This window comes from Pituophis catenifer, unplaced genomic scaffold (genome assembly GCF_029215685.1).
Source record: "Pituophis catenifer annectens isolate HBS135680 unplaced genomic scaffold, rPitCat1.0.hap2 SCAF_2, whole genome shotgun sequence".
Classification (NCBI taxonomy): Eukaryota; Metazoa; Chordata; class Lepidosauria; order Squamata; family Colubridae; genus Pituophis; species Pituophis catenifer.
The window spans coordinates 183,523,167-183,633,080 of record NW_027256882.1 but is presented as its reverse complement, the minus strand read 5'-3'; the positions used below and the strand labels follow the sequence as shown (position 1 = coordinate 183,633,080).

At 43.1% G+C, this 109,914-nt stretch overlaps 2 protein-coding genes across 4 annotated transcripts; one reads left to right on the top strand and one right to left on the bottom strand.

Annotated features, from left to right (window-relative positions):
* The first annotated feature begins 35,664 nt into the window (after positions 1-35,664).
* SYDE1 (synapse defective Rho GTPase homolog 1) lies at positions 35,665-68,068 on the top strand. Of its 3 annotated transcripts, XR_011599912.1 has the most exons (9): positions 35,665-35,868; positions 45,035-45,730; positions 46,538-47,257; positions 47,695-47,912; positions 48,696-48,822; positions 51,060-51,214; positions 54,936-55,164; positions 56,738-57,594; positions 68,006-68,068. XR_011599912.1 is itself a non-coding variant. In XM_070935282.1 (8 exons), exons 1-8 carry the CDS (start codon positions 35,772-35,774, stop codon positions 57,181-57,183), a joined length of 2,685 nt encoding a protein of 894 aa, XP_070791383.1. In that variant the 5' UTR covers positions 35,665-35,771; the 3' UTR covers positions 57,184-58,471. The 3 variants fall into 3 exon arrangements, 2 of the variants coding, with proteins under 2 accessions (XP_070791383.1, XP_070791382.1); XM_070935282.1 differs by lacking the exon at positions 68,006-68,068 and having other exon boundaries at positions 45,038-45,730; positions 56,738-58,471; XM_070935281.1 differs by lacking the exon at positions 68,006-68,068 and having other exon boundaries at positions 56,738-58,471.
* Positions 68,069-72,227: 4,159 nt separating this feature from the next.
* On the bottom strand, positions 72,228-105,428 carry LOC139310303 (macrophage mannose receptor 1-like). The gene is made up of 9 exons (XM_070934461.1): positions 105,302-105,428; positions 101,698-101,802; positions 98,845-98,907; positions 91,733-92,122; positions 85,440-85,585; positions 83,121-83,233; positions 74,585-74,691; positions 72,554-72,681; positions 72,228-72,470 (listed from the first exon to the last, which is right to left on the bottom strand). The coding sequence occupies exons 1-9, from the start codon at positions 105,426-105,428 to the stop codon at positions 72,228-72,230; spliced, it is 1,422 nt and encodes a 473-aa protein (XP_070790562.1).
* Positions 105,429-109,914: the final 4,486 nt, after the last annotated feature.

Sequence of the window (109,914 nt, the reverse complement as noted above, 5' to 3'; positions counted from 1 at the left end):
GGAAATGAGTGTGCTGCATCCTCCAAGTCCAACTTCTAGCTTGGCAGATCTCTGGAGAGGAGGAGGAGGTGCCGGGGGGACTGCGTGAGGGAAGTCTGCCCCAACAAACCAAGCATCCTTACCACACACAATTAGAAATGAGAATTCTCTTTTGAGAAGGGATAGCCTCCCTTGTGCAGGACTGGGGAGTGCTGCTCCCTTGCCACCTCCTCTTGCTCTCGAGAGATCTGTCAAGGCAGAAGTTGGATTTGGAGGAAACTCCTTCCTGCAAACTTTCTCCTTCGTGCTTCCACACACAGCAGTGGCATCCTCTGCCTCCTGCTTTGCTGGAAGGAGGCACTGGTCAGGGAAACGCCAACTATGTCTGAGATTGGAAGAATATACATACACAAGCACACATACATACACCATTCCAAGCTTGGAGACTTTTATCCACATCTGGGCTTGCAAACTGCCAATCAAGCCTGGGCTTGGGGAAAAGGCCCTCTCCTTTCTCTGTAAATAAATTTAGAGTGTGGTGTGTGTGTATGTGTGTGCACACGCACGTGCACGTGATTGGCTGCCAGCAGTTTGGAGAGGCAAGGAGCTTGTGGGTCACCTAATTGTCTCAATGTCAATTTAGCCATTGTGACTTGTTTCATCCTGACCCAGCCATCCTGAGTCAGCTGCACCCAGTGAACAGTATCAAGCTGGCCATGCCCACTCAGCCAGGCCCACCTAGCCATTTCCTTCTAGGAAATGCCACCAAGTTAGTAATGCCCATCGAACTGCATAAGCTTCCTTCTCCCACACTGCGCACCTCTGTTCTGTGTTAGTTATTTTTTGGAGGTTGAAGAATTCTCTTGTAGCAACACAGCTCCTACAGCCACATCACTAGTGTCCACTTGAATCATAAAGGAGCATCTGGGTTCGGGTGTCTTAGTACGGGCTCCACTGTGAACCTATATTCTGGTGCCAAAGAGCCCTGAGATCCTCTTAACGTGGAGGAATGTTTGTGATAGCCATGTCAGTTGTTTCACTTTAAAGGATAATGGTGTGAATACATGTTTGTTAGGGTTCTCAGGGAAACTAGTAAAGAAAACATCTTCAGACTTGTGTATTGGCTAAAATCTGCATTCTGATTTAAAGGGAGGGGTCTTTACTGCTTTAATCCTACTTGTTTTGCCTAAGGGTATTCAGATCTTGCTTTAACTTGGTTGCTATCACTTCTGCTTAATAAAAGGATCCTTTTGAACTACCACGTTTCAAGAGTCTTTACTTTCTTAAGTTGGAAGGAGAGGCAATCCTTACAGAAAGCAAGATCTGCAAAATGGTCAACCCAGAGAAGCAATCTTCGCTCTACTGAGGGGAACTTGCAAACCATGTCTGAACGAAGCAGAGAACTGGGAGAAGCCGAATGTTGGGGGGAGACATCAACCGCCACCCAGTCGTATGCCTGTTTCGTACACCCCATCGGAGAGGATGAGGTAACCCTGGAGAATCCTGAAAAGCCCCACTGGTCAATTGGCATGGGGAAGAAAAATAGCTGGAATGAGAGAACCATAGGAGTCACCCTCAGCCATGGCAACCGAAAACCAGGGTGGAAACTGGAACTAGAAGCCCTTGCTGACCAGGAGGGACTAACCGAAGCCACTGAGGGAGGATTGTCTGAAGAGGTGTATAACCCAATTGGTGATGGAGACTTTGGAAAATCTCAACATCCGAGGGGAGGCAGAACAACAACCAAAGAGCGCTGAAAGGGCAGCAGTCACGGATGATGCCACGGGAGGCACCCCCCTTCTGGAGCCTACCTATTGAGCAGATGGCACAGCAGCAGCAGGAGAAAACCCAGCAAACCCTCCCCCCCAGGCAGCATGCACACTGGCGCCCATTCTCAACCAGCACCGAGTCCCTCAACTGGAAAGAGAAACTCCCTTGGGGTGAAGTTTGATGGGAATCCGCAGCAACTAAAAGAGCCTGGTGGCGCAGCAGACTAAAATGCTGTTATTAACAGTGCTGTTATTAACATCAGCTAACTGCAATTACTGCAAGTTCAAATCTCACCAGGCTCAAGGTTGACTCAGCCTTCCATCCTTTCTAAGGTAGGTAAAATGAGGACCCAGATTGTGGGGGCAATAAACTGACTTTGTATAAAATATACAAAAGTATGAAGGCTATTGCTTAATGCATTGTAAGCCGCCCTGAGTCTCCGGAGAAGGGTGGCATATAAATCAACTAAAAAAAAAAATTGGATTCTTTGTGGCACACGTGCTCACCTACATGCAAGAGTATGGGCGTGATTTCCAAACCAAAGGATCCCAAGTGCGAGTTGTAACCCTAGCCCTAGAGGGTGCCGCTGTCAGATGGATGGTGACCCTGCATAACGCTGACACACCAGAACTGCGGAATTTCAACCGTTTCATGATGGCCCTGCGATGACAGTTTGAGGACCTACTAGCAGATCGCACAGCATGCAACCGCATTAAGGTGGTGAGGCAGGGGCGACGGCCAGTAGCAGAGTATACTGAAGAATTCCGGGACCTCGCGTGTCGTGTGAACTGGCCGGAAGATATTTTGGTGAGTTGTTTCAAGGATGGGCTGAGTGATGATCTATACAATGCCTGTGTGGCCTGAGGTGCACCGAATCACCTACATGAGCGGTACATCACCACCGAAGAAGCTGAGATTGATATGGCCAGAAACCAGTATTGGGGATGAGCATGGAAGAAATCTTCACCCCAATGGAAGCAAGAACCCCTCAAACCACAAAGCGCATTCTCTCTGTGATCCTCAGCCTGTTTCAAGTGTAGAAAAGAGGGGCACCGAGCTGCAGAGTGTCGTTCACAAACACCCACCTGGAACCACTCACCGGGGGAAAATCCTGCAAAACTGGGCCGGCATGGGAAGGAGACTGCCCTGAGGAGCAGGGAGACTGTAGAATTTCCACCCCCTCCCCTTTGGGGAGGAAATCCTGGCATCTCAGCAGGAGGAATCACACTCATTCGGAAGTGAGCCAGAAGATGAACCAGTGGTAAGCAAACCAATTAAACCGCTTACCCTCCCCTTAAGACTATTTATCCCAAACCAGGACAGAGAGATAAATATCTCCGCTCTAGTGGACTCAGGGTGCACCCATTGTTTGATCAGCCCAACCCTAGTAGGGAAATTGGGGATTAACATAAGAAAGCTGAAAGACCCCATCGCTTTCTGCCAACTAGATGGGTCAATAGCAGGAGGGAAGCCAGCTTCTTTTGCCACCGAGCCTCTACATATAGGCATCGGAAGCCATGAGGAAATGCTTGCATTTATAGTGGCACCTGGCATGGAATGGCCATTAGTTTTGGGCCTTGCATGGTGAAAAAATGGAACCCCAAAATCAATTGGACACAAGGCATCATAAAATTTCAGATGCACGTGACTTTTGCTGAGAATCCACATAAAGGAACTGAGGGGGCAGAGAACTGAGAAACAGCCATGCCTAGTCACACCATGCCAACTGAGGGCATACCCATAGAATACAAGGATTTGGCTGACACTTTTAGCAAAAAAGCCTCAGACGAGCGCCCTCCCCACCGTGCCACTAACTGTGCGATAGAGATCTTACCCAGCGCTAAACTCCCTAAACCCAAGATATACAGCATGTCACCGAGGGAGTTGGAAGAGCTGAGAACATTTATTGAGAAAAACCTAGCAAGGGGTTTCATCGAGCCATCCCGACCAAAAATCGCAGCTCCAGTGTTATTTAGAGAAAAAAAAGATGGCTCAAAACGTCTCTGTGTTGATTTTCATAATGTGAATGCAATCAGTGTGGAGAACATGTACCCCCTCCCCCTTATGAAAGATATGCTAGCACACCTTGCTAAAGGGAAATTTTTTTCAAAGCTGGACATAAGGGAGGCTTACTACTGTGTCAGAATTAAGGAGGGGGATGAGTGGAAAATGGCATTTAACACCCCCCTCAGGTGCTACCAATTCAAGATGCTCCCCTTTGGGTTACAAGGAGCCCCTGCAGTGTTTATGCAGTTAATAAATGAAGTGCTACATCAGCATTTGTATAAGGGAGTCCTGGTCTACTTGGACGACATTTTAATATATACTGAGACCAAAGCAGAACATGTTAAACTAGTCAGGGCGGTTTTAAACAAACTCCGCTCTGCCAAACTTTATGCTAAACTTTCTAAATGTGAATTCCACCAAGAGAAGATTGACTATTTGGGGTACCGCATTTCACACCAGGGTGTAGAAATGGACCCTCTAAAAGTGCAGGCTGAACTTGATTGGGAACCTCCATGCACGTGTAAACAGTTACAAAGCTTCCTGGGTTTTGCAAACTTTTACCGCCAGTTTATCCCCGCGTTCGCTCAGATTGCCCTCCCCATCACCAAGCTCTTAAAAACGAAGGGGGGGGGCAACCCTAAACCGAAGCAGCCATTGAACTGGACTATGGAATGCCAGACAGCATTTGAAAAACTTAAATGGCTGTACTTGGCAGAACCAATTCTAAAACACCCAGACACGGAAAAACCATTTGCCATACAATCAGATGCCAGTGATGTGGCAATAGGAGTGGTCCTGCTTTAGAAAAATGAGCAAGACCAACTACAACCATGCGCTTACACATCCAAAAAGTTGAATGAGACTGAGCAAAGGTGGGCCATTTGGGAGAAAGAGGCTTATGCAGTTTGTTGGGCACTGTTAACCTGGAGGCACTTCCTAGAAGGCAGTAAGACTCCTCTTGAAGTCTGGACTGATCGTAAAAATCTAGAAGCCCTAAAGACCCCAAGGAAACTCTCCCCAAAACAAGTACAATGGGCTCAGTACTTTAAACGGTTTGATTTTACTCTAAAATACCTCCCAGGTTGGGGGAAACCTTTCTGGCAGATGTGCTATCCAGAAAACCGCAATACAATAGTGCGAAGTCAGACGTAATCAAACCCATAGTACAAAACAATCAACTAGCTGCTGTAGTAATCACCAGATCCCAGGCAAAACAAGAAATATTGACGGACAACGACACCACCCAAACTTTTAAACAAGCATTGGCCACCAATGAATGGTTTTTGAACCATAAATACAGCTGTCTGATGAAAGAAGACTTGGCTTGGGTGGGAGGGAAGTTGTATGCTCCAGCCAGCCAAAGACTATGCTTAATGGTAAGGTGCCACGACTCCAAATTAGCTGGACATTTTGGGTTTCTGAAAACTTTATACCTAATTAAAAGACAATTTTGGTGGCCATCACTAAAAAAAGACATAGAAAGCTATGTAGCTAGCTGCCCCATTTGTGCAGCAGCAAAAAGATGTCAGGGGAAAATCCCAGGTCTATTGCAGAAGGTAGCTGAGCCTTCAGTGCCATGGAGAGAGTTTGCTATGGATTTCATTGTAGAATTGCCAAACAGTGAGGGAAATACTGTTATTTGGGTTGTGACAGACCTGTTTTCAAAACAGGCACATTTTATACCCTGCCAAAAGATCCCAACTGCTAAAAGTTTAGCCAAATTATTCCTAATACACATTTATCGACTTCCTGGTGTTCCACAAAGGATCATCTCCGACAGAGGGGTTCAATTCACCTCCAACTTTTGGAGGGTATTTTTGGATTTACTTGGTACTGGCCAGGGGTTAAACTTGGGTTACCATCCTCAGACTAATGGAAATTCTGAAATTTTGAACTCGGTATTAGAACAATATTTAAGATGTTTTATTAATTTTCAACAGGATAACTGGACCGAATTTTTGCCTTTTGCTGAAGTTGCGTTTAATAATGCTGTCCATTCAAGCACTGGTTTTACTCCTTTTAGAGTAGCGACAGGCCAGGATTTCAGCCCTATGCCTGAACTACCCACAGAAGAACCCACCATCCCCTCACTTAAGGAGTGGATGGATAATTTGCAAAACACGTGGCCTGTGGTTAGACTAGCTTTAAAAGAAGCTAGAGAAGCTTTTAAAATTCAAGCTGACAAGAAAAGGATGGAACCCAAACCTTTTTATATTGGAGACAGAGTATACTTATCTACAAAATTCCTGAAATCATTACAGCCATCAAAGAAACTAGGGCCAAATTTCATTGGACCTTTCCCTATAACTAGGGTCATCAATCCAGTAGCAGTTGAACTACTCCTTCCAAAGACACTCAGGCAAGTCCACCCAGTATTCCATATTAGTTTACTCAAGCGAGAAGTAATCTCATCCCTCAGACCACCTGCATCTACACCACCTGTTCCCATCATGATTGAAGGTGAACAACACTTTGAAATCGGAGACTTCTGGTTTGGCGTCGTGGGGATGCAGTTGGGGAAATGGCGTTGGCCGACTGGCTAACCACCACTGACAGGTCTGCGAACCTACCCTGTCCTGAAGGGACAGGGGAAAAGAGAGGGACCCCTTGGGCAGCTGAGAGGAACAGGCAAGTTCCTCGGAGGCCAGAGGCAATCCTCTAAATCAGCGGTGGGGGACAGCAGCCATAGTGGCTGCCTCAAGACTGCGACAGATCGGGACAAGCAAAGTGCAGGAGGAAGGAAGAAAGGACAAAGTGCTTCGGAGCTGGGTGAGTGACACCAACCCAGTTGAGAACAACGTGTTAATGAGGATATTTATAAATAAGACGCCCAGCTTTGCTAGCGGCTGAAGATCTGAGGGGCTTAAAGATTTTGGTAAAAAAAGGGGGAAAGAAATTTTAAACCCTTTAAGAATCTTATTTCACCACTGATTGATTAGAGGGAATTGCTTATTAATTAAATAGAGCTGGATATTTGAATTTCTTTGCTAAAATTGAAATGAACTTGAAAAGAGAAAAGCGAAATTAAGGATTTGCCACCTTTAAAAGCCAGACAGAGAGATCAAATGGATTGCTACATAAATACTTCAAAATGGCGATTGAAGCTGTGACTAAGTAACTAAGTGACTAAGTGAAAGTGTTGATTGTGGAAACTTGTTTTTTTTTTTCTGAAAAGAACCTACTTGACTTGTTACATATTGTGGATTAGCTTGAAAAGAACTATGGCTTTGAATTTTGGAGATTCCTATTCTGTCATTTGATGGCTTTACAAAGAAAGAAGAAATACAATGTTTAATAAACTTTTAACTAACTAGCGCAGCAATAGAAGTCTTGGCGCAGGACCAGAAGTCGAGAAGCTGATGTTTTACTGGAAACAGACTTTATAATGGAATCAAAAGGATATGCAGAGTTTTAAGCGTTGAAGTATTGACTTTGAATTGAAATGTATATGGACAGATAAGGAAAAGAAAAAGCAAAATAGATAAACTGAATAGCAATGTTTGAATGTTTAATTGTTTAAATGCTTCAAAATTTAAATGAGCTTTAAATAAAAACAAGAAGTGTTTATGGTAAACAAAGATAGAAATATTATAAAAATAGAAATGGGAAGCTAAGGTGACTAAAAGTGATATGTTCATAAAAGCATAACTTGTTGTAATATGCTTAGTTTTAATTTGATAACAAAGTGGTGAATGATAATTAGAATTAATTACTAATGATTTTTGATGATGTATTAAGATACACAGATGGAAGTTATAATTGTGATTGCATTTAATATATGTGGGGAATGATTAATGTTAAGAAATAAATGGGGAAACACCCTGAAAGAGTACAGTTGGAAATAGTGGATTAATAGATAACATATGGAAAAAGAAATTTTTAATAAGTTAGTAGAATAGAAGTTGGAGTTAATGGGGGAGAATATGCTGAGAAATCAGCCAAATAATGAAATTCTGGAAACCAGCCAAATAAGTTGAGGAGGAGAATGCTGTTAATCAGCCAAAACAAAATATGCTGGAAATCAGCCAAAACAATGGAAAATGCTGGTAATCAGCCAAATAAAAGGGGGAGTTTAGGAAGATAATATGCTGAAAACTCAGCCAAAATATGCTATGCTGGAAATCAGCCAAATAATAGGTGGAGTAATGGAGGCGAATGAGGAGAATATATTGAAGAATAATTAATAAGGGGTGAAAAAGAAAATGTTGGGTGATAATTAAAATGAAATGGTAAATTTTGAGATTTCTGTGTAAAAGTTTAAGAACATGATAGGATAGATTGGGTTTAGAAAACGAGAAAAATAGAAATTTTGATTAAAATTGAAATGAGAATTGAGTTGTATACACTTGGAAATTAAGATTGGTGGTGATAAAATTGTACAGTAAATATATAGATTAATAGAATTGATTGTCTGTGTTTAATGTTGATGCTAAAAGGAGCAAGGGATACAAAATTTTGATAAAGCGGTATTGAATTTTGATTTATAATTGAATTTATAACTGAATATAAAAAGGAGTTTTGCCTTAGTAGGAGATGAGGATGTATGATGAGATAATAGAAAAATTTACTAAGATGTTGGAATTTATGCTACAATTGTTTGTTTTTCATTTGTTAAATTATTGTACCCATTTGTGACCGGACCAAGACTTCTTTCTTGAAAAAAATTTATTTTTTATGTTTATGTTGGAAAAAAAATAAAAAATTATTTACAAAAAAAACACCAAAACACTTTGAAATCAAGAAAATCCTTGACTCTAGGATCCACAGAGGGAAAATCCAATACTTAGTCGCTTGGAAACATTTACCACCAGCACACAACGAATGGGTCGCTAAACATCATGTTAGGGCTCCAACCTTACTGAGAAAAATTCACTCCCAATACCCTAACAAACCTTGTTAATATACTTTCATGAAATTCTGTTTATATTTGTTATTTTTTAAAGGTGGACCCTTTCATTTTCTAAGGAGGATAGTATGTCAGATCCCTAAAAGTGATACTGCCAACATAAAATATCTGTTGACACAGGCAACGTCACTAGCATCCACTTGAATCATAAAGGAGCATCTGGGTTTGGGTGTCTTAGTACGGGCTCCATTGTGAACAGCCGCTTAAGTTTCTCGAATGCTGCCTGGCATTCCATGGTCCATTTTAAGGGTTGGCTAGGTTTGGGCTTTTCCTCCCCTTTTGTCTTTAGTAGGTTGGTAATTGGTAGGGCAATTTGCACAAAAGAGAATGAACTGCCAGTAAAAGTTTACAAACCCTATGTCAGATCCCTAAGAGTGATACTGCCAACCAATTGGGAGAAGGGGGAGGCTTGGATTAGATTTACTAGCATTGCCTGTGTCAACAGATATTTTACAATCTATATCCTGGTGCCAAAGAGCCCTGAGATCCTCTTAACGTGGAGGAATGTTTATGATAGCCATGTCGGTTGTTTCACTTTAAAGGATAATGGTGTGAATACATGTTTGTTTGGGTTCTCAGTAAAGAAAACATCTTCAGACTTGTGAATTGGCTAAAATCTGCATTCTGACTTAAAGGGAGGGGTCTTTACTGCTTTATTCCTACTTGTTTTGCCTAAGGGTATTCAGATCTTGCTTTAACTTGGTTGCTATCACTTCTGCTTAATAAAAGGATCCTTTTATTAACTACCACGTTTCAAGAGTCTTTACTTTCTTAAGTTGGAAGGAGAGGCAATCCTTACACCCTAGAAAGTTTTGAAGTTGCTTCCTCATGTGAGCTCCCCTCCCACCCGCTCCAGTACTGCCTTAACCTTTTCTGAGTCCATTTCTACCCCCTTATGTGAGATCCAATATCCTAAGTATTTGATTTTATCTTGATGGAACTCGTACTTGGAGAGCTTCGTGTACAGCTCACTTGCCCTTTTTTTAAGCTCTGCTCGCATGAGCTTAACACATTCGTCTCTTGCTTTGGTGTAAATCAGAACATCATCTAAATACATTAACACCTCTTTGTATAGGTGTTCATGCAGGATTTCGTTTATTAGTTGCATGAACACAGCAGGAGCCCCTTGTAATCCAGAGGACAGCACTCTGAAATGGAAGCACCTCAGGAGGGCAGTTGAAGGCCATTTTCCCATGCATCCCCCTCCTTAATCCTAACATAGTAATATGCTTCATGTAGGTCCAATTTCATAAAAATCTTTTTCTTGGCTAGGAGGGCTAACATGTCTTTCGTGAGTGGCAGGTGATACACATTTTCAACACAGACTGTGTTATGTAAAATGTCTAACTTGTTTATATCTTGTCTGTATCTCTACCTTCTTACATTTCTGCAAGGGTTAACAATAATACACGTCCCCTCATTTCCATAATCCTACCTGATTCCTGACTCCTCCCCTCTGGTATAAAAAGGTCTCTCTGAGGTAAATCTGTGTTGTTCCAGTTGTGTATCTAAAAGAGAGAAACATAACGTTAAAGGTCTAATGATTAAAGAGGCCTAGGATCTATCCAGGTCTAAAATAAAGGCTTGAAAATAAAATACTTTTTGATTAGTGAGTTATTGGGCTAGAACCATCGATTTTAACAAAATGGTAGCTAGAGGATGGTTGCCCATAACTCTGTAAAATGACTGAAACAAATGCTTACTCTGAAAATATAAACAGAGTAAACACAAGAGCCTTCACCAAGAAAATGGCTGCACAGCTGACAACCAAAGATGCCACTACAAGAACTACTTTAACTGAGGGTGAGCAAGACAACAATCAAACCTCGCTGCTCAGGAATGAGGACCAACAAGAAGAAAAATCACAAAGAGGTGATGAGCTAAGACTATCCATAATGAAGTTAATGGAGATGCCGGACAGCGAAGAAAAACTTATCGCTAAACTCCAAAACCTCTTAATAAACTGTGAAACAAATACCAAAGCATCAGCGATGATTAGAGAAATCATCACCTCAGAAAAAGATAAGCCACCTCAGTCGGACAACCCAGAAATAGCCGAATCTGTTCCCGCGCTCCCGCTCCGACGGCCATCTTGGAATGACCAACAACCAATAGAAAGCCAATATTCAAATTTAACTCAGCAAATTAACCAAAACTTTAAAACAAACAAAGAAAAACCCGAAAATCAAATACAAACCAACATGACTACAAGCAATAAAATACCAACCCTAATACCACCCAGAGAAGAAATAAACTACCACGACAAACAAAAAACACCAACTGCCTACAAATCAATTACATGGCAAGATTCGAACTCACCACCCATACTACTGCCGGAACGGGACCCAAGAAAAGAAAATCAAACCAACAACTCACCTATCCTATGACCTCCACCAGGTTTTTCTGATCATCCAGGAACCATCATTCATGGGCCAAGACTCGCCGCTACTGCCGTCGCCGCCGCAGAGCCTTCGAACCCCGATGATCCTCGTCTTACGACCGCCTTGCCGCCGCGTCTTCTGCCTGTCATCGCCGGGGATCCAGCCACCCAGCGACAGATCCATGCATCCAACGTAGAATCCAGGTGTGCAGGAGGTGATCCCAGCATTCCAATGGCAGGCCTGGGCCTAGGCCTAGGAGCAGCAGCCGCGAGCTCCTTACCCGACAGCTCCCAGCGTGAAATGGGCTTCGCGCATGCGCAGTACTTACCTGCAATGATAGAAAAAAAACTTTTTACTGACAGTTTTTTTTCCATTAGCCCAAGCATACCATTGCCCTACTGTGAATTCAGTCACATCCCAGACCATGGACAGCTACCCCCAGTAAGTAATTATTCTAATAATTCTGGAACACTGCCTATTAATTTCCCAAAATTACAATTAGATGGAGGAAACCTTTTAGAATGGAGTCAACAGTTACAAATTATTTTTATGAGAGAAAATGTACTTTTCTAAACCTCCAAAAAAACCCTGGTCATTTGAAATTGATTGTATCCACCACAAAGCATTTTGTCTATTGTTAACAAGTATACCACCCACTATGTACCCTAGCATAGATAATAACCTAACTGTGTATGAAGTTATGCAAAAATTATATAGTTTATTCTACAGTCAAAGCAGAGCAACCACCACTAGAATATCCAGGGAATTTCATTCTGCAAAACTCAGGCCAGGGGTCCCCATGAGCGAACACCTATTGAAACTTAATGCCACTAGAGCAGAACTATTACAAAGGGGGGAAATAATAACTCAAGAAAGCATGAGTATCATTATTAATTCATTGGACTCTAGCTGGGACAACTTTGTAACACAATTAGATAGCATAAACTTAGAGCAGATATCCCTAAGCACTCTCACAAATCGATTAATTGCAGAAGACAACCTGAGAAGGGACCGCCATATATCTAGAAGGGAACCCAAACCTATAAGGAGAGTTGAATTCCAAGATAGAGTAAGCAATTCACAGGAATGTTTTTCTTGCGGTTCTAGAAACCATTTAAAAAGAGATTGTCCCAGGAACTACAAAAACAAAGGATACACTGATCGTAGGGAGAGACCTGAGCACGGAAGAAGGCACATAAGGGGAAGCTCACCAGATAACAGAACTTTTAGAGAGAGAGAGCGTGGTTGGTCTCCCAGCACTAGGAGAAATTACGAGCATAGAAACAGCTCATGAGATAGATACTCTGAATCAATGTATGGTTTTAAACACGAGAACTCAAACACCAAACTAGAAACATACAAGAACATGTGGCTCCTAGACTCGGGAGCCACTAACCATACTTCACATGACCCAAGATTATTCACCTCACTCATGAAAACAAATTTTGAGATCAAAGTAGCCAACCAGAGTAAGGCTAAAGTAATAGGTAAAGGAAGTGTGCATATCTCAGGAATAGGAGAAATAGAGGGGGTTTTGCATGTACCAGATATTCCATACAACGTGCTAGCAACAGTAAAACTCACACAAGACACAAACATCGAAGTGACGTTTAAGAAAGGCAAAGTATATGTATCAAATCAGGGGACAAACATTGGGGAAGTAATCATACACGATGGACTACCTTACTTTACACCCATAGAAAACAGAGAGGGAAGCATTAACATAAACTCTGCTGATAAGGCAGAAGGAAACAAAGAAACAGAAGGACCGGACAAGTGTAATTCACCAAGTAAAAGTAAAATGTCTGTAGGCAAACCCTTGCATGACAATTGTGCTCACCTTCTCCGTAGAAAATTAGGGCATATTAGTTTCCCAATTGTCAAAAAAATGTTGGAATGCGCCGAGGGTCTAAAAGTAAAAAACTGTGAAAATTACTTGGAGTGTTCTGTTTGCAAATGTTCTAAAATTAAGGTCAAAGCAAGACCAAAGAAATCAGAGCGAACCACTGATTCTATATTCCAACTGGTACACATGGACCTAGTAGGACCCCTGAGACCATCCATTAGGTATAGAGAAAGATTCTTCCTAACCATTGTAGATGACTACAGTCGATATGGTTATGTATACTCACTCAGACACAAGAATGAAGCATTCCAAAAGTTTAAGGAATTTTACAAAAGAATCAAATTACAACACAATACAAAAATCAAACAATTAATGACTGATCAAGGTTCAGAATTCATGGCTAAAGAATTCACGAGTTGGGTAAGAGAATGAGGCATATTACATTTTACTTCATCACCTTTCTCAGCTTTTCAAAATGGAGTAGCAGAACGAAAAAATGGTGTACTCCAAACCATGATAAGATGTGTTCTAGAGGATGCTGGGATGGGAAAATCCTTTTGGTCGGAAGCATTACATTACTCAAATTACACATTAAATAGATTATGGTCTAGTTCAATTGGCAAAACCCCTTATGAAATGATGTACAAAAGAAAACCCAACCTGGCCCACCTACACGTATTTGGCGTTCCCGCTGATGTTCATATCCCCAGACAATTAAGAAGGAAGGGAGATAAAATATCCAAAAGAATGAGATTTATGGGGTATGAACCAGGAACAAAAGGTTTCAGATTCTTAGATCAGAACAACAAATTTGTTGTATCAAGATCAGCTGACTTCCATGAACACTCAAATTGGTCAAGGTTACACTCCAATGACATTTTTGCCAATAGAAATACACATACACAGAAGCAAGAGAATAAGCGGCTGATCACTGAAAGGAAAGAGGAAACAGAAACATACAAACCAAAACACCATGAAATAAAAGTCAAAGAATGGAAAGAAGAACACCCCACTTTGAACATAGATAAACTCACTGATGAAGAGACTGAATACCTACACGAAACAAACAAACAAAATGACAAACCAATCAGAGAGAGTAGAAACAAAAAACCAAAAAGACTCCAGGATTACATCATGTCCATACAAACCAACAACATAACACCCAGCTCATATGAAGATATACTCAAACTTCCCCTAGAGGAGAGAGAAAAATGGAAAGAAGCAATGGAGAAGGAAATGAAGAGTCTCCGAGACCTGCAAGTATATTCACCAACACAAACACCTGAAAATAAAAAACCCATAGGGACAAAATGGATGTACAGAATCAAGACCCTAGAAAAAAACAACGTATTGTACAAAGCAAGGCTAGTGGCACAGGGTTTTGCTCAAAAGTACCCAGAAGACTATACTGATACCTATTCCCCAACTGTCAGAGCTGAAAGTGTCAAGAGCGCCCTCGTAATATCCACCATCCTAGGGTTGGAAGTATTTCAATTTGACATCCAAACTGCCTACCTTCATGCAAAACTGGACAAAGAAATTTATGTAAAAGCTGCACCAGGATACAACAAAGGAAAAGACGACACATGGCTCCTTAATAAGAGTCTATATGGACTAAAACAATCTGGCAAGAGGTGGTACGAGTGCCTGTCTAAGGCACTCAACTCAATGGGCTTCACCGCCATCTCCGCAGACAAATGCTTCTTCATAAAGAGAGAGAAGGGATCTTTTGAAGGCATCCTCGTCTATGTGGACGACATATTATATATAGGTAAAGAAAAAGCTAAATGTAAGAAATTCGCCTCTGATTTAGGAAACCACTTCTCATTAAAATCATTAGGAAAAATAGACAAATATCTGGGAGTTCAAGCAACAAAAACAAGTAAAGGTTTTCGACTATCACAAAAAGAGAAAATAACCGAACTTTTATTAAAATGCAACATGTCAGAAGCAAAACCCAGCGAAACTCCCATGCAACAAGATTTTTAAAAAAATATGTACAATAAAGCAGAGCCCTTTTCTGATAATAAATTATACAGATCCACGATTGGATCATTACTATATATTGCAAATTGGATTAGACCCGACATTGCTTTAGCTGTTAACTTATTATCCAGGCATGTAAGTAATCCCACCACGTTCCACTGAAATGCTATAAAGAAATTGCTCAGATATCTAAAACATAGTATTAATGCCCAATTATGCCTTGAACCTAACTTATCCACAAAACCCAAATTATCATGTTATGCGGATGCAGATTGGGCAGGAGATATTAAAAACAGAAAAAGTACTTCTGGATATGTATTTTTTCTCAATAATTGCCCAATCCATTGGTATACAGGAAAACAAAAACTAGTAGCTACCTCCACCACCGAGGCAGAATTCATTTGTCTATCTAAAGCAGCAAATAATCTAATTTGGTTCGATGACTTGCTCAGTGACATATGGACAGAACCATCATATCCTATAATTATTTACGAGGATAATAAAGCTGCCATTGAAATCTCAAATTCTGATGCCATTGGACAAAGGTCAAGGCACATAGATATTAAATGTAAGCACGTTAGACAGTTCTCAGAAATCGGATTCATTAAAGCTATACATTGTGACACTGAGGAACAAGTAGCTGACATACTTACCAAACCTTTACCCAACAAGCAACACTCATACCTCATGTCAAAATTTCATGTTTGTATATAAACCATTTATCTTCATGTTCATCAATATTAACTTTTTTAGATATATATGTATATATTATGTACAAGCCATCAGTTAGACATTTAGAGGGGGTTTTGTTATGTAAAATGTCTAACTTGTTTATATCTTGTCTGTATCTCTACCTTCTTACATTTCTGCAAGGGTTAACAATAATACACGCCCCCTCATTTCCATAATCCTACCTGATTCCTGACTCTTCCCCTCTGGTATAAAAAGGTCTCTCTGAGGTAAATCTGTGTTGTTCCAGTTGTGTATCTAAAAGAGAGAAACATAACGTTAAAGGTCTAATGATTAAAGAGGCCTAGGATCTATCCAGGTCTAAAATAAAGGCTTGAAAATAAAATACTTTTTGATTAGTGAGTTATTGGGCTAGAACCATCGACTTTAACAGACTGCATTAATTCTGCGATAATCCACACACAAGCAGAGAGAACCATCTTTCTTTTCTCAGAATAAAACTGGAGCGGCTACTCGGGGCCAGGGTGGCTGGCTGAACCTATGCTGCAGACTTTTGTCTATAAACACGTGGAGTTCTTCTAGCTCCCAGTTCTTCCAGGTCATGCAGTACAGTGTAGGTATTGGCAATCTAGCCCTGGGGGGGATCTCAATGGCGCAGTCTATTGGCTGGTGAGGTGGAAGTGCATCGGACCCTTTTTTGGTAAAGATGTCACTTAGGTCACAATATTCCTTGGAAATTTTGGGATTGTACCTTGGTTGATTTTGTGCCACAGTGGCTAGTTACATTGCACTCCAAGTGGTTTGGTTGCTAACCTTTCAGAGAGAAGCTTTTCCTCTCTCACCTCCACCCCCACCCTATCAGATTTTTAACAGACACCTTGTCAGTTAACACAAGGGTTCCATTTCTGAAACCATGCCAATCCCAGCAAGAGGGGCCTCCCCAACCCTAAAACCACGATAAAGCTTAGGGTTTGTCAGTGATTCTTCATCTGCATTTCTACCAGCTCTGTTTTAAAGAGAGCTGGGGCTCCCCCGGCCATGGTGCCATCTAGTTGGCAAAATACTATAGGTACCTTCAGTTGTCAGCCAATTGATTAGCTGACATGGAACTCTTGGTGTAAGCTACCCTCCCCCCCAGTTGATGTGGGTTTGCATTTTGTGTTGGGTGAATGGGTCTTTGAACTGCTTGTGCAGGACCAACATGAACCGATCAAAGCTTTGAAGCTTTGGGGTATCATCATTGTGGAGGGAGACCATCCACTGCACTGCAATGCCTTCCAAGATCATAGTTACACATCTAACCCGGGCTGCTTCAGTCCCATACTCCTGCATATAGTTCCACACCTGAGTAAGAACCCCAGTTGCTTTGGGTCTCCTCTGTACTTCATACCCAGGGCTGGGAGCCTTGGCATTCCCTGCGGTAGGAGGAAGGGTCCCCTTGTGGAAGGGGCTGCACTACTTGAGAGCTGGATGTGGGGTTGCTTGGACCAGAGGGGGTCAAGGTGTGATGGCCCTGGCCGCCTGCACTATGATTCCATCTCCCACTGTCCCAGCAGGGTTCGAGGTTCGGCCAGTTAGGCAAGAAGTTGTTTGGCTCATCGGTTCTCAGAAGCATCTCTCAGTATGCTTTGGGCTTGTTCTACCAGGTCTTCCTGCTTCCTGCTTGTTCTGTCTGATTCTTGGGTGTGAGGACTTCCTTAATGGCTTTAACTTTGTTTTGGGTCAGGTGTATTCCTGAGCCATCAATTAAATATCCCAAAAAATTCAACTTGTGGCATGTCTATTTGACATTTCTCTTTTTTAACTTTAAGTCCGGCTTCCTGGAACCGCCTCAATGTTTCGTTAAGTTGATGGTGTCGAGCCTAGCAACCTGCTCGACACCGCTAATGCGTGTTGAAAGCATCGAGGGACATATACACACTTGGTGATGGTGGCACTGGGTACAGGCGGCCGTATGCGGGGCGAGGGGAGGTGGTATCGGGTGCGACGGGCTTAGGACGTCTCCAAATGACGCTGCAACCAGCACCTTTGAGAACCAGCTGAGGACGCTTATGCACTAACAAGGCTGTGGTGATAAACAGGGGCGCAGTTTAAAAGGGTTAATGAGAAGGGAGGGCTATATAAACGCCCGTTTCTAGTACACTGTAGCACCGATTTAATTCGTCTTTACGAGTCACAGCGTGTAGCCGTCCACGGACGCGAATAAACCAGCGTGCCAAAAAGAGCTGAAAGGGGTGCTGCTGTGTTTTGATTGCGTCTCGCACGGTCCACCTGAGAGGAAATCAGCGCTGCTCTTAATACTTGCTTCAGCGGGATGGCGGAGGGGGTGGACCCGACCGCCGCTGCAACACCGCCCTCAGAGGAGGAGGACTCACCAGCATCGGGAGAAAGCCCAGCTGAGGATCCACCTGCGGTTCATCCAAAAGAGCGCTGCCGAAGTCGCAGCCAGGGAGAGGAGGGGAAGAACGCTGTCACGGCAAAGAGGAGGCCCCCCTCCCTGACGGAGTTGGGGGAGTGGTGGCAGAGTCCTGCCTTGGCAGCCCCGATAGGAGCCCTGACGGGCCAAGCATCGCTCCCTTACAGCAAACGTTTCCACCGCTGGAGAGAGTGTCGTTGGGTGGATGATGACGACGGGGAGTGGAGTTAATCAACAGGTTTGGCCCACTCAACTATAGAAGTCCTTCGAGAGCGTTTTGGGGAAGCTAGCTTCCGGGATGCGCAGTTCTGGCAACCATGGATGGCGGGGGCGGAGCCCAGCCCAGGCTGGCCAGCGTCTTCCGCAGGGACAGAGACTAGGTTTCGATTGACTAGCCCCAAGCTATGGTTGGGTCCCTCCCAAAGCGATACCCGACCCCCGGCTACCCATTCTGCTACAACGCAGCCATTTGGGCCATTGGGAGGCGTGGCTACGGGGACAGCGTCTGGCTCAGTGCGGGGCCCTTCAGGCCCGGGTATGGCTCCGACCGCTGGACTAATGGCTTATCCAGCTGTGCCGGTTGGGCAGGCTGGGGTGTGGGGGGCCCAACCGGTCTGGGGACCACCCCCCTTGCAGACCACGTTCGATGGCAACCCAGACCGTGTAGCCCTTTTCCTGAGCCAGGTACTTAGCTACCTCGACCTATATGGGCGTCTGTATCCAACCCAGTGGTCCATGGTAGTCGCCATAACAACAACCTTAACAGGGGAAGCTGCTGACTGGGTAGCGGACCTTCACAATGATCACGCTCGAGAGCTCACTGATGTTGGTCTGTTCCTGGAAGGACTCAGGGTGCGGTTTGAGGATGATACATGAACCCAGGTGGCCGAGGGGGAGCTCGTAGCCCTGAAACAACGGGGACGTCCAGCAAAGGAATACATAAAGGAGTTCCGTCGGCTCGCAGGGAGGGTGAGGGGTTGGCCTGAACGCATGCTTGTTCATCAATTCCATCTTGGCTTAGATCGTGAACTAAGACAAGCCTGCGTATATCGGGGCATGCCACCCTGCCTGTCTGAGTGGTGTAAAGCGGCTATTGACCTAGACGTGGGATTGAGAGAGTTTCGGGTGAAGGGTGCTGTGAGCGCGATCCCCATCCAACGCCATCCAGACCGACTGGGTCCCATCAGAGCAGTAGGGAGAGGGGAGCTCGATCCCCGTGTGGCTGACTCCACACACCGACCATTACGCTGTTTCCGATGCAATCAGCCCGGCCATAGCAGCAACTGTCTGGTGAACTTTTTGAATTTGACTTGAAAGGATCCGCTCCCTATGACAGGGACACAGTTCCCTTGATAGTCTTTTAAAATCATTTTCTGTGGCTTCAGTTGTTTCTTTGTGGTAAGAAGACATAAAGAATTGCCTTCTTTATGGTCTTCCAGGACACAATGGTCAGGTATGACCCCATGTTCACCTCCATATCTCATGGGGGACCCCTCAATGAGGACCATGATATGGAATTTTTTTTGAGTTGTGCACACTGGAGTGTCCTATGGTCATTTGGTGCATTTCTTTTGTGTTCGCAGCTCGGGTTTCCGTGCGGTTATTCTTTGGGATTTGTGCTTTTCTGAGTCCTGTTTGTCTTTCTTTTTTTTTTCTTTTTAAATTTTTTCTTTTTATTTTTCATAAACACATTTACATGTACAGTCATTTCCATCGTTTTTCATTCATCTTTTCTTTCAACTTTCATTTTTCATTTTTACTTTTTTGGGACTGCTCTTTTACTCTTTACCTTTACTCCAACCTTTCTTCTTCTCCTCCCCTTCTCTTCCTTCCTCTCTCTTCTCCTACTTCCTTCATTCTTTCTCTCCTTCTCTTTCTTACTTCCCTTTCTCTTCCCCCATTATCTTTTATTTTCAATGTTAATCTAGTCATTTCTGCACATTCTAACATTTTCTTTATAATTTCTTCTTCCAACGGGATTTTATCTGCTTTCCAGTTTTGTGCAAATACAATTCTAGCCGCTGTTATTATATAAATAATCAAATATGTATCTTCTTTACTATATTTCTCTGATACGATTCCCAATAAGAATATCTCTGGTTTTAACTCTATATGTTGCTGCAGCATTCCCTCTAACCATGTTTGTATTTTCACCCAATATTGTTTTGCTTCTTTACACAACTGTTGTGGAGGTTTTGTAGACCGCAGACTTATCTGCTTACAAATGCACCAAACAGACAAGATGGAGAGGAGTTTAAAAACAAACTATTGAATAGAAACAAACAAAACAAAATCTACAAAAAGCATCAGTAGTCATCTCCCTTTCAGCAAAGTCCATTTAGCTCTTTTTGCAATTGCTCCATGCGATTGGAGCCCAGGTCTTCCTTCCTCAGAAGGAGGCCAAGTGACTTCAGCTCTTGTGTGTGACCCGGGAGAAGGGTTAGGCGCAGTGTGCAGCATGTGTGTGTGCTAGCGGCCAGAGCAGCTCCTTATATACTGAGTGAGTGTCAGTTACAAAGCCCGGGAAACTCAGAGTCAATTGCTGCGCACTGATTGGTCCATTCAAACATTCAAACCAGAAACCAATCAAAATCAATCAATAAGCAGAGCAAATCATGAGAGAAGTTTTCTCTCACAATCCCCTTCTCTGTGGCTATTGATTCCAAATACAAATACATATAACACATTGAGTACATATATCATAATAGCAAATGATACATTTTTCACATAGCCAGAGATATTTTACCTAGGAGATATTGGTGCTGCTCCCTGGGTAGTGATTTAGTAAGTATATCTGCTATCTGTTCTTTTGTCTCACAGAATACTGTCCTAATAAAACCCGTTTTTGACAGTTGTCTTACATATCAATATGATGTGACCTTTGCCCCACAGCGTCAGCTTTCGATATGTTGATAGCAGCTATATTATTCTCATGAATATTTATAGGATACACAGGTTCTTATTTATTTATTATTTATTGGTTCGATTTATATGCTGCCCTTCTCCGGAGACACAGGGCGGCTTACAATGCGTTAAGCAATAGCCTTCATACTTTTTGTATATATCTGCTTAGTAGGGCTTTTGGGGGGCCCCTAAGCGGTGTTCTTTTTTATACAAAATCAGCTTATTTGCCCCCACAAACCGGGTCATTTTATCTACTCGAAAGGATGGAAGGCTGAGTCAACCTTGAGCCTGGTGAGATTTGAACTTGCAGTAATTGCAGGCAGCTGGTGTTACTTAACAATACATTAGTCTGCTGCGCCACCAAGGCTCTTCCCACAAATTCATTAACAGATCATCGAAGCAGATCAGATTGTTAGACACCTTGGACAGGCACACATACTCTGCCTCAGCAGTAGAAGTGGCAATCAGCTTCTGTTTACCTGAGTACCAATGAATGGGGCTTCCATTTAAAAACACAACAAAACCTGAGGTACTCTTTCTGGATTTAATATCCCCTGCCCAATCTGCATCTGAATAACAGTACAAGTTTGGTCTGTCTGATACATCTGGCTCCAATAAAAGTGAGTGATTTACAGTACTCTTCAAATATCTAAGAACCCTTTTGATTCCATTCCAATGAAATTGGGTGGGGTTCTCAGAATGCCTGGACAATACATTCATAGCCAGACTAATATCTGGCCTTGTCCAACTTGCAATATACAACAACGATCCTATCATGGATTTGTAAAGCGTCTTTTGTTCAAACTCTGCACTTTCAATATACATGTTTTTGATAAAAACATGGGTGGGAGGAGGCTGCAGTTCATGTTTGTGTGTGGGGGGGTCCCCCCCTGCTGCCTTTCCTTCCTGTTTCTTTGAAGCCATCCTGCCACGTAAGTTAGATTTTCTGAAAAGGGAAATCCTTTTTCCTTTTCCACCTCCACAAAGACTTCTGAAAAAGTCCCCCAGGTTTAATCAAATAGAAACTAGACTGAAGCAGACTCAGATTTTAAAGAGAGTTTTTTCCTCTTCTCCTGTTCCTCTTTATTACAGGCAGAGCAACTTTGTAACAGATCAAAGTAGCTTCACAAATCCACTCTCGCTAGCTCATTAACTCTGCTGCTGGGCGCCATTTTTTTTTCCAAATCACTTTCACTCGTTCGTACTTTCACTTAAGTTAAAAAGTCACCAAAGCGACTTCCTGTCTGGCTTCCGGCGCCGCCAGACGGTCCTCCGTGACCGCCGCCCCGTTGCCTGTAAAAGAGCCGCCTTTACATCTGAAAGGCGGCTCGAAAAACTCCATTTCCTGATGGAAATGTGAGTCTGAGCGGGCGGGGGTGGGTAGAGCCCTCTGCGAAGTCCCCAGAGTCTTTTTTAACTCTTGGGGACGGGCAGGTTGGAGCTCCCTATTGTCCCTTGCCGCCGCTCCGGGCATCGAGTGCAATCTGCTTTTTTTGCAGAGCCAGGCGCTGGTACTGGATCAATTAACGAAACTAACAGATGGACTTATTAAAAAAGATGAGACTTGGATTTTGGACCCTAAATCGCAAGTATCCTTAATGAATTTACAAGCATTTTAAAGTGAAAGAGGAAAAAAAAAAAGCTTTAAAATGGCCGCTGAGGCTTGAGAAGTAGAAGAAAGTTGAAACTAAGAGTCCTTCCCTAACAGATACAAAGTAGCGGAATATATACTGTTGGCTACAATTTGAAAGAAAAAGAGTTATTTTAAGTTCCTCTCTTCTTGGAGATTTGTACTTGATCTTGTTTGGGGGGTAAAAAAGAACAGCCTGCTGGAAGGATGGCGTTACTAATGAAATCTGATAGACAAGAAAGGGGGGGCGCTCCCCCACCCACAATTGTTTGAGCAAGCGCTGAGCCTACAGACTTTGCAGAATGGTTTTAATTTAAAAGAACTTATTCAGGAGGAAATGGCAAAATGTTATGAGACTGTGAACCAGAAATTTGAAAATTTAAGGCAGGAAATTAAAGAAATGATACAACAAAAGTATGATAATTTGCAACAAAAGATTGTAAGACTGACTAATGGTTTTTCAGAAATTGTTATAAAGCTGGATACAAATATTAAATTGTTAGAGTCCAAAATGGAGAAAATTGATGATTTGGACAATAAAATATTAAGAATTGAAAAGGACTTAATAAATATTCGAGATAATAGCTCAGAACTAAAGTCTAAAAAGGAAGATGGTCACGAGACTTATAATGCAGAAGATATAAACCAAGGAATTGAAAGAGAGGTTGTAATGCTGCAATACAGAATTACAGAATTTGCGATCAGAATTAGAGGCTTACAGGAGAATAATAGTGATGATTTAAGAAAAACATCTGCTCAAGTTTTGGCTGGGATCTTAAAGGTTCATCCTGAGGAGGTATTCAGTAAAATTAATAAGGCTTATAGAGTGAATTCCTGGATTGCAAAACAAAGGCAACTGCCTAGAGATGTGGTGATTTACTTTACAGACAAAGAGATAAGGAATGATATTGTGCAAAAATCTTTTAATTCTACTTTACAACTGAATGGGAGAAAAATCTGGATATTTAAGGAATTACCGCCTAAGATGGTAAGAGATAGAAAGAAATTTGGTCTATTGGTGACTGAGTTAAGAAGACAAGATATTCTATTCAGGTGGGATGTCCCAGTGGGTATAATACTGAGATATCAAGGAATAAGATATCAGATAAATACTGTTGAAAAAGCAGAAGAATTTTATCATAAGGTACTTAAAAAGCAAAATCAACAAGAGACAGAAATTCAAGAAAAGCAGAAGGAGATGGAGACAATGAAGAAACAACAAGTTAATGAGGTCTCCACAGATGAGCAGCTTTTGGATTCTTCTTCAGAGGTCTCAGCTGGATTATTTAATATAAGAGAGGCGGTTCCGGATCCTATTGCAATGATTTGTCAAACCACAAACCAGCATGGAAGCCAATTAGTTGGTATACAATTTACAGAACCAGAAAGATCTCAGCCACAAAAGCAAACTCAACAGGATCAAGTTATACACCAGCAAAACCAAATAGTTGATATACAATCCACAGAAAGGAATTTAGGATGGAGATCCAACCCACAAAAAATCAAGAAAAGAAGAAGTAGGTCTCACAAACATAAAATTTTTTAAATTAAACAACAGTAATGCCAGTTACTTATGAGAGGACTGAATATATGAAAAGATAATTGGCAAAGTATTGGTTTATTTTATCCTGAGGATAGGGCAGATCTCTGCAGTGCTGAATTATTTTGGGATGTGAAAAAGGCCCTAAATTGAATGGATGGAAACATCTTGTTTGATTTTTGGATTTCTGGATAAATATATTAAGTGTATGTCGAGTTATATGGCAAGAGATTTACTGGATTGGGGCACGCAGAAGATCTGGTTGTTACCCTATTACGATGGTTGGAATTAATAATCTGGATAAAAGACACCTCCATAAACATTATACGGAATATAATTATAAAGTCACTCGGGTGGTTGTTGGGGGCTCTTTTTGTTTCTTTCTTCCAATATGAAGATATTCGTTACTGATGGGGGCAGATGGTAATTGAAGATTCTGAAAATACTGTTGGAATAAGGATGCGATGTTACCCTAACATGGGTGATGGAATTTATCATCCAGTTGAAGGATATTACAGAAGATGTTATATGGATTACAAGCAAAAAGTTTTTTTTTTTCCTTTTAGGATTTTATTTACATAAGGGAATATTCTTCTAGGGGAGTGGGCAGAAGAATAAAGATATTAAGAATAATTATGGTAATTTTGTAGGAAAGTAGGTGGAGATAGGATAGGTTATGGATTGTTTAGTTTAAAGAAAAGGGATATTATGTTTAGATGTGAATGTATGTAATGAAGGGGGGAAGGAAATGGGTAGTTGAACTGAATAAGTGTTAAATTGGGATTTATTGAATAGTATTAGAGTCGAAGTATGCTTTGAAATGTTATATCGTATGGGGGGTAGTAAAAGGGTAGATTACAAGCGGAAATTGTTAAATTGGGAGATATAATAATATCATTATGTTAAATCAGGAGTTACTAGATATTGTTATAATAGAATGTCACTTTGAAATGCATATTATAGCATAGTATAAGGGGGGCATGATAATTTTATTAGAAAGAAAGGATCAGTATATGGAGATGGAGTAAGTGGATAGCAAAGTATGATATAATCTGTTATGAATTTGGGTTTTATTATGAAGAAGTCAAAGGGGAAGGGGGGTGAGGGGGGTTAGGGAGGAGGGGGGGAAAAAAGGGGGGAAAATTTGTATTTGAAAAACTTTTTCAATAAAAAAAAAAAGTCACCAAAGCATTAATACTTGCGATTTCCAAGTTTGAGGCTTCAAGTTGATATTTCCGCTGTTTGTTAAGGTTGGTTTCATTCAATTTAGATGTTTGCAGCAGCCGGCTTGTTCTGCAGGAAGCAGAATCGTCCCACGCCGTCCGGAGTCTGGCAAGTTGAAAGGGAGCCGCGCCTGTTTCCTCCCCAGCAGCGATTCTCTGGGGGCTCACAGGGGCTCAACCTGTGCCTTGCCTACTCTCCTCCTGCAATCCTGGGGATTTCGGAGTTTTCAAGCCGCTTCTCGATGTCGAAGCGGCTCTACAGATGGCGGGGCTGGCGGTCCTTAAGAAGAGACCGTCTTCGCCGGAGCCATGTTGCACCTTTCAATTAATTCTAAAATCTTGTCCTGTTGAGAAAGTTCAAACCCCTTCTCAGTTTTAACAAATTGTACCCCTAAGAATTTATCAATTTGGCCTAGAAGCTTTAGGGCAAAACTCTTGCTTAATTTGTTAGAGAACATTTTACACTTGTTCTCAGACTTGCAGATATACAAAATGTCATCTACATAAACCAAGATTGTTTCTTTAATACCCTGGTGGTTTCTAATGAACACACATTCATCAAGAGCCTTGGTACTACAGTGGTTTAAAGCACCCTGTTATTAACACAGCTGCCTGCAATTTACTGCTGGTTCGAATCTCTCCAAGGCTCAAGGTTGACTCAGCCTTCCATCCTTTCTAAGGTAGGTTAAATGAGGACCCAGTTTGTGGGGGCAATAAGCTGACTTTGTATAAATATACAAAAGTATGAAGGCTATTGCTTAACGCACTGTAAGCCGCCCTGAGTCTCCGGAGAAGGGCGGCATATAAATCAAATAAAAAAAAAAAAAAAAACTGATGAAGCAGAGAAACCCATCTGCTTTAAACTTTTGGTAAGACATTCATACCACCTCTTGCCCGATTGTTTGAGACCATAGAGGCTTTTATTTAAAAGCCAAACATCACCTTCCTGATGATCTACACCCTGAGGAGCTTTGACATATAACTTCTTGTCCAATTTGGCATGTAAATAAGCAGTCTGTACGTCAAATTGATACACACTCTCCCCATGTATGGCAGCTACGGTGAGCGCAGTCTTAATGCTCTCTGGGCACACTGTAGGCGAGAAAGTATCAACGTAGTCATCAGGGAATCTCTGTGAGAAACCCTGTGCAACCAACCTCGTCTTATAGATAAAGTTCCCATTATCAAGGGGTTTCTTCTTAAAGACCCATCTAGTGCCAATTACTTTCTTGTCTCTTGGTAATTTCGTTGGTGTGAATGCCTCTAGCCTTTTTAAACTATCCAATTTGGTATCCATTGCAGCACGCCAATTTTGTTGTTCTCTTTCAGATAGTGCTAACACATCCTCATACCTTTGGGGTAATTGAAACCTGATCAACAGAAGTAACAAAGCTTTCATACCTCTTTGGCTTATTGCCCCTAGTGGACCGAATTGGCCTACTTATTGGTTCTTCATCTTCATCAGATCTACCTGATGGATTATCCTCCTCATTACTATGATTTTGAATCTTTAAAGTGGAGTGCCCCTCTTTCCAGGCTACTCCCTTCCTTTGTCTTAATATTCCCTTTAAAGGTCTGGAGGGCATACTCTCTCCCTCATCCTCAAAACCAGATGTGTCACTATCAATAAATGAACTTTCTGACACATCTTCTACCTGATTGTCCAAATTATGAGGAGGACTTTGAGTCAGGATCTCGTTGGCATGGATCCTGCTCCAATTTGTACTCTCATAGAAAGTGGCTGACCTGGATATTATTATTCTCCTGTTTGAGTCCACAAACCTAAAAGCCTTAGAGCCTGTTTCATAGCCAACGAACCTTAATTTGGTTGAGACTCTGTCCCCCTTTTTCCTAAATTCCTTGGGGACATGAACATCAGCCATCACTCCAAATACATGAAGATGCGTTAATCTTGGCTTATGGCCATACACTACCTCATATGGGGTCTTTTGCACCACACTGGACCATACCCAGTTGAGACTGTAATTTGCATACAAAACAGCTTCCGCCCAAAATGAAAAATCTAGGTCAGCATCCTCGAGAGCGCACCTCATCATTGACTGCAGTACACAATTCCTTCTTTCTACCACCCCGCTCTGAAAAGCGGAGTAAGGGGCAGTATGCAAATGGACTATGCCCTTCTCCTTCAGCCAATCAGAGAACTGAGCTGAGTTCCTCTGTCGGTCAAGATCTTCTGGATGTTGACCTTATGCTGGTTCTCAATCAGACTGCAGAATTCCTTAAATTTAGATAAGGTCTGATCCTTGGATTTGAGTGGATAAACAAATCCAAACCTACTATGGTCATCAACAATAGTCAAAAAGTAACAATTCTTACCAATGGAGGGTTTTAAAGGACCTACCAAGTCCATATGTAAACTGGAATATGTGTTCAGAATACCTCTGAGATTTCCTGGGTGCAGGTCTTATTTTGCACTCCTGCAAACAGAACAGTCCAAAAAAGTACTACAATCGTTAATTCTGATTCCTTTTGAGCATTCAGGCATCTTTTGCACTACAGGGAAACTCATATGACCCATTCTATGATGCATAAGGTGAGCACACTCATCATGTAGTGGCTTACCAGTAGAAATTGCATTGGCATCCTCAGATCCTTCATCATTTTGCTCCAAATTAAAACTCACATACTTTTTACACTTTAAAACATTTTTACAATTAAAATCACAACTCCTCTTCTCTCGAGTACCTTCAAACTCGTCACCTGATTCTGGTTGAGATTCATCATCACTATCAAGGTCGGTAACTTGATTACTAATGTCAACATTATCGCCGTGGTGGTGGTTGATACTCCCAGACTTATGATCATGGGGGATTTTAACCTGCTGTCCGTGGGTGAGGCGTCTGAGGTGGCTCGGGAGTTCATGGCTTCCATGACGGCCATGGACCTGACCCAGCTAATTCATGGCCCTACGCACATGGGGGGGAAACACGCTGGACTTGGTTTTTGTCTCTGGACAGTGGTTGAGTGATCTTGAGATAGGGGACATAGTCACTGAGCCCTTGTCATGGTCGGATCATTCTCTCCTTCGCCTTGACCTTTGAACCGCGGTACCCCACCGCAGGGAGGCAGAACCGATAAGATGGTACTGCCCCAGGCACCTGATGGAACCTGATAGGTTCCCGATGGAGCTTGGGCCAATCCCCGAGGATCTTGCTCACACCTCAACTGGAGACCTAGTGGCCACCTGGGACAGGGCGGCGGCTGGAGCTCTAGATCGAGTCGTGCCTTTGCGGCCTCTGACCCGGAGCCGATCTCACCTGGCTCCTTGGTTCACTGAGGAGCTGAGGGAGATGAAGCGCCAGAAAAGACGCCTAGAGAGTAGTTGGAGAGCTAGTCTTTCTGAATTGGACCGGACACTGGTAAGATCTCATATTAAGAATTATCTAGTGGCGATAAAAGCAGCAAAATGTACCCATTTTGCTGCTCTTATTGCATCATCAGGTAATCACCCGGCCGCCCTGTTTAGGGTGACCCGCTCCCTGCTACACCAGGAAGCGCAGGAGGACCCCTTGTAGGGTAGAGCCGAGGATTTTGTCCAATATCTGCATGACAAAATCATTCAGATTCAGGAAGGTCTGGACTCCGACTGGGTAGGTCCAGCAAGGGTGACGGAGGCAGGTCTTAAGAATGTTATCTGGGATGAGTTTGATCCTGTGACCCCAGATGACGTGAACAGGATTCTGGGTAGATTGAACGCAACCACATGTTTGTTGGACCTGTGTCCTTCCTGGTTAGTGCTGGCTTCCCGGGAGGTGACGCGAGGCTGGCTCCAGGGGATTATAAATGCTTCATTGGGTGAGGGTGCCTTCCCCGCCACCTTGAAGGAGGCGGTGGTGAGGCCTCTCCTCAAGAAGCCTTCCCTGGACCCAGCAGTATTGGCTAATTATCGTCCAGTCTCCAACCTTCGCTTTGTGGCGAAGGTTGTTGAGAGTGTGGTTGCGCAACAGCTTCCCCAGTACCTGGATGAAACGTCGTATCTGGATCCGTTCCAGTCAGGTTTCAGGCCTGGGTACAGCATGGAAATGGCACTGGTTGCGTTGGTTGATGATCTCTGGAGGGCTTGGGACAGGGGTTGCTCCTCTGTCCTGGTCCTGTTAGATCTTTCAGCGGCTTTTGATACCATCGACCATGGTATCATGCTGCACCGGTTGGAAGAGTTGGGGGTGGGAGGCACCATACTACGGTGGTTCTCCTCCTTTCTTTCCAACCGGTCGCAGTCTGTGTTGACAGGGGGGCAGAGGTCGACCCCAAGGCCCCTCATATGTGGGGTGCCGCAGGGATCGGTCCTCTCGCCCCTTTTGTTCAACATTTATGTAAAGCTGCTGGGCGAGATCATCCATGGTTTCGGGGTGAAGTACCATCAGTACGCTGATGACACCCAGCTGTAGATCTCCACCCCGGTGCCTGGAGGCCGTACGGATCTGGATGGGGAGAAACAGGCTCAGGCTCAACCCAAGAGCCTTGGTAGTACAGTGGTTTAATGCACCCTATAATTAACACAGCTGCCTGCAATTTCTGCAGGTTCGAATCTTACCAGGCTCAAGGTTGACTCAGCCTTCCATCCTTTCTAAGGTAGGTTAAATGAGGACCCAGTTTGTGGGGGCAATAAGCTGACTTTGTATAAATATATACAAAAGTATGAAGTCTATTGCCTATTGCTTAACACATTGTAAGCCGCCCTGAGTCTCCGGAGAAAGGCGGCATATAAATCAAATTAAAAAAAAAAACAAAAAACCATCCAAGACTGAGTGGCTGTGGTTTCCGACGTCCTGATATAGTCAGCTGGTGCCATCGCTGACTATTGGGGGCGAATCATTGGTCCCCATAGAAAGGCGACTTGGGCGTCTTCCTGGATTCATGGCTGTCTTTAGAAGAGCACTTGACAGCCGTGACCGGGAGGATTTTTCATCAGGTTCGCCTGATCCGCCAGTTGCATCCCTTTCTAGATCGGGACTCTCTACACACAGTCACTCATGCCCTCGTCACCTCTCGTCTGGACTATTGTAACACTCTCTACATGGGGCTCCCCTTGAGGTGCACTCGGAGGCTCCAACTGGCGCAGAGTGCGGCCGCGCAGGTGGTTATGGGAGCGATGTGGAATTCCCATGTAACACCTCTCCTGCGTGAGCTGCCCTGGCTCCCGGTGATCTTCTGAGTGCGCTTCAAGGTTCTGGTTATCACCTTTAAAGCACCCCATGGCTTAGGACCTGGTTATCTATGGGACCGCCTGCTACCACCAATAGCCTCCCACCGGCCAGTACGCTCCCATAGAGAGGGGCTCCTCCGGGTGCCGTCGGTCAAACAATGTCGACTGGCAGCCCCTAGGGGGAGAGCCTTCTCTGTGGGGGCACCTATGATCTGGAACAAGCTCCCCCCGGAGATACGTAGGATCCTGGATCTGCGCACCTTCCGTCGCGCGCTTAAGACTTTTTTTTTTCATCAAGCTGGCCTGGCCTAAATTTTCTCCCCTTTTTAAATGTAAATTTTAATTTGTTTTTAAATTATGGGGTATTTTAAATTTGTTCAGCCAAATTATTTAATTCATTTTTATTTTATTTTAAATTTTTGTATTTATGTGTTTTATCTTGTGGCTGTTCACTGCCCTGAGTCCTTCGGGAGAAGGGTGGTATAGAAATTTAATAAAATAAAATAAATAAATAAATTCCTCAGCCCTTATAATGGGGGAATAATAGGGTAAACCATTTATCTTTTAAGACTTCCCCAACCACACATTTATCGTTAGTAACTATAGCAGTTCCATCTGTGAACAACACTTCTATCTTAGTGTTTTCATTTAGTTTCACTGTGCTGAGCAAATTGTGATCAATATCAGGTACATATAAAACACCACTGACTTCCCCAAGCCTGGGAATAAAAACCTTCCCAATATTGGCAAGCCCCATGTAGAGCGTGTTGCAATAATCTAACCATGAGGTGACAAGGGCATGAGTGACTGTGAGGAGAGCCTCCTGATCCAAGTAGGGTCGCAATTGGTGCACCAGGCGAACCTGTGCAAAGGTCCCTCTAGCCACAGCTGCTAGATGTTGCTCTAATCTTAGCTGTGAGTCTAGGAGGACACCCAAATTGCGAATCCGTTCTGAGGGGGACAATTTCTCCCCCCCCCCAAACCAGGGATGGACAATTGACATAGTCTTTAGGAAGCAATACCCACAGCCGCTCGGTCTTGTCTGGGTTAAGTCTGAGCCTCTTGACTCCCATCCAGACCCTCACAGCCTCCAGGCACTGGCACATCACATCCACCGCTTCACTGAACTGACGCGCAGGCACACAATCCATTTCTTCCTGAACACCAAGTTGTAAAGGCCTCCTCTGTTGCTCCTCTGTAGAAGATCTCAGGCCTGCCCCTGGGACCTCAACGTCAGTTGTTACAGTCCCGGAAATGGCCCCAAGAGCTGGAGATGCCATGAGAGAGCCCATTACACTCGAAACAGATAAGGAACGGATCGCAGTCATCGGGGGGGTGTCTAGACGGGTCGCTGTCATGCATTGGGTAAAAGGTGGCTGAAAAGTAGCTCCAAAAGCTGCTGTTAATATTCCGATCGCATTTGCGATCTCAAGTTCGGTAGGCGAACTTCTTAGACTTGTTACTGGGGCTGCCATGACCGGATTGGTCATCTGGATGATGGTCCGCCTGACAAACGCCGGTGGCATCCCTGGCACATCTGAAATCAGCAATGTTGCTATCGTCGGGGGGGGGGGCTAAACTTCTGGTTGGCAGATCATTTTGGGTCACCATCGCGGTAGGTGCTGTCTGATGGGTGACCTCAGTCCCAGTATCCACACGCCTTCGCGGACCATCAATAGCTGGTTGAACAATAGGTGGCACCATATTAATTTGGTCACCTTGAATTGAGGGCTGGCCGGGCGCCATGTTGTTTGGTGGGAGATTTAAAGCAGATAATCTATAGTCCTTCTCCCTCGACTCATGGTCAGTAAAAGGGGTTGCAGGATAGGATTGGGTATGTCTTACCAGTCCAGCGCTATCCTGGATTTCTCTCCCGTCCCTTGTTGCTGTCGCCATGGCTGTAGACTGTAATAAGGCACTGATGTCAGCAACTGGATCCTCACTTGTTACCGGTAAGCTGAAAAACCAAAGTATCGCTGTCCTCATTTCATCCCTTCCCTCTGGATTTGCATTCGAGGCCAGAAGGGGCGTCCTTCTGGCTTCTGCTTCTGCAGATGGGCGGGGGGCTCACTCACAGCGGTGAGCAATTTGAGAGCCGGGGGATTCATCTCTGGATTCATCGTCCCTTTGCTCTCCTGCTCTGTTGGTGCCTGGAGCAACAGGCAGCTGAAGTCATCCTGGCCTTGGATTCCATCGGTCTGCCTTGCAGCGTCTTGCTTCTGGTAGAGGCTCAAGTTTCAACTCTTTCCTTCTGTGTTGGCTTAATTATGGGCATGCCTGTTTAACACATTGTAATGCAAATAGGGTCTTTAACCATCCTCTGCTACCAAGTGTTGTGGAGGTATTGTAGACCACAGACCTATCTGCTTACAAATGCATCAAACAGACAAGATGGAGAGGAGTTTAAAAACAAACTAGTTTAATAGAAACAAACAAAACAAAATCTACAAAAAGCATCAGTAGTCATCTTCCTTTCAGCAAAGTCCATTTAGCTCTTTTTGCAATTGCTCCATGCGGTTGGAGCCCAGGTCTTCCTTCCCCAGAAGGAGGCCAAGTGACTTCAGCTCTTGTGTGTGATCTGGGAGAAGGGTTAGGCGCAGGGTGCAGTGTGTGTGTGTGTGCTAGCAGCCAGAGCAGCTCCTTATATATCGAGTGAATGTCAGTTACAAAGCCCCGGAAACTCAGTCAATTGCTGCGCGCTAATTGGTCCATTCAAACATTCAAACCAGAAACCAATAAAAACCAATCAATAGGCACAGCAAACCATGAGAGAAGTTTTCTCTCACAACAACCATTTGTGATTTGTGCTTTTCTGAGTCCTGTTTGTCTTTCTGACTGCCTCGCGGGCTGCTGTTGCCAGTTCATGGCCGGCTGGTTGGCTTGACAAGCTTTTGCAATGTGATCTTTTCTCTTGCATCTTTGGCAAATTGCGTCCCGGAATCAGCAGCTCGCTCTGGGATGATTTCCCCCACAGCCGGCACAAAATTGCGATCTGTCTCACGTCTCTGAATTCCCTGTCTTCCCTTTGGATCATAGGCGATGGATTTCATCGTCTTCATCTGTGGACTCTTTGGGCTCCCAGCTCTCCTGCTGTTTTTTGTGGCATGTTTATGTTTTCTGGTTTTTTTGATAGCTGCTGCTGTTCTATCAGTTGCTTCAGTTGCTCTGACTTCCTCTAAGGCTGCTTTAAATGTGAGATTAGGTTTGGATAGCAGACTTCTCTGTTAATGGAGGTCTCTCAGTCCAAATACAAGTCTATCTAGCATTGCTTCTTCTATATTACTGAATTTGCAGCAAGTCGCAGTTTTTCGTAGAACAGCGACATACTGATTGACTGTCTCACCTCATCTTGCTTCCTGTGGTAAAAATCGTGTTTGTAAACCATCGGTGAGGGTACGGGTGCATAATGTGCTTTGAGCGATTCCTGGAGTGTCGGCCATGACACCATCTGTAAATCAGCTGGTTCTGATATTGCTTCAGCCATATCGAGGACTTTGGGTCCCCAGTAACTCAGGAAAAGCACCTTTTTCCTATTATCCAATAGACCAAATAGATCATTGGCTTCCAGAAAGCAATTGAATCAGAGCATATATTTTAGCTGGATTGAATAGAGCGAGTGAGGCGTACGTGGTCATTTTGGATGCCAATGCAGATGTTCAGTTGCTGCGATAATGGCCGATGTCATGTGGATGCCCAGTTCAGCTCAGCTTTGTTGTCCTTTGTTCTTCTCAGATCCCACCTTCGTCGGCAGTGTTGAGTGGGGGGTCAAATGAAGAGGCAGGACTCTGATTAGTGATTTCAGTCTTTATTCTGAGGCTTGGAAAAACTTCTCAGCCGGCTGACCGACAGTGCCCTCTTTTAAAAGGATCTGTCAGGCAGTCCGGCCACTGACATTGCTTCATTTTCCCACTGCCTGAATGAAAAAGGGGGGAAAAATGGACCCAGGAAACTAGGGACCAATCAGCCTGACGTCAGTTCCTGGGAAGATCCTGGGAAAGATAATCAAGCAATGGATCTGCAAACACCTACAAACAAGCAAAGCTATTACTAGAAGCCAACATGGGTTTGTCAAAAACAGATTATGCCAAACAAACTTACTGCATTCTTTGACAAAATGACTAAGTTAGTGGATCAGCAAAATGCTGTCCACATAGTTTACTTGGATTTTAGTAAGGAACTTGACAAAGTAGATCATAGCCTACTTCTTGGTAAGACAGAAAAATTAAAGTACACAGTATCATCACCAGATGGATTTGTAACTGGCTGATCAACTACATTCAACATAGTCCTTAATGGACCACAGCTACCTGGAGGAAAGTAAGCAATAGGATACTTCGAGGTTCTGTTTTGGGCCCAGGATTCTTCAATACTGAAGCTGTTGTGATGATTAGGACCTGAGTTCAGTTTTAGTCAGAAAGTCCATAAAGACTTTCCAGCCACTAATAAATGTAAGATAATGGCAGGTACATTTTTAAGGATTGTCCTGGCCATACCTACTATGCCCCAGAAAGGTGACCTGGATTGGCAATGCTTCAGATTGTCACTTCTTCCAGTGTCAGAGCACCTTCCGTCCAAGATGGTTGACACTTTTTTTTTAAATTTGATTTATATGCCGCCCTTCTCTGGAGACTCAGGGCGGCTTACAATGCGTTAAGCAATAGCCTTCATACTTTTGTATATTTATACAAAGTCAGCTTATTGCCCCCACAAACTGGGTCCCTATTTAACCTACCTTAGAAAGGATGGAAGGCTGAGTCAACCTTGAGCCTGGTGAGATTCGAACTTACAGTAATTGCAGACAGCTGGTGTTAATCACAATGCTTTTAGTCTGCTGAGCTACAGAGGCTCAAGACACTTGTGCTGTGGAGTGCTTGTTCTTAGAAATCAAGCCACTATCTTGCTGACTTTGAACTGAGGCTTAATAATTTGCTGCTCAGCTTCACGTCCTGCTCGGCTGGCCAGCTTCTCTGCACTCGACCATGATTTGGGATAGCAAAAGCCAGAACCGTTTCTCCATTTATTCTGCCACCCTGTAGCGCCAGGAGCCAAGGACCGCTTGACGGACACTGTGGCTTTTCCTACAAAGATCGAGCTGCACTCACGCACACACGGCGGAGGAGGGGGGCGTTGCCTCCCTGGCCAGCCTCTCCCCCGCTCCCGCCTCCTCCGACTACAAGCCCCAGAGCAGTTTAGGCTTGGCACGCAAGCGGAGGAGACATCCGAGGAATTTGCTTCCCGCAGAGCGCGTCCCACGGTCCTTGGGCTGAACGTCTTTTCACTTCTCTTGCATGGGGCACGGTAGGACGGAGTCGCCCGTGGTTGAGTGATGGCCCAGCCTTTACTCAGGAAAACTTTATCCCGGCTGAGGAGCAAGGAGCGCCTGCGGAGCAAAAAGGCGGCGCCCGCGCCTCAGAACGAACCAGGTACTCGAGGGAGGCACAGGGTCTGGGCTCCCTTCTCTCGTCCCTCCGCCGCGGGCACACAGACACCTTGCCCGACAGGAGGGGGCTACTGTAGACATCTTCGGCATTTCCTCCTCAGCTGTTCCTGAAATAGGCAAGAGGAAACAAAGGGAAGAGGCTACCGAGCTGTAGCGCAATCCTTCTTTTCGCGGTGGCACTGAGGGAGCTCAACCGACGAGGCCCAAGTTCCAGAGCGAATTAGTGAGGCCGTTTTATAGACGGCCCCCATTTTTCTGCCCGGCCCCGGCCTTCGGATTGAGATGGAAAACGCCTCTTGTGCCTATCGGCCCGTTGAGTAATGGGGAAGTGGGGTGAACTTGGAACTTCTAGTTCTGTAACTTCTGCAGCCCCTGCCTCCTTTCTGAAATAATTCCTAGCACTCGGGTGAAAGCTGTTGTTCGTGGTCGGCGGCGACTTTGATTGCAGGAATAGTAAAAAGAGATCGGGATCGAGACCCTTCTGGTTTTAAGGAGGTGTGTTCAGCCAGCTTGAGGGCCTGCTATTTCGCCAAATAGCCCTGTGTTCCTGAAATAACTAGCCCAAAGGGATGGCAGTTGCATCCTACAGCCAGAGAATGGGTGGTTCATACAGACACAGAACATGTGATTGCCAGAAATAATAACTTGAATGGATCTTATGTGCTGGATGCCATTCTGCGCCATCATGTGATTCCATTGTCACAAAGAGCCAGTGTAGAATAATAGTTCAAGTGTTAGACTTGAACTGAGAAAATCCATGTTCCAATCCCTGGTTGATTGTTGGATTTGCTAGGAAAACTTGAGGCAATCACTCTCTTTCAGCCAGCACTGTCTTGTGTATTGTGTTGTGGATAAAGTAAGAGAAGGGTGTACACCATGGTATGGTGGAAAGGTGAGATAGAAAAGAAGCATTAAACAAAAATGCACATGCTGGCTTCAAGCTGCTGCAAATAAAAAACTATCTGACAAGAGATCCACAAATGGCTGGATGAATTAAGTGTTAATTCTGCATTGGAATGCAGACAATGTCAATTGCCATTTCTTCTAATTAGTCTGGTGACACTATAAGAATGGCCTAAGGAAATCTTTATATAGATTCCCTTCTCCATTAGGTCCTTTACCATGAACATTCACAGACTGAGTGCTGAAAGTCCAGAAAGTTGTGGTAAATATTGAAATAATAAAGCAGCATGTCTTGTATGAGAGAGGCTTACAGTCATATTGAACCAGGGAGCTAGTTTGGGTTTGTTTGGGATTAATAAACAAACATACCACTATGAGCTTCTGGAGAAAGTAGCTTGCTCTAAACCTCATTTCTTCTTCTATAAATAAAAAATAATAATCATGTAGCTTGTAGAACTGAGAAGGTGAACATGACATGTAAATTAAATGTATTTGGCCAGTTATGATAACTGAAAAAATTCTTTCCTTGAGAGCATCCTACATTTCTGCAGAGAAATTTTTTTTCTGTTATTATCAAAGTTCTTGTTATATATTCAAGCCCACTAAACCCCTTTTTGATTTTAATGTTAATTCTTCCTCCATATGTAAAAGCCTCTTTTTTACTTGTTTTTGTTAATTCTTTTGTAATTTTCTTTTATGGCTATAAATCTCTTTGAGATATCAGATTGAACTGAAGTCAGTTTTTACTACTTGTAAAAACAATGACAAAGCTATCTTAGGATCTAAGTGTGACTGTTTTTTACCCCCAGCTTTTATCTGAGAACTTTCCGCAATACTGATGGAAATGGTAATGAACAATTTCCTCAGTCAATGAAGATTACCGTAAATATTTTTCTTTAAAAATAGTGAAATAATGTAATCAAATATTTTGATTGATGAAACAGGATGTTCTAAAGTTTAATACAGTAATTCTGAAAAAGGAGGTAATTCTACTGTTCGTGCTCTTTCTAATCTCTCCTGATTTCTGACCTGCATCTTCGTTCTTGAGTTATGCCTGAATCAATGGGACTCTTCGTGTGGAGTCAGTTGGGGATCTACAAAGAGAACTCTGTGTCTCGGCCAAGGAGGGGACTATGCAGTAAACAACAGGAAATCCAACTTGGCACTAGGTCTGAGCAGCTGGAAGCTTGGGACAGATATTCTGCCCTTTATTGTAATCCTCAGATGCATGTCTTCAGGTCGAGCCCAGATGTGGTGGGTTTGTCGTCATCGTCCCCCCAACCCCTTTCCCTATACTGCTTAAATACTTTCCCATTCTTCTTTTGGCATTATCAGAAGTTCTGAAGGATTGTTTCACTCAGAGAAAGTTTCATTTCTAAAATAGTTGAGAGCTCAGATTTAATTTTCAGTGTTCTCTTGTGATGTGAATTGAGAGCATCTGCTCCATTATCTGACAGCATAATTGAGGTACTATCAGTCAGTAGGAAACTAGACTCTGGAACTGAAATTCAGCCTTTGGTAGAAAAGTTTAGAGTCCTCTTGAATGGATGAGTGCACCTTCATCCTCGTCACTAAATTTGCAGATGGTGATTACATATAGTGAATCAGTGGCATTCTTTCCTGAACTGGCTTAAAGTGTCAGTGGTTATACATCCCTTGATTACATCCTGTCTTGACAGTTGCAACATGCTGTGCATTGAACTGTCCTTGAAAAGTGGAAGCTGCCATGGCTGCTAGACAGCTAAACAGTTCAAAATATAGGAATCATCTATACCGAAATATCTGCACCAGCTGTCAATTGCTTACTCGCCACAGTATAAAGTGCTGGTATTGATTTTTAAAGTCATGAACAGCTTAGGCTCCCTCTTCCTTATGATCCTATATGTTTATTGAATTCTGCAAGAGAGACCTTTTGAAGATGATCCCACTGTCAGAAGCCCATCTTTCAGGCACACAAGAGAAGGCCTTGTTCTATGTTGGTCCCAGACTATGAAGTGCACTCCCTTGGGACATGCATTTGCCCAGCTGTCTCAGTATCTAGAAAGTAAATGAAGATGCATCTCTTCTGCCAAGTTTGGGATTGATTGATTTTACCATTTGTTTTAGTACTAATTTTAATCTGCATTTTTAGCTTTTTACTTTTCTAGAGTTATACAATTGCAAGGGGCAATTTATTTGAATAGTGCTATCACATCCCTCCTCGGCTAAACATTCCCAGCTCCTTCAGTCTGTCTTCATGGCTTTAGTTTATTATCCTCTGATCATCTTCATTGCTTTTCTTTGAACCTATTCAGTTTCTCTAAATCTTTTAAAATGTGGTGACTAGCATTGTCACAGTATTAAAGATGGAGTCTGACTAATGCAGGACAGAATGGAAGGATTGCTTCCTCTGACTAAATATACCTTTGCCTTTTTTGCAGTCATACAACACCTTGTTAGTTCATATTCAGTTTGCAATATACTACTACTGCAACATCATTTTCACAAGTACTGTTACTAAGCCAGGTGTCTCCCATACTATATGTGTTCATTTTATTTTTGTTTTTTAACTGAACACAGCACTTGAGTCTGTTAAAATGTATTTCTGTTACTTTCATCCCATTTCTCTAGGATTTCAAGATCAGTTTGAATTTTATTTATTCTCAGATATTAGTTATCCCACCTAATTTTGTGTTGTCTCCAAAGAAGAAGAATAGAATAGAATAAAATTTTATTGTCACTTTAAATGTACACTAATCAGCATACATTAAAATAAAATTTCATTGCATTCAGCTCTCAGAAGTTGACCATTGTGCCCACACATATATGACATAGAGAAACATCACAGTCTAGTTTGAATGTATACATATACATGGCAGAATATTATATATATTTAACTATATATTTATAGTTCTACTATAAATACTTTGAAATCTCCTCCCAGAGGGGAGCAACAGAAACAGACCATGAAGTGGGTCTCTAACAATGCTTCGAGCTTTAAGCACATAGTGCTTATAAGCAATATCCTGAATAATGGGAAGCAAGCTTCCTATAATCATCTCTGTTGTCTATATGGACCTTCTATATGGACCTTCTATCTGAGGCACTGTTACCACCAAACCAAACAGTGATACAGATTGATATGCTTTCAATCGTGCCTCGGTAAAGTTGGCTAAGCATTCCTTCTATCTATCCCTTACAAATGCATATGAAGCTCCTTGCAATACTGCTCTTCATATTGCTGAAGAACCATTGATAAGTACTATTTGGATACAATTTTTATGTCTATGTCTTATTTTAATTGTCATGCCATCCAGCCCACATTTAACTACTGTATCTTGCTAATCAGTATATTTTGGAATGCTCTGACATAGCTGAAATCAATAAATTTTACAATAGCAATATATTGTACATTTTACAATACAAGAAATTTTACAATACAATATATACCGCTTCACAGTGCTTTACAGCTCTCTCTAACTGGTTTACAGAGTCAGCATATTGCGCCCAACAATTTGGGTCCTCATTTTACTAACCTTGGAAGGATGGAAGGCTTGAGTCAATCTTGAGCCGGTGAGACCCAAACTGCCAAACTGCAGAAATAGCCTGCAGTACTGCATTCTAACCACTGCGCCACCATGCACAATGATAACATTTCCAGTTTACTAAGGTAGTTAATGAATCAAAAATAGATAACAAGATTTGTTCATGACAAATCCATGCTAACTATTGGAATTACTGTACTAGAATTACTGCACTTTTGCAAGCATTGAAAATTGATCTCTTTATTGTGTTCTAAAATGTTTCCAGGTGTCAATGTTAGATTGACCGGTCATTGTGCACTCAATCTTCCCTTTCCTTATTTTCGAACATAGGAACATCATCTCATCTGGCACATGCCCAGTTTGCAGGATTTTTCAGAGAGAATATATATAGGGATTTGTCTAGACTATGAAGTGATTCCTTCAATATCCTAGGATGCAATTAATTTAGTATTAGAGATATAATTTGGTATAGAGATATAAACTAATTCAGAATAAAGAGACAGCCACGTTTCTATCAAGCTCAAGATTCAATATTGCCGCTACATCTTGCTTTTTTGTTTTGTTTTGATCAGTTTTTGTTGGCTGCCTTGAACATTCTCCAGACTAGAAAGTATTATTTATTTATTTATTACATGTATTTATATGCCGCCATTCTCCCGAAGGACTCAGGGCGGCGAACGCAAGTTAAGAAACAAGTACAATAAAATCATAATTTAATCCAAATAATTAATTAGTAGTAAATAATAAAGCCCGGAATCAGTCTCAGCCTATTTGTTTGAAAAGCCAAGTCTTCAAGTCCCGACGGAAGGAGCGGAGATCAGGAGCCGTCCGGAGCTCAGTAGGTAATTCATTCCAGAGGGTGGGAGCACCCACAGAGAACGCCCTACCCCTGGGCACAGCAAGGTGACATTGGCTCGCCGTCGGAACCCTGAGGAGAGCGGCCCTATGTGAGCGAACAGGACAGTGAGAGGCAGGCAGGAGAAAGTCATGCAAATATCCTGGACCTAAGGCATGAAGGGCCTTATAGGTGAGGACTTGTACCTTGAAGCGGACCCGGAGAACCACTGGTAACCAGTGCAGCTCACGCAGGAGGGGTGTTATATGGGAGTAACGAGGGGCTCCCATAACAACCCGTGCAGCTGCATTCTGGATCAGCTGGAGTCTCCGGGTGCATCTCAGGGGCAGGCCCATGTAGAGGGAATTGCAGTAATCCAAGCGGGAAGTAACCAGGGCATGAGTGACTGTGCGAAGGTCATCTCGGTCCAGGAAAGGGCGCAACTGGCGCACCAGGCGAACCTGTGTGAAGGCCCCCCTGGTCACAGCCGTTAGATGGTCTTCTATGGATAGCTGAGCATCCAGGAGGACACCCAAGTTGCGAGCCCACCAGAGATCATTCACCAGAGCGACCAATGCCGTTTCCGTGCTGTGACCGTGTCGGAAGCCTGATTGGTCCGTTTCCTCCAGGAATTGGTCCGTTTCCTCCAGGAATTGTGGGAGCTGTTGAGCCACTACAGTCTCAACAACCTTCGCGATGAAGCGAAGGTTGGAGACGGGACGATCGTTATTAAGTGAGTCTGGATCCAGGGAAGGCTTCTTGAGGAGAGGTCGAACCACCGCCTCCTTAAGAGAGGCGGGGAAGTTCCCCTCTCTCAATGAAGCGTTGACAATTGCCTGGATCCAGTCTCTAGTCACCTCTCTGGCAGCCGAAACCAACCAGGAGGGACAAGGGTCCAATAAGCAAGTGGAGGAACTAAGTTTGCCCACAATACTGTCCACTTCCTTGACAGAAACAGGGTCAAACTCAATCCAGATATTATTCTCAAGACCCACCCTAGTCTCCCGATTGGATTCTGCCCAGTCAGAGTCCAATCCGATCCGGATCTGAGCGATTTTATCATGCAGAAACTGTACAAAATCCTCAGCTCTGCCCTGCAAAGGGTCTTCCCTCGCTCCGATTGAGGAGGGAGCGGGTCACACGAATCAGGGCTGCTGGGCGGTTTTCTGCAGATGCAATGAGGGCGGTGAAGTAGTGATGTTTCACCGCTTCCATCGCCACTAGATAAGACCTAATATGGGTTCTTAACTGTGTTCGGTCAGATTCAGATCGGGAGGACCTCCAACTCTTCTCTAAGCGTCTTTTCTGACGTTTCATTTCCCAGAGCTCCATGGAAAACCAAGGAGCAATCCGGGATCTGCGTCGGATTAGAGGCCGCAAAGGTGCGATTCTGTCCAAGGCATCGGTAGCCACCCGTTCCCAGGATGCCACCAGAGCCTCAGCTGAATCGCAGGATTGAGAGGTGGGGAATGTCCCAAGCTCCTTCAAGAACCTTTCTGGGTCCATCAGGCGCCTAGGGTGGAACCATTTTATGGGTCCCGTCTCCCAGCGGCAGGGGTTGGCAGATTGAAAGTCTAGTCTAAGGAGGGAATGGTCAGTCCATGACACGGGAGTGATGGAAAGTTCCTCCTTACCATGACTATTTATCCACTGCTCAGAGAGAAAAACCAGGTCGAGTGTGTGTCCTCCCCTATGAGTTGGGCCCTGGATAACCTGAGTCAGGTCCATGGCTGCCATGGAGGCCATGAACTCCCGGACTGTCTCAGATGACTCACCAATCGAAGGTAGATTAAAATTTCCCACAACTAAAAGGCTGGGGAATTCAAGTGCCACCTCAGACAAGACATTGAGCAGTGCGGGCAGGGCTGTGGCAACATAGCTGGGAGATAGGTATGTGACCAACAAGCCCGACTGAACTCCAGGGTCCCACTTCAATAGAAGAGACTCACACCCACCTATCTGGACAGTGACCTCCCTAGGACTCAGACTTTCTCTAACAACTACTGCCACCCCCCCTGCCCCTTCCCTGGTGTCGCGGCTGGTGCAGGATACGAAAGCCTGAGAGGCATAAATCAGAGAGAGGGATTCCCCCCTCTTGCCCCAACCAGGTCTCCATGATGCAGGCCAGGTCCGCACTCTCCTCATCAATAAGATCTCGTATGAGGAGAGCCTTATTCATCACGGACCTGGCATTCACATATATCAGACTGAAACCAGGGTCCTTTGCTCTCATATCCCCAGGAAAGCAGGGTGAGCAGGAGGTATGGGAGCAAGTCACCATCCGAATGCATCTGGTGTGATGCTCCCCACCCCTACTTCGATTTCTTCTGCCCCTTCCCACCATCACAGGTATAGCTTGTCCCACTCTCCTCTGAGCATCTCCTATGACTCCCAATCTCCCCAACCCGCCGGGACTATCAAAATGGCATAGCTACTGATCCTTAAGAGACCCCCCCAGTCTCATTTTTATTATTAAAAACCACCCTCCTCCCAGATTCCCTTAAAATTGGATCTAAAAATCTATTTAAAAAACCCCAGAGTTTCCGTTTTTTAGTGTACCACCTCTCGGGGTTCCAAAACCCGTCATCAAGGGCAGCCCTCGATAGTTGAGAGGGCCAAACCTGCGAGAGGGGGGAGTCTTGCGGTGCAAGGAGCTCCGCAGTTGAATACATTAAAGAATAGTAATGAGCTGAGAGTGATGAAGGATCATTTTCTATTAAAGGGTATTAGAGATGGTAAAAACAGGTAGATTAAATAAGGGAGGAAAAGATGTTAAAGAGAAGACAATATGCTAAAAACATCAGAACATCGGGACATCATCGTCCTATCATGACGATGGGAAGTCTTGTGATTATAATAAGTCTATTCAATGGTGGGGAAAAAAGTCTCAAAGGCCGCCCTTTCAAGGTGACCCAAACCAGAGTCATAAGGTCAAATGAGAGATGGTCCGTCCCACCATAGTCCAAGACTCTCGGTGTCTGTGCCTCCTCCCGTTCTCACACCAGCGATAGCCGAGGCTTAGTTCAGAAAAAAGCAGGATGTAGTCATAGGATGGAATAAATGATTGAATAATCGAATAATCCGGGTAACCCAGGGAGGACAAGATGGTCAAATAATGGTCAAATAAGGCTGCAGATCAATCAAAAGTTGTAAATTTATGCTGAGTGGCCCTATTAGGCCTAAGCCTAATAAGGGGAGGGGGGAACAGTTAAGGGGGAGACCAACTGTCATCCCCCAGCTGACAGTTCTCAGTTCCTTCCCCATAAGCTTGATCTTCAGGCCATTCAGCCCATTAAGCCCCTTCCATGTTTCAGAAAAAAAGGGGGGAAGTGTCCAGATCCCTCAAAAACTGAGGGATCCTAATGTTTGTAATGCTGCCCTCTTCTCCACCAACAACGGGGGCGTCTTTGCAGCCAAGCCTCCAGGTACTGCCGCCGTCCTCTAACCTCCTCCCTGACAGTCAGCTGTTCCTCGGGCTCCATCCACACTCTATCGAGCCGGCAACACCTCGGCTCGCTGGGAGGGGGTCAAAAGATGGCTAACTGATCCCCGACACCCCTGAAAATGTCGAACATCGCCTCCCTAGGCTCGGGGTTCACTGCGGGTGCCACCATTTTGGTTTGCTGCCCAATGGAATTTCACATAAAATTTAAAAAATGTGATCAAAGGATGCAACACTTCAGATAGTTGCAGGAATGAATCCTAGTCTGCAATAAGCAGTATTTGGGCTCTATTTTCTGTTTAGCAGGAGTCACATATAGGCTTGGTCCTTTTCTGTCCTCATTCTGTTTCCTTATTTGGTAGGATTAATTTACAATTATATATTTCTCTGATAAAACAACTAAGGGGCCATATTGGACAGATTAATAAATCAACTTCTGTTCCAGTAGATCCTTCATTGGAACTACCAAACGATTTACATCTACCTTGTGAGCCTAAGTCAGTGGATAGTGTTCTGTTGGTTGATGGATGCCAGAAAAATGCTGCCATCACTGTGTCACGGAAAGAAAATTGGCCCAAGTTCACCTGGAGCTGTCAAGAAGACTCTCATAACAGAAGGCCATGCCAAAGCTTTTCCCCTGTGCCACAGGCCCCTGCAGACATTGGCTTCGTGGCAACTGGACTTAATAAAGATACTGAATTGCTAGCCAACTACCCAGAAACACGTAACCCCAGCCTCAATACCAAATATAGCAACCAAGGTGCTTATCTACAGACCCTGGAAAAAAGTAGCCGCCAATGGGTGCTCTCCACAGGGAAGACTCAAGGGGTAGAAGAGGGAGCTTCCACTTCTGCCATTGAGATGGAAGAATTCCACAAGCATGGCAACTCCCAAGGAGAAATCTGGTACAACCCAATTCCAGAGGACGAGGACCTGCAGCTCCCCTTCCTTGAAAGGAAGTGTGGTAGTAGTTCTGAGAATAGGGACAAGAAGAAGAACCCAATAGAAGTTAAAGTCCCACATGAATGTATAGATATTGACAGCTCACTGAAGGCAGTCAATAATGTGCAGATTTCACCAATCCAACTGAAGCGTGTTAAGCAAGTGGAGATGCTGGGCAGTCACCAGTCTGAGACTTACGGTGAGTTGGTTCTAAGCAGAGACTCACATTTTTTTAGGAGCATGAGAACTGCCTTGTGGTTTGGAGAATTGAAGTTTGAGGACGGGGGGGGGAATGGTTGCATGTCATGGGTTTAGTCAAGAGCAAGATTGTTTTTCTCTTATACTGAAGCATGATCTCCTGGGAGTATCTTTTTTTTTAAAAAAAGGTTGGGAATAGAGAAGACAATTCCAGTCTTTTAAGTAGCTGTTATGCTGAGTTAGCTTAGCTGACTGTGCTCTAGAGTGCTTAAAAAAAGATCCATTCTAAATGCACAGCAGTGCACCACTAAACCCTGTGAGTTGCTTGTGGATGTCTTGAAATGTCATTTATCTTAAATGTATATTGAATTTAAGACCATCACTAAGGGAAAAGCATTTTCAATGAAACCAGTACATATCATTGATTGGGTTGCTGGTTATAGAAATTTCCACTTGTTTAATCATTCATAATACCACCTACATTTTGGCTGAAAATGTTGAGTTTAGCAGTATGCATATTCATGTTCTTATTAATAATTAAAGTAGTATTTCAATTTTGGGGATATCTGCAATAAACAAAGGAGGAATGTCGGCTACTCCATTAACCGTTTATATTGTATCAGATTGTTTTGCGGCTTTTTTTGGAAGAAGAGGATTGTCTTCTCTAGTTATCCCTTTTTCTGAAAAGCCATGAGAAAGAAAGCCAGTTCTTTCTCTCCCAGCCTGTTACCCTTGCAGCTTTGGTGCAATGCCTGTTACCTGCTGGATAAGTGGCATTTGGCCTGCCTTACACAATTTCTCTCCTCAGGAAAGATACCTGTTGCAACTGTGGATCCTGAAGAAAGTTCAGCCAGTGCCACACTGATGGCCCAGAACACCAATGCCAATAAAAAGAGCCATTCTTTCAGCAAGACCAAGTCCCCAGGCCCAGTACGAAGTCTCTCCATGAAGATGAAGAAACTGCCAGAGCTGAGACGGAAACTAAGTCTGCGCAGCTCCCGTCCTCGTGGGCCAGAAGGGAGCTCCTCTGCTAAGGAGTCAGGGAATGTCATCAGCCGCTACCATCTTGACAGTAGTGTGGTATCTCAGCAACCTGTGACCCAGGACAAGGCTGCCAGCAATGGGGGATATTTGAGTGACAGTGATTCCCCAGAACTTCTGGCTAAGACAGAGGCATGCCTTGGCCTTGAAGAGTCATCATTCTGGCTGTACAGTTTTGCTGAACAGCCTAGCTATCTACAGCATTTCTCTGGTCTTGTCAGCATTCACCTGCTGGGGATCCAGGGTTTCAAGCCTCCCAAAGCTGAAACCAAAGAGCTCTTCTGCATTCTTCAAGTAGACTCTGTTAACAAGGCTCGCACAGCCCTCCTGCCTTGCCAGGCTGCTGTCCTCACTCTCAACCATTCTTTCCAGCTGGAGCTGGAGGATGCCCAACTTCTCAGAATGGCGGTCTTCTCCTGTGATCCTACTGTGGGCAAGAATCGAGTTTGCTGCCATGGTACCATCATTCTGCCCCAGGTTTTTCAAGGTGAGGAAGATTGTTCAGTCACATGCCAATAGATAGTTTTCTAGGGAGTTACAGATAGAAATAATGTCCTTTGCAGTCCATCTGTTCAGGAACATATAGTTGGAAGTTACCTTCTGCTGGATCAGATCATTTTTTTCACTAGTGCAGTACAGGCTAGATTGAAGGGTCTCAATCCAACATCATTCCCATTAAAGGCTACTTTTAAGCTTGTGGTGGGATGGAAGTCAAAGTTGCGATCCCACTCATGCCAGGACTATGCTCTTCTTGTCTCTCTTCTTTCTGCCAGCATAGCACAGGACCTAAGTCCCGCTCAAGATGCTAGTGTTGGATACATCTCAAGAGCTTCTAATACTGGATTGACCCCATGGGATTTTCTGGTCTGGGGAAGGGGATGGTGAGGTGGGGATCCATTGTGATCATCACATTTTTGGTTTTAGGTTGTAAGACCCAGCAGTTAGCCCTACAACTGGAGCCTCAGGGGCTTCTTTACATCAAACTCACTCTGGTGGATCGGTGGGATCCAGCTAATTCGGAACAGGAACCACAAGTCTTTGGAGTGAAGCTGAATCAGCTGGTGAAAAAAGAAGGTGCTGCCATCAAGGTGCCACTCCTAATCCAGAAATGTGTAACCCAGATTGAGAAACGAGGATTGAAGGTGAATGTTCTCCATCCCAAAGCAACCAATTTCCTAAGTTTCATGTAGAGTAGCTCAACCCGATCAACTCCTTTCTCCCAACCCAGATGTCTGTTTTTTGCAGTTTGCCATCCATGTGAGATTTATTTATTTATAGGATTTACATGGCCACTTACCTCATACAAAGATTATAGGCAGCTCACAACATCCCTAAAACATAGTTAAAGACAAAGGTACCTTCCCTCCAAGTGCCAGACCAAACATTCTCACAGTTCAGCCCAATGCCTGGGGGAAGAGCCAGATTGTCACAGCCTTTCAGAATGCTAAAAGGGTAGAGATTCCTCTGATCTCCAATGGGAGGATATTCCTCACCAAGAAGACACTCCTTCAAGTCCCATCTAATGGCAACATTTAAGGGAAGGGAACTTGAGTGTCTCCACCCCATCTAATCTAGTAGGACAGGCAGATACCCTCAGGGAGAAGCATTTCTTTAAGTAACCTACTGTAGTCTTGTGCCAATAGGGCTGTAAAAATGATAATCAGCACCTTGAATTAGAGCTGGAAAGCAACTGCATGCCAGTACAAGTTACACAGCAGTGGTATTACTTGAATGAACCACGGGGTATCCAAAATTGCAAGTGCTGCTGCATTCTGGATGGTTACAGCTTCTGGATGATCTTCAAGGCCAGTTCCATGCGAAGGCATTATAATAATTTAAATGGGAGGTGACTAAGCCATGGGTGACTTCTTCCCTATACTATTGCTTGCAGCTTATCCAGGTGATCAGCTCTGTTCTCTTTGTAGGCGGTAGGCCTGTATCGCTTGTGTGGCTCAGCAGCAGTGAAGAAGGAATTACATGATGCCTTTGAGAGAGATAGTGCTGCTGTTGTTCTTTCTGAAGATCTTTATCCAGACATCAATGTGATTACAGGTTGGTGCCTACAACTGGACTCTTGTTAGACTTTCTGACTGACGAAGTTCCCAGTGGATTCTGGAAAGACTTCTGGAATTAATAACATGTAGGCAAGTCACATTGCCAGTACCAACATAGAGTGTGGAAAAAACCAATTTAGAAACACCCTGGAACTCATTGACTGCTGGGCCAATTAAAACAAGTTTACTGATCTTATTGAAACATTTGCTCACCACCACCACTATTATTACGAGATCAAGGCTCTCTAGCTATGATCCTTCTTCCCTGTGTGAAGTCCAACAGAGATAGAGGTTCTTGAGGTTCTCCTTGTACACCCAACCTTTTGAACCCACTCTGCATTTCTCCGTTGCTATGCAGTTCTTTCCTTCTTCTTTACAGTTCAGATCACAGTTAAAAAGCTCAAGGAATTCTCTGACTCTTATGTGAAAGGTGCTGACTCTTCTGCAGATAGCTTGAAGGTGCTGGAGAAGAACCCATGTAGGCTGCTGGAAACTAGGTTTTTCTCTGCAATCTTTTCCTGAATTCAGGCCTTCCCCAAGTTTACACAGACTTATCAGTCAGGCAATGTACATCTTGGTCCACCTCTTGGAAAGCTCAACACAGGATTTCTGAAACCATGAGAGAACTTAGTTTCCCTTTGCTTGGACTAACCTTTAGTAGAAATGAAGTCTGACAGGATTTCAACATTGCATTTCTGAAAGGTCAGGAGATAAAGAGTAGGTATGAAATTCATTCAATGCTAAACAGATTGGCACATTCAGAACCACTAAGAATGAGCTCCTTAGTTTTAATTGGGTGCGTTACACAACTTCATTTATCATTTTCAAAGGGTATGGCACCACATTATTTGAGAACTGCTGGTTTAAGGAATTGCAGATCAGTGCTCAATCTCAAATGCTACTCTATAAAGTAAAAACAGAGTCGTAAGGAGACAAAACTTCAAGCATTTGTATTCAATATTTCTGTGCAAAAAAGTTTATATAGATGAAAGAGACAATCTTTTGGGGATTATATTGCTAATACAACTAAAGATATGGAGACTGTATGAATAATGTAATCTTTAATTAAGGTTTAATTGGGAAAACCTCAAGGCATTTTGATGCTATTTCCCACCCTTTTGAATACCGTGGATCCAAATACATATTTTATAAAGTAGATTTGGGCCACTGGAGATTTTCCCATGATGGGGAAAAAAGGCACATCTCCAATAAAAGAAGAATGTGCCCAATCCTGTATTAAAGAGAACTCTGCCAATGACCAAGAGGTCTAGAGCCAGGGTAGCTCAAATTTCCTGTGACTACCAGCCCCCATGTTTCCTCTGTGTGTTGGTCCACTTCCTTTCATGATAAAAGGCAGGTCAGAGTTAGCATTTGATGGCTGGCAGTGAGTCCTACAGCTCAGGACTTAGCCAATTGCCGTTATTTCAGCAGTGAAACTGGAAATGGAGCTGACAGCTCCTCTTATACTGCCAGGTTGACTGTCAAGGTTGCCAGGTTGACTGACTGGGGCTCAATGGATGTGCCCCAGCTCTATTGTTCCTTTCTATATATTGTTTGACAAATGATGTGAAAGTATGGTTTTGAGCAGCAAAAGATTCAACTGTGTTGAATCACTTTGCATTACATCAAAATGAATAGAACAAGACAGAACAATAGAGTTGGAAGTGACCTTGGAGGTCTTCTAGTCCAACCCCCTGCTCAGCAGGAGACACTATTCCATTTCAGACAAATGGTTGTCCTGTCTATTTTTAAAAACTTCCAGTGTTGGAGCATTCACAACTTCTGTAGGCACTTGACTGATTAATTGTCCTAACTGTCAGGAAATTTCTTCTTAGTTCTAGGTTGCTTCTCTCCTTGATTAGTTCCCATTCATTGCTTCTTGTCCTGCCCTCAGGTGGTTTGGAAAATAGCTTGATTCCTTCTTTGTGGTAATCCCTGAGATATTGGAACACTGCTATCATGTCACCCCTAGTCCTTCTTTTCATTAAACTAGACATACCCAATTCCAATCTGTCTGCTTCCTCCCTCTGCTATCATTTTGCTCCCTTATCCAACCAGTGAGGAAAAAACCCACTCACATATAAGTTTGTGAATCAGGATTTTCATGTCAGGAAACTTTAATATGGCACAGATCTTGAAGTACCACTATGATACCAGCCTTCTCTAATAAAGATGACAGTTGAACCTAGAACAAAGATAATGTTGAATTTTGTTTTCTGTTTTACTCCTTTCCAGGGATCTTGAAGGACTATTTGCGTGAGTTACCCACTCCTCTTATCACTGACCCCCTATATCAGGTGGTACTGGAAGCTATGTCCAATAGGACAGTGGGACTGGAAGTGAAGGAGACAACAACAGCTCTTCTGAATTGCCTACCAGAGGCTGAGAAGGTGAGGAAGTCTCAGGTTGAGAAAGAGAATAGGTCTATCAATCTCAGACTTAATCGGCCTTTAAAAATCTTGTTTTCTCTGTTAGACCCAAGGGTAACCTCTCACGTTTACAAAGATTTAGTCTTTGTAAACAGCAACAGATCATGCCCCACATTTCCTAATCATACCACAACTAATCACAACGATTTACTACATGTCGATTTCACAGAAGATGCCATTGAAAAGGCATTATGCAACCTAAAACTATCTCTATCTATTGGCCCTGATGGATTATGTGCCTACTTCTTAAAAAAACTCTCAACCACTATAGCAGAACCTCTTAGCATAATCTATGAAATATCTTTCAGAACCAGCTCATTGCCTAGCTTATGGTCACTAGCCATGGTCATCCCTATCTTCAAAAAGGGTGATCCCAGTCTAGTTGAAAATTACAGACCAATCTCATTATGTTGCGTCTCATGGAAAGTCATGGAATCAATCATAAACCAATCCATTACCCTCTAGTTATAGACAAACAACCTACTCTAACAAGCAGTTTGGCTTCAGAAAAAAATTGTCCTACAATCTGCAACTCTTACAAAACAAAACAAAAACATATGGACTTCACAACTCGACCAGGGTAAAGCAATAGACGCAATTTATATACACTTCTGCAAAGTCTTTGATTCAGTAGTACACGACAAACTACTTCTAAAAGTAAAATCTTATGGCATTCCCAGATTCCTGCATAAGTGGATAGCTGCATTCCTATCAACACTCCTAAACTGGCAACCCCCTCGCACCCGCAGACAACTGCAAAGCTTCCTGGGGTTCGCGAACTTCTACAGACAATTCATTCCCTCTTTTGCAAGAATTGCTAAACCTCTGACGGACCTCCTAAAAACAGGGAGTCCAGCAACAAAACCCCGCCCAGGACAACCTGTACAGTGGGACCTGACCTGCCAACAAGCATTCGAAACACTAAAAGAAATGTTTGCAAAAGAACCAGTCTTAAAGCATCCTGACCCCAAACAACCCTTCGTCATCCAAGCAGATGCCAGCGATGTGGCAGTGGGGGCCATGCTACTCCAAAAGAACAGCCAAGGGAATCTACAACCTTGTGCCTACACATCCCGCAAACTCACCGACACAGAAAGACGATGAGCGGCATCCATAGGGTCATCCCAAGGCCTCAGCTCAGCGTTTCACCCGAGCACCAATGTGGGGGCGGAGAGACTGAATGCCATGGTGGAGGAGTACCTGAGGTGCTACGTGAACTATCAGAAATCCAATTGGGCGGACCTCCTGTCTTTCGCTGAGGTTGCGTATAATAATGCTGTTCACAGTAGCACGGGGCTAACCCCGTTTAAGATAGTGAGCGGCATGGACTTTGTCCCAATGCCTGAGTACCCAAGGGAGCCTCCCTCCTCAGTCAGCTTGACCGATTGGATGGCAACACTGAAAGCAACCTGGGAGAATGTCAAGGAAGTGCTAGCTAAGGCAGCACAAACCTATAAGAAACAGGCAGACAAACACCGAGCTCCCCAAAGGCCTTTTCAATTGGGGGAGAAAGTTTACCTCTCCACAAAATATTTGAGGTTAAAACTTCCTAGCAAGAAATTGGGACCAAAATTTATAGGACCATTCTCCATAGTAAAGATAATCAACCCAGTCACAGTGCAATTGAAGTTGCCCCGATTGCTAGGGAAGATACACCCGGTATTCCATAGTAGCCTCTTAAAACCCGTGGTTGGATCGACCCTGAGGCCATTACCCCGTGAGCCCCCAGGCCCCGTGGTCATAGGGGGCCAGACCCATTATGAGGTGCAGCAAATCCTCAATTCGAGGTGGCACAGGAGGCAACTCCAATATTTAATCAAGTGGAAGGGTTACCCCTTATCAGAGGCATCTTGGGTAAAGAGTCAAAACATCCAGGATGATCGCCTTATAGCCAAATTTCATGCAGAAAATCCAAACAAGCCTGGTGGGGGGTCACATCCCTAAACTCTACATCTGTACTCAAATTGTTTTGCTTTGTGCAGGTTGCCCTCGGGAAGTGAGGGGAGCCAAATGTCAACTTGCAAAGCTTTCAAGTTGCCATGAGCAGGAGGGAGGGAGAACTGAAGTGAATTCCATGCATTTTTCTGATCGCAATCAGAAGGAGGGTGTTAGGTTTCACAGCCAGCCAAAGTGGTTAATTGGAGAATGTGATTTATGACATGGCCAGGGGGGAGGGGAGAGACAGGGTCATAGGGGAACATAAATCTACGTGGGGTCAGTCCTGACTGCATCCGAGTATTGCTGGAATGGTGCTCCTAATAAATCACTATATTTCCTTTGAAGTTTGGATCATGGCTCATGAATTAATTAGGGCATCTTTCGGAAACTTGACAGCAAGTAGTCAAAATAGGGAACGCCCTATCAAACCCTGCAACAGTTAGCAGCGGCGTCCCCCAAGGAAGCACTTTAGGACCCACACTCTTTATACTTTACATAATTGACTTTTGCGATCATATTATAAGCAACTGTGTTCTCTTCACTGATGATGTAAAACTATTCAACATCACCCTACAGAAAGACCTTGACTATCTATCAGAATGGACAAACAATTGGCAACTCCAAATCTCAACCAACAAACAAAACAAACAAACAACAAACAAAACAAAAAAAAGTCTCACACATTGGCAAAAAAAATCAAAACATAAAATACAAGCTGGGCGGATATGACCTTGTAGATGACCCTCACTCTGTAAAGGACCTTGGAGTACTCATTTTTAATGATCTAAGTGCCAGAGCCCACTGTAACAGCATTGCCAAAAAAGCATTAAAAGTTGTTAACCTAATCTTGGGTAGCTTCTTCTCTGGTAATATTGTACTACTAACTAGAGCATACAAAACATTTGCTAGACCAATTCTCGAATACAGCTCATCTGTCTAAAACCCGCAGTGCATTAATACAATTGACATTAATACAGACATTAATACAATTGAGAGAGTCCAGAGATATTTCGCGAAAAGAGTCCTCCATTCCTCTACCCACAATACCACCGCAATACCTTATACCACCAGACCTGAAATTTTGGGCTTAGACAACTTAGAACTTCGCCGTCTTCAGTCCGACCTAAGTGTAGTACATAAAATTATCTGCCACAATGTCCTACCTGTCAATGAATTCTTCAGCTTCAACCACAACAATACACGAGCACATAATAGATGCAAATTTATGGCAAACTGCGCCAAACTGAATTGCAGAAAATATGACTTCCATAACAGAGTTGTTAATGCCTGGAATGCACTACCTGACTCTGTGGTTTCTTCCAAAACTTTACCCTTAGACTTTACCCAAAGTCTTTACCCAAAACTTTACCCTTAGACTGTCTGCTGTCAACCTCACCCCATTCCTAAGAGGTCTTTAAGGGGCACGCATAAGTGCACCAGCATGCCTACCGTCCCTGTCCTAATATTCCCTTTTATTCATATCCATTTCATGTATTCATAATTATGTTTATACTTATATCTGTTATCTAATACATGCTTGATGAAAATAAATAAATAAAAAATAAAAAAATGTATCATTAGAGGACTTCCCTATGGATGGACATCCTGAATACTTTTCTGTTTTCTTGCTGATGTGAAAGCCTGCACACCTCTTCCTAGCAGTTCATTATTGTACTTGATTAAGCTCTTTCCTTCTTTGTTATTGACAAAATGGGCTGAAATAACTTCTTATTTCCATTTTTAGGCCACTTTGACAATGCTACTTGATCACCTTAGTTTGGTTGCTGCTTTCCATACCTTCAATCGCATGAATGCCCAGAACCTTGCTGTGTGCTTTGGGCCTGTGCTTCTGAGCCAATGGGCAGGTGGGACCATAGTCTCCAGATCTGGCCAACAGCATTGCACCACTGCCAGCACCAGAGATTTTAAACATCATCTTGAAGTATTACACTACCTGTTACAGACATGGCCAGGTGAATGTGCAAGAGGCTCAAAGGCATCTCTTCCATTCTTGGGGACAAATTTCCTTTAGCTTTAGGTGCTGGGTTCTTGCCAATCACTTAATGAGTTCTAATACTTTTTGTTGAATTATAATGTGATATGAAGAATTCTTCTTAGCATTTTGAGCTTTATGGTACTTTGTCTCCTTATTTGATCAGTCGAGTTAGTTGGTTGATAAGTCTTAAGGATATTTCTAGAGAACAAATAAGAAGCATATGTAAGCTGGACAGTTAGTTTGACCAAACAACATATTAAACAAAGCTATTTCTAAATATTGGGTATAGTTTTAGACTTTGAGTCAAATTGTGGTTAATTTAAGGTGGTATAACTGCAGTTATTGCTGTAAGATTCTCTGTATCATCTGAACCTGGAAGGGGGGGCTATTTAAATAACCTTCCCCTCTGGCCTTTGGTCATAAAGATGAGAAGCTGGAGCAACTGTAAAATAGGGATGTTATGGTCACAGCATATATTTCCCCATTTTGTTTTCACTCCATAAGAACAGAATAATGTGTAAAATAACAATGCAAAAGAAATAAGGACATTCTCATCCCTATGAGATGAGAATCAGTGGTGGCACTGATCTTGTTGGGGCTGCCATTTAAAAATTATAATTAAAAAACAAAGTACTAATCCACTTCCCCAAAAAGCTCAAACCAGAAAATGATCACTGGTTGAATCAGTCCCTATAAAAGGGATTAAAATAGTAGCCAAAGTAATAGTCCTCCAACAAATTGGTGCTCTCAGTTTACTGGGAGTTGCCTTTGGTGATATGGGTGACTATATAGTGCAAATAAGTAAATAAATAAATACTTTGAACAAACATGATGAGAAGCAAAGGCTTCATATGCATTTTTCTGAATGTTGGATACTTTGGTCCAGAGGTGAAATCTAACAGGTTTTGACAGGTTCTAGAGAACTGGTAGCAGAAATTTTGAGCAGTTCGGAGAACCGGTAGCGGAAATTTTCAGTAGTTCAGAGAACCGGCAAATACCACCTCTGGTTGGCCCCAGAGTGGGGTGGGAGTGGAGATTTTGCAGTATCCTTCCCCTGCCACACCCACCAAGCCACGCCCACGCCCACCAAAGGCTTCATATGCATATGCAACCGGTAATAAAAAAAATTGGATTTCATCACTGCTTTGGTCTTAATACCGGTATGTTTAATAAATACATATGGAACAGGATGTGATGTTGAGGTTGTCCCAGACCTCAACCATGGAATCATATTTCCTAGGTAGAACAAGATTCCACTAAGCCACATGTAACACCAATGAATCCAGAAGAATGCATATGAAGCCTTCGCTTCAAATAATAGATGTATTCATATTCAAATTGATTGACTCACAATATCTCAGGTGATTTGTGTATCAGTATTTGTGAGGTAAGACTTTTTAAAAATGATGCTATGTTCTGAGCTCAGCAGGCAGATTTGAAGTTTTGGATTTCTTAATCTAGAAATTAGCTGTGTGTTCTTGTGCACTTTGGGTGACTGTCAGCTTCCATTCCCTCTTGCCCTGCTTACCTCATTTTGCCTTCCTTCTTAGTGCCACATAGGAAGATGGAAGATGGGGAACGTACCTTTCCAAGCAAGCAGGCCTGTCATCAGTGCAACCCTCCCCTGGATCTGCAACTGTCATACACTACTGTCACTACTCGAAGTCACCCAAGAGGATTGGAAAGTCCTCCAAGAAATCGTTATGCTGGAGACTGGAGTGTGTGTGGACAGCAGTTCCTGGGACCCTCCAAGCCAGGCAGTGAGGCTGACTACGATGAGGTGGCAGGGAGTGAGAGTGACAGGGAAGAGGAGAATGAGGAGGGGGCTTTGAGGAAAGGACTGGCACTCCATAGCCAAGAAGTCTACATGGGTGATTTTGCCCTGGTGGAGGATCCAGAGACTCCCTTTAGCCCGAGGCTTAATTTGAAAGACTTTGATGCTCTCATCGTGGACCTTGAGCAAGAACTCTCCAAGCAAATCAATATCTGCCTATGAAGAATTCTCTCAGGACTTTACAGTAGAGCATTGCAAGCCGAAGTTGCCTCACCAAGTTCTTTTTTATGACTTGCAACCTATGCCAGTATTATTTCTGGTCACAGATTTTAACTTGTGGGCTTTTGCTAATATTGAAGAGCCAACATGAGTTCTCAATGATTGATTGAAAGGTCACCGTTGCTGGGATTCTCCTCAATTTATATGTGAACAGGGAACAGAAGAGAGGCAGGAGCTCTCATATATTTCAGTGAAATCTTCCTCAACTTGGAATCTTCCAGATGTGTTGAAACTCAGTTCCTATATTTCCCAGCCATCATGGCCAACACACCTGTAAGGCACATGCTGGGAAAGGCAGCTTTAAATGCTTCCAAGGAAGAGAGGATTTATCCATGGTTTTCTTTTCTTGAAAAGGTAAAATTGAAAATGTAATGTTTTTGTGCATGTTTTCCTAATCATTCAGAGCACTTTACTCATTCTTGAAGGTAGATCAATGTTATTCTGAATCTGTATCTAGAGTCCAGACTGAAACACAATAGCTTGCCAAAGACTGAGCTGTGTGATTGGGGCTCCTTTTTGCTCCTTATTTAACCATTGTGCTCTGGGTTGGCTATACTAGGTTAAGAATTTCTTGGAATCACTGAAGAAGCATCTTTAGTGGATAATCTGATTGGTACTGGGCAGCTAGGAGCCATATCTTAAATTCCACACAATTTTCCCCATTTCAACTTTGCTTCAAGGTATTGTGGGAAATTAAAAGGGCAGTTTCAAATTAAGGGAAACACTTTGTTTTCAAAGCAGTGGAAAGATTTGTAATAGCAAAGATACTACATTTTGTAATTTTTAGCTTCTTTGGCGATAGTAGCTTATCACAAAATCATATAATCATAACCATAACTATGGTATTGAGTCCAATGTACTGCTGTAGTGCAGGAATTCAGGTTTTAAAACATCCCTGTTTTAACCTATATTTGAACATATCCAGTGAGAAGGATTCCATCATCACACCGGGGAATTGATCCCATTGCAGAACATTCTATTGGACTCTGTCTTCCTGTAACTTAAATTAATTATTGCATAATGAATTATTCCTGTTCTCTGGGTTAATAGACTTCTGTTTCTTCTGTGTGACAACCTTTCAGATATTCAAGGAATGGTGTTATAACCCCTGCCCCCCCACATTTTCTCACAATTAAATATTAATAAATTCTTCAATTTCTCTTGGTCTTGTTCCTTGAAAATTCTTGTTACCCTTTTTTTGAACCTGTCTCAATCTTTCTTAAGTAATAATGGCCAGAACTGGTCAATACTTGTGGCTGGATCAGCCAGGTATTTCATCTATTACATATATGTGTAATTTTCTGTTTTCAACTTAAGAAATTTTAGAATCGTCTCTATTAAATTGAATTCTGTTACTTTCAGCTCATGTCTTTATCATGATTATTACTGAATGTTATTTTTTTTCAAGGCAATTGACTATTTTAACTAATGTTATATCATTTACAAATTAGAGAAGTATTTATCCCACCTCTTCATCTAAATCAGGACTGTCAAACTCACATCGTCACGGCATCATCACATGACATATTGCGACTTTTTCTCCTTTGCTAAACTGGGTGTGGGCGTGGCCAGCATGTGATGCATCTGGCCCGCGGCCCACGAATTTGACAGCCCTCATCTAAATCATTAATAAGGTAAATGAAGAGTACAGTGCCGAAGTACAGCATAAGATCTCTGTCCCCATGTGATAACTTTGACTCATCAAACTAGATTGATTGTTGAACAACCATAATGAGTATTTTGGGGATATTATTTTAAGCTGATTGTCTATTGTCATGCTATCCATATTACTAATTATAATATTTGGGGGAATTTTGGCAAAGTCTGAACAATTGTACCTATAGCATTTTTATAATTTACTAAAGAAGTTAACCAATCAAAAATAGACGGTTAGGTTTGTTTTTGATAGATCCAGGCTGACATCTTGTAATTATGGAATTGTTATCAGCTGCCTACAGATCAACCTCTTCAAGAACCACTCTCAAATCTTTCCAGACATCAATGTCAGACTGATTTGTAAGTGGTTCCTCAGATTCTTCATTCCCCCCCTTTTGAAGATAAGGATTCTTCTCCTCTTCCAGTCATCTGGCACTTTATCAGTTCTTAAAGACTTCTCAGAAATAATGCCTAAAAGTTCAATTAGTTTTTTAGCAAATTCTTTCAGTACTCTCGGGTTAGCATATTCATCTGAACCTGGCAATTTAAACTCATTCAGAATAAATTTCTCTAGACTTGCTATGATCAGTCTGCTGTGACCAAGGCCCAAGTAGTGATTACCAAACACAATTCAGTCCTCAACGAACTTATTTTATTAAAACAGCTGAGAATTAATTCATTATCAGCTTAGTCCAAAACAAAATTTTTAATAACAAGTCCGTCAAATAAAATATTAAACTATTAAAACATTGAGCAACTTGCTGACCAGATTATTTTACTTTGAGTGCATCTGTATCTAAAGATACCCACTGAGCACATTCCTCAGATTTACTAACACTATCTCTGAAAATTGGGATATTTTTTAAAAAATCTTCTTTTGTTACTCTTCCCTCCTTTGTTCTACTTGTATTCCTAAATGTTCTCATATTTTCATTAACATGTGCAGCCTCATGGGCTTCTTCAACTAACCTCCATCTTTTCTCTTCATTTAAATTGTTTGCAGTTGTGCTTTTAGTATACCGGGCTCCTTTTCCTAATGTCCCCAGCAGTCTCTTAGGACTTAGCATTCTTACCTGTCCTTCCTTCTTCAAAGTCTGTTGCAATCCAGTTCATTCTCAGTTCAATGCTTCAGATCTATCCTGCCATTCAAAGCAGGTTCATTGCACTCCTACTAGGATCAGAGACCCACACCCTGATTCTTTAACATGGCAGCCTCTGGAGGATATCTTATCTTGCCCCGTTCTTGCACATTTTTAGCAGAGTGAATGTTATATTTTTTTAGACCGTTGGCATTCTGGTATTTGTCCCAGTAGGCTTATTCAGTTTTACTAAACAAGCTTCTTGGAATTCTAGCTCTTTCTCCACCCCATCCAATGATATCACTATCATATCTCCATGCTGTTTAAACAGGTAAGTAACAGGGAAGAAGTATATTTATTTAAAAATCCCCACTAAAAAAATAGATGTGTCCCCCAAGGGTAGGAGGAAAAAGAAAATCCAGACCTTAGAAAAGAGAAAGAAAATATCTATGCCTAATATTGTGCAATGTGCAAAATGATTCAAATGTATGAATATTTGGAGAATGTGGATTGTTGCACATTCAGTCTTAGGGGTGAGTGCCTGCTTTAGAATTGGAGCTCTGAAATAAGTCTATATGGAAATAAACGGGGGAAAAAATTAAGCTTTCTGAAAGTTACTCCATATTATGAGGGGATGTTGGGGATGCCCATTAGTAAAATTTTTGGGAGAGATTTTTGTTGTAGACAATCAATTGTAGACAATTAGGGCATCTGTTGGAACCTTTACACTCTGAGCTCCATTTTAATGTGCAGTGTTATAATATGACCTTACCTTCATCTAATCCAGCCATTGCTTTTTGGTAGCAGCTCAGCTCTTGAAAAATTGAGATCTGGGGCACAGAATGGTCAATTAGCTTTAAAAAAGGAGGCTGTTCACCAACGGAATGGCAGTTTCTGCTGCATTTTAATCCATTGTTATTGGAGTAAGTCAGCAGTTTCTCTATAGGTATTTATAAAGCCTTATTTATTCAAGAGAAACATAAGTACTGGGAAGAAAAAGTGAATCCTCCCCACACCTCCACCTCACTATCCAGACAAGCAATATTTGAAGTAGTGATTCTCGATCTCATCAAATTGAAGTCCACATATATCTTGGACTTGCTGAGGTTGAGAGATACTGGTCTGAAGCTTTGGAGCAAAAATGTTGAATGTTATGCTGTTGCCCATGTGTCTTGTTCAAAATATTAACATGAGATAGATTGTGGCAGCAACTGTACACTCCTAGCAACTTGAAGTGAAACTTAGTCTGTCATAAACTGAGTCTGCAGGAAAAGCATTAAGCCCATTTTAAGCAATATTCCATTCTCCACTAAAGCCTAATGTGTGGGCCTGGGGGAACCTGTTTTAAATTAGAGAGGCATTGGGCACTCATCATCCTGATAGAGAAATATGGTATGGAAGATGTAGGCTTTTTAAAGATATGTATGTCCTTATGGACAATTAAAATACTTGTTTACATACTAATATATGTCTTCCTGCTTGTTTATGTTTGTATGCATTTCTTTACATGAGTGTGTGTATCAGGAGTGAAATGCTCCCGATTTGGACCGGATCTCCCGATCCAGTAGCAATGGAAGCGGGTGGTTTGGAGAACCGGTAGCAAAAATCCCTCCCCCCCACATGCCCAGCTGAGCCGCACAATCATCAGAGGCTTTTTTTTTACTTTTAAAAGCATTTTTTCTACAACCTCTTCGGCTGAAAAAATGCTTTTAAAAGTAGAAAAAAAAGCCTCTGAGGATCGCGCAGCTCAGCTGGGATCGTCAAAAGCTTTTAAAAGGAAAAAAGCCTCTGCTGATCAGGCAACTCAGCTTGGATCGTCAGAGGCATTTAAAAGAAAAAAAGGTTTTTTTCTTTTAAATGCCTCTGACGATCCAAGCTGAGTTGCCTTATTGGCCAATCAGAGAGCCTTGGTAGTACAGTGGTCTAAGGCACCCTGTTATTAAGCTGGTTATTAAGACCAGCTGCCTGCAATTACTGCAGGTTCGAATCTCGCCAAGGCTCAAGGTTGACTCAGCCTTCCATCCTTTCTAAGGTAGGTAAATTGAGGACCCAGTTGTGGGTGCAATAAGCTGACTTTGTATAAATATACAAAAGGATGAAGGCTATTGCTGAGCACATTGTAAACCGCCCTGAGTCTCCGGAGAAGGGCGGCATATAAATCAAATTTAAAAAAAAAAAAAATCAGGCAACTCAGCTTGGATCGTCAGAGGCATTTAAAAGAAAAAAAGCCTCTGCGGATCAGGCAACTCAACTGGGATCTCAGAGCCTTTTGAAAGCATTTTTTACAACCTCTTCGCCGAATGGTTTTAAAAGTTAAAAAAAAAAATTGGCCACGTCCACCCAGTCACAGAACCCCCCCCCCCACACACCAAATCACGCCCACAGAACTGGTAGTAACAAATTTTAGATTTCACCACTGGTGTGTATATCCAAGAGATACAGTATATCTAATACCATATCTGCATGTACATATTTATTAAGTTTGGTTCTCTGTATATAAACCCATGTCAGATTCCTGTGGTGCTATGCAGGGGTGGGTTCTACTTACCTTTACTACCGGTTCGCAACGGGCTGCATGCATGTGCTTGCATGCACAGAAGCTTACTGATGATGTCGGGGTCCATGGGTGGAGCCTCCTGCTGGTTTTACTACCGGTTCTTGCGAACCGGTCCGAACCAGGGGCAACCCACCACTGGTGCCATGAATTGCAGACTGAAGGGAATCAATAATCCCTTATTTCTATAGTGGGAATATATTAATCACATGGGACCTATCACAGAAGACTGCTAAATGCAAGCAAAGAGACACTGCCATCTAGCTGTTTAAAGATCTATAGTACAGATATGGTAGTATAAATGTCAATTCTACATCAGCCAAACACTCAAGGATTTAATGTGTTACAGCCATTTTCTATCCAATCTGCTTGCTGGTTATCTTTAAATAGAGTGATAGATAGATGAGAGAGAGAGATTAGGTAGGATGGATGGATGGATGGATGGATGGATGGATGGATGGATAGATAGATAGATAGATAGATAGATAGATAGATAGATAGATAGATAGATAATGTACCACAAGGTCTAGCTGTGGTTTAAGTATTCTAGTTGTAAGACTTTTCAGTCTGTGATTTGAAAGAGTTTTTTTCTGAAGAAACACGTACTGATTATAATTAAGAGATATAGCCTTCTGTGTTCTATTGAGTTGCAGTCCATCTATCATTGTTACTGAAATATCATCATAGAATAACAGAGTTGGAAGGGATCTCAGAGGTCATCTAGTCCAATCTCCTTCTCAAGCAGAAGACTCGATACCATTTCAGACAAATGACTGTCCAGTCTATTCTTGAAAGCCTCCTAAGATGGAGAACCCACAATTTCTGAAAGTAAACCATTCCATTAGTTGATTGTTCTCACCATTAGGAAATTTCTCCTTATCAAGGTTGCTTCTCTCCTTGATCAGATTCCATCCATTGTTTCTTGTCTTGCCTTCTGGTCCTTTGGAAAATAGTTCCAATCAAGATGGCTAGATTGTACTATTATTGCTATATTTGATATTGTTGTCCAGAAAAGGATAAATTATTACATTTCCTCTAGAATAAAAAAATAACATGTAGGCAGGGAACAACCAAGAACCTGCATGCTGTGTGCGTGTTGGTTCTGCTCATCAATAAACAGACCTTTTTTCTTAAGCAACCTCCATTTTATTCCCGGCTTGGAACTGGAACTGGATTTATCCTACAAGAAGTCCTATACATGGCTAATCATAAGCGCTATTCAATTCATCGGTACTTAGTTTATATGCTTTAGATTTACTTCTGTATTTGCTATACAAGTGAGAAGCTGTGTTTCTGCTAGGCAATTATAAATAAACTCATTATTTTTAAAACATCCTTTACAGGTAGTCCTCAATTTACAACACAATTGAGCCCAAAATTTTTGTTGTTAAATGAGACATTTGTTAAGTGAATTTTGCCCCATTTTATGACCTTTCTTGCCACAGTTGTTACGTGAATCACTGCAGTTGATAAGTTAGTAACATGGTTGTTAAGTGAATCTGGCTTCCCCATTGACTTTGTCAGAAGGTCACAAAAGGTGATCACATGACCTTGGGACACAGCAACGGTTATAAATATGAGCCATTTGCCAAGGATATAAATTTTGATCATGATCATGGGGATGCTGCAAAGATCATAATTCTGAAAAACAGTCTTAAGTCTCTCTTTATTTTATTTATTTTATTTTTGAATTTGTATACCGCCCTTCTCCCTGAGGACTCAGGGCGGTGAACAGCCAGATAAAAACATCAAATACAAACATTAAAACACATTTAAAAATATATATAGATTTGGCCCCATTAATTAAAACAATAAGCAAAACAGAACAATTAAAAAACCCTTAAAAAGAAAATTAAGCCAGCCCGGCTTGTTGAAAAAAGAAAGTTTTAAGGGCACGGCGGAAGGCACTGAGGTCATGGATTCTCCTTATCTCAGGGGGCAACTGATTTCAGAGGGTAGGTGCCCCCACAGAGAAGGCCCTCCCCCTGGGGGTCACCAGCCTGCATTGTTTGGCTGATGGCACCCCGAGGAGGCCCTCTCTGTGGGAGCGCACGGGTCGGTGGGAGGTCGTCGGTGGCAGTAGGCGGTCTCGAAGATAGCTAGGCCCTATGCCATGGAGCGCTTTAAAGGTGATAACCAACACCTTGAAGCGCACCCGGAAGACCACCGGGAGCCAGTGCAGTTCACGTAGGAGCGGTGTTACATGGGAGCGCCACGCTGCTCCCGTCACTACCCACGCTGCTGCGTTCTGGACCAGTTGGAGCCTCCGGGTGCTCCTCAAGGGGAGCCCCATGTAGAGAGCATTGCAGTAATCAAGGCGAGAGGTTACGAGGGCATGAGTGACTGTGCACAAGGAATCCCGATCAAGAAAGGGCCGCAACTGGCGGATCAGGCGAACCTGATAAAAGGTCCCCCTGGTTACAGCCGTCAGATGTTCCTCCAAGGACAGCTGCGTATCCAGGAGGACTCCCAGATTGCGAGCCCTCTCTGTGGGGGCCAAAGACTCGCCCCCAATAGTCAGTGATGGAGTCAACTGACCATATCGGGATGCCGGGAACCACAGCCACTCAGTCTTGGAAGGGTTGAGCTTGAGCCTGTTCCTCCCCATCCAGGTCCGTACAGCCTCCAGGCACTGGGACATCACTTCAAGGGCATCGTTGGGGTGGCCTGGGGTGGAGATGTACAGCTGAGTATCATCAGCGTACTGATGATATCTCACCCCAAAGCCACGGATGATCTCGCCCAGCGGCTTCACATAAATGTTGAACAGGAGGGGCGAGAGGACCGACCCCTGAGGCACTCCACATATAAGAGGCCTCGAGGTCGACCTCTGCCCCCCTGCCAACACGAACTGCGACCGGTCGGAGAGAAAGGAGGAGAACCACCGTAACACGGTGCCCCCCATTCCCAACTCTTCCAACCGGTGCAGCATGATACCATGGTCGATGGTATCAAAAGCCGCTGAGAGGTCTAACAGGACCAGAACAGAGGAGCAACCCCTGTCCCGAGCCCTCCAGAGATCATCAACCAACGCGACCAATGCCGTTTCCGTGCTGTGCCCAGGCCTGAAACCAGACTGGAACGGATCCAGATAGGATGTTTCCTCCAGGAATTGCGGGAACTGTCGCGCGACCACACTCTCAACAACCTTCTCCATGAAGCGAAGGTTGGAGACAGGACGGTAGTTGGCCAATATTGCCGGATCCAGGGACGGCTTCTTGAGGAGAGGCCTCACCACCGCCTCTTTCAAGGCCGTGGGGAAGTAACCCTCACTCAACGAAGCGTTGATAACACCCTGGAGCCAGCCTCGTGTAACCTCCCGGGAGGCCAGTACCAACCAGGAGGGACACGGGTCCAGTAAACATGTGGCCGCACTAAGTCTCCCCAAAATCCTGTCCACATCATCGGGAGTCACAGCATCAAACTCCTCCCAGATAACATTCTCAAGACTATTCCTCGTCACCCTGCCCTGATCTACCCAGTCATAGTCCAAGTCCCCCCGGATCTGAGCGATTTTGTCATACAGGTATTGTCCGAAATCCTCCGCCCTGCCTTCCAAGGGATCCTCCCGCGCTCCCAGGTGGAGCAGGGAGCGGGTTACCCTGAACAGGGCAGCCGGACGATTCCCTGATGACGCAATAGAGGCGGAAAAGTAATTGAACTTTGCCGTCTTTATCGCCACTAGGTAGGTCTTAATATGCGACCTTACCAGTGTTCGGTCAGATTCAGCGCGACTGGCCCTCCAACCGCTCTCTAGGCGTCTTTTCCGGCGTTTCATTTCCCTCAGCTCCTCGGTGAACCAAGGAGCCGCGAGGGATCGACACCGGGTCAGAGGCCGCAAAGGCACGACTCGATCCAAGGCCCCACCAGCCGCCCGGTCCCAGGCAGCTACTAGGTCCTCGGCCGAGTCGTGTGCCAGATCATCAGGAATTGGCCCAAGCTCCGTCTGGAACCTATCAGGATCCATCAGGCGCCTGGGGCGGACCCATCTAATTGGGTCCGCCTCCCTGCGGCGGGGTGTAGCGGTACGAAGGTCCAGACGAAGGAGTGAGTGATCTGACCATGACAAGGGTTCCATATCTATATCCCCTATAACAAGATCACTCAACCACTGGCCAGAGACAAAAATCAAGTCTAGAGTGTGTCCCCCCCCGTGAGTGGGGCCATGAACTAACTGGGTCAGGTCCATGGCCGTCATGGAAGCCATGAACTCCCGAGCCATCCCAGACGTTTCACCAACGGATGGCAAGTTGAAATCACCTATGACCATAAGCCTGGGTGTATCAACTGCCACCGCAGCTATCACGTCGAGTAGCTCAGGCAGGGCTGCTGCCACGCGGCAGGGAGCCAGGTACGCAAGCAGCAAGCCCATCTGAACCCCATGACCCCATCTCACGAAGAGGGACTCACATCCGACAATCTGAGGCACAGTGGTCTCCCTCGAACCAAGACCTTCTTTAATAATAACCGCCACCCCCCCCGCCCCTCCCCTGGGCTCTCGGTTGATGGTATGCTCTGAAACCTGGTGGGCACATCTCGACCAGAGGGACACCTCCCTCCGGTCCCAACCAGGTCTCCGTAATACCTGCCAGGTCCGCTCCCCCCTCCTGGATAAGATCGTGAATGAGGGGGGCCTTATTTACCACAGACCTAGCGTTGCACAGCATCAACCGCAGGCCCAGGTCCTGAGTATCTAAGCCACCTAGTATCTGAGGGGAGCCTTGGGGGCCGGGGCGCGCAATTGCTCTCAGACAGTGAGTGCGCGTCCCCAACACATGATGTGGCCCCCTGCTCCCGCCATATCTGCCCCTCCCAGCCACCGTGCAAATGGTATTTCCCTCCGCCCCCTCCCCATTCCCTCGTCCAATGTCCTCCAAACCGTTACCCCGTGCCGGGCTCGGCTCTGACCTTGGTGGATTACCCCCCCATCCCCTTTGGTCGTCCTCCCGGTTCCCCTTAAAAAATTATTAAAAACCCTAGTTAAAAAACCCCTTAATCCCCGCTTTGAAACATGCCACCTCTCAGGGCTCCAAAGCCCGTCCTTAAGGTAGGCCTTTGATAACGTGGAAGGCCATCGCCGCGAGAGGGGGGCATCTCGCAGCGCAAGCAGGTCTGTCGTGGTATAAGCCATACATAGATGAGAGGTAAAAAGTCTGGTCAGGAGTTTGATAAATAGTCTAAGATGTTGGAGCAAGATGGATCTCAAAGCCGGTAGCTGGACTCCACTGCCCTCTCACTGCAGTGGGAGGAGTCCCGTGTCAGTACCATTGTAACTTTGAACAGTCACTAAATAAACTATTGTAAATTGAGGACTACCTTTATTAGAAGCAAAAAGACTTCCCTTGAGGTGCAATCTGATGGAGGCAATACATTATTCCTCTTTATAAATAATTGCAGATGCTTTAAAAGGTTCTCATAACTGAGCTCTCCCAAAAGGTGTTAAGTATGGTATAACCTGCTTTGCTTATTCAAACAGGGAGAAGACATGAAACCAGTAGTTACCGTGTGAAGCTTTGTGAGGTGCTCTAATAACATCTGAATATATGTTGACTCTTATTTCATAAAATAAATAAATCCTCAAAAAACTGAAAAAAGTGCATGGGAACAATTTAGCTGAGAAGCTAAGCAAAGTCTTGTCTGGTCTGTTTGTTTGTTTATTTATTTAGTAAGCTACATCAATTGTTCAAGCAACTCTGAGCAAGATACAGTATAGCATATTAAAACACTAAAGCAAGTAACAAACAGCAATAAGCCACACAAAAATTACATATTCATATTCATATTACATAATTAGGGGGGGAAATGGACTTAATGCCAAGTTTCTTCTGGACTCATGCTCAAATATGGAATGGGACAATTAACCACGGGCACATGTCTGCCCCCAATCCACTGCGGTGCCCCTACTGCAGCTGACCCATTGCGGGAATTTATTGTCAGCTGGTCCTTTGCATCAATTCTCCCTCACCAATGGTTTGCTAGTGCACCTCCAACGCACCCTCCTCCCAGGCAATTTGCTGAAGGATATTTGTCCCAGGCCAATCCACAGCCCAAGACAGACAACAGCATGTCCCCGCTCTGCCTTCCCATTGAACGCAGTCCCTTTTCGGCTCGGCTTCCTGAAGTGGAAACTGGAAAAGTTGGGGGGAGGGCCCGACCTGCTTTACTTTTACTTTACTTTTATTTGATTTGTATACCACCCTACTCCCGAAGGACTCAGGGCGGTGAACAGACAACAATAAAATACATACATACAAAATTTAAAAAGCAGAAATAAAATCGAATTAAATAGTTTGGCCCACACAGATTAAAACCCCAATCAATTTAAAACAAATTTAAACTTTGAGGATTAAAAATATTAAAATACTAAAATTGTTTAAAAAGAGGGAGAAAGTTAGGCCAGGCCCGTCTGGTGAAATAAAAAGGTCTTTAGAGCGCGGCGGAAGGTGCGCAGATCCGGGATCCTCCGTATCTCCGGGGGGAGCTCGTTTCAGATAGTAGGTGCCCCCACAGAGAAGGCTCTCCCCCTGGGGGCCGCCAGTCGACATTGTTTGGCCGACGGCACCTAGAGGAGCCCCTCTCTATGAGAGCATACCGGCCAGTGGGAGGCTATTGGTGGTAGTAGGCGGTCCCGCAAGTACCCAGGTCCTGAGCCATGGAGCGCTTTAAAGGTGGTAACTAAAACCTTCAAGTGCACCCAGAAGACCACCAGGAGCCAGTGCAGCTCGTGCAGGAGGGGTGTTACATGGGAGTGCAATGTCGCTCCTATTACCACCTGCGCGGCCGCACTCTGCGCCAGTTGGAGCCTCCAGGTGCTCCTCAAGGGGAGCCCCATGTAGAGAGTGTTACAATAGTCCAGGCGGGAGGTGACAAGGGCAAGAGTGACCGTGCGTAAGGAGTCCCGATCCAGAAAGGGACGCAACTGGCGAATCAGGCGAACCTGATGAAAAATCCTCCCGGACATGGCCGTTAAGTGCTCTTCTAAAGACAGCTGTGAATCCAGGAGGACGCCCAAGTTGCGCGCCCTCTCTGTGGGGGCCAATGGTTCGCCCCCAATAGTGATGGCACCAACTGACCATATCGGGACGTTGGAAACCACAGCCACTCGGTCTTGGATGGGTTGAGCCTGAGCCTATTCCTCCCCATCCAGATCCGCACGGCCTCCAGGCACTGGGACATCACTTCAAGGGCATCGTTGGGGTGATCTGGGCTGGAGATGTACAGCTGGGTGTCATCAGCGTACTGGTGGTACTTCACCCCGAAACCACGGATGATCTCGCCCAGCGGCTTCACATAAATGTTGAACAGGAGGGGCAAGAGGACCGACCCTTGCGGCACCCCGCATATGAGGGGCCTTGGGGTCAACCTCTGCCCCCCTGTCAACACAGACTGCGACCGGTCAGAGAGAAAGGAGGAGAACCACTGCAACACAGTGCCTCCCACCCCTAACTCTTCCAACTGGTGCAGCATGATACCATGATTGATGGTATCAAAAGCCGCTGATAGATCTAACAGGACCAGGACAGAGGAGCACCTCCTGTCCCTAGCCCTCCAGAGATCATCTACCAACACGACCAATGCCGTTTTCGTGCTGCACCCGGGCTTAAAGCCCGACTGGAACGGATCCAGATACGTCGTTTCATCCTGGTGCTGGGGGAGCTGTTGTGCAACCACACTCTCAACACCCTTCGCCACAAAGCGAAGGTTGGAGACTGGACAATAGTTTACCAACATTGCCGGGTCCAGGAAAGGCTTCTTGAGGAGAGGCCTCACCACCGCCTCTTTCAAGGTGGCGGGAAAGTCACCCTCACCCAATGAAGCATTTATAATCCCCTGGAGCCAGCCTCGTGTCACTTCCCGGGAAGCTAGCACTAACCAGGAAGGACACGGGTCCAATAAACAAGTGGTCGCGTTCAGTCTGCCCAGAATCCTGTCCACGTCCTCAGGGGTCACAGGATCAAACTCATCCCAGATAACATTCTCAGGACCTGTCCCAGTCCCTCCCCCTGAGACTACCTAGTCGGAGTCCAGATCGTCCAGAATCTGAGAGATTTTGTCATACAGATACTGAGCAAAATCCTGTGCTTTGTGTGCTGTGCTTTGTGTGCATGTAGGAGGCCGGGATGGTGAAGCTGCTTCCTTCAAGACATTCCACGCTGTTGCAGGGAGTCCCTTGGCTGAACGCTACAGATTCATGGCAAGGCAGCAGGAAGACGAGCTGACGGGCAGGCGGAGAATGTGGTACTTCTGAAAGGGGGAGATTGGCTAATAATAGAGACCTTCCAAGCACACACAGAAAATCAGGAATTCGTTTTCAGTTTCAGGATCAGGCTTCCTGAGTTCTGAAGAACATAACAAAAAAGTTTGCATAACAAAGCCCCCAAAGAAGAGGCATAATAAACGAGCAGGACGTCTCTTGGAAAAGGAACTGCCAATAATGAAAAAGAAAAGATATGTTTATCCCAAAATTATTAGGACTCTGAACGCATCACTGCCTTGATATTGGGGGAAGGGGGGAGGATAAGCCTGATATTGCTTTGGGAATATTATTATTATAGTAAAGCACTTCGTTTTATAATATACTGTAGTTAGAACTTAATCTTGTATGAGGAACTGCTACTCGTTTTTAAACAAGAATCGTCAATGTTTGGGTTGGAGGGAAATGGGGCAGGGGAAGGCATAAAAGGAGAAGAAATCAGAAACAACAACCTAATAAGATCAAGGAAAACATATTGGCTAGGAGAATAAGTGTATGATAGATCAGGATTAGTGGTTTATGCTTCTATAACAAGAAAACATCTTTCTTTTAAATAGGCTAATGGGTTCCACTTTTTCTGGACATTTTCATATGCATAATATCATTTCATCCAGTTCTACCTGTGCGTGGTGGTGGTGGTGATGATGATGGGTTGAGTTTTTTCTCCCTCTCTCCCTTGTGGGAAGCCCCCCGCCTTGAAGAATGAAATATTTTGGGGAATATTAAAAGCAGAAGAATATTATATTTCCCCAAAGGAAGAAATTGAGAAACATGCTCTTAAAGACAAAAAGCAGACTCAGTCTTAATAGCCCCCAGCAGATATTTTGGGCCCATTAAGAATGACCGGGCCGATCTATTCACTAACACCTTTAGGAATTAAGATGGGATTAAGAAATCTTAAACCCATTTTATCTTATCCCACTATCTTAACTTTATTCATTAAGAAAAGTGGAAACAATACTGGTCCATTAAGAAAGGCAGGTTAGTCTAGAGGCAATAGATAACAGGATAAAATCAATTACACATGCCTGACAGGATTAGGACTAAGGAAGTAATAATTAAGATCCATCATGAGCAGTGGTGATATTCATTTTTCCCCCTACCGGTTGTGTGGGTGTGGCTTTTGGGGGGGGGGGGTCATGTTACTGAGTTGGCGTGGCCAACTTGCAGTCACTCATGCAACTCACCAACCCCCGCTCACAGAACCAACAGAAAGGTTTGGCCGGCCAAGTCTCCTAGGGTTCAACCTAGCTGCTTCTTGCTTCCTTCTCATGTTTGCTCTGTGCGTATGAGCCTGAGAAGGAGAAGGGAAGCAGCCATGCTGAATGCTGTGGCAGAGAGAAGCCAAACTTTTCTCCCTCCCTTCACAGCAGAGCTGCTCAGAAGGCAGCCGCCGGCCGCAGTTTGTCCATTTATGGTCTCCCCTTCCTCCTGGGATCATACCTTAAAGACTGCGGCCAGCAGGTGCCTTCTGAACAGCTCCGCTGCGACACCGTTCCTCCGGCTGCTGCTGTTCTCCTGGCCAGGTCTGGTCATGAGTGGCATCGGCAGGCACTGGGGTGCGTGTGTGCAGCCAGAACAGGGCAGCGGCTGCACACGTGCACCCCATTGTTTGCTGGTGCCGCTTGCGGCCAGACCCAGCCAGGAGAACGGCAGCAGCTGGAGAGACGGTGTCGCACTGGAGCTGCTAAGAAGGCAGCCGAAATCAAGCGCTGGCGGCAAGAGGATTCTTGGCACGAAGGGCGGCCGAGCCTCGCCGTGTCACCCCACCACCAAGGTGTGAAGATAGGTGAGTGAGGTGGGCGGTGGCTCCAGGACAAGGCTGGAGCCAGGGAATGGTGCATGGCAAAGGCAACATGTATAGGGCGGGGTGGGTGGGTGGGGCGAGCAGTGAGAGGCTGGAAGGGGAGAGCAGCGAGAGGCCAGAAGGGGCGACCAGCGACCAGGTGACCGGGCGGGCATGGGTGGGGCCAGTCAGAAATGGTTGGAGAACCAATTCAAATCGCCGCTACCGGTTCTCCCGAACTGGTCTGAACCAGTTGAATACCACCCCGATCATGAGCCTTTGTGAAACTAATAAGACCAATCAAATAATAATCACACAAAGCAAGCCTCCAGATCACAAAACACTGTAAAAATATATATATAAAAATCCATGTACAAGCCAAACCAATTGGTCAGCTGTCATAGAACTGCATGCTGTGTGTGTGTTGGTTCTGTTCACCAATAAAGGGAGCCTTTCTTTCCAATCAGCTTCCATTTATTTCCGGCTTGGAACTGGATCTGGATTTTTCTTCCAACACCCTTTCACCCCCCCTTTCTCTCTCTGAGAGAATGACTTTCTGTAATGATTTCATTTTATTTTCACTGATTACTATTACAGAGACACTACTTAGTTGTAGAAGCCTTCAGAGCATTCTTGGCAGTTCCTTTTCCAAGAGGCATCCTTCTCGTTTATCATGCTCTTCTTTGGGGGCTTTGTTATGTAAACTTTTTTTGATATGTTCTTCAGAACTCAGGAAGCCTGATCCTGAAACTGAAAATAAATTCCTGATTTTCTGGGTGTGCTTGGAAGGTCTCTATTATTAGCCAATCTCTCCCTTTCCGCCCGCCCGCCCGCCTGCCCGTCCCCCTGCTGCATTGCCATGAATCTGCAGCATTCAGCCAAGGGACTCCCTGCAACAGCGTGGAATATCTTGAAGGAAGCAGCTTCGCCATCCAGCCTCCTATATGCACACAAAACGCAGCAGGTCCCTCCCAGTCTCCAGTCTCCAGAGATTTGAATGAATACCTTTTGGGTGACTGGATTTTTCAATAACATTTCTAACATTGGCTCTCTTTCATTTGCAAATTCCTAAACAAATTAAGAAGTGATCCAGAAAAAGTGATAGCCTCCCTCTCAAAGGAGATAATTACAGATTTCCTAGCTAGATATTTACTGGAAAATATTAATCATTTTTCATGCTAAAGTACTAATAGGTTCAAGACTGCCTTTTGGAGATTATGGATGATAGTTTCATTGAGCTATAAAGAAGTCAAACATAGAAATGTAATATATTTTGATGTAGAAAATGTCAAAATACAGATGGTCCTCATTTGATAACCACTTATTCAGCAACTGTTCAAAGTTATGACAGTGCTGAACAAGTGATACTTACAATTGGGCCTTGAAGTTCTAGTTGTCATAGCATCCCTGCAGTCATTTTATCATGATCTGGATACTTGGCAACCAGCTCTTAATTTTCAGAAAATGTTTTATTCATTTGTTTATCAAATTTATCACCATACATCTTACCTAAATGACTCGGAGCCTTGCAGCATCCCATGGTCACATGATTACAACTTGTGATCTTCACTGCTGGCTTCTGACAAAGTCAATGGGGAAGCAGCAGGATATTGCAAAAATGTTAAGTCACATCTCACATAACAAAGGTGCAGGGTTTAAATTAACAAAGGCAACTGGAAATGCTGGAACTGCCATTGCTACATCATGTGGTCATGTGATGTCACACTTTACAACCACATTGTTAATTGAGGATTAATTATTAAAACTAATTAATAAACTATTGAGCAGCCATTTTTACAAACTACAACCAAACAATCTAAGTATATTGAGGTAAAACAAGCAAGTATTTATCTTTCAAATCTTTCCCAAGTTTTGACTGGGAAAAGGCAGACGTTAGATTGTTGTATCAATCTGCTAGAAACTTCATAGGTTCAGCCTCTGGTTTTTATACTTGTCAGATATAATGAAATCTTGCGATGATGAAACTTCTCTGTTGAACTAAAACCTTCTCTCACAAATCCAATGAAACTTTTCCTTGCATTCGTGATCATACCACAGACTGTTTTGCATTGAGGCACAGTTCTCATCTTTTCCACCATTAGGCTCATTTTGATGCCAATAACTACCAGAGAGAGAGGAAGAAGGGAGGGAAAGAGAGAGGGAGGGAGGGAGGGAGAGTCAGAGAAAGGTCCTGGTTTAGAATGTCATTTGAAAATGCTGGAAGGGAAGGCCAAGAACAATATATACAATACTAGTTTAACATGTGAAGTTGTAGGGCTGAATCTGTAGGACAAAATGCTACAGGCCTCAAATAGCAGCCGATGAATCTACATAACCTGACCCTGCATTTAGTTATTGTTGCTATCATCTCTGTTGCAGGGCCATTTTCCCTTGTACCTCCCCTTTAGGCTCAGTCTGAAAGACAAGACTACCCTCAACTGGCTTGCCCTTCTGGCACATAGAAGAGGAGAAATGAAAGAAGTACATTCTACGTACAGTGCTGCTTCTTAGCCTTGTAACATTGATGCTCAGTTGGATCACAAGACTGCAGCTGTATTTGGCTTGTTCTTTGTGGCTGAGCCCCATTAAAGAAGGAGATGGACAGAAAATTCCAAAAGTAACCTTATAAATCAGGGGTCCTCAAACTACAGCCCACAGGCAGGATATGGCCTGCCAAAGCCATTAATCCGGCCCACGCAGGACCATGAGGCTGCCCTGCCCACATTGCCCTGCCCACCCGCTGGCCCCCACCCTTCGGCTGAGCACAGGTAACCTCAGGACCTTTGTAGGCTGGAACTAGAAGGCAAGGCCAATGTTTTTGGCCAGCAGAATGCTTCTGGAGGTGGGGAAGGCCAAAAATGGGGCACGTGGATGCCTCAGGAAGCTGGCAGAGTGCTTCTGGAGGCGGGGGAGGCACATGGAGGCCTCCTGGGGCTTCTGCGCGCCCTGCAGAGTGCAGCAGGAGGACTGGATTGGAGGAGGAGGGCTGCCCGCTCACCCACCCGCTGGCCAGACTAGTCTTCAAGTTTCAAATGAAAGAGATGTGTTACATCTCTGATGGAACTCTGATCTATCATCTTTAAACTCCCATATCTCCCACCGCCGGAACGATCCTTATCTGAAGTGAGCTGAAGCGCCGAAACATCCAAAGTGAGTGATGCAAAAAAAATTGTTGAGGCAAAAAATCCCTCTGATCTATCCAAAGTATCATTTTTAAAACTACTACCGAAATTGCTGTGAAAAAAATCTTTTAAACTCCAACCAGAATTGTTGTATTAAAAATCCCTTAGATCGCCTTTAAACTCCCACTGGATTGGATTTCAATCCTCCACCATTTTAAACCTATACCTGATTGGAATCCTCCCACTGGAGGACACTCCAACATAACACAAAGGACAGCATCAAAGACACTCAAACAAAACACAAAGGACAGCAGAAACTACATATGGAAGTACAGCAGAAGCTACATGAGGAAGTAAAAATCAGCTACTACAAAACCCTACCCTTTCATCCTACTTTACTACTTTACTTCATTAGTCATTGACTAAATGATAGAATTTTTAATTTTATTGATTTATTAATTACTTGATTAGCAATGCTTAATTGATTGTCTAGCTGATTGCCTAGTTAATTAATAGTTAATAAATAATACTTTAGTTTGATTGATTAGAGTTTAATTAATTGATTAGAGTTTAATTAATTTAATTGGTTAGAGTGACACTGCTTGCTGATCTATTGTTAAATGATTAATTAATTACTGTGAATATTACAGCATACATTGATCAGTTAGTGTTATTGATCAGCGTGGCATTGATTAGCAATTTACTGTTTTAATTTTTAACTGATTAGCATATTTACTGTTTAACTGATTGGTTGCATGATTAATCATCAAGCAAATAAGAGATCCATCAATTCAACATTGGATACCAGCAAAATAATAATAATAATTAATTCAACATTGAATACCAGCAAATAAGAGGTACCCAACTACGCACCTACAACACAAATCTACAATGCCAAGAAAAAATGCCACTGTCAAACAACCAAGCAAACAACCAATCAAAAAGATAGATATCTCTACCAATGGCACAATCAAAAAGAAAGACGTATTTACCAATGACACAAATGACCTCTCTAAATGCTTTCTATGTACAGATTTGTCCAAGGAGATTGAGAATACCATGAAATGCTACCTATGTAAAACGTACGCCCACCACACATGCTTGGGATTAACAGAAAACATAGTCCAATTTCTAGAAACATCCCCAAATTCACTTACCAAGCTCTGTCCTCTAACCCAAATTAGACAAATTTAGTGTCATGTTTGATAGGTTCGACACCATGGAAACACAGCTATCATCCCTTAACAACACAGAAACAACTTTACTGTCATCCCTTAAAAACATAGAAACACGTTTAGCATCTCTTGAAAACAAAAATTCAACACAGAAAAGTGAACATCCAGCAACTCAAAATTCTATGCCAATTCAACAACCTCAACCACAACCAACTACCTACCCAACAAATGACATCTCCTTCCTCATCAAAGATGCCATTGAACAAGAACAAGAACGTCCCAATGCTATTTTATTTGATCTTGAGGACAACAATGAAACTGATGATATTACAAAGGTACGTAACATCATCAGTAACTATCACACACCAACCATCTCACCTGAGGAAATCATCAGTGTTTCCCTCGATGAACCTGACTTCAAGTACGGCGACGGCTCAGTGGCTCCACGCTTCTGCAGAGTTGTTTGCAAGAATGAGACCAGCAAATGAAAATTCATACATACTATCAACTCAATTGCCAGAAGCAACACCAACTACAGTATAACAAACTTCACTCAAGGCCTGACCTATCCACACTACAACACATCTACTCCTGTGAACGACGTGCTGAACTCAAAAGACACCAAGACCAGGGAGAAACTGACTACTACGCTGACTGTATTAAAAGTAAGAACGGCCCACATCTCAACAACAACCACCCCACCACCCCAACAAGCAATACTAGGCATGCACACCCCTAACATCCTCAAAATCCACTACCACAGGCCTTAAATGCAAGCTACTTAACACAAGAAGCCTCATAAACAAAATACCAGAATTCCTCCTCTTATTAAATACAGCTAAATACAGCGAACGTTGATTGGAGCATGTGACCGACTGGGGGAAAAAGGGGATGGTTTTGGGAGCTTTGACTTATTGAAGGAAAACCTGGGCTTTTCAGATTTGGGTTTTCCCAGATGTGCCAGTTTGCCTATTCTAGTAAAGAGAACTTTGGGAAAAGATAAAAATAAAATAAATACAGCTATATTTGATATTATATTTGTCTGTGAGACATGGCTAAATTCCTCCCTCCCAGACCCCATTACCACGGTAAGAGACCATCATGTTTACCAGTCCGACTGTGAACTCCGTAGAGGAGGTGGTGTTGCTATCTTCTATAAAAAATCCCTAAATCTAAAAAATATTCAAGTTACACAGGAACTTGCTCTTCCTGAGACCATCGTATGCAAGCTCTCCCTAAACACATTTCGCTTCTTACTTTGTTACTGAGCCCCTGATTACAACCTTATACATGCTAACAAACTGACTTCACTACTAACATGGGCAGCCTCTTCCCACACCCTCTTATCTTTCTTGGTGACCTCAATCTATCTCTTATTAATTGGATCCTTAATGAATGTACAACAGAACCAATATATACAACCTTGTACAATGCCATTACTAATCTGGGATTGGATCAACTGGTAACAAACAACACTAGATTCAAGAACTGCCTTGATTTCATCTTCTGCCATAATTTAAACTCAATCTATGGTCTACAAATAAATGAACCCTTTTCAAACAGTGTCCATAGCATGATTGACTTTTGTCTCAATTTATGTCCTTACAAAGACGATCATAATGACGGGATCCCAAAGTATAACTTTAGAAAAGCCAACTATGATCTCATAACAGACAAGCTCTCATCTCTTGATTGGCAAACTCTGTTCACTGGCTGCATCACTGCCGAAGACCATTGTAACATCTTTTTACAAGAAGTCAAAAGAATCATCAAACTACATGTACCACTAATAATCCCCCAAACCAGGAAAAACAAATTACCCATAACAATAAAGAAGCTTCAGTCAAAAAAAAACCCTCTTTGGCACAAAAACAAAACTGGCTATGTAGTTAACTTCAAAAGTCGCTACAAATCATTATGCTGACAGATAAAGGCAATTATCACAGCAAACAAGAGGAAAACCTACTACGCACTAAATCCACCCAGGCCTTCTATAATTTTGTAAACAACAAACTTAAAGACTCAGGCTCCATCCCACCACTAAAAGGGCCAAACGGGAAAGACTGTAATGAAGAAACTGTTAAGGCCAACCTCTTCAACACATTCTTCTGTTCAGTCTTTATAAACAGCAACAGATCATGCCCCACATTTCCCAATCGTACCATAACTAATCACAACATCTACTACAAGTCGATTTCACAGAAGATGCCGTTGAAAAGGCATTACGCAACCTAAAACCATCTCTATCTATTGGCCCTGATGGATTATGTGCCTACTTCTTAAAAAAGCTCTCAACCACCATAGCAGAACCTCTTAGCAAAATCTACGAAATATCTTTCAGAACCAGCTCATTGCCTAACTTATGGTCACTAGCCACGATCATCCCAATCTTCAAAAAGGGTGACCCCAGCCTAGTTGAAAATTACAGACCAATCTCATTATGTTGCATCACATACAAAGTCATGGAATCTATCATAAACCAATCCATCACCTTCTACTTAGAGACAAACAACCTACTCTCTAACAAGCAAGGCTTCAGAAAAAAATTGTCCTACAATCTGCAACTCTTACACTGCAAAAACATATGGATTTCACAACTCGACCAGGGTAAAGCAATAGTTGCAATTTATATAGACTTCTGCAAAGTCTTTGATTCAGTAGTACATGACAAACTACTTCTAAAACTAGAATCTTATGGCATTTCCAGATCCCTGCATAAGTGGATAGCTGCATTCCTAACAAAACAGGCAACAAGTAGTCAAAATAGGGAATGCCCTGCACCTGTTAACAGCTGTTCTGACCTAGGCTTCCTGATATAGTAAAAAGCACACAATTAGTCCCAACCCCTCCCTTTTTTTATTTTAACGGCTGTGAATTCCTTTCATTCACAGCACGTGCTGAATCACCAAGAGTTTATAAATAGTTCAGCAGAAGTCTGCCACAGTCCTTTGGATAAGGCTGGTAAATACCCACCTTATCTTCTTTGACATGCTGCCAAAGACCTAATTGGCAATTATCTTGGTAAGGCCACACGGAAACACAGAGTCAAAAACGGAGCTTCAAAGTACAAACCGACACCATCCACAATGTTGCTTCCTGCCAAGAGCAAATGTGCTTTTGCTCTTCCTTTATGTCTTATGGGAGGGGCCAATGATCTCCAAGCCTTACTCCCGAGTCGTCCCTTTTGTTTTAATTATTCTTGCCTTCTGGCAGCTCTGCGCATGCACGCACTAGGAACAGGCTCCCCCTGTTCCTCTGCCTCTCTGATGCGGAGAGGCTTCAGAGTCCGCACTTAACTCACAGATGGCCCTGGTCCCATCTCTGCCTCTGACGTAGAGCCCTCGTCCAAGCCTTCCCCAGCCTCCTCAGTGTCCAATTCTGCTGCCAGCTCCAGCAGCTGCTGGCAGACCACAACAACAGTGGTGTCTCCCAAGGAAGTGTTTTAGGACCCACACTCTTTATACTTTACATAAATGACCTTTGCAATCATATTATAAGCAACTGCGTTCTCTTTGCTGATGATGTAAAACTATTCAATACCATTGACAATGCTGCTACCCTGCAAAAAGACCTTGACTATCTGTCAGAATGGTCAAACAATTGGCAACTCCAAATCTCAACCAACAAATGCTCTGTCTTACACATTGGCAAAAAAAAATATCAAAACACAAAATATAAAATATGATACAACCTCGTACACGACCCTCACTCTGTCAAGGACCTTGGAGTACTCATCTCAAACTGCCAGAGCTCACTGTAACAGAGCTCACTGTAACAGCATCGACAAACAGGAATTAAGAGTTGTTAACCTAATTTTGTGTATCTTCTTCTCTGGTAATATTGAACTGAAAACTAGGGTATACAAAACTTTTGCTAGACTGATTCTTGAATACAGCTCATCTGTCTGGAACCCACACATTAATAAAACTGAATGAGTCCAGAGATATTTCATGAGAAGAATCCTCCACTCCCCTGCCCACAACAGAATACCTATGCCACCAGACTTGAAATTTTGGGCTTAGACAACTTAGAACTTCACTGTCTTCGGTCTGACCTAAGCATAGTACATAAAATTATCTGCTACAGTGTCCTACTTGTAAATGAATACTTCAGCTTCAACCACAACAATACACAAGCACACAATAGATACATATAAACTTATGGTAAACCATACCAAACTTGATTGCAGAAAATACGATTTCCGTAACAGAGTTGTTAATGCCTGGAATGCACTACCTGACTCTGTGGTTTCTTCCCCAAACCCCCAAAACTTTACCCTTAGACTGTCGACCTCACCCCATTCCTAAAAGGTCTTTAAGGGACGTGCATAAATGCACCAGCGTGCCTACCGTCCCTGTCCTAATATTCCCTTTTATTCATATCCATTTCATGTATTCATAATTATGTTTATACTTATATCTATTATCTAATACATGCTTCACAAATAAAATAAATAAATAAAAACAAACAAACAAACAAACAAACAAACTTTTGGGGAGACCGCGGGATTGCCCTGCCTCCCCGCCGGCCAGCTGGTCTTCGGTGTGCATCTTTCACATCTGTTCTCTCTCTCTTTCTCTCTTTCTCTCTCTCTGGACATCAGATTCCCACCACCCAGCACCAGTTCAAGGGTTCCCTTCCCAGGGCACAGACTGAGTGAGAGAGAGAGATAGACAGAGAGAGGGGGGAGGGGAAGGAAAGAGAGAGACGGATAGACAAGAAACAGAGAGAGTGGGGGAGAGAGATGTTGATTCTAAGCTCCTTGGGGCTGAGAAGAATTGCTGCAAAACTGAGTTTCCTGAAGTGGACCACTAAACTACTAAACAATTTAAAAATTAATCTAGTAAAAGAAAAGTCAACCAAAAGCAAACAAGCAAATAAAACACCCCCAGAAACAAAACAAAGTTTAATTTGTGTGTATGGACTGCTAAATTGGCCATGCCCACCTAGTCACATGCCCACCTAGCCATGCCCACCCAGCCACATGACCACCCAGCCACGCCCACCCAGCTGGTCTGGCCCCCCAATAGTCTGAGGGACCATGAATTGGCCTCCTGTTTTAAAAGTTTGAGGACCCCTGTTATAGATGGTAAAAGATTTGAAGGAAAGACAATAGCCACATACATAACCTAAGGATTATCATAAAAAGATGGGATTATAAAGAATTTCTGAACCAGTACAAAAATATTTTTTTAAAAAAATTGGGCAATAGATAACAAGGAAAACAAAACAAATTTCTAATGTGTCATTTTTACAGTAATACAATGGGCTTGTGGAACAAGTATTCCACCTTACTCTACTTTATTTGGATTTTTCTTTTTCCTGAAAATGCCAAAGTTAATTCTGAAATTCTGGGAAGGTCTTGAATCCACTCTTTTTTGCCTTGGTCCAGGAACTTTCCCCCAACTTCTCATCCTGGTATGTCCTAGTCTCCAAAAGAATTCAATTCTCTTGAAGCCAGTAAAGAGGGAAGAGCTAGAATCCCATGCAGATAATCTTTAGCTTACTTTAATTCATTTGGCAACTGTTCAGAGTTATGGTGCTTCTCTGGTGTTCTAGAGTTATGGGATCGGCCAAGATTCCTGTCATTAATCAAAACAATCACATGATGTTGCACTTTACAATCATATTGCTTAGTGATGACAACCCTGATCCCAATTGCTGTCATAACCCATAACCTATTCTATCAGTATATGTGACCCAAATTCAGTTCAGAGGTCATGTTGGTTGACCATCTGTTCTGTGTTGAAGATTGCCATATAGCATTAATGAATTCTTCTTAGTCTTATCTAGACTAACAATGTCATTTTGATTGATCAGTATGGGTCTGGGTAAGAATCATAAATATAGGGCTCAATTGTGGTTGAGGACTACCTGTACTGCATAATTTTATATAGAGGTGGAAATATCCCCCAATAAATTATTTTTATTTTTAAATAATTTATTTTGTTTTAAATAAAAAATGGCCCAACACTTATTGATTCTCCATTGAGAACATGGAATGCTCATGAGATCTCATCAGTTTACAATTTTTGTTAAATGAAGGTTGGTGGGCGCTATCTAGAGGTAATATGGGCATTGTGGCACCTGCACACACCAAGGGCATGCTCAGATACAGGAAAGAGCCAATGAGAACTGCTGAATGGATTTCACAATGTTAAGAGAACCCAAGCAGAAGGCTACAGAGCCTCTGAAGTTAGATGCTCTGAGCTGAGTTCTTGCAACAAACCATTGGACCTCAAAGTACAGCATACCTGTCGCCATGTTCTATGTGTGTCCCATCCACCCACTTCCAGTCATCTTCAAGCACCTGGTCAGTAAGGCCAATCCAGCAGGAAGGAGCCTTCATGATGGTTGCAACATGGCCCTGTCTCATACACACACAAAATAAATTCCAGAACAGTAGATGATGCCAACAATTAAAAAAAAGGCAAATACATTTTATGGACAGCTTGGTTTGCTAATGGTAGAAAAGTTCTAGTATTGGTGCATTTAATCCAATACATGTTGTATATTGAAAAAGATGCAACCTCTTGTTGTTTAACTCAGGTGCCTCTTTTTTTTTTCCTTCTACCTCTCTCTGGTCCCAGTTATTGAAAACTATTGTCAGTTTCCCATGAGTTTTAGGCAAGAAAAGTCCTTCGGGAGTAGGGCGGTATATAAATCCAATAAAAGTCCTTCGGGAGTAGGGCGGTATATAAATCCAATAAAATAAATAAATAAATAAATAAATAAATAAATAAATAAATAAATAAATAAATAAATAAATAAATAAGAAACCAGTGATAATTAATAGCCTTCAGATGCTTTGGAAAGTAGATTGACCCCCTCCTCTCTGTGGCAGCCCCTCAAATATTGGAACACTGCTATCATGTCTCCCTTGGTCCTTCTCTTCACTAGACTAGGTATGCCCAGTTCCTGTAACACTTCTTCATATCTTTTAGCCTCCAGTCCCCTAATCATCCTGGTTGCTCTTCTCTGCATGCTTTTTAGAGTCTCAACATCTTTTTTATAGTGTGGTGTAGGGGTGAAGCTGCTCTCTTCTTGGTTCCGGTGTTGGCTGGCGAAGAACTACTCTCTTCTGTCCAAGACCAGCTGGAAGAGAATAGCTGGCGGTGTGCATGTGTGCCAGACCAGCTGTCCAGTGTGCATGCAAGCAACAGGACCCGGAACAGCAGCTGGTGATGGCGTGCATGCCCACAGAGATGACAAAGAAGTGGGAAACACCAACTGCAGTACTGGAAGCAATTGGCAGTTGAGGGTGAATGAGCCTGAGAGGCAGGCAAGGTTGTAGGACACGATGGTTGAGGAAAAAATGGCTTTGGTTTAATAGGAACCTTATTTAGAGTCTGGGGGTCCTGCCCCTCATTCCCGAGCATCTCACGGGGTTGCAGTTATGTCATTTCCACGGATGATTCACCCTCCCATGACAACACCTCCGGATGCCAAAAACATCCTTTTCTTTGTTTAAATGCCAGCCATGAGAGCCGGTACATGTAAGATGCCGGTGAGGTCTAGCTTTTTGCTTAGGTTTGTCTGGCTGTCGGGGGGAAAATGGCTTCTTCCCCAGGCCCCTGTCCATTTTCCCCCCGACAGCCACACAAACCTAGGCAAAAAGCCAGTCCTGACCAGCACCCAGCTTCAGTGGACTTGCAAAGGGCAATCGTGAGCTGCCACTTGCATCAGGCTGGACTGGGGAGGGAGAGCGCAAGCGAGTGAGTGAGCACCGAGGAGATGGCAGGAGGAGGGAAGCTGGGCAAAGGGGCAAGCGAAGGGCGTCCACAGCATGCCATAGCACATGCACTTTCTAAGCCTGCCTAAAGCAGGGAGGGAGGGATACACACACACACACACACACACACACACACACACACTCCAATTTGTGTGTGTGTGTGTGTGAGAGAGAGAGAGAGAGATAGAGAGATAGAGAGAGATCGATTTGATCCAATCTCAGAAAGTTATATCAGGGCTGGTGGCATTGTGCTCTCTCTCTCTCACATACACACTCACACCCACCCACACACACCCCCACACACAAAGAGGTTGGATATTTTTTTTCTTTCCTCCCACCCCCCCCCTCCCGCCCCCCCACCGGAGACCCCTGGATTCCCTCTCCAACCTGGCCCATACAGGCACCACCCATGCGAGTGATCACACCCACTCAGTGAGTTGGTCACACTCACTCAGTCACATGATCCTCCCAGCCATGCCCACCTAGACGGTCATTAGGAAGAACCAGTTCTTCCTACTGCTGCAGTTTCAACTCCCTCTAACACTTCTCTGTTTGTAAGAATTAAGTCCAGTAGAACTGTCCCTCTAGTACCCTCTTCTACCTTTTGGACAACAAAGTGGTAAACTAGGTTGTTCAGGAATCTATTCGATTTTATAGCTACACATTACCTACACATCCTTATTTTTATCTACATATCCACTGAAAGCCAATTTTTAGGGAGTGCTATATTTACTAGTTAATTGTATGGGAACAAAAAAGATTTCTGTAAACTATCAGCACCCAGATGAAATTGTTCAGCAATAGATTCTCCCCACATTTTTGATAATCTGGCTACTCCTACCTTTTCCTCTATGCTGTTGATCATCACTAGGTGGAATCCCATAGAGGTGCATGATTGGTTGGCCACATCCCAAGTTCCTGGAGAATAGGAAAAGAAGTAGTAGCTTCCCTGAAAGAAGGTCCAATCCATAGAAAAGGGGTTGCAAGCTGGATTGAGAAGGAGAAAAATATATTGCCACCTTAGAATTGATTCTGATGTTGTTGGTGTGAAATTATTAAGTGGAATTTTGTAACCATAAACTTCACTGTTTGGTTGGAATTCCAGATTTAAGTGCCATACCTCTGTCACCAACCCAAATGTATATATAAATCCTGACATGGGAACACCATCATTTTGTGTGTGTGTGTGTGTATTTATATTTGGGATAGTAAAAGACTTAGGCATTAGCTACTTGCACTTCTAATTATTGTGCAGGAAATACATTTACATAATCACAATGATTGCAGGGTAGTGAATGTAGACTGAAAGAAATACAGTATTCTAATTTAGATAACATAAGCATTCAACTAAAAAGAGCTTAAATGTCAAGGCTCACTATCTCTGGGAAAGATCCTTATTTGAATATTTTCAAAAGAAATAAGTCCATGATTTTCCTTGCAAGTCAATTTAGTCTAAGGTGACCAGACGTCCCGCTTTTGGCGGGACAGTCCCGCTTTTGAGCAATTTGTCCCGCGTCCCGCGGCGTTTTAAAAAAGTCCCGATTTTTCATTCTGCCTCCTGAGTCCCGGCTGCCTCCTGAGTCCCAGCTGATGGCTAGAGGGAAAAAACCTGTTTAAACTCTTGCCGCGGGTTGATTAGCTCGGCTTCCCCCTCTCAGCTGATTTGCGCAGGGCTCTGCTCTTGCTAAATTGCTCAGTAGTTTTTTTTTTCTCTTTGTGCAAACCAAGCTCAAAACGAAACTGAAAGTAAAACAGGCTGTTGGCTTTGCTGTTTGCTTGCAACCTTGGAAAATTAGGCAGCAGATTTATTTTCCTTTTCCTCACCAAAAAAGGTAGGTGCAATTATTAGGTATGGGAAATTATTTAGGGCAAAAGAGGAGAGTTCAAGATTTTAAAACACAAAAGAAAAAAAAGCTCTTTTTAACTAGGGAATTGTAATAATTGAGATACTATTAATCGTATACTGTGTTGAAAGCAGAAATGGTTAAGTTGTGGTTTGGAGGAATATATGGGGGAAATTATTTGGTTTATTATTATTGGTAAGTATAATTAATTGATTTGTAAGAAATTGGATTGCATGGAAATAATTGGAATATTCATGTTCATATTGATTAATATACAAAAAAGATAGTTATATAACTAATTGATTTATATTAAAATGTTGAATTTGTATTAAACAACTGTATTACATAATTACATAATTAACCAATGTGAGGATGGATATAAAAATAGATGACAATGGGAAGGGGTATAATATAGAATAGAAGGGAAAAATTGAATTTGATTAAGATTAGAGATGAGGATGAAGGGTAATATTGTTTTTTTAAAAAAAATAGATGAGGAATAAATATGGCAAAAAGGAAATATAGAAATTGTAAATTTAATTGAAATGACTAAACACTGTTTAAATTTGTGAACCAGCCAAATATTCTGTTCAAAGAAAATACATTGTATGTTTGTATGTGTGTTTCTAATTATTGCTATTTATTCATATTTGTTCTCTTTTATTCTTTAAAGTTTAACAATTCATTCTTTATCTTAATATCTTTATATTTGTTTGGGGTTGGCTTTCTTCCCTTTCATCTTTTTTATTGTACAGCAATCTTTCTCCTCAAACCTACCACCTCTCTTTTCTTTCCTTCTTACTTTCTCTTCCCCCCACCCTCTTCTTCTCCTCCCTATTTCCTCTTCCTTTCTCCTTCTCCTCCTCTCTTCCTCCCTCTGTATCCTCTGTATTACTGTATCCTTTTATGCATATGGACTACTCAGAGGGCTGAAAAAGTTATTTTTGACTGGTCCTCACACTTTTGACCAGTCCTCGAACTTACGACTGTCCTCACATTTTACATTTTTGCCCTATCTTGTCATCATGGTGAAGAGAAGCAGTTGTGAAATGAGTGACATGGTTGTTAAGAATGCTGCACGGGCATAAATGTGAGGATGGTCATAAGTGTGAGGACCAGTCAAAAGTGCGAGGACCTGTCAGAAATGACTTTTTTCAGCCCTCTGGTTAGTCCTTTTGTGCATATGGACTACTCAGAGGGCTGAAAAAGTTATTTTTGACTGGTTCTCGCATTTTTGACCAGTCCTCGAACTTACGACTGTCCTCACATTTTACGTTTTTGCCCTATCTTGTCACCATGGTGAAGAGAAGCAGTTGTGAAATGAGTGACATGGTTGTTAAGAATGCTGCACGGGCATAAATGTGAGGATGGTCATAAGTGTGAGGACCAGTCAAAAGTGTGAGGACCTGTCAGAAATGACTTTCCAGCCCTCTGAGTAGCCCCTATATACATAGCCATGGCCACCCGGTCACATGACCAGCTAGCCACGCCCACCCAGTCACATGGCCTCCAAACCACGCCCACACAATAAGCCACGCCCACAATGGTGTCCCTCTTACCAATGTTAAAATCTGTTCACCTTACCCTATACACATAGCCATGGCCACCCAGTCACATGACCAGCTAGCCACGCCCACCCAGTCACATGACCAGCTAGCCACGCCCACAAAATAAGCCACGCCCACAATGTCCCTCTTTACCAATGTTAAAATCTGGTCACCTTAATTTAGTCTTAGGTCTTTACTGAAGAGATAAAAGTACTGAACCCAACATATATAAATAATGCAGATCAGGTTTATGTCTGGTAGAATAAGATTTATGTGGTATCAGTGAGACAAAGATAAAAGGCCTTAATTATAGTACATGTAATATAGAACTTTTGCTGCTAGGAAGATTCAGATGCTTATTTTGCTCCCTCCGCACATCCTCTGACAGTTGCCCCATCTGATTTCTAATAAGATTATGTTAATAAAAAAAAGAAGTGCAGCCCCTTCTCCTCCATATAGAGCACTTGCCTCCAACAATCCATATTTCATATAATACCTGAGCTCTAACATAGCAATCACAATCACTGAAGATGATGAGATTGCTGTATTTGTAATATCTAATATTTTGTCTATCAAAAACAAAAGGCTAATATATTACTGAATGGAGAACTAACTAAGGCTTTTCAAATTAGAAAAGGGGTCCGACAAGGGTGCCCTCTATCCCCACTTCTATTTATCTTAGCACTAGAAGTATTCTTGAGAAAGATTAGGAACAATAATGAAATAAAGGGTCTGACAATCAGAAAAGAGATATATAAGACACAGGCATTTGCAGATGATGTGGTATTAATCATGGAAGAACCATTAGAATCAGGCACTAAAATTCTGGAAGAATTGGGCAATTACGGGGAGGTAGCAGGCCTTAAATTAAATAAATCCAAAACTAAATTATTAACAAAAAATATGACGGAGGCAAGGAAAAAAGTACTGGAAGAATCAATGGAGATCCAAATCGCCAAGAAGGTAAAATACCTGGGGGTCTGGATTTCATCAAGGTGCTCGGCCCTCAGAGAGGATAATTATTTACCATTGATTAGAAATATTAAACAGGATCTGGAAAAGTGGGGAAGACTACAGATATCATTATTAGGCAGAATCGCGGCAATAAAAATGAGCATATTACCCAAGTTATTGTATCTATTCCGAACGGTCCCTGTTAAATTAGATAAAAAATTCTTTCTGGAGCTCAATAGCATCATCAGGAAATTTATTTGGGAGGGAAAGAAACCAAGGATAGCAATTAGGAATTTACAGGACAAGAAGGAAAGAGGGGGTTTCGGATTACCTAAATGGGAGTTATATCAAAAAGCTGCAAACCTAGTATGGCTGAAAGAATGGGCAACCCTAAGAAATAAAAGACTGTTAACTCTAGAAGGGTATGATCTCCAGAAGGGTTGGCATGCATATCTCTGGGATACTGGGAAGAAGATAAAAACTTACTTCCATAGACATAAAATAAGGGAGATCTTGATACAAATATGGGGAGAGATGAGACAGAAGCACTATTGGAAAATTCCGAGATGGCTTTCCACCATGGAGGCTATAATATATCCAAATGTATTAGAAATGGGTAAAACGTTCAGATACAATGAATTATTAGATGGGGGAGGGAACCTTAAAACAAGGGAAGAATTGATGGAACAAGGTATTTCTATAGACTGGTGGCCATATAACCAAATTAAATCCAGATATAAAAAAGATAAGGAGGAATTTGGCATTGAAATGAGCATAAATGGATTTGATAAGATATGGATGGGTACGGACGACAAAATTTTAGCTAAATTATATAATTACTTATTGGAGTACGATATGGCAGAGGAAGTAGTTAAAGAACCGATGTTAGCATGGGCCAAAAATATAGGACAGAATATAAATTTGAACGAATGGGATTCAATATGGAATAATAACCTTAAAATGACAAAGGCGACGGCTTATAAGGAAAACCAATACAAGCTGTTTTATAGATGGCATATGGCCCCAGCCAGGATAGCGAAGATCTACCCCAATTCGAGCCCTAAATGTTGGAAATGTGACCATCAGCAGGGTACTTTTTATCATTGCTGGTGGACATGTTATCAGGCACAAAAATTCTGGAGGATGATATGGGTGTGGATTAGAGAAATAATAAAAGAAAATTTTGATTTTGACCCAAAAGCTTTTCTCCTGGGAATTTTGAAAACTGAATATGCAAAAAAGAAAAAGTATTTAATTATACATATTCTGACAGCCGCTAGAATTTCCTTTGCCCAGTATTGGAAAGAAAAACAAATACCACTTCAAGAACATGTTATTGGAAAAATATTGGAGTGCGCCGAAATGAACAAATTGACTTCAGAAATTAATGACAGAGAAGATTCAGAATTTTATAGTGTGTGGGACATGTGGTACGAATGGATGGGGGAAAGAAATAAAGAAGGTAATAGAGATTAAATTTTAACTAATTAACAAAATCTATATGAATAGTATTAGATTTAGTCTTAGGGAGTTGAGCACTATTATTTTTAAGTGTTTGAAATTAAATCTAGCTTCAAGAAACAATATCAACAAAAGACAAGCAATAATGTATGTAGATGTATATATGTATATAACTGCACCAATGAACCGAAAATGTACCGATTGTATCACTATATGTTATAATAAAATCAAATTAAAAAAAAAAAAAAAAAGAGATTGCTGTATTTGAAAGTTTATCTACCAGCCACCCAAAATGGCCAAGAAAAGCCAGAGGGATGTTGCTATGCATAGATAGGCTTCCTGGATGCCTTAACCAGGGAAGTTTGCTCTGTGGAACATTATGAATATCTGGTGATTGGCTGTGCCAACCATTCTGAGAACACCTCACTGAGCTCTCCAAATCCTAACGGATTACGAATTCCATGTCTACCATTCCATATTTCTGTTCTTCATTTATAAGGAAACCATTTCCCCACCTCCACTGTTGAAAAGGGCTTTTTTCTCCATAAAATTTCTGACTAAAGTATATCCCACAATAAATTTCAGAACAAGGGAATTACTTGGTCTTTGTTATATGTTTGGACTACACCAGTGGTGGGTTTCAAAATTTTTTACTATTGGTTATGTGGGTGTGGCTTCGGCATGGCATAGCTTGGTGGGTGTAGCTTGGTGGGCGTGGCAGGGGAAGGATACTGTAAAATCTCCATTTCCTCCCTAATCCAGGGGAAGGTTACTGCAAAAACCCCATTTCCTCCCTATCAGCTGGGACTTGGGAGGCAGAGAATAGATAGGGGCAGGGCCAGTCAGAATTTTTATTACCGGTTCTTCGAACTACTCAAAATTTCCGCTACCAGTTCCAGAACTGGTCAGAACCTGCTAAAACCCACCTCTGGACTACACCCCAGAAATCAGGTGGAACTAAGATGGAAGCTAAATTTAAATTTAATTTAATTTAAAAGCAATTACAGTTAATTAAGTAAACAGTAGCAAGGCAGAGTGGTGAGCTCCAGATAGGCACTATTTTCAAAAATGATATGAACAGTCCCAAATATGTAATCTCTGAATTTCAGCATCTGCTCCTTGCTGAGAAGACAGAGATGAGCCATATATTATCCATATGTGATTGAAGCAGAAATCATAGCTGCAGAAATGACCCATGTCCTGGGTAAGACAGAACAGCAGTTTTGGCTGTCAGATCTCAGGGCATCTAGAGCCTCCAAGCACCAACACCCTTCCCTCCTGGATAAAGTGAAGAAGTCCTTGAAAAAAGAGATGTTGCAGAGACTCACTGCTGCAGATGTTGCTATGTGTTCCATAGATGAGCCAGCGACTCCAGTGCCCATTCTGGCTATACAGCATTGCTATCTTTTTGGCACTATTGCCATAGTTGAAGTACAAATCTGTGCCCTGAAGGGCCAGCAAGTCATGGTCGCGACACTCCCAGTGTTGAAATGATCTCTGCACATTGCAAGGCTTCAGAAGGATAGCCACCCTGTTTCTTGCTGTGGAGGCTTCCACACATAGCTGTGATGCCACATGACGAAGGAGGCCTCTGGAGAGCCACTGAAAGCGCTGGCCTGGGGCATCAGGGTCACAGGAAACTTTGATGAGATTGTTGGGCTGTTTTATAGTCATGCAAGCATTGTGAGCTTCATTGAATAGTAAGAAGGGGTCAGGTACTAGAAGACGGAGTGGAGTTAGTGTAGAAGAAGGATAGGCAAAGATGAGCCAGAAGGGGGGTAGAAAGAGGGAGAAAAACAGAAAGAAAAACTTAGGTCTCTGCTCAGCATCATCAAAAAAGCACCAAAGGAAAGGAAAGCCCCACAATTCAACTCTTATTGAAATGTGATTTGTTTTTCTTTTTTAGGCATACTTGAATGAAATCTCTTAAAATTTTAGATCCTGACAGGCCTAGAAGCTATCAGATGCTTGAGAAGTATTAAGGATCTTCACACTAATGTGATTGCTACACTAATGTACTAGTATGAATAGCCCATAACATGAAATATAATCAAACATTACATGCCAAACATTTATGTAAGATTTTTCATCAATCATAGATAGGAGAAGCCAATTGCATGCAACTATTCAGATAGAGAACATTTAGTAAATGTAAAGGTAATAAAATACTTTTAAAATATTTTTTCAAACCATTTAAAACTGAGGGCAGACCAATGGAGGGAATTTGGAATGATGACCCACAAGCTTGCTACTAGTTAATCTGGCTTTGATCAAGTAAATTCTCACTCACTGTAAGATCCAATCTCTTTTTTTACATTTTTAATATTTGTCTAAATAACTGATTTTCTAACACAGTTTTATTTGTTCATCTGTTAATTTATTGCACAAACATTTATATTCAATTTATTTCAAAGACATTGGGCTGCTTAAAATAAGATAAGAGTTATAGCAACTTGTCCCTAAAGAAAAAATAACCTAAGTGGCACAGGTGTAGTTTTTAGAATTAATAGTAAAGCAGAAAGATGTTAAATAATTTAACAATGAATATTAAACTTGAATAAACAACAGCCAGCCAAATGATCCTAAAATGGAAAGCAACAAGAATAATTGTTTATAGAGTTTCATAAACTATATTAAAAAAGCAATTATTTATTAAAACACATTTCCTATTTCTGTTCACAGTTTTCTTGGCATTAGTTCTGAAAAATACTCCAGTGAAGAAAAAGAACATTCCTTTACTATTATTTTTTTTTTTTTTAAATTTGATTTATATGCCGCCCTTCTCCGGAGACTCAGGGCGGCTTACAATGTGCTCAGCAATAGCCTTCATCCTTTTGTATATTTATACAAAGTCAGCTTATTGCCCCCACAAACTGGGTCCTCATTTAACCTACCTTAGAAAGGATGGAAGGCTGAGTCAACCTTGAGCCTTGGAGAGATTCGAACCAGCAGTAAATTGCAGGCAGCTGTGTTAATAACAGGGTGCTTTAAACCACTGTAGTACCAAGGCTCTATTTAAATGTTAGTTTGCTTAAATTCTTTCATTGGAGAATTGGTCCAATTTTTTCCCTCCCAAGGAGTTAACACTTTTTACATGGTGTGGGTACAGTAGAAAACTAGTGACTTTGAGTGCATTTCTAGTGGGATGATGGAAGTCCTGGCAAAATCCTGGCAAGGATCATCACTCTTGATGATACTGTAAGGTTAATATCTAAGCTAAGAAACTATCTAACAGGGTTGAAGATCAGTGGAATGCTTCAGGAGAAGGGGAACCAACCCATCTAGCAGCAGGAATTCCAAAACCAGAGCCAGAAGGTAGTAGCAAGCCACTTTTGTACTGGTGCTAGTAAAACTGTATGGTTCTGGATGTAGCATTTAAATGAAACTAGGTGACAGATGATGGAGTACCTAGCTTGGCAGGCATTCCTTCAGTTCAATGTTCTCCAAACTTGGCAACTTTAAGATACATAGACTTTAACTCCCAGAATTCCCCAGCCAGTTCTAGTTAGTGGGAAAGAACATGGAGTTTTCACAAATAGATCTAGAAGTGATGATAAAACCCAATGTGAGCTGCAAGGAAGGATGGTTGCTAATAATGTCACTATTGATAAAGAAAGTTCTAAATATACAGGCATAAATGTATGTATATACAGATACGGAGACATAAATAATTGGAATATGGAATGTAATGGGCATGAACCAAGGAAACTTGAGAGTGACAAAATAAGCTGACTTTGTATAAATATACAAAAGTATGAAGGCTATTGCTTAATGCATTGTAAGCCACCCTGAGTCTCTGGAGAAGGGTGGCATATAAATCAAATTTTTTAAAAAAATGGAAATGAAGCATACTAAATGGAATGTTTTAAGACTAGGGGAGTTTTGGTAGACCAGAATGAGCCATTTTAAATCAGATTATAGTATGCAGGACATGAGTCCATATAAAGGAATGGAGTGGCTATGACAGTCCACAAAGATATTGGTACATATGTACTCATTTTTAAATAATAAGAAACAGGATTTTACTGGTCAGAATTAGTGGATATTCAGTGATTCTTTTATATACATTAATGCATTTATTATAGGTGGAAAAATAAATGACATTGAAAAACTCTAAAGCAAATTGCAAGAGGAAATAAATGCAACATTTAGAAAGAATGTAGTAATACTAGTGCATGATTAGAATATTAGAAAGATTGGAGTATCTGCAATTACAGGAATAGTTGGGTTGGATAAGTGTCAAAATGCAGGAGGCAAATACAGACTGCTCCTAAATACTACTGGATGGATATCAGAATCAAATTGATCATATAACTGGAAATAGCAGATAGAGAAATGTAATTCTAACTGCCAGGGTACTTTCAGGTGCAGACTGTGGAACAGACCATGAATTAATAGTGTCAAATATTGGGTTAGAACAGGGGTGTTAAATTGGCGGCCCAGGGGCCAGATGCATCACATACAGGCCATATCCACTCTAGCTCTGCGAAGGGAAAAAAAACATCACAATACGTCATGTGACAGCAATGTGATATGGTGAGTTTGACACCCGTGGGTTAGAATGTTTCAAAAACACCAGATATATTCTCAAGATTTGATCTGGACTTAATGTATGCAAAAGAGAACTGAAAGATATAGAAGCTATGAAAGATATAGAAGACTTCCTGAGAACTGAAGTAGAAAAATATTTCCACGATACTAAAAAAGAAAAGACCTAAGTAGTCTTCTAAATCATGCGGCGAAGAGGGGGTTGAGGGGTTTTTTATGTAAATTTTTGGTTAAACTTTTAAGGGGTCCCGGGGGGGGAGGGTAAAATTGGAACTAGGGTTGTGGGTTTGGGGGAAAACCCACCAAGGGGAGGGTTGGGCCTGGCCATGATGCGCAGCGAGGGGGGTGGGGGATCGGGGGGTAATGGGGGGGGGTCGAGCTTGTCCAGATTGTGTTTTTACCATCGGTACTGTGAGTGGGAGGGGTAGATATGGCGGGAGCAAGGGGCCATATCATGTTAAGGGAGCATGCACCCGCTGTCTCCGAGCGGTAGCGTGCTCCAGCCCCCAAGGCTCCACTCGTTCTCCAGGTTGCACAGACCCTCAGGGCCCAGGCCTTCTACTGATGTTGTGCAATGCCAGGTCTGTAGTAAATAAAGCTCCCCTCATTTGTGATCTTGTTCAGGAGGGGGGAGCGGACCTGGCGGGCATTACGGAGACCTGGTTGGGCCCGGAGAGAGGGGTCCCTCTGGTAGAAATGTGCCCACCAGGCTTCTACGCATTCCATCAGCCGAGGTCACAGGGGCGGGGGAGTAGCGGTTATTATTAGAGAAGGCCTTAAGCCGAGGGAGACCACTGTTCCTCAGATGGCCGGCTGTGAGACCCTCCTTGTGAAGTGGGGTCATGGGGTTCATATGGGTTTGCTGATCATGTACCTGGCTCCCTGCCACGTGGCAGCAGCCTGCCAGAGCTACTCCGCCGCGGTGGCGGTTGATACCCCCAGACTTATGATCATGGGGGATTTTAACCTGCCATCCATGGGTGAGGTGTCTGAGGTGGCTCAGGAGTTCATGGCTTCCATGACAGCTATGGACCTGACCCAGCTAATTCATGGCCCTACGCACACGGGGGGAAACACACTGGACTTGGTTTTTGTCTCTGGACAGTGGCTGAGTGATCTTGAGATAGGGGATATAGTCATTGAGCTCTTGTCATGGTCGGATCACTCTCTCCTTCGCCTTAACCTTCGAATTGCTGCACCCTGCTGCAGGGAGGCGGAACTGACAAAATGGTACCGCCCCAGGCGCCTGATGGAACCTGATAGGTTCCAGATGGAGCTTGGGCCAATCCCCGAGGTTCTGATTCACGCCTCGACTGGAGACCTAGTGGCCGCCTGGGATAGAGCAGCTGCTGGAGCTCTGGATCGAGTCGTGCCTTTGCAGCCTCTGACCCGGCGCCAATCTCACCTGGCTCCTTGGTTCACCGAGGAGCTGAGGGAGATGAAGCGCCAGAAAAGACGCCTAGAGAGTAGTTGGAGGGCCAGTCTTTCTGAATCGGACTGGAGACTGGTAAGATCTCATATTAAGAATTACCTAGTGGCGATAAAAGCAGCAAAATGTACTCATTTTGCTGCTCTTATTGCGTCATCAGATAATTGCCTGGCCGCCCTGTTTAGGGTGACCCGCTCCCTGCTCCACCAAGAAGCGCGGGAGGACCCCTTGGAGGGAAGAGCCGAGGATTTTGTTCAGTATCTGTATGACAAAATCACTCAGATTCGGGAAGATCTGGACTCCGACTGGGTAGATCCAGCAAGGGTGATGGAGGCAGGTCTTGAGAATGTTATCTGGGATGAATTTGATCCTGTGGCCCCTGAAGACGTGGAAAGGATTCTGGGTAGACTGAACGCGACCACATGTTTGTTGGATCCGTGTCCCTCCTGGTTAGTGGTGGCTTCCCGGGAGGTGACGCGAGGCTGGCTCCAGGGGATTATAAATGCATCATTGGGTGAGGGTGTCTTCCCCGCCACCTTGAAGGAGGCGGTGGTGAGGCCTCTCCTCAAGAAGCCTCCCCTGGACCCGGCAGTATTGGCTAATTATCGCCCAGTCTCCAACCTTCGCTTTGTGGCGAAGATTGTTGAGAGTGTGGTTGCGCAACAGCTTCCCCAGTACCTGGATGAAACGACGTATCTGGATCCGTTCTAGTCGGGTTTCAGGCCTGGGTACAGCACGGAAACGGCATTGGTCGCGTTGGTTGATGATCTCTGGAGGGCTCGGGACAGGAGTTGCTCCTCTGTCCTGGTCCTCTTAGATCTCTCAGCGGCTTTTGATACCATCGACCATGATATCATACTGCACCGGTTGGAAGAGTTGGGGGTGGGAGGCACCATATTACAGTGTTCTCCTCCTTTCTCTCCAACCGGTCGCAGTCTGTGTTGACAGGGGGGCAGAGGTCAATCCCAAGGGACCTTATATGTGGGGTGCCACAAGGATCAGTCCTCTCGCCCCTTTTGTTCAACATTTATGTAAAGCCACTGGGTGAGATCATCCGTAGTTTCGGGGTGAAGTACCACCAGTACGCTGATGACACCCAGCTGTACATCTCCACCCCGGACCACCCCAACGATGCCTCTGAAGTGATGTCCCGGTGCCTGGAGGCTGTACGGATCTGGATGGGGAGAAACAGACTCAGGCTCAACCCATCCAAGACCGAGTGGCTGTGATTTCCGACGTCCCGATATAGTCAGCTGGTGCCATCACTGACTATTGGGGGCGAATCATTGGCCCCCACGGAAAGGGCTCACAACTTGGGCGTCTTCCTGGATTCACAGCTGTCTTTAGAAGAGCGCTTGACGGCCGTGACCGGGAGGATTTTTCATCAGGTTCGCCTGATTCTCCAGTTGCGTCCCTTTCTAGATCAGGACTCCTTACGCACAGTGACTCATGCCCTCGTCACCTCTCGTCTGGACTATTGTAACGCTCTCTACATGGGGCTCCCCTTGAGGAGCACTCGGAGGCTCCAACTGGTGCAGAGTGCGGCTGCGCGGGTGGTTATGGGAGCGAAGTGGCATTCCCATGTGACTCCCCTCATGCGCGAGCTGCACTGGTTCCCGGTGGTCTTCCGGGTGTGCTTCAAGGTTTTGGTTATCACCTTTAGAGCGCTCCATGGCTTAGGACCTGGTTATCTACGGGACCGCCTGCTACCACGAATAGCCTCCCACCGGCCAGTACGCTCCCATAGAGAGGGGCTCCTCCGGGTGCCATCGGCCAAACAATGTCAACTGGTGGCCCTCAGGGGGAGAGCCTTCTCTGTGGGGGCACCTACGATCTGGAATGAGCTCCCCCCGGAAATACGGAGGATCCCGGATCTGCGCACCTTCCGTCGCGCGCTCAAGATTTTCTTATTTCATCAAGCTGGCCTGGCCTAAATCTTTTCCCCTGTTAAATGCAAATTTTAATTTGTTTTTTAAATTATTGGGTATTTTAATTTGTCTCAGCCAAATTATTTAATTTGTTTTTATTCTATTTTAAATTTTTGTATTTATGTGTTTTATTCTGTGGCTGTTCATCGCCCTGAGTCCTTCGGGAGTAGGGCGGTATACAAATCCAATAAAAACAATAAAAACAAAAACAATAAATCATATTGTCAGAGAAAGAACCTGGGGTAATAAAGGATCATGTCAGGCAGACTTTCAATATCAGACAAGAAATTGTAAAGAAAGCTGCATCAATAGAGAATGCCAATAAACAGAAAATCCTCTGAGTTATTTTAAAAAGAACAGGAATATCAAAGGAACATTTGCAAGAAAGGTAGGAACAGTGAAATACAGTCAGGGAAGAGCAGCAAATTAGGTTAAAAAAAGATGGAAATGTTATATTGACATTCCTTGCATGCTTCAGAGATCAAAGCAAAACTTTAATTCATGAGCATCTTCCCCAACTGTCCAGGATACTCACCTGCCTCTTGCAGTTGCTTGTTCTCTTGGTGTGCTTGTTCCAGAGTAGCAACCATTTTAGAATCTGTTCAGGCACACAAGCAGACTTATCTTAGAAAGAGCAATGCTGAGGCCACCAAAAACAGTCACATTTGCCAAATGGGGATATTTAAAAGTGTTGTCTTCCCTGGCTTTTATTGGGACAACTAACATACTGTATTTTTTGGAGTATAAGACGCACCGGAGTATAAGACGTAGCTTAGGTTTTGGGGAGGAAAATAGGGGGGGGGGGAAATCTGCCTACCAGGTATTCATCTGGCTAGCGTCCTTAGTCTGGTCAGCATCAGCACATTAGTTTGCTGGTTTTTTATCCCCAACTTGGGGATAAAAAACAGCTTCTAAGGCACAGCTGAGAGGAAGCAGCAATGAGAAAAGCAGGCAAAGCACGGGGAGATCACTTCACTCGGCTAGCGCCTAGTTAGGGCTGAAAAAAAGCTTCTTAGGAACAGCTGAGAGTTGGAGCAAAGCATGAAGATCGTTTCATTCGCTAGCACCTCGTTAAAGCACAGAAGAGAGGCGAGGGAGCAGGCAAAGCTGGGAAGATCACTTCACTTGCTAGCACCTCGTTGGTGCCTCGTTAGGGCTGAAAAAAAACTTCGAAAAAGCTACATTCAGAGTATAAGACGCACCCAAATTTTCAGCATCTTTTAGGGGGGAAAAAGGTGCATCTTATACTCTGAAAAATATGGTAGTTTATCCAACTGGGGACTATTCAGCATGCTCATACAAACATCATCAGCTTTCCTGCTCATATTGGTAACCCATTCTTGGGTTTTCTTTGATCATTGTATTCTTAGAAAATTATCCCACCACATTACCCAGAGCCACAACTCAATTTTAATATGGAACACTTTCTTATTCCTCAAGCAAAACCAAGCATGCAACCAAATTAAGCACAGCTACTTTGTTTTGATGTACTTCAAGGTTAAATGGTCTGTAACACAGTTGTAAAAAAGAAGCCAGGCATATTTTTGCTATTCATGCATTAGATTTCTATCCTGCTTTCCTCTAGGTGTTCATGTAAGTTAGATAGCACTTTCTCCTTCACTTTTTCTCTGCAATAGCAATCTTATGACGAATACCAGACTGAAAGAGAGATTGGCCCAAAGTCAGGTCATGAGCTGTGACTGAGGATGAATTTAAATTAGGGTCTTCCCTTTCCTGTTCCATCACTTTAATCCAACAACTTCCAACTATTTTTCAGACCAGTGGGGCAAAGCTGGAATTTTGAAAGAATGGTAGAGGTCTCTCACAAAATCCCTACTTTTGTGTGCAATTACAAAATGGCTGTCAGAGGTGGGATGGGGGTGGAGGGACAATCAGAAGGGAAATACCAATTTGCTTGGATCTCACCTGACACAACTCTTTCTAGAGTTGTGAATCTTCTTTATTAGATTCTCTCTACTATGCCTGTTTATCTTTCTCACCTAGGTAGATGAGCATACTTTCCAATAAAGCAATGAGTTGCAATAATCCTTTTGTGTGTGTGGGGGGGGGAAACAAAGGCACTCTTGGAATAAAAAAACACCTGGATATTGGGATTTTGTTTTGCTTCCCATTTTTAATTTTTTTAAAGTAAAAAAATCAAGTGGAACTGGGCTTGAAACTTGTTGAACACCAAAGGAAGTGTCTGCAGATACATTGGTGTTCCTGGGCTCCATGCTGGCAATCCCTAACTGGTCACTATTCTAGTTAATAGAGAAGCATGTGGCATCTACAGAGGCACAAGAGAGGGTTTGAAATGGTATATGGGTATGATAAATATGCAAACCTGTGACCAAGGGCAGTTTAAACTAGTTATTTTCTTTCCAGTAGTCATCTCCGTAGATATCTAGAGATCACACAGAGCAATTGATCCTTCGGCCACATCAATTTTTTTCTGATGGATCTGCTGCTTCCTACAAGTTCTGAATTGGTGAAAGTCAAAAGAAGGGAGACTGTATCTTGGAGAATCCAAAAATGCCATGAAGTGCTCCAGGTTTTCCCCCTCCGAAAGCTAAGCAGGAGCTCTATCTTCTACCACTAAGTAGTGGACCTAAGCCTAGATCCCAGGAAGTTTGCGTGAATTCCACCTTTATATTCTGATTCTAAGAGAATATGTTGGGGCCCATCTCACATCCCATCAATCTTTGGAGAACACTTACAGTGTACCAGTCCCAGAGCGAGCAGCAACACATTCAGGGACACAGATGTGGCCAGCACAAGGGCAATAGTTACCATGGCAGCTCTGCATGTGAAAGCTGGTTTCCAGCATGCTGCAAAGAAAGAATTTGGGTTGCTTTTGCTCTCCCAGCAACTGCCCTTCCAGCCCCATATTACAAGCTTTTTGAGAAAAAAAAAGCTGAAAATGAATCTTACATTTTGCTAAATATATGTTTGTTTATTTATTTAATTCAGGCCCAAAGAACGAGGACCTTTGTAAAAGTGCAGCATAGAAGATTTTTTCAGGTTTATATACAAGAATCTGGTCAACTAAAGTTCAGCATTAAATTGGTGCCAGAAAAGGGTAGGTTGCATTTAGGAGGAGATGCCCTTGGAACACTTGTGAGAATGGAACAACTCTAAACTAATAATGCACTTAACTCTGCCTCCATCCCCAGCTCTGTCTGCTCTTCTACAACAACTTATAGATAGAGAGTTAATGATTTATTCTATGTACCTTCTTTATCTATCTGAAGTAAGTTTTTCTGCCTTTCTTCCAAGTTTCAAATGCTTTGGGCTCTTTCTCATGGAAACAACCTAGGTGATAGCTTGGCCTATTCCTAAATAAAGTTCCTATACATAGACCTTCCAGAGAAGCTTGGTCTTTCCATACCTGGAGAACAATCTGCAGGCAGCAGCTCTACTTCTTTCCCATTTAGACTGATTGCTGGGTCAATAGGCTCATATGTACTCTCCATCTCTGGGTTCTCTTTGGTATCTGTTGGGAGGCAAAGGAAATTCTAATAAGACATTCCCAATTGCTGTATTACTGGTATGTCCTCATTGTCAAGTGCAAGCAATCAGATCCATGCATGAAAGGTTCAAGTTGATTACTTTATTATATTCTATCTATAATGATCGTCCTTCCCTGGGAACAAACAGAAAAAGTTCCATGGAATTTAGGAATAGGGACAATCCTAGATCTCTTGTGGCTAAGTCCCCACTCAATCCCTCCTCCTTGCCTGGCTGAGACGTTCCCAACATCACAAAGGGAAGGCCAGACCAAAGACATGAGAAATTGTGAGGCATTTGGGATTGACATATTAATCAAGACAGAACAATACTGGTTAGAATGAATTCTTGGGATCACAATAATATCTCCTACCACTGATAGGAAGCTCCTTGCCTATTTCTTATTTTGTAATGAGAAATAAAAAGGAATAGAGAGAAATAGAGTAAAGCTTCTTCCTTACTTGCCATTAATGTAAAACAAATGAAAGATCTATTGGTTATCAATCTACTTATTAATATCAACTATAATCAACAGGAAGTATTCTATTAATGTTGCAGGAAATCTTTACTGAATTGTCAAAAATCAATCCTCTTCGGTGATCTGGAAAATCACAAATTGTTTCATGACATCAACATTTTGCAATTTTGCAATGTTTTAAATTATAATCTCATATACAGTATATCATACAATATATGACAGCTGGAACAAATGTTAAGTATTCTGCATATGAAAATAAAAGAATCAGAGGTTTAGAAGGGACCTCAGAGGAATTCCTATCCAACCCTCAGTCTGGTATAGGAATCTTTGTACCATTCTGGACAAATAGTTAACCATCCAGTCATTTCTTAAAACTTCGAGTGATTGTGCATCCACAACTTCAAGAGGCAAGTTTTTGCTGACAGCTCTCCCAGTCAGAAAATTCCTCCTTAGTTCAAATTTGGATGTAAAGGTCTTTACAGCTTCTACCCATCAGTTCTGGTCTTACCCTCAGGGAGATTTTATTTTATTTTATTTTATTTACAGATTTTGATCTATGAAGTCCCTTCATTTATGCTATAAATGATTCATGCTATCATGAGTCTCCTTAGCCTTCTGATGTCTCCCATAAGCCTTAAAGGAGAGTGAAGGGAAACATAGTGCTTTAGTAATAACTCTGTTTCTTTTGTATTAAGTAGATCTAGTTTTCAATTTCTACTTAAAATAACTTTCCTATTCATTTTGTTTCCTTTGTAAAACATTTTCCCCTTAAATTAGTGTTGGATGAGGTAATGCTGGCATTTGTTATCCCAAGGGTATCTGTGTTTAATACATTGTTTGGGTCCCAAACAGGGGTGAAATGCTCCCGGTTCGGACCGGCTCGGACGAGTAGGTAGCGATGGCGGTGGGCAGTTCGGAGAACCGGTAGCAAAAATCCCTGCCCCTGCCCCGCCTCATGCCCAGCTGAGCCGTGCGATCATCAGAGCCTTTTTTTTCTTTTAAATGGCTCTGACGAGCCAAGCTCTGACTATCCCAGCTGAGTTGCTTGCTAACCAGTAACAAAAATCCCTTCCCCCCCCAGCTTACTTACCTTAGCTGCTGGTCGCAACGCCTACCTTGCTTCGCTTGCTGTAATACCTGCAATCCATTGCATCATCAAGGAACTGAATCTCCCTGCCTGCAATCAAGCTCATCGGTGAGCAGCTCTATCTGCCTGCCTGCCTGCCTTGTACCTTCTATTGCAGGGGTCTCCAACCTTGGCAACTTTAAGACTTGTGGACTTCAACTCCCAGCAAAGCTGGCTGAGGAATTTTGGGAGTTGAAGTCCACAAGTCTTAAAGTTGCCAAGGTTGGAGACCCCTGTTCTATTGGGTAAGTTTTTTTTCCCTTTGGGAGCTTTTAAAATATAGTTAATTGGGTTTTTTTTTAGTTGTTCTTTTTTTAGACCTAGCCATTTAAAGTTTAGGAAGTTTTAAATTTAGCTGCTTTTATATAAAAATAAAAATACATTAAAATAAAATAATATTTCTGCAGCTTTCTTAGATTTAGTGTGTTTCTGTAGTGTTTCACTTTAACTACACAAACACACAAAATCTCACAAAGCTATATGTGGAATTTTGTGTGTGTAAAGTGTGAAAGTTGGTTTTTTGGGCTTTTTGTGGTTGTGTGAAGTTCCTGCCTGTTGCAGGGGCCATTTTGGGTCTAGCAGAGCTGTTTTTACATTGTGGGTGAGCCAGTTGTGTTGTGTTGTGTTGTGTTGTGTTGTGTTGTGTGTGTGCAAAGTGTGAAAGTTGTCTTTTGGGGCTTTTTGTGGCTATGTGAGGTTCCTACTTGTTACAGAGGCCATTTTGGGTCTAGCACAGCTGCTTTTACATTGTGGGTGAGCCTGTTGTGTTGTGTTGTGTGTGTGTAAAGTGTGAAAGTTGTCTTTTTGGGCTTTTTGTGGCTGTGTGAGGTTCCTACTTGTTGCAGGGGTCATTTTGGGTCTAGCACAGCTGCTTTTACATTGTGGGTGAGCCAGTTGTGTTGTGTTGTGTTGTGTTTTATAGGTTAAAAAAGGGCAAAGAAGTGACATTCACTTGGCCACACCCACCCAGTCACCTTATCAACAAGCCACAGCCACTAATTAAGCCACGCCCACAGAACTGGTAGCAAAAAATTTTAGATTTCACCCCTGGTCCCACCTTCCACAATGTTTAATATTCTTCCATAATTAAATACTGAGAATCCCAAACCAGAATGTGCTCAATGTTTTATGTTTTGTGCAAAGATGCAGTTGGTTATTATCCCAACTGCTCCAGAAATATGCCCTCATCTGTACAAGAAACACAAATGAACTGACATTGAGAAAAAGTAAATGGGTATTTCTTTTTTTAAAAAAAGTTTTCTATTTTTTTATTTTTATAAAAATGTCAAATCAATGTGTGAACAGTGTGGCACCTGGGCACCATGCATTCCAATACAAATAAAACTGATCAGGTTAAACATTATTATTACATTCAATCAACTTATGTATTTCTAATGACAATACACATCCCTATTAGATTACAATCTATCATTATTCAAGTATTCCACCTATTTCTCATTGTTACTTTCATTTTATCAAATAAAAATGTATACATTAATATTCTTTTTATTTCTATCACTTACTCTAGCTATTAATCATGTCACCCTATCTTAAAAGGCTTTTTCTTTCTTTCCTGTCTTGCTATTAATCATGTCATCTGCCTAAAAAAGAGAAAAGAAAAGAAAGAAAGTAGAGAGGGAGAATAAGAAAAAGACAATACAAAATAGCAATAAAAAAATGGAATAATTTTTTTCATCATCTCTTGCCTGCTTTATACTTTAATTGTTATACTTTAAAGGAAGGAGAGGAAAGCGGAAAAATAAGTCAAAACAGCAATAAAGAAAGAAAATGTCAGCCCCGGTGCGTCTGGTGGCTTGGAGCTGCCACTATGGCGGGCTGGTGAAGGGGACAGTGTGCATGATGGCTGCAGCAAGAACTCACCTCCCCAACTTGTCCACCTTGGCACCGAGGCTGCCACTGCCTCCGTGACTCGGCCAACCTGCCTGCCCTGGCATTGGGCCTGCTGCTGCCTCCACGATTCAGCTGAGAGGCGGTCTCGCTTCAGCATGCCCAGACAGGAGGCGGATGCCTCTGGATGATATAACCAGGCTCACCATGGCTTCCCTGGATCAGCTGTGAGGTGCGCTCGCTGCAGCACACCCAGATGAGCAGCATGTACCTCACGGTGGACTTTGCAGCCCAGGAAGGACCACAGCCACTTTGCAGGCAGTTGGGAGCCGGAGTGCAGCTGTGGGGCTCTGGCTGGCCTGACTGCCACTTGAACATCCAGAACACGGAACTTGGGATCGTGTATGAGGGTGTGGCTGGACTGACTGCTTTGCTGCAGCTTGCCGAGATCACGTGTGAGGGTGGGCTAAGTGCTTAATGTGTGGGGTGGGGTGGGGCTGGGTTAATTGCTAGATGGGTTTGATTGCTTTATAAGGTGGTGGGGAGCACAGAGCAGTAGCTCCAACAATATTCTCCTTTCATTGATTGTGGTTGTCAGTATGTGCCGGTGTGGATAAACAAGGTTCTAACCATCTTCTATGTTTGGAGTCCTTCATTTCTGGAGCTGGCCGGCATGGAGCAAAGGAATGGTGGCTGGGGTCTTTGGGGACTGTGGACTATAGGACCCCACCACCCACCGGTCCGGTGCTCACCCCTTCTGGGGCCCATTTCTCCCAGTGGAGAGAGAGAAGAATATTGGATGATGACTGGAGCTATTCTACAGCTGTTGGCAGTTAGACAATAGAAGTATTGCAAGAAATTTTTGGAGCCATGGGGTTCAGGGGCCCAGGCCAGAGCAGGGGATGGCAGGACTCTATGGTGGTGAGCCACCCTCCCCAGGAGCCACACCCTCAAACTATCGCCTATGGGCCAGATACAGCCTGCTGAAGCTGTTAATCTGGCCCGCATGGGACTATGAGGCTGTCCCACCCACATTGCCCTACCCACCCGCTGGCCCCCACCCTTCAGCCAAGCACAGGATTTACCTTTGTGTGGGATTTCCGGTGATGTCACTTTTGTAGCAGGTCGGGATCAGAGAGGACTCTTGGTTAGATCTGCTTCTCCCCAGCTGGCGAATGGCTTTTATTGTTGGCGCTGACCGTGAGGAGGTCAGTGAAGGTGTGGTGAGCTGAGATATGTGAGGAGGTGGCGATCCCACGTGTTGTTTAGCAGATACCTCGACCCTAGTGACTGGGGAGAGGGAGCCATTAATGGCTGCCCCTGGACTGTGACTAAGCTGTTTTGGAAGGGAAGTCCACGTTGCAACGAGCGGCAGGAGGGATTTGAAATAGTGGAATACTTGGGACAATTGTCATCGCGATTAGAGAAGGGAGGGGAAGAACTGGAAATTTTTCTTGTGTTAGATCTGCCAGCGAATGTGGTTTTAACCATGTGTAGAGTTGCTACAGCGAGAGAGGCAAACTTTCTTTCTGGTGTTGATTGGAGGGATTAAACAGATTGAATTGCTGACAACTTAAAAGAAATCTGAAGCTCCTCTTTGAAGTTCCCCCCCCCCCCCGCATCTGTAATTAGCCCACCTGTGGTGAGAAGTACTGAGAAGATGAATGACTGAACACTCGATCTCTGTCCGCCCCCCCCATCTGATGGTGAATCCCTGTGGAGGAGAGAACTGAGTGTTGTAATCCATGTTCTAGGAAATGTATTATTGTTGGTTTGTTTAAACCTTAAGGGAGATTTTGACTTGGTGTTGGAGGAGTGAACTCTTAAATCCCGATATTATATAGATTTAAATAACAACCATGTCAACTGCAATGACAACTACAATGACCAAAACAGGGAAACAGGTTGTTATCCTCCCAGCTGTGTCATCTCCAATTTCATCAACCTCAACGATGGTGAAGAATACAGATGATCAGACCTCTGTGGGAAAGGCTCCCACCCTGCAAAGTCTTCAGGGGATGCTCCAAGCTACGCAGGAGGTTATGATAAAGAACCAGGAGTCTATCTCCAAAAAACTTGAAAAACTTGAGGATCTTATTTCAGATATAAAAGACGAAATGGGAGCGGTAAGGGGGGATATTAAGGAATTTAATGAGAAGTTAGAAGAAATACGAGGTGACATTGTGAAGCAGGAGGGAAGAATACAGGAAGTGGAAACTAGGTTAGGTAGATGTGAAGGCCGACTGCATGGCTATGAACGTGAACAGATTTCAGCAAATAGGGCTGTAGAAGAGGAGATAATTTTCTTGGAACTTGAAAGTTCTTCCTTTATTCTAAGATTGCAAGATGTAATAGAGGAAAAAGGAGAAGATTTAAAAGGGATTGCAGGGGACATTATTTCTGAAATACTGGAAAAAGATAAAGCAGTGGTCCTTAGGGATATTGATGAGGTGTTCCGGGTTTTTACTAATTATGCAAAGAGATATAACTACCCACGAGAAGTACATATCAGATTTAGTAAAAAATCGGTGCAGGAGGAGATCTATAAGAAATCTCAGGACCGAGCTGTAGTATTTAGGGGAAAACAGATTTCAGTGTTGAGGCAAGTTCCAAGATGGGTTAGGGAAATCAGGAGAAACTACCAGCCTTTAATGCTACAGCTGAGGAAGAACGGGATTATGTATAGGTGGTTATTGCCTGAGGGTCTCATGTTCATGTGGAATGATAGGAGAGTGAAAATAGAAAATCACCGGGATGCCCAGGATTTTTATGAACACAATTTTAAATCTACACAACTAGAGCTGGAATTGGAAAGGGAGGAGGAGAGTAGAAGCTCAGAGGAATTGCAGGAAGAAAATAGTGTGGAAAATCAAGAAGAAAGGAAGGAGGAGGGGAAATTAGAGGAAAAAGGAGGGGGAGGCAGAGAGATGGTGTTACGGGAAACCCGGCAAACTAAGAAAAAAGTACTAGGAAAATAGGATTAAAAGAAGGAGGGGAAGAAAGGTGGTGATGGGGAAAGAGGTGCGACTCATTTCTTTGAACGTTAATGGTTTAAATATTCCCTCTCAAAGAAGGAAAATACTAAATAACTTAGCGAAACTTAATTATGATATCACTTGTCTTCAAGAAACCCATATTAAAAAAACTCATGAGAAATATTTGTTGTGTTCAAGTCTTGGGAATATGTATCATTCGTCAGCAGATAAGAGGAAACGGGGGGGGGGGGAGGTGATATATGTGAAGGACTATTTAAACCCCAAAGAAATTTTTAAGGATGAAGAGGGAAGATTATTGCTAATAGAACTAGAAATAAGACAACTGAAATGTCTATTGGTTACTATTTACACTTCAAATGGAAACCAGAAATCTTTTTATGAATGTATATATAAAAAATTGATTGAATTAAATTATGATCATGTTTGCCTGATTGGGGACTTTAATGTTATATTGGACAATAACTTGGACTATTCACCGGGTAATAAACTGCCGGGGGGAGAGAAGAAAACATACAGGAGAGGGTTGCCAAAGGAAGGAATTATGATGAGAGAAGAATTAGGCCTTCGGGACATATGGAGAGAGCGATATCCAGAGATGAGACAATATACATTTTACTCTCCCAGGCATAAATCATGGTCGCGGATCGACATGGCCTAGATGACACTACAATTAGGAGAGTATGTTTCCGAGGTAGAGATTGGGGTTAATGATTGGGCTGATCACAGCCCCTTGCTTGTAACATGGAGGGGCCAACAGAAAAGGAAAAGATGGAAGATGGATGTGAGGGTGCTGAAGGATGAGGAAGTTGTGACCGGGATTAAGAGAGAAATAGAATGTTTTTTTAAAGAGAATAAGAAAGAGGATACGAGCCTGCAAAATAACTGGGATACTTATAAGGCGTTAATTAGGGGATGGGTAATAAAATATACAATAAGGAAGCGGAGATTGGAAAGGAAGGAACAATCAAATCTAATGGATGGTTTAGGACAAGTGGAAATGGGACTACGAAACAAACCAATGGACCAGGCTCCCACGTGACACCTCTCCTGCGCGAGCTGCATTGGCTTCCAGTGGTCTTCCGAGTGCGCTTCAAGGTGTTGGTTCTCATCTTCAAAGCGCTCCATGGCTTAGGACCCAGTTATTTACGAGACCACCTTCTGCCTCCGATAACCTCCCACCGGCCAACACGCTCCCACAGAGAGGGTCTCCTCAGGGTGCCGTCTGTCAGGCAATGTCGGCTGGCGACCCCCCGGGGAAGAGCCTTCTCTGTGGGGGCACCCGCCCTCTGGAATGAGCTGCCCCCAGGGATACGACTAATCCCGGACCTCCGGACCTTCCGCCGGGCCCTGAAGACTTTTTTATTTCAGCAAGCCGGGCTGGGTTAAAAAAAATTTTTAATTGGTGAATTTTATGGGTAACGGGGTTTTAAATTGGAGAAGCCTAAGATAATTTAATTTTGTTTTAATGTATTTTAATATTTGTATTGTGTGTTTTTAATTTTGGCTGTTCACCGCCCCGAGTCCTTCGGGAGAGGGGGCGGTATAAAAATTTAATAAATAAATAAAATAAATAAATAAATTATTAGAAGAAAAAAACTCAATTTGCCACAAAATAAATTTAATTGACCAAAAAGAAGTAGCTGAAAAAAT

Bases quoted from the DNA above. Each gene is read 5' to 3' on its own strand.
- LOC139310303 (XM_070934461.1), bottom strand. From the start codon at position 105,428: ATGCTGAAGCGAGACCGCCTCTCAGCTGAATCGTGGAGGCAGCAGCAG. The intron at 98,908-101,697 runs GTATGGAAAGAC...GTGCCTGAACAG, and splicing joins GCCTGCAGATTGTTCTCCAG to ATTCTAAAATGGTTGCTACT. The intron at 72,682-74,584 runs GTGAGAGAAGGT...CTCCCCTTCCAG, and splicing joins GGAAAAGTTTCATTGGATTT to CCTCTCACTGCTCGCCCCAC.
- SYDE1 (XM_070935281.1), top strand. From the start codon at position 35,772: ATGGCCCAGCCTTTACTCAGGAAAACTTTATCCCGGCTGAGGAGCAAG. The intron at 45,731-46,537 runs GTGAGTTGGTTC...TTCTCTCCTCAG, and splicing joins TCACCAGTCTGAGACTTACG to GAAAGATACCTGTTGCAACT. The intron at 55,165-56,737 runs GTGAATGTGCAA...CTTCCTTCTTAG, and splicing joins CCTGTTACAGACATGGCCAG to TGCCACATAGGAAGATGGAA.